This window comes from Notolabrus celidotus, chromosome 4 (assembly GCF_009762535.1).
Source record: "Notolabrus celidotus isolate fNotCel1 chromosome 4, fNotCel1.pri, whole genome shotgun sequence".
NCBI lineage: Eukaryota > Metazoa > Chordata > Actinopteri > Labriformes > Labridae > Notolabrus > Notolabrus celidotus.
The window spans coordinates 19419383-19563561 of NC_048275.1; the positions used below are offsets into that span (position 1 = coordinate 19419383).

The following is a 144179-nucleotide window of genomic DNA, read 5'->3' on the forward strand; positions in this document are numbered from 1 at the left end:
ACAATATTTCTAGTCACTCAGAGACCTGTTCAGCCTAATTTCCAAGTTTTTTTTATTGCACTCCTGTGAACTCTCTCCTGTCGTGCTTTGCAGCTTATTTGACTCCAATCTATCACTCAGTTACTCTCCTAAGAAGTTTTAAATTCACTCAAACTTCTGAGAAACTGCAAACACTAGTTTCTACTTTATTTCTTCCTCTTTCTTTGCATTGAAAGCTCAGGACTTTGAGGGGCGACTGCCTTCCCCATCGGGGGGGCGATCAGGAACAGATGGACGGGGTGATGACCCTCCCTGGCAGGCGAGAGCAGAGGCTCGACTGCCACTCAAAATCCCAGCGTGTGGATGTGTGTGAGACTAGATTTGTGTGTCGGAGGACGGTGGGGGGTTGTGTTATGGCTCTGAGGGTGCTACAGCAAACAGGGTCCCCGTGATATGAGTGACTGACACTCCAGCAACATCTGTTCCACGGAAAAACTCTCTGTCTCACTCTCACTGCTCCGCTAACAATGTCCCTGAAACACACACACACTCACATGCACACACACACACACACACACACACACACACACACACACACACACACACACACACACACACACACACACACACACACACACACACACACACACACACACACACACACACGCAGAAGAGTCAGATGATCTTTTCATTTTACAGTAAAGCCGAGAGGAATGGTGAAATTACATTAGGGCAGAATAAGATACTCCATTTATGATGTGGCTCGTTCCAGGCTTCTCAGCATGGTTGACAGAGGAGGCTGCAGACGGCACTGATGCCTTTACCCTTCTCTTCTCCTTCCTCCCTCCACCTCCCAGCTCCTCCATCTCTGATCAGGTTTCTCTCCCTCCATCAGTGGAGAGGAGAAGTAGAAGAAGAGGACGAAGAAGAAGAAGAGGAAGAAGAAGACAAAGAAGGGGAGGAGGGGGTTTGTTCTGATCAATGGCAGGAAACCAGACGATGGGAAGGGAAGATGTGAAACAGATAGGCCCCTCAACCTGCCTCCCTACCTACAAGGATACCGCAATCACTTCCCTCTCTCTCTCTCTCCCTCTCCCTCTCCCTCTCTCTCTCTCTCTCTCCCTCTATCTCTTTCTGTAACTCAAACAGACACGCATACACACACAGTTGTGCTGTTGAACCACAGTGCAGACATCACACATAATGCGCATCTGACCGCAAACATGCTGCAGAATAACCCACAGAAGCAACTTGCTTCAAACTGATATACCAACACACACAGACCCTCATTGCACAAAGCATGTATGGCTCTGCCTTCAGGCTCTATGCATACCTATTTACCTGCTTCTTATGGGAGAATGACTAATAACATACAACATTTGAATATATTCATCTCCCAGCTCTATGCAAATCACTAACATATTGCTTTCCGTCTCCAGGGGGACACACACATTCCCACACATGAATATCCTTAGAGCTGTTTTCAAACACTCACACTTACACACAAACACACACCTCATTCCAGATATGTGTAATTAGGACAGACAGAGACAATAGCTGTCTCGTTTGAGTTTATTAATTTCTGCTAGTTTTTATTACCGCTCATCGGCAGCATTTTATGGTGGACAACAGCGCTGCTTCATCCTCAGGGCACATATTACCAGAATGAGAGGTAGCTGGTTATTTAGCTCTACTCCTCTAGAACACATTATGTAGAATAAAATCCTGGCAGAGTTAGGAAACTAATGCCGAAAATACAATGTCTTTCACTGTACTACGAGACAGTATTAAAAAAATGTAAGTGCTTTACGTATCTACGATTATATTTGAATTTTCAGCAGTATGAAAAGTACTAAGGGTAGCACATTTGGCTGTGTTGCAAACAGTTTGTCTTCTTTCATGTGTACATGTGTGCTTGGGTACAGGCATGTATGTAGGTGTGTGTTTCTGATCCAATATGGTGCAGTCTGCTGAGCCTTCTTGCCACCCGGGCTAACTCTTAACTCCTGTCAAAACACAGAGCTTTAAATTGAATTAAGAATCCATGCTGCAGTCCCTGCTGAGCCCCCCAACCAACGCCTTTAACACCCAACACTGCTCGGGAACACACACACACACACACACACAGACACACACACACACACACACGCACACACACACACACACGCATTAACATTGTGCATTCCCACACCTTTTTACTTGCAAGAACGTATAGAAAGACACACAGATATCAACACTAGCACAAGTGAGTAGGATACTCAAAATAACTGGAACACAAACGCACATGTGCACACGAGGACGCACGCACACGCACACAGGGAGCTACAAGGGAATATTTAAGTAAGATGAGGCAGACCCAGCCTTGAAACTCTGTTGCTGTGTAATTCATCGCAGCTGAAAGACAGACAAATAAAACCTTTACAGTGTCTATAATGCTACAATTGAAGGATTTTCATGCCTCTTCTAAGAGCTTTTAAATCCTATTTAGGCAGTAAGTTGAGCTTATAAAGTGAACATATACAGTATGTCTGATTGGTTCAAAGGTCAGGGGAGGCAGGAATCTTTATTTACTGGATCAACCTTCTATGTCTAGCATGAAGGTTGTTTTTTTTTGCATTGTGTTCTCTTACTTAATGTTGTAAGAGGTAAAACTTTAATTTTCTTTCTGTATATTCTCAGTCGTATATGTATTGATATTTGCAATGAATGTTTTGTAGAAATTCACGCCCATGTTTTTGGAAATAAAACTAAAACCCCTCTTTAAACTGAAGTCAAGATATTTTTATTATTTTAATCTGGGTATTGAAAAGCTATTCACTTACAACAAAATACCTCAGTCAATATTCTGTTCCCTCCAGTCAATGAAACACACCAGAGATGTGAGTCACATGCTGTTCTATAACCGCAGATATTAGCCAATAATTGGGCCCACACTGAGCTGGTTTGTGTGTGTCTGTGTTTTGTCCACTGCAGTTTGGTCTCTGTTGCATAAGTGTCAACGTTCTGTGTTATATCCAAAGATTTCTCTCAGTTTGTTCCATGTTGTTGGCAGATCAAGTTGCTCTATTAGAAATCATGTTAAAACAATATTGTGGAAGTGAGAGGCTCATTAATCATCAGGCTGACAAGAGCTCTGGACATTGTTGACGAGTAATGAGTGTGTTGCTAACCTTTAATACATTTGAGCTGCAGGTAGTCAGGTGGATAATTACTTGCACTGGTGATGGTACAAAAATATTCTGGCATCAACTCTTCTCCTTCTTACTATGCTGAGAGGAACAAGAAAGAGGGTTATTAGCTGGCCATTATTTTCTAATTTTAAGTTTTCAATATCTGTTTTCAGAAGAAAAAAAAACATACATGTCCATTTTTCTGAAATTTGTGGGGTGGTTTTCGTTAACATATAAAAAGTATTACGGATTTAAGTTGAAGTAAATTCACATGCTTATAGGAAATTGAATTAAAAATGGAAGATCCAATTGGCAAACTGAAAAAACAATAAATACTCACAAATGACCCTGCCATGAACAACAATCATTTTCCAACTCTTAAATTACAGCTTTTTTTTTTAACAAAAATGTTGCTTATCTTTCGACATGACTCACCACATCTATCAGGCTTTGTATCAGCTGCATTAATTTATGAATGAGCTGCTGTTCCAGTCTAGCTCCCACGAATAAGCTTTAAGTGGTGTGTGGGACATAACCTTTGCTTGGGGACTGAGTAAAAGGTTACTGCAGTGCATGTGTGTGGGAGCGTGTGTGTCTTGTGTGTGTGTACTTATGTGTGTGGTGTGTATAGTGAGTATTGAGCAAAGGCCACTGCAATGCAACCTAACACCAGCTCTTTGTCTGAGCGGCAGCTAGCCACAGACTGCTAACTAGAGTGAGTCAGTCTTTCCTCAATGCAATTCTTCAATAGGTGATAGAATTGTCATTTAAAATGTAATGAGCTCACTTATATCTAAATTAAAAAAAAAACACCTTTTATTGTCTTGTTGTATTTACAATTTCATACCTGAGGTTTGATTCTCATTATATCTAAAGAAACTTGTATTAATACAGTATATCTATAATTAAGTATATTAAATATATATTGTACATTTAACTTCTAGTTAGTCAAAGCATCGCCTTCAAAATGAAGTCCTTTGTTAATGTGAAGCAGAGGTTGGGATGCTAGCTGTAATTCATCACTCACAATAAAATTCACAGGTTTAATGAGCTATAGAGTTTCCAGCTTTCCCCCAGAGACAAAGAAACAACAGGATGTAGAGGTTAGGAACCTCTCACCTGTTTTATACTGCTGTCAAATTCTGCCTTTATTTTTTTTTCACCACTTCTCAACCACCTGTTGTGTACGTAGTGGAAACCCAGTAAGAGATTTTAAATTTAAACACACACACTTTCATCAGATAAAACTGGTGATAAAAGAAGTGAAACACTGACAGTGAGCCTTTAAATGTTTCCAAGAGTGTGTCATGATATCTCCTGTAATACGTTTGCGTGTGAGGCAGCTTGTTTGTGTGTGTGTGTGTGTGTGTGTGTGTGTGTGTGTGTGTGTGTGTGTGTGTGTGTGTGTGTGTGTGTGTGTGTGTGTGTGTGTGTGTGCGTGTGTGTGTGTGTGAGTGTGTGTGTGAGTGTGTGTGTGTGCACATGTGTTTTCTATCCCTCCAGAGACAGGACAATTGTTTGTTGTGATATTGCAATGAAGCCCTGCGGCCCTCTTAAACTAATCAGCCTCTCTCTCTCTGTGCAGATAGATCAGTTGTCGAGGCCGTGGGCAGCAGGGAGCGGTGAAGCTCAGCGTCTGCCTTTTGGCCTTCTCCGTGTGTGACACACACTCTCTGCCTCTCCTGCCTACCACTTTTGCATGCAGCACAACTATCAATCACTCAGGCGGCTCCAGCTGCTTGTGCTTGTCGCTCTGGAGGTGATGATACATGAGATTCATTTTAAGGTAATTCAGCTCAGCAATGCTGCTGACAATTATACCAATGATATCTGAAGGGTTGGAACAAGTTTTAGTTTGGGTAAATCCCAGTGAGTTCAGCCAAGTTAGGCATGAAGTTTGTGACCTCTTTTTAAGACTTTTACACCATTGCTTAAAATAATCATTTAATTCATGTATATAATGTCAATTTTTTTATTCGTCTTAAAATATTGTCTGTTCTGTTTTAATTTGGTTCTATGATGCACTCTCAGTAGAATGTTTGTATACAAGAATCTTTACACTGTGATTAAAGCATGCATTAATAACTTTTTTTCCGTTGCAAGTCCCTGAAATTACTACATCCAGAATACACCTGACGCTCCACTGGCCTTTTTTGTGAGGAAAATATAATTATATAATACATAATAATAATAATTCTTGAACTACTCATTACTATTTTTGTGAAATAAAATCTGGAAACTTTTGAAGAGTGAATTATTTTGATATCAAAATGTAGTGGCAAGTGCATTTCATTTTCAGAGGATTCAATACTTTAATGTTGCATAGATTTCATATAAAAGTTTTGTTTAAGTTATGAAATCACAGTAACACATTTTCAGTAGATTTTTATGATATACATTCATTTGTTGAATCTGATATCAATAATACTGTGCCCTTTTCAAGCCTAATCTAGAGCCTTGCCAATTTATTTTGTCAACTGTTTAATACATATAAATGTTCAAAGGCAAAGAAATGCATCTGAATATTTGTCTCTGTTTAATCTCCTGCTAGTGAAACATTCAGCTGTTAGATACTGATTTTCTAAAAGATGCACAATGAGGAAAAAAATGTTCCAAACACACACACACAGTCCAGGGTGCAGCCAAGCAGGTTGTGCATACCTTGTGCAATTGTTTCAGTTGCCACATTCCTGCACAAGTGTGTGTATGTGTGTTTCCATGCTTGTGTGTAAAAAAAAAAGTCCTTGCGTAGTACATAATGGACACATTAAATGTCACACGTCTGCCATAGGCTGTGTATCTGATCTTACTGACATACAAACACAAAATAAAGTGAAGATCAGAGACATAAACACACAAACATAAGGGCAAGGAGGAAAAAGCTAAGGATCTGTTTCAATAAAAAGGTCAATATACTGAATGTTTAAAATTCTAGCCAGGGCGGCTGAAGCTCAATGGTAGAGGGGGTCGTCTCTCTAACAGAAGGTTGGGGATTCAATCCCAGATCCCTCAGTTCTCACATGCTGAAGAGTCCTTGGGCACTTAACCCCAAAGCCAGCAGTGTGTAAATAGGATTAGTTAATCCCATTCACACATTCAGTCAAAACCTATGAGCCAATACACAGAATCCCCTGCCATCAATATATGAATGTGGTGTGAATGTGACATGTGATGTAGATGCACTTATGACTGGTTAGAAGACTGGAGACAGTGCATTTATCATTTCACCATTCAAAATGATATACCAGCATTAAAATCTACTTGTTTCTTGAACGGATTCATATTTGGATACAAAGTGAACGACTGAGAACAAGTCAGGGATGTATGGATTTCACAAGTGTCTTACTAGGCTTACAGAACCGATTACCCTCCAGAGAACAAAGTGAAAGTTAAACAAAAACAACAGGGGTGTAAATTAACCCTATCTCTGATCTGGGTATAGCTTGCAATGTTGTGTGCTTGTGTGTTTGTGCTTGTGTGTCTGCACTGTTCACTTGTATGATGATGATGATGATGACCATGATGACGGGGATGATGATTGGTTAATTGCAGGCAGCTTGCAAGTGCTATTTGGAGCTTATTCTGTGTGTGTGTGTGAGCGTGAGCGTGAGCATGAGCATGAGCATGAGCGTGAGCGTGAGCGTGTGCGTGTGTGTGTGTGTGTGTGTGTGTGTGTGTGTGTGTGTGTGTGTTGTTCACAGGTTGTAGTGCAAAGGGCTGGGCCTGCGGTGGCTGTGAGAGGCATGTAATATGTTTAAATAGGGCAAAGTAGTGTTTGGAGAATTGGTAATTACTGACATCCCTCTCTGGCCAGAGGGACACTGTCCAGATCTCACCTCTCTACCACACGCTCCACACACTCTTAAACACACACACACACACACACACACACACACACACACACACACACACACACACACACACACACACACACACACACACACACACACACACACACACACACACACACACACACACACACACACACACACACACACACAAAACATGATATGAGGCCCAAGTCACAAACTCAACACACAAATACACAGTCAGTGCTGGTGAGGGACTCTGCCAATCAACAATAATCAACAGAGGCCTATAAGTAGTGGTTTTGTATGTTAGGTTTAAGGGAAAATGCCTTTTTTGCATTATACATGGCAGTGTGGGCAGAAGACTTTAGCTCCCTCGGGATTGGATGAAGCACAAACAGGAACCTACCCATCCTAAATATCAAAGGCACAGTGTGTAGAAACAGGAATATTTAGCATTATCTGGTAGTTAGATTCTAAAGTGATTGCACACAATAACTACATCCTCTAACTGGTGCATTTTGCGTGACCTACAAAAACCTGCATTGTTACTAGTTAGTCTGTACGGTGCTACAGTAGAAACATGCAGTGCAAGATAAAAGGCTCATTCTAAGTTAATAAAAACAAAACATTTTTTATATTCAGGTAATTATACAACAATTTAAAACTTATGAATATTATATTACATTTTTGACCAAGTCTGTTCTGTTAATTGCCACTATTGGATACAATGAATAGTGCTCTGTTGGATACAATGAATAGTGCCATATTTGTATAAAGTTTGAGTATTTGTGGAGGAATGTGAGTAAAAAAGGGTTTTCTTAGTAGTGTCATGACCATTTCACTTTTCTGCTCATCATGCTACTCAACTTAGAAATGACGAACATCTCTATGTCAGTCCTATTTGTTGCCCCTTAGTGACTATTTCATACTCTGGAACTTAGTGCAGAGACCACTAAATCCACAATTTTAGTAGCTTCTGTATACATATTATGACTATTGACCTTATTCATTAACATCAATAAGTAAACTGAAAAAATAAAAGAAGCGTTGAGTGGTGTGTGGTTTCAGTGTACACTGGGGATTTAGGCATTCTGCATAAATTGCATATAATGCACATCATTGAATCATTCTTCCACAATTGCAGAAATAAACAGACCTCTGAAATCAGGCTATTCATGTAGAGATTATAAATGTCTTTATATAGAGCACGATACTTTTTTTTCACATCACATACATCTGCATGTATATGTGGTTGTGCATATCTGTGTGTATTGGGTGAGAAGGTCACAGGTGGCGCCAAACTCTATTCCTGATTGGGTGTTTAACTTGATTTTCCGCTGTCTCCCTTTTAGCAGTTCTGGCACTTACTAAAAGTGAGACACGGAGACGTGACCACAATACCACATTCTGCGTAAGAGGACCTTTTCCTTCTTCATAATATTGACTCTGATAATGTTTTCATCACTACGTGGCAGCAGCGGATCAGATGAACAGCATTCTGCACAGACCAAACACACCGAGGCTTCTGCCTGAGTGAAAGACAGAAGGACTAATGTTGCTCTTACCTTTTTACCTCTGAATCAATAAAAGACTCTCTTTTAGTTACGCCTGAGTTGAGGAGTGTGTGTGTGTGTGCTGTTCGCTCTTAGAGACGTGTGCACTTGCTCTGCTCTTAGAGGCCTATTGGTCTGAGTGTTTCGAGAAAATGGATGTGAAAATATACAGAATTGGCAGTAATTATACCAGAGGGTTTATTTAAGTTTGAGGGTAACGTGGAGAAAAAAAGACAGACAGACAGACAGAAATCCAGATGAGGGGCTTGTATGTGTGTTGCGTAGAGTGGGTTAAGCCTATGTGTGTGTGTCTGTATTTCAATTGGGGCTTGATGATGTTGTCTGGGCCAATCTGTCGGAGTGAATGGTTTGAATTTACTAGCCCACGACAGTCAAATTGTCCTAATCACTAAGTAAATAGATACTTCCCCAAGCTATCAGGGCACACACGCTGACAAAACGGCCTGGAAGGAGGAGGCGGAGGGGTGAAAAAACAGAAAACTCTCACTGTTAATTGTTGTTTTCCTTCTTATTCCAACCTATAAACACCCGGTGTAATTATTCATAAGTGCCACTTTGATTTGGGGAAATTTGTTTGAAGAGGCTTAAGGTGTTTCGCTTGAGTTCTTCCTTTACAGAGTTTGGGTTTGTGCACGGAGGGTTGCTTGCTTGCAGCGTTTTCAGTTAAATTGAAGCTGAGGGCTGGGGGTTGGATCGTGTTACACACCTTGTGCCCCTTTCTGAATGACTTGCCTCTAATCTAACCCAATCTGGCTTTCTGCAAACCTTATGGTGCTATATTTCTTTACATGCATTGGGTCTTAAGATAGGATAACAACTGATGAAGATAATCCACTCAAATTAATTAGATTTGTTAGAAAAAAAGAAAAAGCTTTTAGTGGCAGTGAACGCACCACCTCCTGTAAACATTTAATTAAACTTTACAGCGGATTATGTCCTGAAATTTGAGTCTATCTTGATTTAAAAGCACAAATAAATGCAAACACAGGAAATTTGCTGGGATAAGCATGTTAAACTGGGCATTTATAGCACATTATGTCGCTCTGAAAACACATAACAAATATAATTCAAGAGTCATTCAATCTGTAAGGACCATATTTGTGGAGTTTTCAGATGTTTAATGTTTCTAAATTGAGTTAGCTAAGAGACGATACGCTTTGTTGTACTGTCACAAAAAATATTGTTAAGTAATTTAGAGCGTCCACACTCTGAACGCTTGACATTTCTTCTCACAACAAGACTTAAATATGTTTTATGTTCTCAAAAGTTTAAATGAAAAAACACTCCTTTTGTTGTTGGAAAATCAAGGTCCAGTCAGGTTAGCGTATGGTTCACCACTGATTTGAACATTAGAGTGTAGTTCAGGCCAAGTCAGCAACCCAAAACCAGAGTATAGAGTGTCTGTCATGCCTGGTTTACACTGGACCCATGTCTGGAACAGGAGACGTGAGGATCCTGTGACACGGCCAAGATTGAAACCCTCAAGTGGAGCACGTCCCACAGTGTGTCAGAGGAGGAGGAGGAGGAGGAGGGGGTGGGGGTTAAGAAAAATGCCACTGAATACGTTTGACACAGATCTGGTGTTTGGGCACTTTTGCACTTTGAAATACTGAAAGATAAATTAACAAGCTTTAGTTATGCGTCATTATTAAGCCTTATGGCATGCGTTTGAGGTGACATTCTATGTGTGATGAAGAAAATTACATTATGTGGGGGAACATAAGCTCCAGGACAGTTACATAAATCAAATTTTAAGGTTTTTTGCACTTATGTTTGATATGTTACAGTAAAATAAACCCTGACTTGGCTAGACAGCTTCAGAAAGAATGTCAACATGAAATAAAATCTGATTTAAAAAATAAAGCTGAATCTTTTATTTTGACTTGGGTGTGTTTTGGTTTCCTGTACTGTACACGATGGGCTGTGTTTGAAGGAAAAAAATGGGCGCAAGATAGTCTAGACACTTGTGTATCAGATGTCCACATAATGTGGCTTATAGGAGCTCCCAGTCATCTAAATGTACCTAAACAGCAGCCGCGAGCTTTACAGGCTCACATTAACGACAACGGCAAATACCACAGCCTTCCTTTAAGCTGTAAACTGTAAATGAGGCAGCTCAGCATGTGTGTGTGCAACTCCGGACTGTACTAATAGATTTTTTGCAGTTTGTATTGGAGACAGTTTTTACAACACGGGTATAAATGTGTGCAGAGGGTGCGTCTAATGTTTCTGAGTGTGAGAGTTTGTGTGTGTGTTTATGGGCTAATTAGGACTGGAGTTACACCATAATTAGTTTTGTGGCATTCCCACAGCACAGAGGATCATGTTGCAGCTCATATGCATAATTAGGGAAAATAAACATTGAGGCACTTGGTTGGCTGCTATGAATCTTTCAACACTTCTCTTTTTTTCTTCTTCTTCCCCTCTCCTCTTATCTTCTCCTGTGCTGACAACAAAACACTTTTTTCTTTGAAGATGGAAGAACTGTTCCTTATGCATCTAAAACACAAACTCTGCATACAAACAAAAATGCACACACACACACACACACACACACACACACACACACACACACACACACACACACACACACACACACACAGTACATGTCTGTTTTTTTTGAGGTGGAAGCACTGAGCTTAAGCGCCTCCTGTTGTACAGGATGACCAACACTCTTCAAGCAAGTTACACACTATGGGCAGTAAAATATAGAGACGTGTAAGTCGTAAATCAATCATTGTTGGTGTGGGCATTTAGGTTCAAGCTTTTTAGAAAACCATTAGTAAAAGTATGCTTTTTTCCACCTCTGCCTTTCTGTTTCTCCTTCTCTTAATTTTCATTGGCTCTCCGGAGCAGACACATGATGTCAATCCCTCTATTTATTATGTTTGTTTTGCTTGTGCTCTCCTCATAACATGCTGGAAATGTCAGCCTCAGTTTCTAGCTATGTGTCTCTTGGCTGGACATTAGAGGACATGACAGCGAGGAGTCTATTTTTCCTGTGTGTATGTGTATGTGTATGTGTATGTGTGTGTGTGTGTTACTGACAGATTTTTCTTTACACTTCACGCTGACATTGACATTAGCCATTTAGATCCATGTGTATTTTCATTTCTCCAGAATCATGGGCCACGCTCACTTTGCAGCAGCTGACGTGTGTATTTGTTTGTGTATGCGCAAGTGTGTGCGGGAGTGTGTCACCATATTTACAAATCTCTCTAATGAGAAATAATTGAGGTGCACTGATTTTTTTTTTTTTTGCCACAGTTGATTTATTTTTCCAGGTCCTTATTTTAAAGCTGCATGTTGCTGAAAAGTCATTTCACATCAAGGGAAAAGTTACCCTCTCCCTTGGAGTTGTGTTTACAAGGTTGATTTCAAAATGGCTGTGACCTGCGGGTGTTTATAAGGCAAGCTTAGATTGTGAACATCTAAGAAGTCTCTGAAACAGACTCCGCACAGTGGGAGGAATAAGTTCTTGAGAGGAGACGGCTGAAAGAGGAAGGAAGGAAGGAAGGGAGAGATAGAAGGGTGCATGATGAAAACAAAAGGAGAGAAAGGTTGGGTAGGAACAAAACTTTATCATGTTGAACTACTTTTGTTGTTATTAACTATAAATTCATAGTAAAACAGCAAGACAAGACTCCCTTTAATTCTGGTGTGATTGAGCATGCACACAAACTCCTGTAAAATGTGATAAAACTCATTTTTAAATGCATCTGCAGATATAAAGGGCAGTGTATTATAGTGCATATCAATGTGTCAGCATGTGTACGCGTGTGTATGTTGGGGGAGTGTTTTGTAAGACATGCACACTTGCTGACTTCTTGGACAGATCACAGATGTTTCAATCGTTCTAAATGACCAACTTATTGATAAGACGCCCGCCATTAAATGTGTTCGGGTTAACATGCATGTGCACATAAAAAACCTAAGAGGGTTTAATTTTGTAAGTAGACGTCTGAATGGTGGGAATGGTTCTCTTATATGGCTTTAACGTAAAAAGTGCTTAAAACAAACCAACTCCTTCTTTCACATGCTTACAAAGAGACTGAACCTTGTTTATTTATTTATTTACTGAGAAATAAAACAGATTCTACCTAAATTAAGCATGTTGGGATCAAATTTTTTTTATTGTAGCTTATCTGGCTACTAAACTGGAAACTCACTGTGATTTGGCCTCTCTCATATATGACCTCTCATGTGACTACCACTATCTTGTTAACATTATACACTGCAGATACAGCTAGGCTGGCGCTGTCTATGGAAATATTATAGAACATAAATTAGAAATGCTAATCAATGAAGCCATCAGTAACTGAAATATACAGGATTATTTACATGAATCATGTGTTTCACCCATAGACTGTATAAAACATGGACGTAGTATCTGTGACGTGCCCCATCTGTTTCTGAAGCGCTCTTTAGAAGCCTATTCAGTGGGTGCCATATTGGAAATGCTGAAGTCAACCTAACTTCTGACGAGCTAGTGTGAGGTAAAGAGGCGAGCTTTGAGCCTCTTCACCAGCAGCAACAGTGTTCCCACCTGTCAATCAAGTCAGCTGTGCCTCTCATTATAGAAAACTCCTAATCTTAATATCTTTAAAACTGCTGCGTTAGGAACAGATTCACCCCCTGTGCAGTGTGTGCTGATAGAGAAATGAGCTATTTAGACAATTCAGACAAATGGTCACTCGATGAACTGGATTTTTAAACACTTCCACATTAGCTTCAATTCTCGCGGCCCAAGGTTGCCGCTCTGATTAGTCATTAGCAACACTGCTAGCATTAGCTACTTTGTTACAGCATTTAAATATGCTGCAGTTCTGTAGATTTATAAGACGTTAAATCTGTAAGTGTTTCATGAGGTTTATAGCAATACACAAGGAAGCACCAGATTTTAATCCCTTGGAGTACTTAACTTTTTGAGCTTTTTACCCTAACCCATCATATTGGCCTGCTGGACTTTCTCATTCATGAGACGACAACAATGAAATATATAACAACTGGCGGCTTTGTCATCACAAGGGGTCGGACGCCAGCTACAACAGAATTAAATAGTTGAATGAAAAAAACATTATAAACTAGTGGAAGGGTGGTGTTTATAGGAAATAATTTATCCGTGAGCTTATTGGTACTTTGGTACTGACCAATCACATGCAAACTTATGTTACCCATCTCCAATCAAAGATGCAATTACTGCAGGGAGCATCATCTTGTGATGGTTATGTTAAAGTGCTGTAATAACTTATACTTATAAACTGCTTTACATTTTTTTAATCTATACAACACACACCATAGAAAGTGAAGGTGTGCACAGACACCATGTTTGATTAGATTGTTTGAGGCAGGATTAGTCGATCACAGAGAAGGAATTAGGTTAATTTGAAGTATTTAATTTGAACCAAGGTCATGTAAATACAGCATGGGAGAAACGATTTGATTTCTATCAAATCCACTAGGGACACATGTAGTTGACTCTACGTACACACACAACCACTCACAAACTTTAAAGCAGACACTAACACACCTGTAAAAGCTGAGCTTTAAAGTATAGTGATGACATATTTCCACAAGTGGTAGAAGGAGGAGAAAAAGACACACAGTTGCCTACATAGTCATTGCTGATCCCGTTTTGTCCAACAGCTGCACTTCCTCACTGCCCGACTCAGCACATTTCCATCAACCACCTCTACCAGACCACAACACACTGCAACAACAGCTAACTTCAACACACACACACACATGCACACACAGACATAGACAGCTGAGTGCATTAGCTGTGTAGATTAATGGAAATGTCTCACTGAACAAGGAAGAGAATACCTTGCACTGTGAAATTGCTTGCAGACTGCTGTGTGTGTGTGTGCGTGTGTGTGTGTGCGTCTGAGGCGAGAAAAGCATTTTTCATCTCAAACCATGTTTCTCACTTCTACTACTACTTCTGCTACCCTGTCTATCTTTTCTTGTCTCTCTCCCCTTCAAAGCCCCCTTTTGCTGACCATTCATTTACACTTGTCAAGAACTGGCCATTAAGCCCAAAAAGCCTGTGCCGAAATTTTATTACAAAACCATTTGTATTCCTGAAAGAAAAATAAATCCAAAGTCCCTTACGACTGCATTAGAGGGGCGCTTTGGTGATTTGTTTAGGTTGATAACACTCACAGCTCGGCAGCCACTCAAACAGAGCTGTGGCTGGAAAATAACTAGAGCCTTTTTCTGTCTTCCTTGCTTGCTTTCTTTCCACATACAAGGGCCCTTCTCTGAATGTTAACCAGCTGTCTGTAACATAAAGTCATACTTTATTTGACTTCTATTAGGAGAACAAGACGTCTAATGAAGAGGGCTGTTTATGCACTGTGGGGTCTATATGTCTGTGGAGGAGAGAGGAAAAGAAAGAAAGAGAGTATGGAAGGGAGGAGGGGAGCTGGCCTCAATAAAGCAGTTGGACTTGATCAGAGCTCTTGTAAAAGCAAGTGGGTCCAATCAAAACGACCAGGAGGGGGATGGCTAACAGGGCGGATCTTGTCCCAAAAGTGTCCCAATGACTGTTTTGACTTTTCTACTAATTTGAGTCATTGGTTTGCATTTAATTCTAAGTGTTGAGAGTAAGAAAAGTGGGATGGATTTCTCTGAATTAAGAGCTACAATGGTTCCATCCCCTGTTCAAAAACTTTAATCTCAGGCTGTTTGACTGTTTCATGGTTGCAGTGTTTCATGACAGTCTCCATACCCAGGCGCGGGTGGATTGAGGTTTTATCTTCCTGACATAGTAGCAATTGTACAATGTGATGGCCTTGGAAAAGTAATGGCTATTCACATGGAGCTGCCAAAGCGAAACCCAACTCTAGATGACTGGGGGAATGTTCCCACATCTCTTGTTAAATTGTCTCTGTCTGCTCTTTCATTTTGGACAATTTGTTTTTTCTTTCAATTTCTTTCTGATCCCCTTTTCTGTCTCTCTCTCTTTTTTCTCTTGGCTCTCTCTTGTTCTCTCCATTGAGCTTTGTTTGAAGTCTGCTTTAGGCCAGTATAGCACCCACCCCCCCATCCTTCCCATAGCTGTGTAAATGACAGCTAGTGAAACTCGATACACTGGCCCACCATTAAAAAAAAAGGCTATGATAGCCATGGCCGCTAGCTCTGTTAATCAAATTCGCTGTAATTGTCATCTGAAGATTTTAAAGGACGCAGAGGGAAAGGCATGAGACAAACCTCTGAACCTGCAGCCCTAAGGTCACTGCATATGTGTGTGTGTGCACGCCTGTCTTCAGGGATCGTCTGAGAGTTTGTATATGGTCATGCTGAGTTAAAGAGCCGTGTCTGAGCTCTCCTGAGGGAGCCCATCGTCCACCCACTCCCTGTCTCTAAGTCTGGTTGTCTGTTTCTATGTCTCCTCATGTTAAATCCTCCCACCCATCCTGTCTGTTTTTACTTTTCTCTTGCAACCTTGCTATCATTGGGCACATTTTCAGCTTTGCTTTTAAAGCAGTTTTAAGCCCCTCTAATGTTTTAAGCTATTTATAAGACCAACAAATCAGGCAATAAAAATGTCACTCTTCTTCATTAAAGCTAATGGTTTTAATTAAAAGAATAGAGGAGGCTTTTGTCCTATGGTAGTGTTTTGATCTTATGGGTCTATCCATTTTTCCTGCTTATTTCCATCAATATCAACAAAAAAACATGGAACAATTAAAGATGAATCATTTTCTGAGTACTAAGTAGTTTGTATTAAATAAGTATTGAAAGATAACATTTAATACATTCAAAGTAACGCACAACCTTTTCCCCTTTAACTCATTTTGTAACCAAAAATGTGGAACCACATATTTCAGCGGCTGCTGTAGTTTTCAAATGAAACTCCAGATTCTAAAACCACGTCACGGCACACTTCTGACAATTTTTCATTCCTGGTTAAATCCTGATCCCAAACCAACATGTGGCTCTTCGATCAGCTGAGGTCTGGTCTTACAGAGGAGTGGGAGGTTGGTGTAAGATCTCTGTGCAATCCAGAGCCAATAATGAACAGTAACACCTTTTTTATTTTGCCACATGCCTCAATGCAACATTTCTTTCCTCTGCAAATATCATCATGTTTATGCATTTATAACCCATAGTTGAGATGTTTAGCACCTGCAGTACTCTTTTGAAAAAATGCTATCTATGATGCTGCCAAATAGGTAATAATGATCTGTGGTTGTTTTGAAACAATGTGAATCAAATACGTGTGCAGTTTTTATTCTATACATTAAAGATTTTGACAAAGAGAAATAAAACTTATCAAGATAATGAAACATGATGGCACTAATTGTAGTGGTTCTGCCTTTTTGGGCCGCCAGGAATTCAACTATTTAGCTGAGAGAGTTGACTCCCACATGACAACCTGCATGACTTCACATCACTCAGCAAGAGTTTCACAGGGCAACAGACCGTATTACAGAACAGGGCAAATATGCACTTTATCGCCTACTCAAGCCTTTGATTCCTCTCTGCGCTCCATTTGGATTTGACATAAATTGTGCAATATGGTAGTCTTGATTTCTGCCACAGGCGGACAAGCAGCTGGCTGCAGGGGATGAAAGACAGAGAGGAAGGAGTGTGGGGCTAGTTAATGTCAGAAATTGAATTCTGTTCTCTGAATCTCAAATGGAGCGTTTGAATTTAAATCATGACTGTGTTTATGTGAGTATCTATGCATGCCGATTCACACCCATGTGCTACTGACCGCGCATTTAACAAGGTGTCCCAGTGATCCTGCAAGCACAAGTGTTTACCCAGAGTCCTGACCTCTTTGCACTGACACTTTCCCTGCTGATATAATTACCACACACGCACGCACGCACGCACGCGCGCGCGCACGCACGCACGCACACACACACACACACACACACACACACACACACACACACACACACACACACACACACACACACACACACACACACACACACACACACACACACACACACACACACACACACACACGCATGGTAGCAACAGTGCAGGTAACTCGATCCACATTGTCCTCCATTTTCTCCATTGGCTGACACCTGCCACAGGTCTCTGCTCACAACCAATCAGATTCCACCTCCTAAACATTACAAAAGATATTTTTAAACCAAGAACTTGTTGTTGAGAGGCCTTCTGTAAAATTGTGTTAGGGTGGGAGTGGGATCATATTAGGTTGCACTGCATGCGTGCGTGTATGTGTTTGTGTGGTGGGAAACTAGATAGGTCAGAGGAGCCTTTGCTAATATGTCCAGAAGAATGCTCCTGACGAGGTGCTAACTCGCAGTGATTCCAACTGGTAGTGGCAGAGAGAAAGAGAGAGAGAGAGAGAGAGAGAGAGAGAGAGAGAGAGAGAGAGAGAGAGAGAGAGAGAGAGAGAGAGAGAGAGAGAGAGCGAGAGCGAGAGAGAGAGAGAGAGAGAGAGAGAGAGAGAGAGAGAACTCCATTTTATTTGGGTGGCTGTGGAAAGGTCCCATCATGCATCATGATGACAGGACATTCGTCAAACTCAGTGTGATGTAACTGGCCTGAATCTTCTCTGTCACGTTGCATGGCTCCAGTGACCCAGACATATTCCTTGTTGGGCTATTTGGTTCAAATATGTTGATGCCCTCAGAGTGAAATCATTCAGTAAATAAACTATATATGGCCATTCATAATCAATTAATCAATTGGATACAGTGGGTTTACTAAATATAACCAATTTGTCATGATGTGACTGCCTGTAAAAACACGACACCAAAATGAAAGTCAAAATCACATTGATGCTCAGTATCCCAAAAACTCCATGTGGTTCTATTTGAGCACAACTGCAAAAATCTCAAGTTGTACCGTGGGTGTTTGTCTCATTTCCAATCAAAATATCTCATTACACTTTATATAAACCACATTGATCTGACAAGTTCAGAAAAAAATCTTATTTCAAGATGTTATAAACAAAATTTTAGCACTTAGTTGATTGCAATGGGTAAAAATGGTTGCCAATGCAGCATTGCAACATTTATTTGATAAATTCTTCAAAATGAGTACTACATCTTGTTATAAGAAACATAAAAAAACATGGCTATGTGATGCCAGCGCCTACAACATTAAAAGAAGATAGAAGTCATGTAAGCTCTGTGAGGCCGTATTAAAACACTGCAACAACACAACAAACCTATGCAACAATTTGAGCCAACACTACGCCAAGGTTTTAATATGTGGCTACAGCTAAATCCTCAATTCAATACCCAAAGAATAAAAACAAATTTGAATAGGGAGGTTCTCAAAGGCCCTAATTGTTATATTTTCAAACATATGAGGGGAACCTTGAAGAAAAATATGAACCAACAAAACATGGGATATCACATAGATAAGACTACATTACAAATAATGCAATGCACCTACTAACAGTTCAGTAAGAGATTTGTGTGTGTTGTGCTTAATGCAGTCTTCAGTATCCAAAAGCGACAAGAGAAGTTTGAATTTTGGATTTAGAAAAACCTCTATTCCTGATTTTTTTTTCACCAGTAAACTTGCCTACAAACTGCCTTGAGCAATTTCTTTTAAGGCAATATAAAAAAACAACAACTTGTACTTGTGCACCACTATGGAGCAAAAGCCCCATCCAGTTTTTGTTAACACAAGCAGCAGAAGTCTGCAATGTCTGTCAACATACTTTGATGTATAACATCAGTGCTTTCCCTCTTTTACTGCTGACTGTGTACTGGCTGCTTGCTCCAAAGAACATAATACTCTAGCTCGCTGTACTGAGTGTGCCTGGCAGAGTAGGTTAATGAGAATATTCAGAGAAAAAACACATGCTCTGTGTCTAAGATCATAATTTGTTGCTCTGAGAGCATTTTTGAGATGTGAACTTTTCAGCTCATCACCTAGTTGATGTTTGAAATGTATCCACTCTCACTAATCACACTGATGGGTTTGCTCACTCTGAAAGGCTTCTTACAGTGCTGGAAACTGGGGAAAAATCTTCACAGCAAACTATTACCACTGTGTAAACCGCATGGAAATGTGTGTGTACGGAGTGTACATTTACATATGTCTGTGTGAGTGTGCAGCCAGCCAACATGTGGACAGGCCTGTACATTAAGAGTGGAATTTATGTAAAAGTTCTCATATTCAGCAGTCATTTCCTTGTGATGTTCAGGATCACTGTTTCCATGCTGGAGTTTTTTATAAGGAGAAAAAAGGAGTGGAGGAGAACAAGAAAAACAGAAACAGGTAATTTCTTCATGCTGCTAAAACAGGCAAATAACCACAACCTCTGTCCTCATGTTCTCTCTGTAATAACCTCTCATGCTTTTATGATAACTTCATTTATGGCTAAGGTTGGAAGCATTGGTGTTTAAGCATACTGTGTCCCTTTAACTTGGAGAAAATGGATACACACAGAACGACACACAATGTTCATTTTGATCTTGGTGTAAGGAATTTATCCTGACACATATTTATTGACAGAACTAATTGAATAATGGGCCTTTTTGCGTATTTTACTTTATACTTTGTGTTTTTTGCACGCCTGTTAAGTGTCTGCTGCTCACTCTTGTGTCTACGTAAGACCATGCCTGTCTGCAACTGCATTTCATTGTGCGTGCACGTATGTGCATTCATGCATTTGTCTGTGTTTATCGATATAGCTAATGGATTTTCTGCTGACTCAAAGTTTGTTTGTTCAGTAACCTAATATGGCTGCAAGTTTATAAGGCAAGCCTTCAGAATAGAAGCATGACTCATGACTCTGTCTGACACAACCATCAATGACCTGACACCCGTATCAAGTAGCAGTGGGGGGAGAGATTGAGGGAGAAGGAGCAGGTTAGAGGGAATAAGAGGAGGAATTGTGATGATCGATAGACCATAAAGGCAAGACGACTTTTTAACCTTAAGAGTGGGAAAAGTTTTAAAGGCAGGAAAATGAAGCAACGCAGAAAAGAGGACAGACATGCAGAATAAGACTGAAAAAGAAAAAGAGGGGTGTAAATGTTTTGCTCAAACTTGACCCTAAAATCAGATTGCGTTTCAGCAAAACGCATATAAAAGTAATCAAACCTCTCGTTAAGTTTCTCTGTGATACAATATACCCAGCAGACACACAGATGAGCGGGCCGGCTGCAGACAAAGCCTTACTCACACAAGCCAGGTAGTGTGACTGCCCTTCTCATTCTCTAGACTCACCACATGAAAGAAGACCAAAAGGCATTTCATACTCATGACAGGGATTTGAATTCAGCCCTCTATAAAACAATTTATTTCTGATGGTGACTGGGAATTTGAAGAGAGCTCTTGTGACACCGCAAAGAGTGACTGAAATGAAATTATGGCCGCTCAACAGCATCTGGATATGTGCTACATGTAGGGAAATAGATATAAAGTAAGATAGACAGACATTAACAATAGATATAAACTTAGACATTCATGAAGAGTAATTTTAAAGCCACTAAACACCTTTCGAATGAGTTTGTAAAGATTATGCAATGCAGAAAATCAGCAACAATATACACTACATTATCTAAAACCTCAGGCACACAGCAAAAGATAGCTAAAACTTAACAGGTCTGCCATGTACACAATGGTACATACAGTTGTACTCAGCACTGTTTTTGGGGTCAAGTGGCCAATAAAGCAAGAAATTAAGACACAGAATGGTTAAGATCGCTCCGAATTGCCATGTGTTTTGACACAACATGAACTGAGAACACACAGTCTGAATTCTGTGTTAGCTGATGAAAGCATGTTTTGCTACATATAAGGCGTTTTTCGACCGCAGGAACTTTACCCCGGAACTAGGGACTTTACCCCTGAACTATGTGCGTTTCGACCAGAGGAACTAAAGTCTAAATTTAGTTCAGGGGTAGATAATCTCCCCCTGAAAAGCCCATGCTTTGGGGGTTGTACTTTTCAAAGGTCCTTGGACTTTCGGCTGAACGTAACGGTGTTTGTGAAGTTTACACAGTTGTTGAAACACAGAGGGAGTTCCTGGGAATGCATACTAGTTTAGTTTTTATTAAGATTTCAAAATATCATTTAATATAATTTACTTTCTCCATACGTCACTGGCCTGATTTGCCCAATCTACCCGGGACTTCAGCCCACGGTCGAAACGCAGACAACAATGGGGGAACAGGAACCTTTTAGTTCTGGGGAAAGTAGTTCTGGGGGGTAAAAGACCCTGGAACTCTTGGTTGCAATGCACCTTTAGTGACCCTGTCCAGTAAGTGACGCTATGACAAAAATGCAATATAGGCATGTCGATATGTCAGGAGGACTTTCATCAAGCATGTAAAGTCTGAGATGGTTTTGACCCAAAGTGTTTGAGTTACAGCAATGTTGTGTCTCATGGTGAGACTTCAAACTCCATGCCCTTTAAATTAAGACCTCATCCTAAAGGTCTTCTTTTTACACTGACTCAGCAAGACTTAGTTTTGACTGTTAATTAAAAAACGGCAGACTTCAGGATGGGTTTACGACATAGGTCCAAGAGGCAGTTTTGAAGGTCTAGGAATGACATATACATCTACCAAATTCCATCATTCTAGGTTGAATATTCTGCAGAGGCTGAATCTTTGAATGATAGAGGGCACCACTGAGACATTTAGCCACACCCACTGACAAAACCCATATCAAACTTCTACTTCCTCTAGCGGGCTAATGTCTACAAAGTATGGTGACAAGCATGTTAAGCCTTTCTAAAAACAACCTTTGGTTTAATGGTGTACAATACGTTCCCATGGTATTAGTGTCCCATGTCAATTTTGGGATTTTATAACGGAGCATCATGAAGGTTTTAGGAAATATCAAAGGTTTTCGAGATAAACAGGAAAATATAACTAGGAAGGAGGAAGACTGCAGTTTAGTTGGGATCAGTAATGGCAAACGTAAAAGGTTGAGTCAAAGGAATAAAAGGCAGGCTTAAACAATAACTATGGAACTTGTAAGAAACGTATGCAAAATGAAAGTAAACAGCTGATTTATTTTCTTCCTTTTTTTTCTTAATTGAAAAGTGGATCATAGCTAAAAGTGAAGTTTATCAGTTTACCCTCTCTCTCTCTGTCTCTCTCTCTCTCTCTCTCTCTCTCTCTCTCTCTCTCTCTCTCTCTCTCTCTCTCTCTCTCTCTCTCCTGCTCCCTTCTCCTGCAGCAGCTCTAACCGTCTCCTAGTATTGTTTAGAGAGAAAAAAAAAGGATGGATCGTCTTACCTTTACAGGAAGACAGAAAAAAATAGGCAGAACTTAAAACTCCCTAAAAACACAGGGGAGGAAAGGGGGAAGAGATGGTAGAGGCGGGGGGTGGGGGGCTGACAGGGAGGGTTGGAGGATGTTGATAAAGGGTGTTTGAATTGTACTTTTTGAAGATTTGAAGTTCTGTTAAACCATACAGGTAGAAGTGTTTATAACTGGAGAAGAATAAATGCTTTGAGAAACTCATTTTTTTTCTCCAAAGGATTGATTATTAAGCACACACACAAAAACACACACATCATGTACACTCACGCACAAACATACACACACACACCTTGGCATGTTGCATTATGCCAACCTCATTGTGTTGCACCATGACAGCAGCATGATTGATGGCATTAATTAGATCAGTTGATACCAAACAGTATTAATGACTCCTCAGATTACATGTACACTCTGAATCACTTGCACTGATCTCAGTAAATGAAGATGTCAACACTTGTTCTTACTCCATATTCCTGTAAACATTTACGGTCATTATTTAAAAGAGAAGAAAATGCAGAAATACAAGTTTTTCCTTGCTGTTCATTTTGCACTTTGTTGTGTATGTGTAAAAATACTATAAGTAGTTCACTCTTCATCTGCTTTATGTTAAGCTTCATTAGGTTAGAGCTGGACTTTGATGAGTGAAGAGGATTTGTTAACTTGGGGATACACAAGTGAAAACTGATATATTGACTTTATTGATAAAGAAATGATATAAAATGTAACAAAACAGCAAAACTTTCAGTGTTCAAAGAGATTGTCAGACTCTAGAATTGTAATCAAACATTAAGTTGGTGTTTCTCTTGCCTCTTGAAACATTGGAGAGGGTTTTTTACACTTTTTGTACATTATAACAGCTTTATTCCACTGTTTTCAGTCATCCTTTGTCTGTTTTTACATTCACTGTGTTTTATTTGCTGATATGGGATCTATATTTCTAAAATATAGAATAAAGTATGTATGTATATGGAATTTACATCTTGAGACACTAAAAAATAGGACAAGCTTAAGTGAAGTTACAAAGCTAGTTTGGATTGTGATTACCGAAATGTAACAAGTTTTCACAGATTAAGCTGCTACATTGCATCCTAATTAAAGTGGTGTGTGAATAATGTTGTTACTGTTTATAGTTTAGTAGAATTAAATTAATCTGTGTGCTGAATATGTTAGTGGAAGTCTTCCACTAAGGACTGGAGACACTAAAGATGAAGAGATCAAAACAGTGGAACATTTAATGATTGTTAAGCTGGAACATGTCCTCCAGTGATACAGGGAATACCTAAAAATAAACGATCTCTGGAAACATTTAAAAGAGCGTGAGCTTTGGAAGATTACAACACAAAATTCTGAACTGTGTAAGACTGTGCCTTGTACGTTAAGTATATGGTACAACCCTCCTATGTTTTAGGTGAGGAGAGACAAAATAAGAGTTCAATCCACGTCTCGCCTTGCCTGTGAGCTATATCAGAGGGACTTTACAGAAAGTTGAGACTTCTCACACACACACAGGGTGGATGTTACCGCCATGATCAGGTATGTATGAGAAAAACGACACACACAGACTCACTTGCCCTCTAGATAAAGAGGTACAAGTTTTCAGCTTTCTACTGCAGCCATATCCTGTTACTAATACTATGCCCTGGGCATGCACGCCTACACACACATACACACACACACATGCGCAGACACCAAGCCCTGGAGCACAGGAACACCAACTTCAACTGTGAGCCCCTGTTTCTCACCATTCTGGTGTCTCTCACCTCTCTCTAACCTCTAAGCTCACACTGTGACCTTTTCACACCTGCTCACATAAAACAAAGACAAACATATACAGGAGTGAGAATTAATTGCTCATAAAAAGCGTATGATTCACTGTTTCTTGTCTCAAAGCGTTGTACATTTGGGACCAATAAACGACTGCAAAGATAAAAATTGTATAACATACGGATGTAAAATGTTAATGTCAGGGGGAAGACCAAAGCAGCAGACTTAACGTAGAAGTTCTGATCACTTTCTTTTGACAGTACCATTTGCGGCAAAGGAAGTTGGTAAAAAAGCTTTTATGTTTCAGGCCCCTTCCGACTGGAATAACTTACCTTTAAATATTTGTTCTATATCTTCTTTTCCCTTATTTAAAAATTCTTTGTTTTCCCATTTCAAAACAAACTGTTTATGGAGGAACTTTTCCTCCACTTCCTTTACTTATTTATTCATTTATTCTTTATGACGATTATTGTTATAATTTTTTCTTTGTGTGTTTCACAAATGCTCCTTTAATTTATTGAATTGTATTCTATTCTTCCCTTGTCGATTGTACCTTGTTTAAGGTTGTACCAACCCCTGTTTGTTGTTGTTGTTGTTGTTGTTGTTGTTTTTGTTGTTGTTGTTGTTGTTTTTGTCATCAAGTTGGTTTATTGTCTGACTGTTCGTGGGTTGTTGTTGTTTTTCTGTTTGTTTGTTTGTTTGTTTTTTCTCTTTTGAAGGATTCATATTTCGTTGTATATTTTGTATTGTACTGTTTTCTATTTGTTGTTGTCTGTCTGGGACCCCTTCTAAAACGAGATGACACATCTAAAGGGGTTTATCCCAATAAAATGAATTTCTTTCAACGTGATTAATGGATCTTTCATGGAGTGTATTAATACCTGTATATCTATGCTGGTAAATAGGACAGTGGAATACTTTGTTGTGTCATTACATGCCAATGGAAGGATGTGCTGGCCAAGAACTGGCACAACAATAGGACGGATGTTTGCGGTATACGTTACCGGTGAGTGTTCTTCACTGATGCCTCAAACTGTAAGGTGATCAAACACTACTGTGCAGAAATATCTAATACCGGAAAAATAATCTGAAAACAAAACCTTGTGACATCAATAAGCGGTACATGTACGGTACATCCACCCTGTCACACTGTCATTAAATCCTTAATTACCAAAGCAGTTGAAACTATTCCTCATGACTTAATGTGACACAAAGGATTGTATGGCTTGCATTCCCACACCTTCCTTCAGGCTACATTTGCCCTTTTGACTCCAATAAATCAAAACAATAAACACATGACTGATTTACAGCCAACACATAAAGGTGCGACAGGATTAGCAGCTTTGCAACATGACGCTAAATTGCGGGCAGATGTCTCCTATTATGTATTGCTCGTCTTTTGGTCTCTGCATTAGCTTTTTTGAAATAGTTTTATTGTGCACTGTTGCAATAATGTTGCATTTGTTTGTATGAAGCAAAAGATCTAGCAGGCAGGCAGATATAAACGGGTAGAGGCAGAAAGGTTTAGCAGGAAGAAACTGCAAGTGACCTAGAGGAAAGTGCAGGTGAGCGCACTTTAGTTACAAATGTCAGGGAACTAAGGCAACTCTTTTCTCTGGAACAGGTGCGACTCACTTCCTCAAGGCCAGGTTCAAAGGTCGTGCACTGAAATGCAAGGTCATGCAAGGGATATGTGAATTTGACTCTGAAACCGTATATTTCCCCACATCTGTGACACCTGCATCCTTTTTTCGGGGACTTACATCTTTACCTTACTGCCTTATTGTCTGCTTGCTTTTTAGCTGGCAATGTAAATTTGTAAATACTTAGAATTAACCTATAATTCCATTTAAAGTTCCTGTAATGTTGCGTTAGATTGCAGTTACTTCCTAGTTTACTGGAAACCATCTACCTTATAATTATATTAACAAAATTAATTACATTTAGTCCTCTCGTAGAGCATGTACCTCGTAATAAAATAAATATATATATCCTTTGCTGTAGATTTAGAGGAAATATGTTTAATAGCAAACATAAAAAAGAGCTACACCTTAAAAAATGATTCAAATAGGGATTGCAATTTCTAGCAAAGAAACAGATGGTACAAGAAATAACTACTGCACGTTGTGGACTTTGCTGAATGCATTGAGAGTTGTCGCACAGGCAGACAGTTGAAACCTTATTTCCCGAGAGAGACTCTCAAAAACAGAATGCATCATGCACGGTATACAAGTGCAACCTATACTCTGGATTTTACTGTAAGTATTTCTTTAAAAAAATGAATGAATAAAAAATACACAATTTCATTTTCAAAGAAAAGACATACCAGGTTTTCTTTTCTGATTTCCGTTTACATTTTTTTTTTTCAAACTCTGCACAAACCTTCTTCTGATAGTGAACACTAAGCTTAGCAGAAGCACCTAAATAACATGACAACCTGTCACACACATCGGAGCAGCACACAAATACACACAACTAAGTAAAGTCTTGACATGTTCACTCAGAGCCTTAAGAGCAAGATTAGCTGGGCCTATACCGACAGTTAACACACACACACACACATGCACACACACACACAGAGTGAGTGGTTGGATGGACGGCTCCCTCAGCACTAAACGGTAAACAGCAGGTTTTAGGTTGCAGGGCTGGAATGTAGAAAATGCTCTTTCATAATAAGCTGCTCACTAACACTGCAGGGCAGGTCAATCTGTGTTTTTGTGAAAGTGTGTGAGTGCTGATGATCGGCCCTTTGGTGTGATCGGCGAACCTGTCACAGCCAGCGGTACTGTGAGTGTGTGTATGTGTGTGTTAAAGAGGTAGACTCAGCATGATGAAGTGGTTTAAGCTTGCAGAGATTAGATGTGTGAACAGCTGAGCACAAGGTGGCAAAAAGGGAATAGGGATAAATATAACTGGCACATGAAGGCCTTCATGCTCTATTGTGCTCATTTAGACAGTGAGTTAGCAACAAGTTTACAACCTGAATGCATCTCAAGCTGTGAAAGATGAAGAGTCCAATGCGGAAGTGCTAAAAACTACAGTTGATCGAGGATCCGCTTGAGGCTGGCTCCGGAAGTACCAGAAACAACATAAACACCAATTCATAAATGCCGGTGAATTTTTTTCTAACGAGGCAATTTCAAAGATATTGAGATTACAAGTCTTCCAATGAGAGGCACAGCTGACTGCGGGAACACAATCGCTGGACAGCAGCAATATGGCTGCCGACGACGCTTGGCCTCAAACAGCTCTCAGGAACAGATAGGTGACGTCATGGATTCTACATCCATATTTTATACAGTCTATGTTCTGACTAAGTAAGCCAGACTGCAACTGTAGATTGACTTGATAAACACAAAGAAACTGCTGCTCACCAGAAAAAGACGGACAGTCATGTGCAGTGGAAACCAAACTGTTGGTTTCCTTCCATGAAATCATAGTATTGAACAGAGGGCAGGCTGACCTAGCAATCACAGTATCAAACTGGGCAGTGATCAGACTCAAGTAGGTAGTAGGAAGGAACATGATTCAGATGCAGCCCACAAAAGGTATTAAAATGATCTCAGAAAACAAATTATAAGCATTACCATAGCCCAATCCAGCAGAGGTAAGGTTTTAGGATTGATTTATCCTGTATGGTTTGGCATAGTGAACTATGATCAAGGCCCCAGGTGTGATAGAAAGTCTAGCATGTTTGATTTTTTTCTGTCTGCCTTCTACAATTTAGCAGCTCAGGTTGAAGAAAACATAAACATTTTAACACAAGAACGCACACCATGAATCCAGAACAAAAAACATAACTCCTGGGGAAATACACACTTAATCTATCGTACATTCAAAAACAACTGTCAGCTGCCGCACTTACATAACCTTCCTTTGACACTGTGAAAATGGTGAAAATTTTCCTAGGTAATTAGATAGACGAACTGGTGTGACTACATTTGTCAACGTCAGTGGCCTACAATGTTTCGCTCATTTTCATAATCAGACTTACTGTAGACATGGATGTGTGAAAGAACAAACACTTTGTCCAGACACAGACACACTGTCTCACTTCCTCACTGATGTGGTTTCTGTCATCATAGTGATCTATTTCCTGCTTCTTACCTGTTTTTAGATGGGTAGATGGGACTTGCGTGTGTGTGTGCGTGCGTGCGTGCGTGTGTGCGTGCGTGCGTGTGTGCGTGCGTGTGTGTGTGTGTGTGTGTGTGTGTGTCTGTCTGTCTGCTACCTGAGTAGTGACAGCTGAGAGTCACAGAGAGTTCATCCAACAAGAGTAGGAGGATCTGCCAGGACTGTCATGTCCCAACAACTTTACAGGAAAGCTGACACAGACTTAACCACACACAAACACACCTACACACACACACACCTACACGCACACACACCTACACACACACACACCTACTGACAGAGGAAACAATGCCCTCTGTATTCTTCACTTCATCGTCAAAAACAGATTTGTGGGAGCAAGAAGAAGAAGAAAATTAGATTTGCAGTGGGAAGAACCAATTGTGGGAAAAAAACACCTCTGAGTGAGGATAAACATGTCTAGATGTCTATAAACCACATTTTCCACTCTGCAAACATTTCTTTTATCTGTTACAAAGATCTGAACCAACAGTTTTAATTGAAAGAAAAGGGGTGTATGGTCGCTTAAAAAAAACATGAACTCATTTCCCACATCTTTCCTGTGTCCCTGGAGTTTTCTGGAAGTCCCCCCCTTGTGAAAGCTGAGACGGGCTGGGATCCTCACTCTGGTCAGGGCTTCGCATCTCTTGCCTGTGCCCATCAAGGCCCTCTGTTTTGGGGTAAAATAGTCTCATTTCTGGGCTTTATGGTGGCATGAGGAGTAGGGCCTGGAGCAGGGAGGTGCTAAGTGAGCAGGGGCCAAGCGAGAGCCCGGGGAGGGAGTAGACAGAGGAGGCCGACTAATGGTCTCCTCGCTGGGGAGAAGAGGAATGCCAGTGAGGGAGAGGAGGGGAGACAGAGCCTATATAAGAGAGGTATAAGTATATAAGTGTGTGTTATTTGCAGATGTGTGTATGTGAACTGTTTTTCCCCACAGTGCTCCCATTAGGGAAACCCTGTAGAGAAATACACTCAGCACTTCATTCATTATACCCAGCAGTCAGCTGTCATCTGTGTACTCACACCTACTGTATGCACATGCATGCACACAGACAAGCACATGCAAACATGATCATAACAGTGCACGCACTAGACACACACATTAACACTTTGCTTCTCACATTAAAATGTAAATCATGACACTGATACAGCCAGGGTTGCACATTTAATCCCCACAGGGACAACTCAGTCGAAAAATGGAACACGCTTTTTTTACTTAGCCTACCAGGACACACACTACAGGAAGGAAAAGTAACTCTGAATACAAGATAGAGTGAAATTAGACAACTCTGAGTGATGGCTTTTAACTACTTAATATTTAGAATAATATAGATTATTGATGGGGGATAGTTTTTGAGGACGTAGAGTCTTGAGTAAAGGTTCTTTAACCCTCCTGCTATGTTGCGGGTCAAATTGACCCTTTTTAAAGTCTATTTTAAGCAATGCGTCCAAACCAGCTAAATGCAGCATAAAAATCAGGGCAGCATGTGACAGAAGAGGTGTTGTGTCAATTTATCAACATCACTTCATAAAAAAATTCTAAATGTAAAATTAAATAAACAAACATCTATGTCATGTAAAAGTATTGTATTTATATTTAGGGCTTTCAAACGTACATTAAAAAAAGTTTTAACATTCATTTTAATGAAAACGAGTGAGTTATCCTCATTGAACCATGATCTGTGAGAATTAAAGAACACCAATGGACTAAATCTTGATTTAAATGGTTAGTAATGGAGTTAAAAATTAGATAAAAAAAAAATTTGTATTGAATTTTTTTGGGTTCTGACACTTTTGGATTATTGAATATGCCCTGAGTCAGATTGACCCAGGAACATTATTGCTGTTCCAGAGAAACAAACATAACAGGAGGGTTAAGAAATACTTTCTTAATACTCAAAGCTTGTTAAAAAACGATCAAGTTTATATTGGCAAACCTTTCAAGATGCATGCACTTACTATGCATTGGTCCTTAAACTATTTGGCTTATAAACCACTGAAATTAAGTTACGTCTAAAAGTTAGACTTCATCAGAAGTATCTCGGTAATAATTGTTTGAGTGACCTCCCTCCATTGACAGACATATTATTAAATTCAATAATCGATCAGTTATAAATCAATCCAATATTTTAAGAAGACGAGTATGGCAGAGGATTAGGAATACATCAAGGATGAAAAGTTTGAGATTTACAGGAAAAAGGGCCTACTTTATGAGAATAAAGTTGTTAGAGGGAAAAGTGATACATTTATGAGAAAAGTCGTAACCTTAGAATAAACTTGAACTTTTTAAGAAAGGAGTTATAAACTACCGGCTATGTTCATGTCTATGTTAAATTAACTCATAGGTGGATAGTAGATGAGCAGCCAGCTGCCTGCACTAACATGAGGAATATGGATCTTCTTATGAAGTTGTATAAAGGCTGAAGTAACTTATCAGTTGAGAACAAACAGCGGTTACATAAGCGTGCAGAGGCTGCCTATTGGCAAGCCCTTTTTCATTTAGAGTCATTTTTTTGCATAATCTATTCAGGATTCTAATGTGGCACTAATGAATAAAATATTGAGTATTCAGTTATCTATAAAAACCAACACTAAAGTACAAGTTCTCAGGACGCTCTACATTCCTCAATTTAGCGCAGGTAGCAGGCTGCTCCTTTGATCCTCACCTTCAGGATAACAAAAATACTAACCGGTGCCTAAAATTATGATATTCATCTTATAAAATTTCCGCTTTTATGCTTGTAATCTCTTTGTATTTATTCTTTCATGCGGGTCTAATGCTCCATCATACAAGAGCAAATATTAGCAAAATCAAAGGCTTGATACAGCTTTGTGTTGCATAACTAGAAACTGCTTCTTAACTTCTTAACATGCTGACCTAAAGAGATCCTCAATTATAGTTACAATTATAGTCACTGACCAGTCGGGGTGAACCAGATGATATATCATCTGGCAGCTGAGGTTGGGACGCTGTCAGGTGTTTGTGCGTATTTGTAAAAACAGCCACCCAATATGAATAAATGAAGGGAAAGAGGAAATTAACAGTAATCTTGAAAAAAAGGAAACAATGTTTTGGAGTCTTCAATGGCCACATAATAATTATATTACAATTATCTGAGGTGTCACCCTTATTTTCCCTTTGTCTTGTATCATGTATGTTAAGTCGAGCAAATTTCAAACATTAGCATTAAATAATAATGAAAAAGGACCTTCACTATCAAGAATGACTAAATGCTCATCCTCACTGCAGTATACTGTATACTCGTATATGTAATAGATACTATGGCTACAACCCAAACAGCACCACCTATTAACATAGCATAGATACAGACACTGCGTCTGTCTGTGCCAAAGAGGGACCATGCTCATATACTCTCATGCATCTTTAATATCTGGATCCTCATCTAACCCCACTCAGCTACACAGCTCAATGCAGCAGACAATAAAAGACGGAAGGGTCTGGAAGGATGGAGGGGAGGATGCGGCTCTCCTGTGAAAATAAACATGTGAAACAAACACCCACAGTGTGGGGGTCAAGTTTCTCTGCTGCGACGACAGGGCGTATGAGGCAAAGGCCATTGTAATCGGAGTCTAAACCAAATACTGTAAAGGAATGACTAATGGAATACACTGGTTCAGACACTCATGATTAAGATGAGAATACGTAAATGAGTATTTTGATCGTTTACTCTTTTGGAGAGACAACGTGAGTAAATAATGATGATTGCTCACATGTAATCAAAGAGATGAATACATACAGTAAATGTATTGACAGTATAAGCAAAACACACAGACAAACACTGGTCAGGGAAATTTGATCAGAGCCCACCAGGAGATGACTACAATGATGAGCGGGAAAACTGACAGGGTCATCACACTGGGAATGGGAATCCCCACACCCAGCAGGACACAATCAAGGACACTGAACATCTGGACAACACGTCTAACCTACCAGAAAGTGGTGAAGGTGAGTTCCTTTGTGTACTGTGTGCATTTGATCAATGACAGCAGGTTACCAAATATATAAAACAATGATTGCCAGAGGATGCCTTTCCAGACCGTGTTGTTGTCTCAGCTAATTTGAATTACAAAATGCCACAGGAGGTCTTTTCTTACTGTGGCCCTCAACTTTTTAACATTCTACAAGGGTCACACATCTGGCTCTGACACTAAAAAACTATACTAAACTATAAAAAGACATCTTGAGTCATTAAATATTGCGGAGTGACATTGAATTTATGGAGGATCACTCTTTAAAACTGCTCATCATCACTTGCACCTGTGCGTTTACTGCCTCTCAAAATTAGGTTAAATTGTGTCTCAGAAATGCTTTTAACCCAAAATCTACTTCACAGTAATAGTCTATGAAAGTACTCTGTTTATGCATGTGTAGACTGCTGAGGAGGGATGTGAAACTATGAGACAAATATAAAACATGATGACGGATGTAAGCTAGAGTATGAGTATGGTATATGTGAGAAAAAAAACCTCAGCTCTGTTTCTTACTATTTCCCTTTCGGCTTCCCAGTCTCACCTGAGCTAAAGGTCCTGGGAACAACACGCTTACTCCCGCACTGAGTGACAGCTCATGGCCCAGGGCAGCCAGCTCCGCCTCCAGGTGAGGTCTGACCCTCTCGAATTTCCATTTCAAACCTGTCATTCATCTCCTGCCTGTGTCTCCTCACTCTCATTTTCTCATAATGCAGCCTAAGGCTCGGTTTGCCACCTGACAGCACTGAACCTAGATACAAATGCAAAGTTTGTAGACGTTGCAAATAGACACCCTGGATATGAAAAACTTCGATAATACTCAATGAAATATATGCGCAGGGACAGAAGAACTCCAAAAAGTACAAACACAAAAAGGTGTAGTGTAGTAAATGGTTCATACTAGCACAAAATGATGTGCAAACAAATGCACAAAATGATAATAATCCAAATGCATAAAAAATGACACACCCAGCTGGGTACTGGGCGTGTTGCACATAAAGACACATTAAGTTGAGTGTCTCTGTATTCCTGCAACAGTGAGTGTATGTGTGTGTTTGTGTGAGTGCATATCTATAAAGCCTGGGGTTGTGGGGTTTCTGTTACAGTAAAGCTTCCTTTCCCAGGTGAAAAAGCCAAACAGAGGGAGGCATAGTAAAATCTCACAGCCTCAGGGGACCACAACACAGACCGCACCCCTTCATGGCTCCATGGCTACATCTCCACCTGCCAATAAATCTGTTCACAATCATTCTGATTATTGGATCTCAATCAAAACGAGGTAGTACAGCAAGTTTTGTTACGGTAATGTGGACGCCTCAATCAGGTCTCTCTCTTTGATTTTTAATAAGATGTGTGAAGCATGAAGTATTTTTTTACCATTATTTACACTCCGTATTTATTTGACTGGGTTAATGTTATTTTGGGCTTTGTAAAAAAAACAAACAAACAAACAAACATATAGGAAACTGCTTTATGTGATGCATGCAGCTTTAACACAGACTGTTTTTTGATTGCACTACACTTATATTGGCGGTTCAGTTGCAGAGTGCTCATATTTCTGCAGCCCTTGAACACATCATCCACTTGGTCTTACCACCTAATTTTCAAACACAGAAGATATTCCGTGTAAAATCTGTAATTTTTCCTGAAGTAGCTTTTGAATTAACCTGTTTCAACAAAAATACACAAACTTCATACGGTTATGATTCATTTTGATCTGTAAGGCCAGAAATGTAGCTCCAAAATGTCTTTGATTTCTTTGGCTTTTAGCTGACAGGCTGATTGAAAAGTGACTTTTCCAGAATCAGGCACATTTCCATGCAAACTGTACTTAAACAAGGGCCTTACTCTGGGTATTTACATCAGTCAAGTGAGCTGGTACAATGCACAGTAATGGTTCTTTTGATTCATGTGTTTATGTGAAACAAGAGAACAAGAGAGAGGTTGGATTTGGGTATGTGAGGTAAAAATATGGACAACAGTGTGTGCATGGCTGTTACTGCAGGTCAGGCCAGTGTGACTGTGCAGCTGTGTGCAAGTCCGTGTCACTGTCTTTAAACCAATCACAGAGTCTTGGCACTCTGGTAAAAGCATGCAGAGAGCAGACCAGAGGGAGGCATTGAATGAGCTATGAGAAAATAAAACAAAAGGAGACAGGGATAGTGTTCTCAGCCATTTAAACCAAAGAGCCAAGAAATTAGGTCTGAAAAATGTGTAAATTGAAACGGTCGTACCTCAAGCCATTCATTTCCTGCCGTATCTGGGTAAATATTATGAACTCGACTCTGAAATACTGAGCACACTATCCATCATGACTTACTCAAGCCAAGCTTGAGCTCACTTTTTCTCAACTACCAACATAATTAGTTAGTGAATTATAGGGTCTCAAGATGTGTGTGTGAGCGTGTGTCACCTCAATCCAGGATAGATTCTTCTACAATAGAAGGCAGTGAGCCAGAGCTGCAGGCAGACACAGACACACACATATACAGAGGATGGATGCCTAAACTTATAGTGTGTCTATAATTACACTACTCAGAGGTGTTTAATGAGTTTTACTCAAGTTTTTATGTATTACAGTTGTTAAGGACAGAGTATTTTATGAAGCGCTAACTATGAAGAAGACTTTGTAATTGACTTTTATTGCTAAAACCTTTAATCAACCTGTCAACTAATTTACTTTGACAAAGCAGCCTAACTTAAGAACTTTATCCCTTAGTAACTCTTTGGATTTATGGATAACAAAAGGTGGTGACTGATTTGTTACAGATCACGTAAAATACATTTTTTATTTCTGTTATCTTATAATCATGATTTAGGTATCCTGTGCAGTGAAATGCTGATACAGTATGTTCACACTGTGTCACTTAAATACTCCCCTCAGAAGATTAAAAAATATAAATCTAACAATGTTTCAACCTACAGTTAATCCAACAATTACCCTGATCTACTGTATCCACTAAATGTAATACAAACACTGGTATAACTGGTATATCTTCTAGGTTATATCTTCTACTAAATTCAAATAATTGCAGGACATCTTTAATTTGTTTTTGTCCTCTTTTTTGTTGCTGCCGGTTCAAAAATCATTATCCTATCATGCCACTGACAGTGAGCATGTTTGCACATGATACATGTCAGTTGGTTTGAACATGTTGCACGACTTGCTGCACCTTTGTTTTGTTAATTCAGACAGACCTGCTCTGTACCATGTAGGTTATATTAAGCTCAGCGAAACTTATACGTTACAGGAAATGACTGGAATCCATGCATTTAGATTAGTAGTGTTGTAGTACTCGAGACCGGTCTCGAGACCACTTATTTAAGGTCTCGGTCTCGCCTCGGAATCGAAAGCATTTTTACTCGGTCTTGTCTCAGTCTCGGACTGGGCGAACTCTGTATTTTACATCAAGACTGGTCGGTACCACAACTAATGCACTCTGTGTCAACACCTATAACCCATCAGATAAAAAACACTTCAAATATTATCTAAAGAAAAAAAAATGCACACAACTAAGGAGAAAAAAAGGCTCAACAAAACAATCTGGCGCATTTACTCCTTCGACCTCTTACCTCACCTGAGAGCACAGGCAACAGAAAACACAGTTTAAACTCTCATCAAAAGCAAAAGTTAAACTGACGATGACAAAAACTAAACTTAAGGAGTCAAAAGGCTCACACAGCGCGTCAAAAGGAAGGCGACAAATATAAAAGCAAACCTCGCTTGATGCTGTCAAATGTATTTAAATCAAACTTGAATAAGATAAACACAAGTCTTTTATTTTGTTAACTCTCATAATGATTTTTCATTGATATATATGGTCTTGGTCTTGTGTCGGTCTTGGTCTTGACTCGGTCTCGGTCCCTAAATGTCTTGGTCTTGTCTTGGTCTGGGTGCACTCTGTTCTCGGACATGTCTTGGTCTCGGTTGATGTGGTCTTGACTACAACATTATAGATCAGTTTAAGATTTGGACTAGTTTCCTTTTTTTTGTTTTACTCTTTGACCTTTTTGTGTTGTAATGCTTTGTATTATTTTTAAGATGTTGGTTCCAATGTCAAGCTTTCTGGGCATGCAGGAAGAATACCTGCCACAATGGAGAATCCTAATAAGCAAAATAAGTGATGTTTATGCATGTCACTTCCAAGCACACTAAGAAACAAAGACCTCCTTGCAGTCATTCTACAATTTATGATGCAATCAAAGTAACTTATATATACTCAAGCCCGCTCCTATTCCTTCTGATGACTGCTGTAAGCCAAACCCACATATGCACAATATCTTAAACTGATATATGTTTGGTTCCATGAAACAACTATGAGGAGCATACTCTGTCCAAATCATTGTTGCCAAGTAATGTCTGACACTAAATAAGGGTGTCAACTGTCATAAATAAGACGGACAGCTGGGAGCCCTCTCACTGCAGGACGGCACAACAGAAGAACGAGGAGACGTAACTGGATGGATTTCTCTCCTCATCCCAACGCCTCCAAAACTACAGGCCAGCTGGCCAGACAGAAGCAGAGACTTCTGGGATAGATTTATCTGTAGTGGTGGTCTAAATTGGCCCCACATCAGGATGGCCTCTCACTAAAGAATTACAGTAATAACGATGGTTCCTGTTGGTGTGTGTGTGTGTCAGTGTGTGAGTGTCTGAGTGTAGGATTCTGGCAGCCTGTATGCCTGGCTCACCCTCTCTAAGCTGTTCTCCGTCAGCAGTACCACACAAACACACACACACACAGAGAAGCACATTACCAGAAGCACTTGCAAAGACATACATGCGCGCGCGCACACACACACACACACCTCCTCCTCCTCCTCCTCCCTACTTGGCACTGGATGAACCGACCGCAGCACACAAAGAGGCTCAGGAGATAGAGCGTGATGACTAAAACTGCTTCTCATTCATCACTCTCTTTTCAACCCTCTCTCTCTCTCTTGCCTTCTAACTCGCCCATCATAAATACCACTGGTGCGAGAAAATCTATTTCCCCCATGTCCTCACACATGCACACTAAAATAGAGTCATTTCAATGCCTGTCTAAACAATCATTTTCATGTCTGAGGAGAGTCGAGTTGATACTCAGCTGAAATAATCTCAATGTGCCCTGAAAGCCAGTCGCTTCTGAGCTGGAGTGTCGGTATTGAAAATATACACAAAGAGGTGTTTATCTAGCAGACACTGCATGATTTAAAACACAATGACAATGTACTCAGAATGGCAATAGACTTTTTGAGGCTTTTGAACCCACAGCGAACAAAGACAAGGTCAAAACTGTCCTGACACCCTGTAAATCAATAATTACAGAGCATTGAGGTTTCAAAGCCCAACCCCTGATTTCTTATGACACAATTTGAGCTAAACTCATATACTTTTCATATAAACACAAGGTTCTTGTGCGCTAATGATATGATATTTATGCTTTTCCCCTCAAAACCAAGCATGAAGATGGATTGGCAGCAATAGCCACCACAACACCCGAGTTATCAAGTAGGCATCTCCCTTCACCGGTGTTTCATTAAATTAAGCCCACAACACCTCGGGGGGACTTAGTGGTGGTCTCTGGCATTTCGGAGACACGCCCCTCCCTGGTTTTCACCTTCCAACATACCCACACACCAATACTCGTGTCAGAGAGTTGTTAGAAAAAGGACAAGGAAGGCAGAGCAAGGGGCGAGAGGCCATCTTAGATTAGGATTAATCTCCACTGGGTTAGGCTGTACGCTCTACCTGCCCCTAATCCCCTGTTTGTTTTTAGGAAAGAGAGGAGAGGAGAGAGAAAACAAAGAGAAGAATCTGAAGCAAGATGTCCCAGGGAAGAGAGGGAAGGCAGAGTGAGAGGAAGAAGCTTGTTTGGGCAAGAGGTTACTGTAGCTGTACGCTCTACCTCCCCAACATTTACCTTCACTGAAAATGACTGCATATGAGTAAATCATCACTTTGTGTACTTGCAAAATGATTTGATTTGAAGATAAAGGTCTATTCAAACACTGTTCACAAAAATAACAGGCATAAATCAGATACAGAATCAGAAAGAACTTTAATCACAATGTATTTCAAGAATACAAAGAATTTGACTCCGGTATTTTGCGTACCCCCTGTACAAACATAAAAAGGGAACATTCATCACATATATTTTGTTATGTTGGTTTTTGTTTGTATTGGGATCACCGGTTATGCCTTGAAGATGGAACCATGGCATCAGATTTACAACTTTCACTAAATATTTTCCGCAATGGTTGAAATTCAAAGGAAGCTTTCAATTCAGCTTGTTGACAAATGAAAATTAATTTTATGTTTCATTAGAGACTGTTTTTCTGTTTTGGCATAAAGGGAGATAATGTTGTGGTTACATTTTAGTAAAAATAGAGTTCAGTTGTAACATTTGTATGGTAACATTTATTGAAAAATCACAGACATATTAAAAGATAATGACACAGGTGGCGGTGTTTGCTTTCAGTTAGATCATCTGTGTTTAAATTGAATGTGATGCCTTTAGCAAAACAAGCAGCTTTAATGTTCAAGACTTTTCAAATGTGGTGGTCAAACAATACAATACAACATTTACCTGCCACTAAAGCTATGAGTGACCTACACAACAGAGGAAGCTGCTGCCTTAAAAAAAAGTCTAATAACGCCAATTCTAAATTGTGGTATTTGTACTTACACAGTATCACTTTATTCAGAAAAGACTGTCAGACTATTTGTGTTAAATGATCTGCCTGTTCGGTCTCTTCAGAATCAGCTGCTCGGGTAATAGACACTGAGAGCTCCCTCTCCTCTTGGCTCACCATCTTTCAATGTTTTCTCTTCACTTCAATGTTTCATTTCCCCTTTTAGCACCCTCTCTTGCTTATTTTCTCTTTCTCCTGTATCCATCACTCTCTTCACCACCACCATGGGCCAAATTATGTGGTCCTGACTTTTTAAAGAGCACCACAGTCCTCTACGTTGGCAGCCTGAGAACTGTCACTGAGACTGTTAGAAAACTATTTAACAACAGATCACTCTCCTCCAATGCAATCACCGCCTGTTTGCCTTGGAAATGATGGGTGAAACAACAGTCACTTACAACAAGGCAGCATGGGCCAAGTCTTGATTAATAAGACCGAGGTATGAGAGTCTTGTGCACATGCAAGCCAGGTAGAAAAAAAGGGGGAAAAAGAGACATTTATTGAAAGAGAGGAGTCTGGTTGCCTTCCATTGAAGAAAATATTTTTGTGTGCCACAGCTGACAAGCCAAACAACAGTACTGATTCACATGGTTCATATGGTAAGAGCTATGCCCTTTCTGCATCTGCAAAAAAAGTCATAAAGTCATATTGAGGTCATTTTTAGTGTATCCAGCAGAAATGGACACTTGGGCCATTGGTTGCAGACTAAAGCTGCACGCAAAACCAGATTCCACCCACTCATTTTATTAAAATACTGTCTGACATCTGCTGTTTTACAATAACATGCGACTGTGATTTTTTTTGCTTGAACTGTAGAAACAAGCAAGATAGTTCAATTTTCCCTAATCAGGATGTCCCTGCTCTATCCAGCGGCAAAGTGTCACTAGTTTGAATAAAAAACAAAAAAACCTTTCCCTGGTTTTATTTCTAGGAAGTTTGGCACACCAGATTTTCTTTTTGATTTCCAGAGGAAGAAAAACAAGCTCATCGTCTCTACAGCTTTCACTGTCACTTGTAGTACATCTGGACTAACATTTGCACTCCATTGGCTACAGTTCGCTTCCGGTTGCAAGAGGTGTGAATGGGAGAAATGCAATATGATTTAGCTTGTGTGCAAACATATACATACACACATATACATACAGAACACACTGTGAGCTGTCAAAGAACATCAGAGCGATCCTGAAGAATGCAAGAGTGGACCTATCATTACAGACGTACACACACACTCACTCAGAAACTCTAGCGGTTTTCCAGCGGGTAGAAATATCATTATACAGTTAACTGTACATTACAAATGGGCTGCCAACTGTCTCTAGAGTACCACATGACCATCATCGGCTCATATGATTGGCTGGCTGGCAGAACAGTATGAGTATCAGGTTAGCGATTGATTGGGTGAAGTGTGGTGGAACAGATGGAACAGAGAGGAAGTGTATTCCCAGGAAACCACACCAAAACCATTGGGTTTTTCCACAGGCAGGTATGATGGATATACATACACACACACACTCACACAAACACACACTCTAACAAGACAATTCCTGAACCTACCCCTGTCCTTGTCTCACTGCCTGGCTCAGGCTCTTCCTGGCTCTCTCTCAGCCCTCACAGGCTATTTGGTTCTGCATAGATCTTCATTATGTTTAATTACCATCTCAGGTTACACTGGAATGAATCCACATGTGAGTGAGCTTGGGGGGTGTTCTTTTGCTTTTCCTGAATCTGAAGCCCTTTTTTTATCTGGCTAAGAGGTAATAAATCAATTAGAGACAAAAAGCAGAATTGACATACTTTCCATGGTAAGATTTGTATTGGAGTTAAAGTGAAAACTCTGAATGTTGGTCTTCTTTGCCCTGACGAGAATCATGTTGTTCCTGGCTGACCACAGAAAACACAACACGGCTGGTGAAAATATGGTTTGTAACAAAACAAAATCTTGTTTGGGAGAGCTTAAAAAAATCTCATGTCAGCAAATTAACTTTAATTTGTATTGACATGGGAAAAATAACATGTTACTATTCAACATAGTTTTTAAACTGTTTGACTCTACAGATGAGGCCGCTTTGGTTCTGATCAAGTCTCCCCATTTTCCAATTTTCTAACTTTTTCAGAAAATGATGGAAGAAGCTATTTCAGGCAAACTACAACAAAGAAGCAGATTCTGGACAGTTCACTGTTGTTGCATATGTAATATTATGTTTAGGGCTGAATATAAGAGTTGAATTAATTTGAATAACAGTCCCAAAAAAAGAAATCCTAGCCAACAAGGAGGTGACCAAAAGTTTAACAGACTGAAAATGTCTCTAAAATGACGGTTTGAATTATTATCATGTGGATTTTATGTCTTGGTTTTTCTAAAGGTTAATGTAGTTGCTTGTGGTTACTCAGTTAGCCTTAATATTCTCTTTTTTAAACACTGTAAAAACCCTTCAAGCATGTCCATGTCTTTCACATAATTTGGACTACACTACACGCATACAGAGTCAACTCAAAAAACAAAAACAAAAAAAGGGAAAGGGCCATCTAATGCCTGGACAGACTTAACGGCTGCTATAAATTGCTGCAGTACAGCACATACTCATAACATCTATTGTAACAATACACTGTAGCTGCTGCTCCAACCAGTACTGAGTGTGTTTTCTTTACATGTCGCTGGAGACATTGTCTTGACCGTTGGTCAGCCTCAATGAAAGTGCCATTACGATATACATTTGAGCTTTCCACTACGAATGATTGACAGTAAGTTGACTGCAAAATGATGGAAAAAGAAAAGAGGTGTTCTGCACTTTCGGTTCAGGATAAAAATACATATTGTGCAATACGTGACATGGAGCAAGGACTTGTGGTGTTCAGCACAGAGCAAAGTCAGTAAGGCAGAGGTACTGAGACCAACAAACCAACTCCTGTAGTTTATCTGAAAGCTATTTAAAAAGAAGGGAAAACTGATTTCAACTTTACCAAAAATTCTGTTTACCTCTGCCTACTGTGAACATCAAGTTATTATTTTCATGTTCTGTTTTTGTTTTCTTGAAGACTCACTTACCCTGGGTATAGTGTACATCATGCAAGCCAAATGACTAGACAAAATATGCCCTGTTTACAATTGTATCATATTCTCAGACACGCCTGAGTGGAAAACACTGTGGGAGGCAGAGGAAGAAGATGGCAGACTAGCGATTTTATTTACCTCTGAAAATAGTCTCATACCATCCCTCCTTTGAGAACTATACAGTATGTATTTCAATATTTACTTTAGGAGAAAAGACTTAAAAGAAAATCAATCTGCATAGATCTCCCCTTCAAGTTCAACACTATTTTTCCTCTGAGGGAAAATAAATTGTTCAATATTTCTTCACCATCACACTGGAACCAAGTGGAGGGAAAATAAACTAAAGCAACTGGAAATAGCTTCAGGGGCAAACAGCTAAACAAGCTATGGATTATTCTTTTTGCATGATTCCTCTCATGTTTTCTATCTGGTGGAAGGTCAGGCTCACTCTCTGAAAATAGGTGAGTGAATTGAACCACTTTGAAACACCTGTCATGTCTGTAACAACTGAGTGTAATGAGTAATAGCCCACACAGTCACGCAAGTATCTTTTTTAACCCACATACTGCTTTACTATCAAAATAAAAAGTATGGGCAAATAGAATTATGAAGCAGTGTGCTTCTTTGTGTCTGACTTTACACCAAATATTATATAAAACATGAACGTAGTCTCAGTGAAGTGAAGTTACTGAGGAGGCGTGATGAAGCCCAATGATGGCAGTCATCATATTGGAAATGCTGACTCAACTCAATTTTCCAGCAACTGAGAAATTTAAGAAATTTCCAGATGCACGTTTGTATAAATACAGAAATGAGTAGCTCAGACCAAAACCAATCATGTTACACTCTATAACATGTTCATTTTTGCAGTAGAAAGCAAAATTTTACCATTAGGCTAAATGGTGATTCCTTGACTTTTCTAGCTAGCCTGATGCGGACACTCAAGGAACTGCCGTTTTGCACACTCCTGCATTGGCTTCATATTTCACCACCAGAGGTTGCCACTTTTTCTGCACCAATACACTGCAAGAAGACAAGAAACCAGTTGATAGTTGAGTAAAAAATTATATATCGCCCACCACCTTCCACATATATCTTCTGCCAGCAGAATCCAATAGAACAGCCAGCCCTCACAGCTGGGGCTTTTACAGGTCTAATGAGGGTGGCCATGGCTTAATGCACTTCACTTCTGGGTGATCCTTTGGTTGGTTATAAGCTGTTTTTAACTTCAGTTTAGGATGCTAGAAACCACAGAAAAAAATATTTTATCTCTAGAGAGAACCTGGTTATGCAAAGTTGACTCCCCGACAGTGTGAGCAGGACCCTGACACAAAGTGAAGGGGTTGTCCCTGGAGTAACTTTTGTGATTGAGAATTAACAACTGTTGGTATGGGGTTTTGACCATTTAGAATGAAGCTTTTAACAAAGCAGGGTAACAATTTGATCAAGAAGATACATAGGATTGTTGTTCTTTTCTGCTAAATCCACAAAGTTAAATTTCTACTTTACATCTGTGTGGCTGATCACAAGGATCTTATCTAGTCTCCCAAAACACATATCTAGCTTGTTAAAACTAATCTGTGATAAATGTGAGTTATTGGTGCACTGTGACACTCCTTTTGTACCACTATGGCTGAATGTGCTACCCACTGTGTTGAATTCTGGTTTGCCACAGAGACCTGTGAGAGTTTTGCACACCAAACATCTCTCCTCAGGTAACAAGGCCGATCTTCACTGTTGGCGCACTCACAGCCTGACAAACAAAACACTGTTTGGTGTCTTGCTACAGAACTCAGGGTGGCAAACTGCAAACTAGATGAAAACAGCTCATTTTAGTTTTCCTGGGCAGGTAAAGACAGAGAAATCAATGATGGAGAGAGAAAACAATCATGTGAGAAAATCTGTCCCATTGATACCCGAGTGACTCAACACCCTCAACAAGGGACTTCACAAAATAGCAAATGTACTCTTTGAGGACAAATCAAACAACAGAAACAGCAAGGTGCTTTACTGTGCAGCACTGTATCTGTGAGAGAGCAGGGTTCCATTTATCTGTACAGGAACACCAGGGCTTCATCATGTCTTAAAATAGAAGTTACTATCTGCTTCATGACTCAAGTTGGCTAAATGTTAAGATCAGCTGTTCTGCATTTGCTGTGTTATTAATTTAAAAAATATGAACTGTCCACATCACATAGTTATATTAATATGGCAAGTAAGGGGCGTATAGTATAGTAAGTTCAGCGAGCACCTTTAAAAAATATATATTATCACCAACATGTTGAAGGAACAATTTGTTTCACAAAGCTGCAGGGGTGATAATTAGCTTATCCCATAAGATGGGAAAATGCACTTGATTTTAGACAAATATTCTTCAGCACTTTCTAAGTGTTTACTTCCCCTTACAGGTGCATTTCAAATACAGCCACTTGGGATTCTCTTTCACTCAGTCTATTATCTGTTGTTCCTAAAAGGTGTACCACACCCTAAAGATTTGGACTGCAGGTTAAATCCATGTTCAGGAAGCACTACTTTGGTCGAGTAAATCCATGTGTAATCTGCGTCAAGGAAATTGCTCCCATGTGTGTTAATGCTACTGACAGCACTATTAGGCTCTGGTATTAATGGCTTGCTGAAACACACAGCTAAACAAACAACTGCCACAGCTAGCTTACCCAGTCTTTGCCCTGAGGGGTCTCCATGCATGCTAGAGATGTTACAGTAGCAGCTGCGCTAACATTCACAGCTTGACTGGTCTGAAGTGCTAATGGTTATGACATAAAATTGACAGCATTGTCACCAAAAAGCTAAAGTGATAAACTGTTGATTTACAGATGTTTAAAAAAACAGCACTGCATGCTTGTAAAGGACTTCCCAGGTGGTCCTCTAAAATTACTCTATAATGTTTCACAGACAATGCCTAGACTATTGTGTATACAAAACACAGTTGCTTGCAATTCAGCAAATATACACATTTTTTCAGGAAAAAACAAAGTGAATCCATCTATGATTATTTAAATCTATGCATCTGTCTACCTATATACCAGTCTACCTATCTACCCGTCTTTGTATGTACAATTCTATGCACAGTTTTCAATCTTTGTACATGTCTATCTCTGTATCAAACTCATCTTCTTACAAATCTATATATGATTCTATGTGTATATATCTGTATATCTGCATCTATTTATAAAGATATCCATCTATTAATCCATCTACACATCTATCTATATGCAAATATACATTGGAACCTGCTTATATAAATCTATACAGAAAGGTTTTATGTGTGAATCTATCTCCTCATTTATTTCTGTACAAATCAATTTATGAACCATTTTTATGTACCAACACATGTACAATTATATGTTCAAATCAATGAATGAATCCATGTAGGAATTTATATACAGGTCTATCTATGCAGAAATCCTAACAGGGAGGAGTTTCACTTACATGAGGAGGGCACAAAACAAATATATGTCTTAGGTAATGTGTTCCATCAGTGGTTGGGCTCTCAAACAAGCCAGATAAATTGTTGATATTGCACAAATAGTAAAGATTGTTGTCTTACATCTCACTGCATGATTAAATCCATGGGAGTTATGCACTTAAATTATATGTATGAATTTATGTTTTTTTATCCTGTGTTTTGTCTGTGTTGTGATATTATGCTTGTTTGGACTTACACACCAAATTGCCCCTTGGGGACGATTAAAATGTTCCTATCCAATATGTATAGTTAATCCATGATAAATGATTCATCCATGTATTATATCATGAGCAATAACTCCAACAAGTTTTGAATGTGGTCCACTTTCAAGACGATAGAACTAAAATGTAAAATATCTTAAAATAATGAGGGAATCAGCTCTGTCACAAGCTGTTGATTTATGTTATTAGGGTTTCTAAATTTGTTGTGAGAAATCATGCAAATAGGAGATTAAAATTAATGCAGCATACATTTTCCTACCCTACCGGCCAGATCATCAGTTGTTTTTATGGTCTGTCCATACTAAAATACAACAGCCAGCAAGACTACATTGCTGTTATTAGAATCATATTTTTTCACCCAGACCCCCATAAAGAGAGGGAAAACATTTAATCCAAAGGAAACATGCAAAGACTGAAGTAGTTTTCCAAAATATTCCATAACTTCACTGTGTAAGTAAATTCCCCCTAAGTTCCCACTTCCTTCCTCCCCCTGACACAAGGTTGCTGTGGTCTCAGACTGAGCTCCCTGTGGGATGAACATGAGATATGTCAATGAGATACACACGTACACTTTCTGTATGTGTGTGTCAGTTTGGACACTATGTCTATATGTATTTGTGTGAATGTGTAAGCTTTCACACCATATGTCTGTGTGCGTGTGTTTTGTCAGTGTTCTATACTGGATGTGTATGAAGACTTTGCCTATAGTAAATCCCTAGAGGTGGCAGCGTAACCAAAACATTCAGCCGTCAATCACTTTAAGCCACCAACCGCAGTCATGACCCGGGAACAGGAAGAGGCCTTGTTGTCCCTGAATGGATCTAACTGAGCTTCTCTGGAGGGAGTCGTGTATATAGATATGTATGTGTATGTTTTACTTACCATTCAGTATTGCTTTTGTTTGTATTGTGGGAGTTCAGGATAAGTGGTGGACTCTTTAGAGCTGACTTCTATGACAACCTTCAATCAACAAAAGAAAATTAGCTTCAAGTGTTACATGCCAGAGCTCCAAGGATGCTGAATGTTAAATAGCATACATTTTCTGCTGAGTGTTCCCACAATTTCCTACTTAAAACAACATCCATGGTGGAATAATAGGTTTGACGACACAAACAGGATCTGAATTTGACGAAACAAGAGCTTAAAATCTTGTTATTCTTCCTAATGCTTCCATGAGTTGGATCCTTATTGGAACCAAAAGAGACTTTGTTAAGCAGACTAGGTAATGGCTACTTATCTCACTACATACATACCATATATTAAATGTTTGGTGCACTGATGCATTTCCATTTTTCATGTCTTGTCCACCAAAAATCATGATTAAAACTTCATGTTTTAAAAAATGTTATAATAGGGTTTTTTTGTGCAATATTATAGACAGTAAGGAAATGGGTATGAAAAAGCTGAATTAATGATGTTTTGGGTATTTGAGTATTGGTCAAAATAAAAGTAAAGACTCTTGGAACATGATGTCATGATGTGATAAAATTATTGGTTGAAAAAAAATGGTCTGGTGTACTTATGTGTGTTGCTTAAATAGATGTTCTGATTTATGAGCATTACATCAGCTGGTCTAACTATGAGATGCCCATAGTGTGTGTTAATGTGCAAAATGATTGATGCTGGTTAAAGTAGGCCATCAAAACCTAAACTACAAAACTGTCCTTCTCACTCACTCGTCACCGTATTGACATTGGCAGATCTTGCAGCTGGAATGTTTTGTTCTCCTATATTTCCATTGCTGTACATGTCTACTGTATATGAAATGTTCTATAGCTATAATCAAATTATACTTTCCGATGTTCTGTCTTAAAGTGTGGAGGATAGCAGCTGAACACCTGGCACCTATAACAATATTTATCCAGGCAGGAATCACTTCTAAGGGGACTTTTTTCTTAACATAACCTATCCTCTGGTTCCTTTTTCCTGCCTTTCCACTCCTCATACAAGACGACTTAATACTGATTAAAACAAACACACAGTCTGAAGGCATTATCCACTTTGGAGATAAGTGGTGAAGCTGCTGAAGGCTGGGGATTTGAAGTGACGTAGTTATAAAAATGGTAAGCAAGAGTTGGGAAATGAATATCAGCACATTAAACAATATAGAGGAAAGAGAGGCACATGTGTGCTGGAGCTGCTTCAAATGGAAGGAGCTGCTTCTTGCCCCCAAGGAAATTTCACTAACTGTTCTCTACTAATCAGATGCTTTCTCAATTATGGCCATTTATCCTTAGCCTCGTTGGAAAAGCCTTTTATAAGCATGGGAATTCATGTGTTTTTATAATAAGCTTATGCTGCAGAATATGTAAATGTTATGGTGTTCATATATTTGATCACTTTTGCTTCATCATAAGGTTTTATTATGTTACAGATTCTGCTTTTTTTCCTTCCAGAGGCTATAATTCTATCATTAAGGAGGACTCATTTTCTTCTCTCTGTCAGTATTTACGTGTCGCTGGCTCTAAGTGAATTTTTCGAGCATCCTGGTGGTGATGAAGTATGTGAAAGGTTGACAGAGAGAGTGTGAGAAAAAGAACGGACAGAGAGACAAAAACACATGTACTGTGTGTTTGTATCCGAGCCAGTGAATGAAATATATGGCCTGAAGTGTGTGACTGAGGGAGTGAGAGTGTGTGTGTGAGTGTGTGTGTCCTGGCACGTGTGAGGTGGTGTGTGGGCGGCGAGAGGGAAAGCTCATAAAACCCATGATCACACTGATGAGGTCACGGGGAGTGAAACCGGAGAAAGCCTTTCATTTCCTGTCTCATTCCATCCCTCTCTCTCCTACCTCCATTCATCCATCTCTCCTCCACCCTCCCGCCTGGACTTCATTCCTGTTTTTTAGCAGGGATGCCAAGAGTCAAAGTCTTTCTCACCCTCGCCCTTGCCTATCTGGAATGTGCCATCAAACACTGTAAAAACAATATGAGAAAGGTTTTTGTTTTTAATAAGTGATCAGCAGTGACAAATTGGTTTTCACATTAGAAGTGCTCTCTCTTTCCACTGGCTTTCACCACAAAGTTATCAGTTGTGAAGTTAATTTATGGGTTATACTGGCAGTGATTATACTTCATGTTTTAATTTTGTACTGTCTATAAAATGCATAAGAGTGCACTTTATAAGTGTCTTTATCAGTTAATCCATTATGTTAATGTAATGTTCTCATTTAAAATGTCAAAAACTAGTGAAAACTGCCATCAAAGCACTCCAGACACCTAAGTGGACCTTTTCATTTCTTGTTTATTCCCGCCTAGGAGTCCACTACAAGTCGATGTACACTTGCAATCTCATTGGACCATAGACTGTATAAAATATGGACGTAGTATCCGGGATGTCACCCATCTGTTTCTGAAGCGCTGTTTTGAGGCTAATCGTCAGCGGCAGCCATATTGCTGCTGTCGAGCGATTGTGACGTAAAGAGGCGGGCTTTGAGCCTCCTAGAAAACAGCTACAGTGTTCCTGCCTGTCAATCAAGTCAGCTGTGCCTCTCATTGGAAGACTCGTAATCTCAATATCTTCGAAATTGCCGCATCAGAAAAAAAATCACTACCCCTACAGTGTGTGCCGAATGAGTCGTGAGCTATCCAGACTACACTCGTCTTTTGTACCAGGCTGTAAACATGTTTATTTCTGCTGTAAAGATCGTCTTTTTTGAATTGGTGTGTATGTGGTTTCCGGTACCTTAGGTGCCAGCCTCAAGCAGATCCTGGATGAACTGCAGTTTTTAGCACTTCCGCATTGGACTCATATTTTTAGACCAGAGATTGCCGCTTGCATTGGACGGAGAAAAGGGAGAAAATTCACAGAAATGATAAGTTGGAACCACAAAATGTTCAGCATTTTTGCTTGAAAAATGTTTTAAGTTAAAATTATTGCATCAAAGTAGCTGTTTTTTTTTAATCCACATATGGCAAAACATTGGTTTATTATAAAGCAACACTTTAACCAATGTTTTTATTAAAAATTGCCAGTTTAACAAGTAAATCAATAGAGTAGTTTTCTGCCATTTTAAGCAATGCAGCCATATACAAAATTAAGTTATTGATACCAAGGAAATTATAAACTGTTAAAGAAGAAATGCATTTGAAATATATTTTTAGAGAGTTTTAAAATGGATCCTCTCTGCCAAACTGTGGATATATGTGAAATATATACACTACAACAACATATGTGACAGTTTAAAGTCACTACAGAATCGGTAGCATCTTGCTTGGTGTTCCACAGGGCCGCAATTCATAAAGGCAAGAAGGTGGGAAACAGCTAAACAGTTGGTTTCAGAAAGTGAAAAGCCTATTTAATCCCCGAGCAGATGTTGTGAGTCAACATACGAGTGCAATCTTTGCTAACACTGTCAGACTGAACGTGTGTAGACCTCAGAGCGTAGTTCTTCACACAGAACTTGCATTTGTACCCTAAGGGAGAGCGTATTGATGTCAGTGGTCAAACCGCTAACCTGGAGTTATTTTCTGTTGGAAAGAGAAACCAGCACTTACCATCACAATCACACTGTGGCAACCAAAGACGTGGGGATAACACAAAGGAAAAGAGGAAGAGAGAGCACAGAAAACAGGCGCTTAAGCAAAGAAGAGTAGAGGTGTAGAATACCTTTCACTTTGCTTTAAGATAGCAGGTAAACTCAATTCAGTCAACTTATTGACCATATTGTTGATTGAATTACCGATGCTTTCATCCAGAATAGACACAATCACTCTTAAGTGCTGAATTATTTTGCATGCATTGCCTGAGGATAATCCTTTAGTCTGCACATGGTTGATTTTTGAATATTTACATCCACTGCAGTGTTCACATGACACCTCCTATGGCGTGCAAACGACGGACTGTTCAGAGTTTACAACATATGACTCTCCCCTTACAGCTGGGGTTGGTAATAGATACTCTTTTTGTTATGCTGGTTGAAATGATCTTAATGCCACGATGGCAATCAATACATAATGTGTTCCTAAAAAAAGAGTGAAAAAAAGACGCTATCTACAGCCGGAGTAAACCTTGGAAAACACAAACCAATCCACGACTTTGGGAGCCAAATCATGAAACCAATCAAATCCTGTCCTGCCGTTCTGCCCGCCTCCTGCGCGTACACGTCATGTTTGTTTGTGTTTTAACTTTCACTATGATAATGTTTAGGTGTTTTCTTACCGCTGAGTGAGACATGAGTTGACGTAGTGCAAAACACAAACGATGTGCTGAGGACCAGTTTTGAATCAGTCACAATCATATGGTCGCGAAGCACCGGCGGGGGCGTCGTTTTGGAGGAGCTCCGAGGGGAGGTGGGGCGAGGTTAGACGGAGTCCTGAGGAAATGCTACATTCAAATTCATGCTAGTTTTCCGTTACTACCAACCCTAGCTTTAATGTCATAACACGATTTTGTGTTTTTGCTCATCCCTTCTCACATCCATCTTGCACTCATTTATAAAGACTGATATATATGGGTTTAGTATTAGTTCCAACAATTTTATTATCCCCATGTATGATGGTTGTAAAAGAGGTGCAGCCTCTAGCGGTTGTTTACAGTGTTGAGTACTTCTACTCATGTTCTTTAGACAGGGGGTCCAGGGAATGAGAGCTCAACATAGAAAGCTATTCTTTACTCAGTGTTTGCTTAGCAGGAGAGTTGCTAGCTGTGAGCACCAGTCTCTCTGCTGTGTAAAAAAGTTTGAAGATGATGTTTTTTTTTATCTACCTGTGACTGCACAGCTGGATCTTAGAGCAAAAGCTGATGAAATAGAGCCCTGCATGACAACTTGAGTTCATTTCTCCTTGACTTGTTGTAGCCTCGGACTTACGAAATAACAAATAGAAACAAAGATGTTTCATGCCAACTGTCAATTTTCCTCACATTTCAACAAAACCTCAAAGCACACCTGAGCTCACTCCATAACACAACAGCTGTGAACAAGTGCAGCAGTAGAGGACTACTCCTGCAGTCACTCTTCTTCTTATCACAGGCTCATTACTGGTCAGTGTTTGACAAACACTCTGAGGGGCAGCCGTCGCTGGCTGCCAGATTGCCTGTCCCATCTGTGTGCTCACGTTTAAGCAGAGGGAGGAAAATTAAAGGAGAGAAAAGTAGGAATGATGCTGAGGGAAGCTGTGTCTTCTTCGAGGAATACATGAGTGTAGAAAAAACAAAAACAGTGGAAACTTTCAAACGAGAGATTGTGCCAGACTGCAGTATATGAGATCAAAACAAAGGAAAGACAACAAAATGACTAAAGGAGTTAACGTCAAATAAAAGAAGGCACCTTGAATAGAAGATGGAAGTCCTTTTGGAAAACAAAAGTAAGACAATGAAATACAGAATGTAAATCTGATCTGTATGTCTGCAGTCTGCTCAGATCATTACTACACAAACTGCCACTTCTGATTAATCTTGATCGAACATCTCTTTGTGTTTGTGTCTACAATATATTCTATTTGTCGCTCCAAGGGGAGACAGAGAAGCTGCAGCACTAACAGTGATTAGGTATTCTGCATTCAGTATAATGTTTAGCACAAGGGGACCCTGGGCTTTCTCACAGTCCTAGTTTATGTATTTTTTTTATTTATTCCAGTTTCATAAAAATAAACAAATTAGATAATGTGGATGGGGAGTCTGGGATTAATTTTGAAGCAGCTGATTAGTGTGTGTTTTTGTGTGTGTGTGTGTGTCCTGGGATAATTGTGTCTGGGACCATGCCTCAAAAGCCTCCAGGCTTTACTGCAGTCTGGGAGATACAAGCACTCCCTCCTCCTCCTCCTCCTCCTCCTCCTCCTCCTCTCCCCTGCTCCACCCATCCCCCGTCTAGTCAAGTAACTCTGTATTTTCTCATTTTTTGTTATTTGGAAGAAAAACTCTGAAGTGAATTCACTAAGAATTGATCGCAGCAGCTAATAGAACCAAAAAATGCACATCAATTGTTCCTACTATCTGCTCTGTCTTAAAGCCTGATTCACAAAAGACATGACCCTGTTGATATTACAGCTCAAACATGCCCATAAAATGTTGCAGCTCTGCACAGTTTGCTCTTGTTTTGCATCTGATTGTTGGGATGTGCTGTCAGCATCTCCACTCTTGCTGGCAGAGTCATACTGTGAACTCTCACCCTAACGGAGCTCAAATCTGCCCATATACAGAGTGGATGATTAGCTGGGTGGAGTAGTGTCATGTCTTATCGTGAAATCTTTATGTCGACGGATTTGGTGCAAGTTGTTCTGTTTGTAAAAGCCTCGACTATTAAGAGTGCCAGTACAGCCTGTCCAGATCAATACTCCTGACATGAACAATAATAAAAACGAGTACACTTAATTTACAGACTGTATTAACAGATAACTTGTATTTTGGTCAACTATCGTTGATAGAATTGTTGTTTGAATCGCCAGAAAGTTGCATTATGACATCCCTTAAATATTGTGTCACAGTTATCACCAACTCTTAGCAGACAGTAAAAGTGTCACTCTAACTGTATGTGCATGTTACTTCCAAAATGCCTGTGTAATGTACCAAACAGTCCACAAATTAAATCAGAAATTGTGTGAGCTCATTCCAATCTACCTACCTATGCACACACATGCCACCAGGAATAAAAATCTAATTACTGGAAAAAAACGTAGGTTAAAATGTTCCAGCTTTAGCATTGTATGCAGAGGGCCACAGATATGGAATGAGCTCGACAGTGGGTTAAGAATGTCACATTCCATCTTCAAGAAAAAGCTAAAATTACAACTTCTGGAAATTTATGATTAATGTACTGACCATATCAATGCATCCACTTATTTATGTATGTAACCACAATATTATGATTGTCTGTTGTGTGTTTGTTATATGTGTTAGTATTTTGTTGTTGTTGCATCTTGTCTGTAGCCACTTTATTTGTGGGAAATTGGGCCCCCTATTAAAAGCTTTGAATAGCTTCCTTGGGGTTACCCCTTTCCACACATCCAACCATTTTGAAATGTTTACCGAATAGATATAGATGTATATTTGTGATGATGTGTGTGAATAAACTAAACTAAAATGTTCAGGCCAGTGTTTGGGAATGAGACGTTTTTTGCAATGTGGTTCATTGTGTAGAAAGGGGACAATTTTGCGCCAAATAAATGCAGAACCGCTCATTTTAATATGTACAACCAGTGCTGATGCACAGAGCTATTTGTTGTGCAGCACAGATTGGGTGTATTTAACCCTTTGTGAATCAGGTGTCTTTATGTCATATTTGCAGATATAGTGGGCATGAATGGTGCAAAAACTTTCAGTAAATCAGACCCTCTGTGTCTTCTGTACCTTTTTCATCACTACACACTCACTCCTCTATTCCTACGACCTACCTCATGCCATTTCCCTCATTTTCATTTGTATTTATGTGCCTCTTCTCCAATGTGACGCAGATCAGTAAGCTGTAATTAGCTGAAATGTTTATTTTGATTGAATGTACATCAAGAGTGCAAGGTGAACAGGAAATGTTTTTATTTCTCATGAACCACATTTTAAATCCTTCCTAATAGATGAAGCCGATCAGTTTCAGAACTGCTTGAGGTAACATGTTAAGCCCTTCTGTTAATTGTTCAAGTGTCAAAAGAAATTCTGCTTTGACATACAAAGAAATAAATACTTTCCAAACTGCTCGGAACATTACAAAAACAAAGTCTTGAAAAAATTGAACAACAGTAATTATAAGTGAATAATAATGTATTATTATTATTTTTTTAATAGAAAATAAACAATAGCAGCCAAAATATTAAGCCAGCAGCAGTTCTACTAAGGTGCAAATAGTCACGGGTTCAAGGCATATGACCAAAGCCTCCTGTGATGATATGAGGGCAGCAGTGTGAGGTGATTGTGAGCCAATAAATCGGCAGACACAAAGGTAGCGTTTGTTTTTAAGAAAAGCATTGCTCCCAATGACACACAGCGGAAGTGAGAGAGTGCTGCATTACACAATGACCTTAGGGGCATTGCACAATGACCTTAGGGGGAGTCTGTTGGTTAAAATGTAGTTTAGTTTACTCATATTTTCCCAGACTGTTCAGAGTGGACTATTTTGATGACTAAACAGCCTTTTGATTTATAGAATTAAATTGCATTACTATAGTACTGACAAATGTACTTCACAGGTCGCCTGATAAAATGCCTATTCAGCTCTGCGAATGTGCTTATAAAATCTGTCTGGACCTATTATCATTGTAACTGTCATACAGTGTTTGGCTTCTTGGGAGCTTTGTGCTCTTGTTTTTTTCCTGTAACAATCCAATTAAAGTATGGGGTATCAATCATGGGAGTGAAGTGTTTCTACTCCAGTACCCGGATCAGGTCCAGGCCAATTCTTCCCCTCTGAGCGTCCACATCTAGTACCCGGACCTCCACCCGTTCCCCAGGTCCCAGAGCCAGGCTGCGTCTGCGCTGGCTGGCAGGCAGTTTCTCCGGCCTGATGCGGCTCTTGTGGATGAGGCCCGAGCGGCCGACACCGATATCTACAAAAGCCCCGAACAAAGCTGTGTTGTCCACCCGGCCTGTCAGCACCGCACCCACCCGCAGATCACTCATGGACACAATGCCCCGCTTAAAGTCCTCCTGCCCAAAATCTGGGGATGGCAAGAAGAGAAAGAAAACATGTCAAAAAGATGAGGTGGCCCGATGGAAGAGGAGTAGACGGATTTATGACTAAAACAGGTAAGGGTGGTAGATGGCACAGATGTTTTTGAGAAGAGACGGAGACGGAGACGGGGGGGGGGGGGGGCGGGGGGGACAGGGGGGAATGACAAACAGATATTACATTTCCAGCAGCAACCCAATACTTGTGTCTGCATACTTCCACATTTCTCTGCATTCTCCTCTCTCTTTCTGTTCTTCTCTTGCCTGTTCATGAGATATCTTTTTCCTCTCTGTAGCATTAACACAAACAAGGAAGACTCATGCCCCAGGAAATAGTCTGGTCCAATTATCCTCCCCTCAGCACTGATTTCATGCGGTAGCCTCGGCCCATCTGTTTACTCAGCTGAGCACTGGCGTGGAAGCCAAGCGTAGTGTGCTGCAACCAAATAGGGCCAACCTGAGAATGAACCTTGGAGCTGCGTTCTTTAATTTTAAGAGGAGTTAGCCAGCAGTGACTGGCTATCCAGGCGTGACATCTTTCATCTCTATATGAGGAACTGTAATACAATGAAAGGCCTGGTAGAACTCACAGAAATTATTTTGTCTTTGGCAGGCCTCTCTAGAAAAGGAAAAAAAATGTGTTGGTTTTTTTTTGTTGTACAGCATTTATTTTTAATTATACTTATTTTGATTTAACAACATTAGATCAAGATGTTGAACTTTATGACATCCGTCAAATCTAATTAGCTAACTTATTTTCCAGAAGATGTTCTGTCTTTCTTCCTTCAAAATAAGAGCAGCCATGTTTTCTCATTTGTAAAACCGACCAAGAAGACTCTTCCTTTACAAATAGCAGTGTGAGAGCTTTATCATAATTTGAGGCTTGATATGCTCTGCTTTAGTCTTAAGAAAAACAATTTAAGTTACAGCAAAACTCTTGAGAATTAAAAGGTTTGTGTATTTCTGTGTGCCTGAGCTTAAGAGTATAACATTGAGGAGAAAAACAGAGGTCTTTGTGCATTTGTGTGTGTCTGTAAAGTTTTCTGTCCAACAGCACAGTCTGTTGGACCCATCACACCCTGTCAGAAACATTGTGAGCCACAGGGAGGAAGCCATCGGGCTGTCGGATCATATCAAGTTACACTGCCAAGACGTGCATTTCATAATAAATGCACAAGAAAAGTCAGTGTGTGTTTTTAACTACCAAACCAGTCACAGAACGGGACAAATAAAAGCTGAAATTTCTATCAGTCAAAAGGGAACTATGAAAGAAATTATGAAGGAAAGATGAGAGGAAAGGAACTGTGACTTATAAGTTGAACAAGTACGCAGACGATGAAACTTTATATGACTCAAAAGAATGATATGTCTGTGTTTGGTCAAAAATTTGACACAAAAATATATCAGCAATAACAGATGCATGTTTGAGGAGAAGGACTGCAGCTGAGCAGTCAGCATTAAATGTGTTTTTTGATCAATAAGGATTTCTATGATGAAATTGGTGTGTGTGTGTGTTTGTATGTGAAGACCACATGTATTTAGTCTTCCACCAAGACATCTGTAAACTAAGTGTTATGGCTGAGTATGTCCCATCACTCCAGCTATATACTTTGTATTCTTGTTTTTTGCTGCCATGTTCCACAAGAGCATGCGTGTGTCTGGACTTAGTTGGTATCAATAATTCAGAGTGGATGTGAGCAGCAGGAGTCTTACTTTGACGTATGTCGAACCCAGGAGGCTGCAAGAGGCCATCTATGATGAGTTTCAGGGTCTCAGGTGTGGTGTCCAAAGTCTTGGCTAGTTCCTCCACACTGCTGGTCCTAACCTTACTCTCCACACGCTCTCGCAGGCCTTCACTCCCGATCTGGTCTACACTCCAACACACGAGGGACAGAAATCTGGAAAGAGATTAAGTGTGTAAATATGTCAGAGGTGTTATAATGTATACAAATTAAGCACATTTAGGTGTGTAAACAAGATGTGTGTACAAAAAAGTTCCTAGCTGGGCTAACACATTAGCAAGCAGACATGAGGCTGTGTAGATGAGAGTAAGAGAGAAGGACGAGGGAAGTACAGAAGAAGGTAGAAATTTGCAACAGGTTTGGAATAATGATGAGTATAAAAAATACATAAGGAGGGAACTGTTGAAATGGAGTGAAAGTGAAAGATGAGAACAGCATGGCTGTAGGATGGAGGGAGGGAAAAGCTAAGTTAACACAGGTAAAGTGAGAAGGAGCTGAGGGGGAAAGGAAGGAGGAAGGGAGGGCAGAAGAGGTGTGGGAGTAATTACACCCCAAGTCATGAGCTGCCGAGGTGCAGCTTTTCTTTTCTAAAAGCACAAATACACACATTTATTTCACCCCCTATTAAATCAGGTAAACCCACAGTGGGCTGTAAACGCCCTGACACCTCCTCTCATGAAACTGCCTCCACTTCGCTAAGGTTGGAGTGTTTGTTCATCGGTCAACAGCCTGGAAAAATCTCCCTCTGTCACTTTATTCTAGCAGGATGTCCCACCTCCTAATGTCTAGACAGTCAGTCAGGTTGCACCGTTAATAATTCACAGAGGGTTGAATTTAAATCCAAACTAATTAGTCTAAATTCTTAACAGACTTAGCGATGGCAATGGAAAATATTATGAGTATTGTGCGTACTGTATATATCGTTTACAGTAGGCACTCTTCACAGCTGGTGATAGATGTGAATGTGTTCGCCTCTATGCATGTGTTCGAAACAGCCGGATAACGTCGGTGATGGATGTCGCTCACTGGCAGCCTGACGCCATACAGACTCTGCAGCTGTCTCCCCCCACAGTGATGGACAGAACAGGTGGCTGTACACATACAGGAGCATACACTCACACAAAGTTGATTCATACACAATGTTGTTCAGAAATGCTCGTTTGGCTGTAGCAGGGACAGTGCGGACGTAACGGGACACGGCTTGTGTACAAACTATGTATGAGACAGCTGTGAGCAGAGAGGCCCCCCTGCCAGCAAAGTCACAGACTACAGTCCAAGAGCAGGAGGCGAGCGGAATCAATCCCTCAACACCAGCAAGTGGGACTGGTGTAAAATAGAAGCTGTGTTTGTGCCAGAAATGGCTTAGTGGTGAAACAGCACCTTTGAGCCAAAATGGATGCCTGTCTAACACTAGGATCTTTCTCCTGTCCCTCCCTCGGCTGCTCAATTTTCCAGCCATATATCTCTTAACAGGAAAAGAAATACTTGCATCTTGGTGGCCTAGGAGGTTTAAGGCTGATATCATATTACCCACATGGTTTGAACCCATCCTGGGACCTTTGCTGCGTTTAATTCATCTCTCCTCTCTGTTACAAACAACATTTCTTTACTGTCAAAATTCATCAAAATACTAAAAAATAGCCTGAAAATATTTACTAGGAAGGTCATCTTCAGCACCCGCTGGGGTATTAAATGCAGCACAGGAGGATTTTTTATATTCCCCTACTAAAGTATGACAAGAAAAAGAATATCATAAGTTTCACTTCTCAATTTAAAACTCCTTAAAGACACTTATAGGAAACGTATCATTTGACTGGAAATATGGGAAAAGGCTATTTATGCCACTAAGACTACCAGTGCTGAGTGAAATATTGTGTATATACAATACATGGCATTACAAAGAACTGGTGATTAATTTCAGTGTGGCTTCTGCACTTCATCATTCCCTCAGCACAGAGCATCCATCACACTCAAACACATACTTAAATAGATTCATTTAGGTGAACAAATATGGAATAGATTGAATTACTGTTACTGGGTACTAGTTATTTTGATGCTTGCGCAACATTGTTCTTAAAACCTTACAGCTATCAAAGCCCTTTGAAAGAGCAAGTTGTAACTATGTTGCAAACAGGCTTTACTGCTTTAATACTGTGGCTTTTATGGTAACAAGCAAATAACATGAGCTTCATTGTGATACTCACTAACTGAAACACTCCACAGCATTTTATCATCACACTACTAACATATGAGCATGCAAGTCCAACAGGGTACCTGTTATCAGTCAGTATTTAAGAGAAATATGATGGAGAGGAGAGGAGAGGCAAGGAGAGTGAAAGCACATTTGAATTTATAGCAGCCTGCGTTCTTACAATGGTTGATGGGTGGTGGGCTCTACTTTAAGGTGTGTGTGTATGTGTGTATGTGTGTATGTGTGTATGTATGTGTATGTGTGTGTGTGTGTGTGTGTGTGTGTGTGTGTGTGTGTGTGTGTGTGTGTGTGTGTGTGTGTGTGTGTGTGTGTGTGTGTGTGTGTGTGTGTGTGTGTTTTGCCCATCTCATTTTTCCAAGGGTGTATGTTAGTATTTAAGGGGTTCCAGGAGTCCAGAGGCCTCCACCACTGTTGGGTGCATACTCCCATAATTACTACTAACACTGTGTGAGTGTGAGTGTGAGTGTGAGTGTGAGTGTGTGTGTGTGTGTGTGTGTGTGTGTGTGTGTGTGTGTGTGTGTGTGTGTGTGTTTGGGTGGGCTAGGATACAGATTTTATCCAGGTCCACAGCAGGAGCCCACTCTGTCTTGTATTATGGAATATTAGGCCCCAACTGGTACGTATCAGAGAAATATTTGCAATAGAGTGGACCCCTTCCCCACGTCATGTTTGAGTAACATTATATATATTTCATGGAATGGACAACAGAGCCTAAGAAAAATATATTTCATTAGTATCTTGATGTAATAAAACGTTGAATTCTACGTCCTTCAGAAAAGTTTCTCTGCAACGTCTTAAAGAAAATGTTCATGCCCATCTACTTCTCACACAAAGATGAGTAAATGGTGTGTGTGTCTTTGTGTTCTTGCATGTGTGTGAGTGTGTTGTATTTGGTTACAGAAAGGGGGCGATGTGTGGGCTGTGTGCAGTAATGGAGGATCCAGTTTCTCTAATGTGATGAACCTGATATTCCTTATACACTGTAAAGACACACAAACAGCATTCCTCCACAACCCTCCCTTCATCCTCCTGTTTGCATCGGCTGGAGGTGAGGATGTGAGAAGAGCAGTGAGGCATCTCAGTGATGCCCTTATATTGAATACTATATACATTTGAGATTCTTCATGTGGGTCAAAACTGTCAACTGTATAGTCAGTGAGTTGGAAGGATGGTGTCTTTCAAATGGTTTTTGACTTACAGGACATCAAATCTTAAAATCAGGAGGGTCGTGCATTGTTAACTAAGATTTGTTGATTGTGACTATTGTACAGACACCAAAACTCATCAAGAAAGCCAGTTTGACTTACTGAATTAAAGTCTGAAACTATGGCTGTGAGAGCTTACAGAAAGTGAGAAGGAGCTTAATTGCACTCATCAACACTCTCATGTACAATAGTCTGTCTACAGAGGCATGAAGTACCCTCTGATAGACATAACATAGGATAAAACATTGCCAACACATGGTTAAGACTGCAGAACAGCAGGAATAAAGGAAGAAACCGTAATAATGACTGGACTGGTGGGAAACAGGTGATGACTTAACGATGTAGAGATTTAAAACAAGGGATAAAAAAAAAAAAATGAACAGTAGGACTGTTAATTTTAGGTTACATATTACCACTACTTACTTCTGAGAAAGGTGTTAAAAGCAAAACATATAAAGAACAAGAAAAGCAACAAGGTAACTAGAACAGCATGCTCTCCCTACATTTCACAAGTTCTGACATGCAAATATGCGAAATAAAATCTTATACAATGCTTTTTTACTCTCCATAGCGTCAATGTAACCTAAATTAAAACTGACAATAAAGAAAACTTCTGCATTGAGTAAATGAACATACAAATTAAACTGAAAGATGTTTACAGACATCTTAAAAGACATATTGCAGAAAATCACTCACAAACACAGTCAGGTCTACAGTTAGTATTGTTGAGTGGCATTTTAAAGGGCCTCATTATATCAGCAGCGTTTGGGCACCTTGTGGAGTTGTGTTCTGACTGAGAAAGAACATGATAAAGTAAGGAAAGAGAGAAAGAAGGAAAGAGAGAAAGAAAGAGAGAGAGAAACAAACAAACAAACAAACAAAGTAGAAAGAAAGAAACCAGAGAAAGAGAGAAACTAACAAACAAAAGAGAAAGAAAGAAAAAAGAGAGAAACAAACAAACAAACAAAAAAGAAAGAAAGAAAAAAGAGAGAAATAAACAGACAGACAAACAAATAAAAAAGTAAGAAAGAAAACAAAACAAATCAAAACAAACAAACAAGACAAAAAGAAAGACGGAGACAGACAGAAACAAACAAAGAAACCATGAAACAAACTAACGAATAAAAAAAGACAGAAGGAAAGAAACAAACAAACAAACAGACAAATAAGAAAGAAAGAAGGGAAAGATAAACAAACAAGAAAGAAAGAAAGAAACCATGAGAGAAACTAACAAACAAAGGAGAAAGAAGGAAAGACATAAAATAACAAACAAAAAGGAAAGGAAGAAAAAAAGAGTGAAACAAACAAATAAAAAAGAAAGAAAAGAAAGACAGAAAGAAACAAAGAAACAAACTTACAAACAAAAAAGAATGACAGAAAGAAAGAAAGAGAAACAATCAAAAAAAAAAAAAAAAGAAAAAAGAAAGAAAGAAAGATAGAGGAGAGTGGGAAATGGATGGATGGGTGTATGATAAAGAAATATTCTCGCCTGGAAAACCTGAAAATAATAATATATCAAATAAAATGAAGGACACATGAGACGTCTTGAATTATAAAAACAGAACATAAGTGCTGTTTTTTTTAGATAGCTTGGCAACTTTTTATCAGGACTCGTGTTAGCCTTTTGATGAACGACAGTACGATACAGTCAGAGCTGAACACACAGACCTACGTTGTCACTTAGCTGAAGTAGTAGAGATAAGCAAAAACACAGTTCCATACAATCAGCATCAATCTCTCTTCACTTTTAGGCACATAGTGACACGCCCACACACACACACATGCACTGAGGCCACTAAAGGCGCATCAACATGAGGGGAGCGATGCTTAAAGCCTCTAGTGTCAGAACTTATGTAGACTAAACACAGTTGAGTGACTACAGCTGCAGGAGAGAGAGCCCACCCCCTCTTCTCTGTTTCTCTCACACACCACATACACACATGGACAGGACATACAAGTCTCAGGCAGTTGTTCAATATGCTTTTGATATCAGCATCAGCAGTGCTAACAATAATTTCTCACACAAGGACACACACAGTCAAACAGAAATACACACATACAAAGCCAACGCCTCCTCTCTTGTATCCCATGTCTGTGCAAATCAAATCAGAGTCCTCCAGCACTTTAACCAGCCCCATATGAGAACAGTGTTAAAAATCAGCTCTATCTTAGTCTGCACATGCTCAGGCCAGTGGGTTAGCTGCTGGATAAGTGGGTGTGTATGTATATTTGTGTGTGCTGTACCTGTGCGCCACGTCGTAGGACTCGGGGTGTATGCAGGTCTGGTCCAGGGGGTTAAAGGAGGTGGGTACGTTGACACAAGACTTTCCTTTGCCTTTCTTAGCTGCTGGTTTCTCTGGCACTGCTGATTCAGGGTAAGGCGAGGATTTGGCACTGTATCACAAAAATATTGTATTGAAAAAATACACTATTTGAGCCAAGAGTTTTTAAACACTACCAAGTTGGTTGACTTTGTATCAAACTGTTCATTCTGCATACAAGTGTGTACCTGTGTGCAGTTTGTGGGTTGATTCTGATGAAGCCGGCACACTGCTGGTAGGTCTTGGGTCCCATGCTTTTTACCAGTTTGAGCTGCTCCCTGTTGATGAAGGGGCCATTCTGCTCTCTCCATTCTGCAATATTCTTTGCTCTGCTCACATTTAAACCTGAAATATGCCTGGGACATAAAATAAGTGCAAGATGTACTCAATAGTATCATTTCTGAGGATATGGTGAGATCTGTGTGCTTATTTTTAGGTTTAGGAGATTTCTATAACATAAAAACAGACCGAAGATTGTGCAGATCCTGAGCTGGCATTGAAATATCTGGTGAGTAAATCTGTCCTGTATTTGCCGGGCAGTGAAAAGAGGTGATTTGAAACTTAATTGGGTCTACTCTGTTAATATCCAGAGTGACTCACTCGCACTGAAACACGCAGCAATGTCAACACTCAACATAATACTTCAGTCATCAACACGTCTGTGAGTGTTTAATGTGTATGTGTGTCCTGGCAGAAATGGAAAAAGCTCACTTACAGAGCAGACAGGTAAACAGATGACCTGATGCCTGCCCTGCAGCTAATGCCAGCTCGTTTTATACTGTTTGGATCCACTGCAAGACTTGTATATATTAAATTCATGCACAACCAAATCTATTTATGACTTAATACAAACACATACATTTCTGCATGTGTGTTTCTGAGTGGTGTGTGTGTGTACATTGCCTAATCCCATCTGTTGATTACAGTTAGTGTAGTAAATACGAGCAGGGGAGTGTTGCATTAGTTTCAACAGAAAGCTGCCAGGTTGTCTGTGTGTTTGTGTGCGTTTGCCTCACTGTGAGTGAAGTTATGCCATGTTGTGACTGCAGAGGGAAAGTATGTCAGAGGTCTAAACCCTCTTCATCTTTGTCACACAATTTGCATGTGTGTTTTTCTGAATCTGTGTATAGGAAAGTGTTCCTGTGAGAATGCTGGTCATTTTACCTCATCAGTATCTCAGAGCAGATGTTGATGTCGACCCCGACAAAGCTCACGCATTCCTGCACCACGCCGTCCAGTGCTGCCTTCAGAGCTCCGGCCGCCACATCATGCTGCAAAAAAAACAACACATTAAGCATAGCAAAATAAATATTTGCACACAGGCAGAGCCACTGAACATATATCATACTGAAAACTGGATTAGCAGAAAATTAACATCAAAGTGCTTTATGAGCTGCCGCTTGTTGTATAGTATGAAGCCACGTAGCATATCAGAGAGCTATTATCAGAAATTACATTGGTTGAAGAATTTCCATCTTCTGCTGTGGCAATGCTGCTACACATAGTCAAATTTTCAACAAATCAAGTCAATTGATTATTAGGGGTGAGTATTGCAGAGAACCTCACCATACGATACGCATCACGATACTTGGGTCATGATACGACAGTATCACGATATATCACGATATATCAGGATATCACAATATTGTGATATATTGTGATATTCTACACAGTAAACTAAGAAAAACATAGAGATGGTGTATATGTAAATCACACAATATTACTCAAAATTGAAAGGACAAATTAAGTCAAAACTATTTGATTGAAAACAACTTTTCCACTTTATTGTTTTTGAAATACTGAAGTTGTATTTTAGTTCCAACTTGGCTAAAATGTGAATTTTTATTATTACAAAAATATCAATATTAAGAGTTGAAATATCAATATCATATTGGAGGTCAAAGTATCGCGATATATTGCTGTATCGATATTTTTTCACACCTCTAGTGTTTATGTTTCAATACTGGCCTTTTAATAAAAACTTTCAGGTTTTATATTCAGGTACATTTATTCCATTATATATTACATGTTTACCATTAACTACTATTTGTGACTGGATATATAGTCACGTTGATAAAATATCATCCTACACGATATTAAAAACAGAACTGCAGACTATTAGAAATAAAACACAAAAAAACTGAGGAGGAAAGAGAAAGAGAGGTTTCAGTGACATTTGGTACACTAAGTAAAAGGCTGAGAGAGTGACAGACACATGGAAAAAGAAAGAGAGAGAGGGAAAAAGATAGCAGATGAGAAAATAGAGTGAAAGAGAGAGAGTGTTTAGATTGGCCAATCGACACCGTCTCTCTACAGATCACACAGTTTTCTCATTAGTGAATCTCACAGTCAAGATTGAAATCCTCCAAATGAACTTTTCATGCTTCTTGACTACCAGCCAATCAACCATTGATGAGGACATATTTTCCAAAAGAACTGGAGTCCTGGTCTTAATTAGGTGCAGAGAGGACAGCCAATGGGGAAATCAATGGGAACTGAACAGGAGAAGAGAGACTGGTAACTGATGTGATTTGTAACATAAAGCCACATATCATAAAACGGTTTTATGAACTGTAAAAATCTAGACAGAAATGATCAAATCATAACAGCAGTGTAGAAATGAGCATGTTATATGAGGTCAAGCAGTCACCCACAGACAAGACAGAAGCCCTGGGCTGCAATACAGGCCAGAGAGTTCAGCTGGAGACTGATGCCTAAGCAACTGTTTAAGGGTTAGCTGACAGCCTGAGAACAGACTACTGTTGAGCTGTGTATGCGTACGTGTGTGTGTGTGTTGCCATGTGTGTTGTGTGTGCTGAATGCAACCCGTGTGACTGAGACTAGCATAGGTTGTCTTGTAACATGATCAAGCTATGAGCAAACACTGCCTTGTAAACGGATGACAACAACACCAGGGAGCAAACACACCCTCCTGTCAGCAATGAGAGGCTGGCAGGACAGATGAGGACAGAGAGAGGAGAGCAGTGCGAGAACACACACCTATTGCACACATACACTCCTATATTCACATATACATCTTTTGAACAACTTCTAAATATAATTTCTTAATGAGGAGTAGCTTTTAAGTCCTGCATGAAAAAAGGTTACATTTGAATTTAATGCACTTGATTATAATTAATATAAGTGAAATGAAGACATATCACAAGGGTAAAAATGTGCAACACTACTCTTACTCTGCATGTTAAAGATTTAGCAAAAACTAAATATAAGCAAAATCCAATGATTTTCTAAAAGACTTAGTAGGATGGGAATGCATTGTCATGCAGAGGTATTCAAGGTCCAAGTTATTGTGACCAAATGAAGTACTAAGAGTCGTGTTCTCAGCTTGGAACTGTTGAATCAAGACGTCACGCTGCTGTTGCTGTTCTTGACAAATAAAGCAGACAACCTCTGCTGCCTTTAAAAGCTATGAACCACTATCATAATTATGAATGAGCAAACATGGATGATTGACATGCTTTCTTTTTCTATATTGATCCAGTTAACATGTATGCTGTGTCATTATCTAATCTTTGAAGTAGAGCATTCATTTTGTTAGCCTTTGACACGATGTGTTAATAACAAAGCATTTAGAGTTTCTGTTTTTTTAATCAACAAACGTGTGTTTGAACACGGCAGTACTTGCGTAATGCTGACATTGACACCCTTGTTGCAGGCACGTAGGAAATAACTGTCAGATGAATGTATGTTCTGTGACCTGGTTTATTCACTTGTGACCTGCATCAACAAGTTGAGTGTGTAACTTTAAAAAAAAATCATCAGAAGGTGCAATAAGATGATAAAGAGGGAAAAAAAACATTTCTGAACACTGGGACAGAAACTATAGATCTGGAATGAATCTAAAATATGGACCACCATAGTGTTTAATATTAATGGGAAACAATGGTCCTTAAAAGATCTTATGAATAACTTGTGGAAAATAATAATAATGTGGGACCAAATTTTTAAAATAATTCAAGAAAATCAAGTCAAAATCAAGAAATTCATTCGATTTGTGTTTCAAAATGTCTACATGGCTGCAATTACACACATTTGCTTTCTTCAGAGGCTGAGGCACTTAAAGTAAAGTGTATGGTCTAAACCAGGGGTGTCAAACATGCGCCCGCGGGCCAAAACCGGCCCGCCAGAGGTTCCAATCCAGCCCACGGAACATCTTTGCAAAGTGAAAAAATTACAGAGAAGACATTAACTACAATATTTCAATAAAAGTAACTACTATTTCAAATTTGTCCTCTGGGGGTCACATACAATCATAGTGCTGACGGAGCACACCTGAACAGAACTTTTTTTCTCAAAGTGAGAAAATAGATTACTTTCTGTTTGTATAATCCGGTTGAGATTCAAAAAGACTTCTTAGAGCACTATAAGATGATCCACTAACTACTAACACTAGCAATACACCCCTGCATACAACACTGTCCAGCAAGCAAACTGTTCCTGCTGGAGCTGGGGGGTCCACAATAGTCAACTTTACCTTGTATCAGGTGAATGGGAAACCTGTGTATTTGGTGTGTTCGCAGCAGGTTTCAGTGCTTAAAGAGTAAAATATTCAGCCCAAAAAATACAACAGCTGTTTTTGTAAAAAGATAGTTCATTAAATGTGAACATTTATGGAATGTTCTTGTACTTTTTTGCACTAAAACAAAGGGAAACATTTAGAGTTGTCGTTATTTATAGGTTATTATGTTATGATTTTACTGGTGCGGCCCACTTAAGATCAACTCGGGCTGTAGTTGGCCCCTGAACTGAAATGAGTTTGACACCTCTGGTCTTAACTGTCTCAATAAGGGCCTCGAGAGAAAAAGATGGATACCTTGTGATGCCTGAAAATCAAGTTAATGTGGCTCATACATCTTTCATAGGACCACAGTGGTCTTACTAATACGTCTTATGGCTGAGTGGGCTTCAGTTATGACATGAAATGACGTTCAAATAACTAATTTCTTTATCTGTTTTATTTAATTTTTTTGTGCTGTTCATTCAGATTTCTTTTGTTGTTGATTTGTCAGAAGAAAGTCTTCTTTGAGTGTTTAATTAAGTACTGTAGCGTCAAGTATAAAACAAGTAAAGTTTTAAGCTACCAAAAAACAATATGTCAATCTAGCAGTTAGAGACAAAGAGACAAAAATGCAGTCCTACAGATACATTATACATTACACAGCACCCCTTGTGACTCCTCTTGTGACCTGCATTCTGCTTCATAGACAGAATGATGACACATCCGCTCGGGGCATTTTAAAACCATAAAACGAACTTTCCAAACAATAAGAAGTTCACATAAAACCAGGACTGAAAGGTAAGGTTTATGACTTCCGGTAAGTGTACATAAAAAGAGGAGACAGAGATAGTCAGGGAGGAGAAAACGGAAATCACCTGTAATGTCACACCAGAAAATGTTTTCACACGAGAAAGGTGGAGGTGTGAGCTACAGTGTGAGTATTTTACCTGCAGTAAACCTCCATGAATGTGATCTCACATTCTTATTGAAACCTTAGAGAGGTGGGAGCCGCAGGACAGGAGCTTAGGAATAGTAACAGCTAACAAAGAAGTGCACAAGCAGCTCTATACATATCTGTGCCTAACTGGAGATGAGGAAAATATGAACGATGAAGCACAAAGGATTTGTTGAATAGAAAAGTAAAGAGAAAAAGACATTAAAAGTGTCCATAATGGTAACAAACAGCATGCAGAGACAGCTTTGGTTCAGGGCACATCACTTGACAATTATGAGAGAGGTTTATGAAGCATTGTTGTACAAGCAAAGCCACCACACACAAACATTTGAATAGAAATGACTCATGTTTTTAATGTTGACCCACAAAACCCTAAAGTTTACACAGGTAGTTGGTGAAGCTGTTTCACTCTTTTGTTCAAATGTGCATGTTTTGCTAACTCTTAGCAAAGTATGTGTTCTTGTCATTATGTAACATATGTGTATACAGTTTAAAAGTTACTGTCTTTTGTATACCACACATAAAAATGTGTGCTAATAATGTGTTTGGTTGCTTGCTATTATTTGTTAAGATATTGTGCAGAGACTTGGAGTTCAGCAGCCTGTTGCACCAGCTGTGTGTAAGTTGTGTCCTGGTAAGTTAGGCTGTTAAGTCCACACTTAAACCAAACGTTGAAACTAGTTAGTTTGTAACTTAAGTTGTGTCATTGTTTGGTTTCACCAGAGACTAGGGTTCATCTTAACTAGTAGACCGTAACGTCTAAACTAACCACAACATTTTCGCAGATATAACGTTTACACTTCCAGCAGCCAATCAGAAGAAAGCACCATTTTTGATGCATTGTTATCTTTCGTGCCTAATCTTCTAGGAACTGACCAACAGCTGAAACAAACTAAAGTAAGGTGATAACTATAGCCTAAATCCTTAATCTACGGTGTGTGTATAATAACAGTGACATTGAGTGGTAAAATTATCAACTACAACATATGTTAATACTCAGGAGCGCAAGTCTTGGGCATCATATTTTTTCCAAAGGTCGTAATCACTTGCAGATATCGCGTTGCAGACATAATATATCTGGGAGAACTCTCTGTATCTCCTCATCCTCCGAACCATCCCACCTTTCAAAACGACACGCCATGGCAGCCAATATACTCTACAGAGGACTTCACACCTGCTAGTAGCAAAGTGTAAGAATTAGGTTGTAACTTAGGCTGACGTTGGAACTATCTCAGCTGGTGCAGCACCCAAAAAGTTAGTAGAGTGTAAACTCCATCCTAAATGAGAAATGACGTTCAAACTAGGCTACGTTTGAACTCACACCCAGTTGGTGCAACAGGCTGCTGGGGTTACCACTGCAAAAAACTAAATGTAAATGTAAATCAATGTCTTAAAGCTAAGGCTTAAACTTATTCCAGAGCCACATACTTCAAACTGAACATTTTACATGTCTTGCATTATAAAAGGTAATTTCTGCAGAGATTTGCAAAGATAGTCCTGGTAAGATGGGCAGTAACTCAAGTTGTGTTATCTTGTGATCACTGCAAACCTCAATTAGAATCATAAGATCCCTTTAGTACGTGCAAACTCAAGTTTTTAATGCTTAATATAACAGCCTGAGGCTAGGGCTCAATTTTAAAACTAGATATGAACAGCTACATTTATCATTCATTGGATGTTATTAGATTCTATTTGCTGGCCTGGTCAAGAACAGAGCAATACTTACATTTCCATCTGTTCATTCTACAAGTTCCTAAAGTCATCTGATAAGCCTTAGAAGACTTAGTTATCTAGTCTCATGGTAAAACTGGCCGGTCACAGAGCTCACAATCTAAAAGAAAGGAGTAGAAGAGGAAGAGAGATGGCTCCTTTTGAAGGCCATGGTTTGTTGTAAACCACACAGTAGTGTGTCTCTGGCTCCAGCAGCGGTGATTTACTGTGACAGAGTTGGAGTGCAGGAGAGTAACTGTTTCAAAAACCATGCAAGTTCTGCTCTATTAAACATACATACACACAATTCAGTCTGTGAAGGTCGGAGGCCCTCATGCTGCTCCTCTTAGGTTACAGTGGCACTTTCTGCACCACTGGAGCATGATGTCTTGTATCTTTTTACCTCATAATTATATTCATTTTTCTCTCCCTGTTGCTTTACATTCATCTAGAATAGAAGGAAACTGGCTAATGTAATCAGACAACACAAATGTAACTCATGAATTCTGACTCATTTCAGCCACTGTACAGTCTTAGCCCTTTTTATAAAGAGATTCAACATAGGGCCAAAACAAAGCTCCTCTGTGATGACAGCTTTGTACTTCACATTGAACCCCAAAACATATTGGTGACCCAGAATGTGATTTTACATTGTGTTACTGCGTTGTGGAGGCAGGGTAGGCAGGAGGCATGGCGCCTCCCTTACACTCAGATAAAAACACAAACTGTTGCATCCTGCCAGCTCTGATGTTTACAGTAACGCCATTTCATCTCTGTTATGCCTGTTGCTACCTCCGATCCCAGCTCATAGACGGAGCGACTTTGCCCCCAAGGTACGCCTCTGTGTGTTTTACATTGCAAATTAGGCATAACAGAGGTGTAACAGTTTTGTCTTGAATATGCAGTATACACAGTGCTTGTGTTCAGCTTTTATTTTTCAGATTATCCGGTTGCATCTCTCTGTTGTTTTTTTTCATGCTTACATTGCCAAAAGTTCTGTATGGTACTGTTGCAAGGATTCTGTCTAATTTTCACTGCCCCTCTCTTAGCACACTTCAGGTACATTAAAGTACAACTAAGGTGCAGGTTTAGGGGGTACTTCACCAATGATGTTTCACAGAAATACAGCCTAATTCCATTCATTTCACATTGCCTTGACTCCCCCATTCCTTGATCCTGACACCCAGACCCCCAAACCTCAAAATCATCCAGAGTCAATGGACTGCATCCCCATGTGTGAAGGTCATGTTTGGATTGGCTGAAAACCAGCAGAAGCCAGCCAACCAACACGCAAGAACAAAGTGCTTCTGTCTGCACCTTGAGTACTTAAAAGCTGCTGCTTTACCACACGTCAATCAGAGAGAGATAGAGAAGGAGAGAGTGGTGGGAAGAAGAGAAAGAACAGAAACCAAAACAGGCATTTTTGTGTGTTTTTTTACTGAAAACCTGAAAAACATCAATTATTTTACACAGAAACAGGTTTATTTTGTAACATGAGGCCGACAGAGTCAGAATCCCAAAATTACAAGTACAGAAAACAAGAAAATGAGAGAGAAAGAGTGGTAAAGTGATGGTGAAGCAGCTGATGGGAGTTGAGGTAGTGACTGACAATGGTCTTTGGACTGACAGCAGCTTTTTGGCCAAGCGGCAACCTCCGGTCTCAAACTATGAAGCCCATGCAGAAGTGTTATAAACTGCAATTTATCGAGAATCCGCTTAGACACCAATTCAAAAAGACGATCTTTGCAGCATTAATAAACATGTTTACAGCCTGGTTCAAAAAACAGCTTGGCTCTACGTAGCTCATTTCTCTATCGGCACACACTGTGCGGGGGGGGGGGGGGGGGGGGATTTTTTTCTAACGCAACGGTTCAGAAGATATTAAGATTGCGAGTTTTTGCCCAAATAAGAACATGACTGACTTGACTGACAGACGGGAACACATAGCTGTTGGCTAGGAGGCTCAAACTCCGCCTCTTTACTTCACACTATGCCTGGTTGAGTTCCGCATTTCCAATATGGCTGCCACCGTCGATTGGCTTCAAAACCGCGCTCACGAACAGATGGGTGACGTCACGGATACTACGTCCATTATTTATACAGTCTATGTTTATGACTGATGCTTTGCAGCTTGGCAACTGGATGCATGTTAGAGCCAGGATGGCTGCATGTGCCCAAAGCCTGGGGGCAGAAAGTGATGGAAGTTGATGCTTTCAAACTGTGGGCTGTATTAAACCTCTTTTGTTACATTCATTCAGGGACAGGAGAAACTTATTCTCCTTTATTGCAGATTACGCTTGTTTCTATAGGAGTCTACCAGCCAATGAGTGTCTCACACGTATATTACAAGTAAAACAGTTGATGTAAGACACCATTTAATCAAACCAGTGTCTTTTCAAAATGCATACACTCTTAAATTTGAAGGTATGCAGAATTGTCTTTGCCAAGCATTGAACATACTCCAAAAATAGCCTCCAACACGACTCCCAGGTCAGTGACCTATAAACACTCTTCATGAGCAGCACTTTCATGTGTTTCCTTTGCTTCTATAATTTAGTACTGCTTGGTTTCACTGGAGCAGATGGTCGCCCACCCAGAACCTGGTACTGCTCAAGGGTTCTGTCTGTTAAAGGAGTTTTTCCTTGCCCCCGTTGCCAAATGCTTATTCATGGTGGGAATTGTCAGGTCTTAATAAATAATATAAAACATTGCAGTCTAAATCTGCTCTATAGGGAAGTGCCCAGAGAAAACTTCTGTTATGATTTGGAGCTATATATAAAAGTGACTTTACTTGACTGAAGCAGAGCAATGCATAGCAAGTCTTTTAGTTTAGCTCCAGAGACTGAAACATTTGCCCACACGCAACGGCAGAGCCAGGAACTATTACAAAACACTCAATTTAAAGTGAGGCTTTAGAGGAAGATGGCTGACAGGTGGAGATCGGTAAGAGAGGCATCTGAATCTCTTTAACCTGTGACTCGACACAGAATAGATTTAATGTGAGAGTTTTAATCCTTGGGAAGAAGTTCTGAGATGAATCAAATAATTAAAGGGGTTATTTCAGTTAAGACAAGATCAGTTGTGATTCTGTGAAAAAAAATGGCCAGTTTGATTCCTGTGTGGCGTCGCGCTCATGACTCTTTGGTGACGACATTCTCTGACCAATCAGTGGTCGGCAGTCCACTGATGTCACCTTTTAGTATCGGCTCAGCTCGCTCGGAACCAGGGCAGAGCAGGTACAAAAAACTGGTATCTGACACGAGGTTCTGTGCCCGTGGAAACGCAAGTAGAGTAGGGCTAAGACGGGCCGGTGGAAAAGGGCCATCTGAGATCCTCACAGGACTACAGGGACTAACTCTACCACTTAAACAGATACCTCTTTCTGCAGGATTATCATCCAGTCATTGCCTGAAGTTCATAAGTCTCCAGCCTTACTTAAAAGATCCACAATTTTGTGACATTTTCCTCATTCATGATGTGACACGGTGCCACACGGCCACTGAAAGAGGCAGATATTCTGATAGGCCTTGAGTTCAACCTACCTGTTGAACTCACCATGCACTATTCCAAGAACTTAAGCTTGAGTTTAAGGGTGTAAGTGAGTGGGAGTGAGTGTGTATGCATGCAGGTGTGAATACGTTCACAGTGAAATGCCGGTCATAAATCAGCAGCTGAAAGTGATATGACAGCAAGGAGATGGTTTTAGGTTTTCCCAACACCTTCATGAATGCCTAATGGCTATTTCTCAACTTCCTGCAAAACAATCACACACTCACACACACATCACCTGAGGGACCACAAAACGGAGCGTGAGAAAATGTAAAGAGTTAGGTTTGAGACAGGCACAGGAAGGCACAGGAAGGCCAAATGACAAACTAAGTCCAGTACGATTATTTCAGTTTGAACAAAGTCAGTTCACACTCTGGAGGCAGGAAGTATTTTCATTCATTTCATAAAAAGTAAAGTGATTGAGACAAATGTTTCTTCAGTTGTGGCCAAGGAGTAATTTAATCCCTTGTGTAAACTGGGATCAGCTGATTTTCGAGCATTATTACAGATGACCCACAACCCACTGTCCTCTTTATCTTACTCAAGTGTTTAGTGCTCTGCAAATAATTTGGCACTTGCAAAGATTTCAATTCTTAGATTGAGACATGTAAGATGAATTACCTTGTTTTTAGAGTTATTCACTTGGTTTTAATCTTTGTATGTTTGGTTGAATCTTAAATCTATCTTTTTGTCTCAATTAGTCTGGGAGTCTTAAATTGAGTGAATAACTGTTAAAACAAGCTACATTGGCTGTCTCACCTAAAGTCTCATCAAAATAAACACTTGTTTCAAGATTGAGTAAAAACTTCAAGTTGGTTAATTTAAGAATAACACATAAAGCATCTATTCAAAACACAATTCGGCTTGTATCTTATTGATTGCTCATAGTTCTGCTGTGCAAATGGAAATATTAGTTTTGGTTTGGCTCTAAAGACTGTTTTAAATGTCTTGAAGTATGCATCAACCCTGAGCCACTATTAATCGTGTTCTTGATGTTATATGTTGTTAATCCTGACATTTATTAAATGTTGCCAGTAATCCAGCTTGCTGTTGTGGTTTCTGTAGAAACATTTAAGAGGTATATTCTAAGAATAAGAACTGGTTTAAAGGTTTTAGTTTTAGTTTTAAGATGTATTAGGGTTTATTTTAAGATGATTTAGCTTATATCAAGAAAAAGCGTAATCATAGTTTTATAATAGTGAGTCATTTTGTACTTACATTGGTCTTTTTCTTGTCCCCAGGCCTTAATTTGCTCAAATTAAGTATACAAAATAAATAAATGAGACTCTCTTTGCTTATATTCAGTATATATAACTGTGCTGTAGGAAGTTTATTTTCAAGTAGTTTGAGCTTAAAGTCAACTTCTACTTATCTACTTATATTCTACTTATTTCAACCTTTTTAATACTTTTCAGAATATTTCTAGATTAACAATCTCATTTTAAGTTTTCTTATCAAGTCAAATTAACTCACTGTATGGACAGATAATTGCCCTAGTTTTAAAAGATTTTCAACTTGAATAAAGTTTATTTTACACTATATTTAAGCTACCTTTTTTTGCAGTGTGTTTGTTGTAGTTTACTGATTTCAGAGTTTTGCTAGGATACATATCTTGACAACAGCCAGGGATTGTTTTGTAAATTGCTGAATAAGAGGAGAATTGGCATGAGCTTGTTTATACAAGCAAACATACAAGCTTCACTCATTACACAATCCCACAGACACATGCAATGACAGACCGAAGGGAAATAATTAAAACGGTAGGAGACAATCTTTTGGCAGCTTCTTCCAGCGATCAAGTCTTTAAGAGCATGCTTTTCTCATGCCTCAAAACACCGGGACAGGAACTATCAATCATAGTCAACACTACATTTCTCACTCTCCTTCTCTTTCTCAGCTCTGTCTGCTCCTGTCTACCCTGTAGGCATGATCATTCAACAGTGAAAAATAGCATGCATGGCTGCAAGGATATTTGCAGGGCTCTTGACACACATGGGAGCAGTTCTGGTGTGAAAAGTGACATCAGTTGCAGAAGATGTGTAAATGAAACCTTAAATTGTGTCAGTTCTAAGCTATATGCAAATGTTTCTTCAAGGTGGCGTTTTTGGGTTGGTTTTTTTTAAACTGACCTGGCTGGTCATACTCAGGAGAGAGCCCAACTTGATTTTTTTATCTTAAACTTGCACTTAAATGCTTTCAACTGGTAATAAAGAAAGGCTGTATTTAATACTGATGCCTTTATATGAGCTAGAAGAGCAAATGAGACTAGGGGTGTCCGGATCAGATATTGATATCGGATATCGGATATCGGTCCGATATCAGCAAAAAAACGAGTATCGGATTATACCGGCCTGCATCTAAAATCTCCGATACAAACACTCCCATACAAGCAGTCTATTCCAGATATTACTCAGGGCTGTAATATTGGTATCGTATCGGAAGTGAAAAGTTTGTATCGGGACCCCCCTAAAGAGACCATCAGGAATAGGATGAATGGTTATCTTTAATGCTTGTCACCATTGCCACTGGGTCGGGGTCAGACAAAGCCATTTAATTTATTTAGTGTATTGCAGATATGAAAGAAAAAAACAACAATACTGCTCAATGACAAGAGCCAGGATAAGACTTGAGAGGTAAATTCAACCACAACCATTTCTTGTCAAACTTTCATGACAAGAAATGTGCAGGAGGAGCGAAAAAAGACCTTGCAGGAGGTTACAGCGGGCAGGCTAGTAGAAAACACTTAAACAGGACAAGAAAAGCAAAGAAATAAGTCACACTGCTTTGTCTGCAGGAGTCGCCAAAATTGGCACAAACCCAAAGTCCCCTCACAGTAGCGCTGAGACTGTTTTGATGCCTCACTCAATTCATCTAATGGCATGTTGTCTATCAGCAGCAATAAGGCATACAGACCTGTTTGAGGCTTATTCTTCAAATGCATTGTTAGATGCCACATGTTGGTGCGTTGGTTAGTAGCGTTGCCCGACAGTGAAAAGGGGTTCTCTATCTTCCTGTCAGTCATACGACATGCAGGTCTGTTAAAGTGGTGACTCAAAATCCCCAACAGGTGTAAATGTGAGTATTAATGGTAATTTGTCTCTTCAAGACAGCCATGTGATTGGCAGGTGACCTGATACTGCCATCCGCCAATCTCAGCTTAATAACTCAAGGTTCTGAAGTCTGTTGTTCAGTGTTCATGTCTATAGTGGATCTGCAGATATAACATTCCACGACAGACGTGTTTACTGGGAGACATTTGGCAGCCCATAAGAGTTATTCTTGCATGATGTCATCATGCGTAATCTTACTAATTTAATAGTCATCCCAAGTATTTGGCTTTGGGAAGGTAAGGAGGAGGAGACTGTAGCTGCAAAAAACAAATCAGTGGTGGAACAAATATATGTCACATCTGAGAACCATTAAAAAACAAATGGGCTTCCTCAAACGACCATATAGCGTCCACTTACATCAAGAATAGTGCTTTGGTTGGTGTTTGTTAAAATGGGCAAAATAACATAATAGAGCTATAGACTGTACAATAAGTGACATCACTTGTTCGTTCTGAAGTGGAGTTGCAAAGCCTATTCTTGACGGTTGCCATGTTAGAAATGCTGACTCAATCTAATTTTGGTTGATCTAGTATGACCCAAAGATGTGCAGTTGAGGCGGGCTCTTTAGTCTCTTTGCTATCAGCTACAGTGTTAGGGGTAGGAATTGATAAGATTTTATCAATGCCAATGCCATTGTCGATTCTGCTTATCAGTCCATTCCTTATCAATTCTCCTAACGATTCCTGAGTATTTTTTTGAGGGGACAAAAAGTAGTTCTACACAGTCTTCCACACCAAAGGAACCATTTTATTTTTTCCAAAATTATGTCTGCACAAGACTGAACATGAACATATTCAACTTGAACATACTGAAGAATAGGTTGACCACATTCTTGGCCGTGTGAGACCGGACGTGCCCCCTCGAGCCTAAATGAAAAGACTTTGAATTTGGAGAGGAAAACCGCTTTTCCTCCGGGGGTCATCGCAGAAGTATATTACCCGCTCTCGGTGCCTCATTTTCGGCCGCGTGAGTCAGGGCGTGGCCCCTGGAGCCTAGAGGAAAGACTTTGAATTTGGAGAGGAAAAACGCTTTTCCTCCGGGAGTCATCGTGGAGGTATTTTACCCGCTCTCTGTGCCTAATTTTCGGCCATGTGTGTCCCAACTCCGAAAGAGGAGAGGTAGGTGGGGGTTCACCTCCTCGACGCGAACATGTTCACATGGAACCCTTCTCCACTTCGGTCTGACGCGAACCCCAAGCATCAAGGCCGAGTCGACAAATGCTTCAGCATATTTTAGGTATTTGATCTGCACTTAGGACTTCTGCGTCGCACAGTATGTGACGTAATGCAACGTACCGCAACGTGAGGTCGTGCTGGGAAATGAATCGTTAAGAAGAATCGTTAACATATGGGGTGTACAATTCTGATCAAATTGATCAATTGGAACCGGTTCTAGGTTGGATCCGGTTTCGATTCCAACCCCTATACAGGGTGCACCCTTTACAATCAAGTCAGCCAAGCCCTTATTAAGAAAAAATTGTGCGTTTAATATCTTCAAAAATAACGAGTTATAAAAAAAAAATTCACCTGTCTGTACAGTGTGTGCCGATGGGGGAATTTGTGTTCAGACTCAAACTGTATTTTGAACGAGGCTGTCAACATGTTTATTTCTGCTGTAAATGTTAGCTTTTTTGAATGGGTGTGTGTGTGGTTTCCGGCATTTCTGGAGCCAGCTTTGAGAAGATGCTCAATGAACTGCAGTTTTTCACACCTCCTCACTGGCTTCATATTTTAAGACCAGAAGTGGCTGCTTGGCCATCTAAACCGGTCGATAGCTAAGCCTCTGTTCCAGTTCATCATCCTCTTTCTCAACAAAGGGGCTGAGCTGACCAGCATCCTTTATGGCTAATACACTTGTTAATGACAAGTACCTCATTCAACAACACTTAAAAAAAACTATGAACTGTCCCTTCAATGCTTCAATTTAAGATATTATTCTAATCTAACCCTTTACATTCAAATGTATTTGGCTCAGGTTTTATCAGGTGTTTAGTTTGGTATGCAAGTTCGTTCAAACCATTTCTAAATTTAAATAGCTAAACAGAAACTGTGATACGATACAGTTACTGTGATGTGAAATTTAATGAGCAGTTATAGAATATTCAAGCTTTTATTTGTTCTACTTGGAAGTAAACACTGCATGAAGTGGAGGTCATGAGACAAGAGCCAGAATATTTCTCTCAAAAAGATGGAGTGAAAGAAAAAGAAGAGGGGCTGAGAGAGGTGAGAGGAAGAGTGACAGTTTCTTTAATATCCGGCTCACGGGAAATGTTTTCTTGCACAGCAGTGTGTGTCTGTGTGTGTGTATTTTCCAGTAGCAGTTAGTTTTACAGGCCTGGGAATAACCCGGCTGTCAACAGACTATAGCAACAACAAGAGGCTGATTGACAGAAGACGGAGCTGTCCAAAGGTCACACCCACTAAGTGTGTAATTATAAAAGAAGACAACACTCCTGAAACATTAGTCCATGTAAGAACTCTGTTCTGTAAAAGCTGGGGATCCCAAAGCAGTTACAGCTTTATCTGCATTATAAACATACAGTACAGTATGTGACCACTAAAACTCTAATGACTTTCGCTCTTCACTCAAACAGACATGAATCTGGCAAAGTCAGTATAGAGAAAAAGCCCGTCAGCCCATGGTGCTGTAGTGAAAACAGTGTTCCCACACCAATAGTTACGTCCAATCTGATTTTAATGGGCCTCACTTTTTTAGCCCTCAGCTCATTTCCTCCCTTCCCTCCGAGCTGTCACTCACTGAGTCAGCAGAGGGAGAGAGAAAGAGAGAGCATGCTGTGCCAGCTGTCTAGAGTTACATCTGCCCTTCTGCTTTCTGGGTCTAACAGCAATAAACTTTCAGAAAGCTCAAAACGCAGTGAAACACACACACACACACACACACACACACACACACACACACACACACACACACACACACACACACACACACACACACACACACACCACACACACACACACACACACACACACACACACACACACACACACACACACACAAAAGAACTTGCTAGAGAACACATTCATCCATGCCTGAACAGCTCTCACACTTTTCCTTCTACATTCATTCACTCACTCACTCATGCATCCTTACACACACTAATACAAAGCATACACATCATATGAGCAAGCATATGCACTCATTTAACTCTAAAAGAGGAAAGGGGAGTGTGTACGTGTCCGTGTTTGTGTGAGCTGACACACAGGTCAGAGTGATGTCCCATCTCATATCTGTCAGCACCCAGAGTTTATTTACCCGGTTATATTATCATTTGTTGACCTAGTCACATGATCTGAGAGCGGGAGGTGCAGAACTCCAGGCACCCCAGAGAGCCCAGTCAGGATGTGATGAGAGACACGGGCCTGTGACCTAACACACTCACACACACACATACATACACTAGCAGCAGCAGCACATGCACAAGCACAAGCACAAGATGACCTCAAGCTTTCTCTTTCAAATCTCCATTTTCCGCCTCACCCATCTTTCCTTTAACTTTTGTCACCCTCTGCTGTCCTTTCTGACCCCTCTTTCCTCTCTTCTGCTTCTCATCTAGAGGGATTGTCAGCTGGGATTCTTTCTTTACAATCCTGGATTATGTTTCATGTTTACACAAAGATGGATGACCTGTTAGCCAACACCAAAGAACAATGATACTTTGATGTGTCACGGATGTCAGGGGAAAACAATTTTGGCCTCTCAGTAATTATTATCAGATATATAACAGTGCCTCACTAAACAGCTGTAAACCAGTGCATGGAATGAAAGATTCCACCGGTGAGATGAAAAATGAATCCTTACACCTGTGTTCAAACAGCAGAGGGCACTATTTGCCTTTGACTTAAGCTGTTAACATCTTTTCATCTCTTAAGACTGTAGCCAAATAGAGGTGGCAGCAGGTGGAGAATTTGCACCGGCAGCATTTTCCACACATCACTGATGCCTGAGTGGCACGCAAAACAATATTGCCATGTGTTTTGGCTTTATTTCATCCATACAAGATCGCTATCCACAAATTCTAAACTATTAGATCTCTCTCTCTCTCTCTCTCTCTCCCTCTCTCTCCCTCTCTCTCCCTCTCTCTCTCTCTCTCAGTCTCTCTCTCTTTCTCTCTCTCTCACTCTCCCTCCCTCTCTCTCCCTCTCTCTCTCTCTCTCTCTCCCCTCTCTCCCTCTCTCTCTCTCCCTCTCTCTCCCTCTCTCTCCCCTCTCTCTCTCTCTCTCTCCCTCTCTCTCCCTCTCCTCTCTCTCTCTCTCTCTCTCTCTCCCTCTCTCTCCCTCTCTCTCCCCTCTCTCTCCCTCTCTCTCTCTCTCTCTCTCTCTCTCTCTCTCTCTCTCTCTCTCTCCCTCTCTCTCTCTCCCTCTCTCTCTCTCCCTCTCTCTCCCTCTCTCTCTCCCTCTCTCTCTCCCTCTCTCTCTCCCTCTCTCTCTCTCTCTCCCTCTCTCTCTCCCTCTCTCTCTCTCTCTCTCAGCATCCACTTATGATTTAAAAAGTTAAGAAGTGTTTTACATGGAATTTAATAATTTTCACAGCACCTGAAAAGTGAGTGCCCCCCCATCAAAAACAGAAGAGACTAGTCCGATGCATTCTGTGAAATTTTCCCGAATCAGTAGACATCCAGGGAGTTTTGGCATACTGCAGATTTTGCTTTTGTTCACATACTACTTACTACATACTGAATTTTGGCCAAATCAGTACGTACTGCTAGTATAGTAGACAGTTTCGAAAACAGCCATTGACTTTGTAACTTTACAATCTTACAGATGCACACTTCCTGTCCTTTCAAAATAAAGGCAGGTTAAATTTATGTAGAAATCCCTTTTCTTTTTTTCTCTATATATTTTTGGGGGGTTGCCTTTATGGAAAGGACAGCTAAAGAGAGACATGAAATGTGGGGAGTAGAGAGTGGGGGAGGACATGCAGCAAATTGCAGCCCGGAGTACAACTGGCGACCTCTGCGATGAGGACTATAGCCTCTGTACGTGGGGCGACAATATACCGATAGGCCACCAGCACCCCAGAAATCCCTTTTCTAACGGTTGAAAATAAAACAAGGCTACTTAGACCCTGAAAAAAACTGTGCTGGGTCATTTTGGGAGGTTAGCATCATGAATCATATTGTATCAATTTAGTTTATAGTTACATCCATAATCATTACATATACCCAGGAAGAGGTTTGAATTATCTTCATAAGAACTTTTTCATAAATGTAACTTCTTCAAATAAGACAGACAGGTTGTACTGTTATCATGTAAAAGTATTAGATATTAGTGGATTTGCATGTCCTTCAGCATCACATGATTTTAACCAAAAGTTTTCTTTCCTTGACAAACATCCATCTCCACTAGTCTCCTGACTAAATAAAATACAAATGCTTTAATCAGAGATATTTTGTTAGCATTCTTTATCTCCTAAATACCTTTCTTTCTGCAGAACCTTCAATGTATGGGAAAATAAGCTACATTTAAGCTGAGGTAAGCAGTAAGCACACTGACCTAATGCTTGTCTTGCCTTCCTCACACAATTACACACTCACATGAAGTGAACAAAATCAACATTGAGCTAATTGTTGTTTCATCTGCACGCAAGCTTGAACGTTTAAAAGAAGGAGCCGCAAGCTCACAAAGAAAAAAAACAACACATGTCCAAACACACGTAATGCCTGATCTGCAGTAATTGAATTAGCTGTCACCCTCAGCATCATCTGTTGACAGAGGCCTCAGCTAAGTTTACATGCTTCCCTGCTCACCTCTCTTCTGTCAACCTGGTTAACTTTGTCTTATTTGTCCTTCACATCTTTAGTTCCTGACTCAAATTCCCTTCATGCCTCAAATCATAATCTCTGCTGATTTTGTTCTACCTGAAATACAAAAGTCAAACCTTAACTCTGGAGGACATTTGAGTGGCAACAGCATGAGACACAGTTCAGACGAAAGGACTGTGACAGTCATAATACATGTTTCTAAAAGAGATACTTTGAGTAAAATAGTGCAGGTGTTGAATTTCAAGTAGAATTTGTGTTGTTGTTTCAAAATATTGATGTGTTGATGTATCATTTTATGTTCTCCCCCTTCCGCCCTCTTATTTCTACTGTACATGTTGGTCATGCGGTGTTTGTTTGAGTGACATAATTAGGGTGCTGTTTTGGTCTAAATGCCAATAAAGAGAGCATGCTGGTTACATGTAAGAGAGAAAAGTTAAAAATATATATGTTATAATTTTGTTTAATCTTGATCTTTTTAGGGAGCCTTTTTAACATCTGGCAAGGTACTACGGATGTAAACTAGCCTTTTGGCTAATTCTGGCATATTTACAAAAGTGTTAATTAATATGCATGGTCCTTTTAACCAATATATAAATAAATAAATAATACTTATGCCTCATCTTCGTTTTTCATTGCAGAGAAGTAACTACAGAAAACAGTTCTGTAACAAACATGAGCTAACAGTTTGATTAATGTGCTTTCACGCTCAAATCAACACATAATCCACCTACTCGGCTCTTTGCATCAGTCTAACTCATAGCAGACGTTCCTTTGCCCAGGGACAAAAATCTCTCAACCGCACGGAGCATCCTGACAGACTAGAAGCAACTCAAACTCACCTGGTATGTTCCAATGCCGATGTGTTTCGGATCGATCTTCACAAGCTCAGCCAGCGGGTCTTGGACACGTCTTCCAATGGACACTGTCGATAAACACAAAAGATAAAATAAGACAAAACGTCTCTAGAGATTCTCTGGTTTGTGTTTTTCATGTAGTGTGAACTGCAGTTATTGAATATGCAAATCCATATTGTTTATAATTACTGAATATGCTAATTGTCTGCATATTACAGCACTGGCCTGAGGGCAGGCCAGGCCTAATTGTCATTCTCCACCCCCAGTAATAACAATAATTAAAGCTGGCTTTCAAGCAAAGACTCTGCACCTGTCATTGAGATTCTTGGAAGATGCTAAGCTTTCAAACCACAGATTTTACAAGACCAGAGCACACATAGTCAGATGTAGCACATAAATAAACATGCACAGCCTTTTAACAACTGAAGACTCTGTGGCTGCAGCCTGCTGCTGCTGCACATGAAGCCAAGTGTCTTCCAAGACTAGTGGAGATTACAAAGGATACTCACATACGCACTACAATACATGACATCATCCCCAACACAACGAGGCACACGGGGGGAAATAACAGAATATCAGTGTTCATAATCATGTCACTCATTGAGCAGCTCCTGATGTTTACATTGTACATGGTTGAAGCTTAAAGTTAGAATATGCCACAGAATACTCATATGCACTGGAAAAAATGCCCCTCCAAAACTTATTTCAAGGTACTTTTACCTTGTTTTCTCATAGTTAGCTGGATATACTAATATTCAGTCATGTTGTTTTTTAGGATTCGCCAGCTATGCTCTAAAGTAGGTGTTTCATTGTGGGCATGTAATTTGAGGATGTATATTTTAATCTGATTTACAAGAAACAGTGCCTGAAAACTGTAACACACCCTTAAAAAACAACTTTTCTTTCTTTCTTTCTTTCTTTCTTTTACCAATGGAGCTGTTTTCTGATAGATTCTCCAATAAAATGCATTTACTTAAAACAAGTAAAGGATTTGTCTTAAATCAAGATTATCCGTCTTCTACAAATAAGATCTCAGCTTGAAAAATGTATGAAATGTAAAATAAACCTTGTTTCTTCTGAATTACAACTCAAAACAAGATCATTTCAAGATGTTTGACTTAACAAGATATTTAAGATGTCTTAAAACAAGTCCCTCTATCTTTCTTAAATTTTACTTGTTAAGCTAATGTATCTTAAATCAAGTAGGATAAGACATTTTAACTAAAATGAGACAATTTCACTTGGTAAGATTTGGAGTTTTTGCCGTGTGTATGAGGAAAACAATGCACTATAGTTACCCATCCATCTTCATGCAGTTAGCTTAATGAGTAATTTGAGTCTAAAAGGTTACACACATGCAATTTAGGTTGCTTCAACAGTATACTGTATGTTATACTGTATGTGAAATCCACAATCACAGACCTCCCCTTGTCATCTTCACATCCTCCTGACTTCATTGTTTTGTATTCTGAGTGTATTAGGTGCATGTTTGATTTTCAGTGGTCAGCAAAAAGTGTTCAGCACAAAAAGCATCACACTAAATCTTTGAGGAAGAGCGAACAGGGAAAAAAAAGAAAGAAAGAGATGGATGGGATGTTATAGAGGGAGTAGTCTGGAATCAATGGCTCTCCTCTCCTCTCTCTCCTCTGGCTGCGGTGGGAGGCTGCTGCCTGAGATAATTTAGACAGGGATGGAGTTTCAACCCTGGCCTTGCTCGGTGCACCACCAAAAAAACGCTCCAATCTATTCTGTATCCTAAAAAACTATCCCTCTCTCGCTCTCTCTCACCCTCACTCTCCCCTTCTCTTATAATTCTGAAAGGATCCAATTTGCAAATGCAGTCCAGAATAATTCTGCAGCACTTATTGAAATGACGAGTCAAAGACAGCTCGACAAAAATGGGGAGTAATGAAGAAAGCATCGAGAGAGGAAGGCCCTGATCAGACTTAGACACATCACTCAGGAGGAGTGGAAGAATAGTGAAATGCAGAGGTTGGTGGGACAGAGGAGCAGCTGTGACGTGGCTGAAACTGATTTGTTGCGGGAGATAGGCGAGAAAAAGTGAGGTGTGGAAGCAGTTTTGCTTTTGAAGAGATACAGAATGGCTTCCCTGTCTTACCAAAGTAATTTATTACAATAATCCAGGCAAACTCATCTGTGCGCTTTACATCATATTTGTGGTCACTCATCTTTTATCCAGTGTGGAGTCAAAGAGAATCAAAGGGAAGGAGCATAGGAATTCGCTGAAATACATCAGTCCTACTGGAGAATGGTTTAAATACAGCCCATCACCACAAGGTGTCCCTAGTTCTCCCAACACATGACAAGACCCATGCTTAAAGCTTACTTTTCCTTGCATAGTATGCAGCATGGCCAATGGCAAGTCACAAAGAAGGCAGAAAATCACATATGCATTATTATTTCTAATATTATTTGAACCATTATTATTTGGATCATTGCTTTAACATATATTTATCTTATTTAATTATTTATTTATCTATTTATTTCTTGTATTCACCTGATCTTGTTAACGCTACCTTATTTTTTCCACTATTACATAATTTATTAATTTTACTGTGTCGATTTTATTTTAAGTATTTTATTTATATCCTGCCTTATATATTTATAATTTGACCATTGCTGTTGTTTTCTGTCTCTGTTATTCTGTGAAGCACTTTGGGCTGCATGTTTTTATGTATGAAGGTGCTATATAAGTAAAGTTGAGTTAAGTTGAGTACTCCCCAAAGATAAAATTGACAGAAACAAACACTCTGTCCCAAGTCTGACTCTAACCATCTTGTAAAACCCCCCAACCGCTATAGAGTTCTCATGGCATTCATTAGGGGTATAAATATGGCTCTCCATGGCTCTCTGTGCTGCTGACCACAGGAAACTAGTGAGAAATAATCGGCCTCACTTGATTTACTGCTTTTATAGAGGAAGTCTGCTGGAAACATTTGTTCTCCAAAACTGTGTGTGATTCTTTCATATTCTGCTGTTTTTAAATGATTGAGTATGCGGAGTGAAGGACAGAGAGAGGCTGTGTGTGAATGAAAATAAAGAGAGGTGAAGGAAAGCAAGAGAGGCATAAGATGACCTGATGGCAGTTATAGATATATACTGATTATGTGACACAACTGTGTGTCACGGTTTAGGGGGTGGAATTTAAGGCCAGGAATAGTGAGGAAAGTCTGTTGGAATATTTCTCACTAAATGATGATGACTGTACAATAACTACTTTTCTCACATGCCACTCATCAAAATTGTATGTGTCAAAAACAGAAATTAAGGGGTAGTAATCATCATCATTATGAGTTGCCCCATCACTGTGTTATGACTCCGACCCTGTCAAATACTATATATCAATATATCTATATATTTTAACAATAGCATTTCCATCCTGTGTATAATTAACAAGAGCAATGTAAACAAGTGAATTTTAAAAACATGGGCAATAGCGATAATAATGGTTAGAATACCTGCACTCCTGAGGTTGGGGTCCATGTCTGGCATCTCTTTGACGGCCTCAGGACTCACGCTGTAGATGGATGCCCCCGCCTCATTGGTTATACTGAGGAAAAGAACAGGAAGACCAAATATTAAAGAATGTGAGTACGAAAAGACTGAGAGGAGAGACAGGATAGAATAAGGAGACAAGGAATAAGACACAGGCTGGCTAGTAAAGCAGAATAAAAATAAGTGATGCAGGCAAAAAACTAAGTGAGCATATTTCACTATTTGAAAGACCTACAGTAAGGTTTTACAAAAACAGCATCAACATCTTGCTCCTTAAATAATGCTAATTTTCAAAGTGGTTCCTCATCCTTTGTTGACTCTTTGGAATCAACTGACATCAGAAGATGATTATAGTATCATCACTGGAGTCCTGGCAACCATTAACAGCTGTTTATAGCCATTGAACAGATCAAGGAATCCTTATTCAACTGACAGCAGAAAAAAAGAATCACGTGCATCCTGATTGCACACACAGGGTTTCTTTTTTAGTATTGTAATCACATTGTGGAAGTATAATAATATATATGGATAATATTTATCATCAATCATCTGTTTTAATTAAACTACCGATAAACGTACGGCAACTTTTTAACATTGAAACTGACTCTGTAATAAAATAATATATACGTCAGTGTGTGTGTCAGATAAAGTGAAAAGGAAGAGTCAGCAGGCCTCTGCAGTGTACTTATGATTTATAGGACACCACTGCCATCTTGAGGTCATTGGGGGTAATACTTTTAGTCCGTGTCTGAAAATCAAAAGTCAATAGTAAGAGCCTGACATACAATACATGTATACATCTGGCTCAGAAATGTGTGTTTTATTTATTTGTTATTTTGGGGATCTTTGACCTTATTGGAATTTGCTATATGGACAACATTTCTTTACAGTAAGATAGCTCTCATTGGAGCTGCCAAAATATACTAAGCTAATTAATTATATACTGATGAGTTGACTACATAATTACTAAGTGTTTGACTTAATAAACCTTTTTTAAAAAAGGGCTGCATTAGCAGTCTATGTGTGTTTTGTTCTGCAAACACCAGCTGCATTGCCAGACACCAATGAAGTATCATATTCATGAACCAACATTTGTAGATGAATATGTTAAGATTAAAGCTCTTTATATCCTACTTTAATGTGAAACATTTACAGAAACAAAGGCAGATTTTATTGAGACATTTACGTAAAAAAAATATATACCTTTTTATCAAAGGTGTAACAACAAATGAAAAACAAGGACAGCCCTTATTCACTTCAGTTATTGGTTCACTGTCAGCTTTCATTTGCTACAATCAAATAATGAATTAGAAGATTGAAAACTGACATTATCCTTATAAAATGTTATCTTGGGAATCTAAGTCAAATGTCACTTTGATTTAACTTTGTTGGAACATGCTTTTATATTTTAGTTTGTATATTATTAGAAACGGTATTTCCTTAGTAAGGCGTGTTACTCTTGAAAAAAAGAAGGGTATTAGACAACAATCACTACTAAACAATTTATTTAAAAAAAAGAGAAGATGAATAATAGTTACAAAATGTTAGAAACTAATCACAATAAAGTCCCTTATTAAAGTTGTAAATAACTGTTCAATAGAACAAAGATGAATCAAGGGCAAAGCTTTATTTATCTCTGCCTTAAGTACTTGTTTGTTTAATTAAAGGTAAATAAAGCTTAAATTCAAGTTTCAGGTATCACCTATGCTGCTAAGATGTTACTTTGACAAACACAGCAAGAAATGATACCTTTTGTCTCTTTGTTAATGTATTCAGTCTAAAGTAGGCCGCTTATCATCCATCACAAAACAGATGGGACGGTGGTACAACAAAGCCACTGATACCCGAGATAATACAACCGAAATACAACAGAAGCTGTCATGTTGTTTCGGCCTCCTATTCTCTCGGGTGGATGGAGGGAGAAAGAGAGGAAAGATGGGAGAAAGAAAAGGGGGGGCTTTTTCCTCAGGGCTGACCAGTATGCAGAGGGGGTCAGCACCTCCCCGACATCCACAACAGAGAATGAGCCTCCTGTGGTACACACAAACAACACACACACACAAACGCATACACACAGCAGATGCCTGGACCTTGCCACAACAACCTTGCCAATTACAAGTATCTTGTTAATGAGGAGTGGCAGAGGCCTTCTGATGAGAATCACATTTAAATGAACTTGTCCTCCCTCCCTCTCTCTCTATTCATCCCCTCCTCCACCTCACTGTTCTTTTTGTCAGCTCCCTGTCCATCGTGCTGACAGCTGACATATCGCCATGGTGACACTGCTAACGAGCACTGGCACATGACCTTCAAGGAGGTCAGAGCAGAGCTGGTCATTAAGCTGACACACTCGATCTCACAAACACACGCACGCAGGCAGAGATACAAAGACACACACACACACACTAATTAATGCTGAGTAAGACAGACAAAAGTATGAAAATAATCCAAAATTATCCTTTAACCAAACTCTCGTGCTGCTCTCTCTTTAAAGGCCGTCAATTACACCACATGGAACAAAACACTACACTTCCATTGTATGAGACGTGTGATTACATAGTCATTATTAGATAAACAATGTTTACAAAGTACATATTAGTACTAATCTTTCTCTATCTTTTTGCTGTTCCTCATATTTACACAATATTGACTCCTGCATCCTTTCATGTGACTGCATCAAAATAGTATGAAAACATACTTGATGATATTGCAATTTATTGTGCAGCCCTAATAGCACCAACAGCTGTTAGCTCAAACCCTGCCCCGTTCAGAGACCGAAGGATTGAGTGTCAATAAAGAAAAGATCTACAGTGCTGGATATGGTTTTGTTGAGAAGGACAGGAAAATCTGCAAAAAACAAACTTCTTTGCTTGAGTAGAACCAGACTCATCACTAAAGACTCCTGTGATATTTCACATACATGTGCAATACTTTGATGTCCGGTGCAATACCTCATAACCATGTGCAATATTGTAAATTATTCTATAACATATCGTATCATTATATTAATCTACTACATGTGCACTCTGCTTAGGCTAATTTTAACTTTTTTTCATGTCTTAAAAGTACTTCTTTACCTTTCTTTGTACAGATAGGTATTTTATTTTTATTTAGAACTTTTGGATTTGTGTTGAAGGTTTATATGGACTGGCCCCTGAGTACATAAGTGAATGCCTTAGAATGTATGTCCCTAACCGCTGCCTGCCCAAGTGCGAAGTTCAAACCAGGGGCGACCGGGCCGTTGCAGTCAGGATCCTGTCACTCTGGAATGACCTGCCGGAGGAGATCAGGCAAGACACACCCTTGTACTCTTTTAAATCCTCTTTTAAAAACACACTTTTTTTAAATTGCTTTTTATTTCTTAACTCATCACTGACTTTTTGATTTTTGCATGTTTTTTATTATTGTTTTTAATTAACTCGTTTTAGCTTTCCTTACCTTTTGTCATATGCTTTTGTGTTTTCACATCGCTAGGTCTTGCACTCTGTAAACATGTTTTTAAAGGTGCTATATAATACAATATTTATTATTTATTATTATTATTATTATTATTATTATTAAGTACCAGTGTTCCATTCACCACCTCGAATTCCTTGTGTGTGAGCTCACTTGGCAATAAAGCTTTCTTGAATCTTGAATCTGAAAAGCACATCTGCTACAACAGGATGAGCGGTAAAAAAAAGTGGGATCGAAAGATGTAACAAACAAAGAGAACAAAAACGACACAGGCAGGTAAAAGAAACTTTTGGCTAAACTGCCCAACATATTGTTAGAACTATGTGTAATATTATCAATAACAGCTCGGTAAAGGTAGAGGTAATGGCTGATAATGGAATACAATAAACTAAAACATGAAGAATATGGAGTTAACAGAAAGGGAGGCCAGCAGCCCCTATCATGTCCATCCTAATTAAGGCTGCCGCTGGGGCAGCTGTGTAACAGCACTGTCATGGATACAGCTCTGAAGCCCTCATTGCCACATCCCTCCATGGCTGTCTCCATAGTGAGGGCATCATCCTGGCAGACAGCAGAAGGTTGTCTGCTCTCCAGCTCTCTGGCCTAAGTGAATGGATGGTCCAAAGCATGGTCAACACACCCACACACCACACACACACACACACACAACACACACACACAACACACACACACAACCACACACACACACACCACACACACACACACACACACACACCCACACACACACACACACACACCACACACACACACACACACACACACACACACACGAAGATGCAAAGTCAATGGTCGCCTCTTGGTGTAAAGGGATGACTAGCTGGCCCTGTAGGGTAATCATTTATGCGCACTCGTTGTTTTCTCAATTGTGCACCACACGCAGGCGCACACGCATTAATACAGGCCAGCCTTTAGCTCTGTCCCGTCCTGGGGCAAAGTCACAAACTGATCTCCCCTATGTGTCTCTGTGCTGGTTGTCTTTGTAACACACCCTTGGGCTTTACACACAAAAATACAACACACGCACTTAAGACATTGTGACCGGGCCCCTGGTGCCCCTCAAGAAACCCAAGAGTTTCTGGAGGGAAGAGAGGAGGAGATGGATACACACTTTGATACCTCATTACATCCTTCTGGCTCACACGACCCTCATCTAAATTAAAAACAGCTCATCAGATCAGTCAGAGAAGAAGAGGAGCAATAATATCACCGACTCATCTGAGACACAGGACAATAAGTTAGAGGGAGGGGAGAGGGGGGAAACGGGAGAGCAACTGAGCAGATCTTAATATGTCATTGGGGGCCAAAGTGCTAATCTGTGCGAGCAAAATAGAAATGTATTGTATTGTGAGTTACTGGGCCTCCAAACTGCAACAGCAAAATGACAGATTTTTTTCTCATCTGGATCCAAAGCATCTCCATGAAGAGATTGTAAATTTGCAGACAGTGAGAAAATAAAAACTATTTAGATGCAAATGAGTTCAAAGTCATTGTGTAGCTGCAACTAAAGATTAATACAATTTGTTTATCAAAACTGATTAACTTAAAAAGGTTTGTTAAAACACCAATCCAAATTTTACAGAACCAAAAAGAAATGACATCTTCAATTTGCTATTTTATTTACTATCACAATCTACAAAGAAAAACAAATTTCCTTTCATTTGGGACATTTTCACACATAATTGTGAGTGAAAGCATTTTTTAAATATTTTTTAAAAGGCTGGAAATTAATTTATTTTGATAAACATCCATCATTGACAAAATTTTTTTTTTGCATTCTATAGTATACATAATTTGTCATTAAGACCTTGACATTAACTTCACAGCTATTAGGTGCAACATGATACAATTATGTTGATTTGATGTTTGATTTAACTTATCTAGTTATTTTTTTGAGTTAAACTGAATGAAAACCAGCTGAGCTTCCTTAAAAAATACACACCAAAAAAATGTCGATAACTATGTTCTGCAAAAAGTCCACACGTCTTAACCAAACAAGCAACGTATCAATCTGAATCTTCTTCAGGCATCTGTGTGATTGTGCTTTTAAAGACAGGGGGGCTTTTTTACATAATTTGAGGATCCTTTTTTGATTCTTGCCTTCAGTGTGACTTTTGATCCAGCACATGTACAGTGGGGCAAAAAAGTATTAGTCAGCCACTGATTTTGCAAGTTCTCCCAAGATGAGAGAGGTCTGTAATTTTCATCAGAGGTAAACTTCAACTATGAGAGACAAATGAGAAAAAAAAATCCAGGAAATCACATTGTAGGATTTTTAAAGAATTTGTTTGTAAATTATGGTGGAAAATAAGTATTTGGTCAATAACAAAAGTTCAACTCAATACTTTGTAACATAACCTTTGTTGGCAATGACAGAGGTCAAACGTTTCCTGTAAGTCTTCACCAGGTTTGCACACACTGTAGCTGGTATTTTGGCCCATTCCTCCATGCAGATCTCTTCTAGATCAGTGATGTTTTGGGGCTGTTGTTGGGCAACACAGACTTTCAACTCCCTCCACAAATTTCTATGGGGTGAGGTCTGGAGACTGGCTAGGCCACTCCAGGACCTTTAAATGCTTTTAACGGAGCCACTCCTTTGTTGCTCCGAGCGGTGTGTTTGGGATCATTGTCATGCTGGCAGACCAATCCACGTTCCATCTTCAATGCTCTCACTGATGGAAGGAGGTTTTGGCTTAAAATCTCACAATACATGGCCCCGTCATTTCTTCCCTTAATATGGATCACGGTCCCTCCATGTAGTTCTGGGATTTTTGCTCACCGTTCTCATGATCATTTTGACCCCACGGGATGAGATCTTGCGTGGGGCCCAGATCGAGGGAGATTATCAGTGGTCTTGTATGTCTTCCATTTCTTACAATTGCTCCCACAGTTGATTTATTCACACCAACCTGTTTGCCTATTGTAGATTCCCTCTTCCCAGCCTGGTGCAGGTCCCACAATTTCCTTCCTGGTGTCCTTAATCAGCTCTTTGGTCTTGGCCGTGGTGGAGTTTGGAGTTTGACTGTTTGAGGCTGTGGACCGGAGTCTTTAATACAGATAACGAGTTCAAACAGGTGCCCATTAATACAGGTAACGAGTGGAGGACAGAAGAGCTTCTTAAAGAAGACTTACAGGAAACGTTTGAGCCAGAAATCCTGCTTGTTTGTGGGTGACCAAATACTTATTTTCCACCATAATTACAAATAAATTCTTTAAAATCCTACAATGTGATTTCCTGGATTTTTTTTTTCCTCATGTGTCTCTCATAGTTGAAGTGTACTTCTGATGAAATTACAGACCTCTCTCATCTTCTAAGTAGGAGAACTTGCAAAATCAGTGGCTGACTAAATACTTTTTTGCCCCACTGTAAATAGGGTTGCAAAATTCCGGGAATTTTCAAAGTTGGAAACTTTCCGTGGGAATTAACGGTAATAAACCAGGAATTTAATCAATTGAAGGTTGGCTCTTAATAAGGGAATTTAAATGTAGTTGGGAAAAAATATGTTTTAGCATAATCCTGACTAAAAACAACCAGATTCCTGCAAGTACAGTTGAATATATATTGCTATTCCTCAAATCACATGCACATAGCACACTGCTTACTGCAGGGTTATTGAGACCACGCCCCTACATGCACTTTTTATTTAACATTTTGAATGGGACTTTGTTTGATTGCATTTTTGTTCATTTTTTAATGGGTTGGGTCAGGGGGGGAGTAATATTTAAGTCAACATTCATATTTTTTTTCTTCAATGAAAAACACTGATAAAGTTCTACTTACAAATAAATCTGTTTTAATTGTATTATTGGGATGGATGTCTCCTTATAACAAAAATAATAATTTATGCCCTGGATATGATACCTTTCCATGAAATTCCCAGTAAGTCCATAAATTCCCATAATTTCCAATTTGGAATATTTCCAAAATTCCCCAGCTTAAATTCCAATGGAAATGTACCGGAAACTTTCCACCCTTTGCAACACTACATGTAAATAATCCTTGTTTTGTCTTCAGAACTCAAACTAAATCACAGTTTTCATTAAGGGAAAGTCAAAGTGGGTGGGGTCATCAATGGAATGACCTGAGCAATTAGATCAAATAAAACAATGTCAAGTTAGTAACTTGAAAAAAATTAAATCATGGAAGAGCTCAGTGGAATTGACTACTGTCCATTTTAGGCACAAAACAGCAGACTAAGGATTGCTCAGTACACCTTTACAGTGTGATGTCACGCTCTATGGGCACAATATCTCACCTTTTGATGTCAGAACTTTCTTGTTCACAACACTTGATTGGCCTTGTTTTTCTGCCTTCAATAGAGCTGTGATGGTAACAATCTTAAAATATTCATACTTAAAAAATAAAATACACACACACACAAGTTTCTCTGTCCCGGCTGCTCAACAGCTTGAGTCATTGTTCAGTCAGCTGCAAAGCTTGACCTCAGGGAGACAAATTGAGAGACGCACTATGTCTAAGTCCCACACAAACACACACACACACACAAATGCACACACGTCGGGTCTAAAGACGATGACATTTTTCACAGAGAAAGCGTCCAAATGGCAGGTGTCAGGGGCCGTCCAGTCTCCAGTGAGGCGCTAGAAGGCAGGCAGGCACACGCACACACACATAAACTCCAACTGCCAGTGTGAGGCACGTCTGAAAAGAGCAAGCCTCACAGACACTCATGTCCAATCGGTAGCAGGAAAGGCCTGCACTTGTGTCACGCACAAACGCATACACAGCAGAAAGCACCAACACACACACAACCCAAATCTCAAGTACACACATGGCATGTCACAACAGATCATCACACATGTTTGTCACACGCGGGACCATCACAGGGAACAGTGGGACCCTTGGGGGGACGGCATGGAGGGCTGGTGGAAGGAGGGTTAAGAGACAGTACAGAGGCCAACCACCAGTGAGGCATGGTGGGTAAAGAGAGGGGGCTGAGGGTGATAGGATGAAGCTGGCATATATCACTGTCCACTACCGGAGATTTCCAAATGTCTGAAGCAGCTGCCCTGACCATGGTGGGCACACCACACACAAGCACAAATACACACTTTTCAGGCGACACTGCTGGCTGCTCTGAAACATGTTTTAATACAGAGTAGAGAGAAGGTTGAAGGTTTGGGAAGGTGGAATGCTTTACAGACTGGGGAACATCTGGAGGCAGATTTCCATTTCAGGTTGAATAAAAAATACTGATTTGACTTTTTAGTTTCATTTTTTGGCACAAAGAGCATCAAAGAGTATCTCTCCCTTTAATCTGATTGAAAGAAGGGAGGATGGAAAGCAGGAAAGATTAAAGACAAGAATGACAGTCAAATACCATAAGAGATCAGGGAAGTAGTTAAGTCTGTAAATGCATTTCAGAGTTAGCTTTGCAAGTTTCCAGAGGAAAGAAAAGCAATCAATAGAAGGAACACCTGGAAGCAGAAGTGAATTTTGCAGCTCTCTACTTTTCTAACCTTAATTTGTTAACATGTTAGTCATCCTATGTAACATTGTATAACCTTCATCTACAATCTCCTCAATTTTAAAACAAACAAGTGCAAAGGTAGGTAGTGCAAATCTCTGCGAATTGGTCGCTAGCAGTAGGCCCGTACCTCATAACTGTCAAAGTCACTGAGGCTGAACTCAACTACAGTGCTGGTAGCTAATGAGATTGCAAACTCTGCATGGCAAAAAACAGACAGTACTAGAAAAGGCAAGTTACACAGAAACTACTCATTGTGAACAGAACACAATGGGAATCATCACACAGGAAGACTGTTTCAATCTTTTCCTTCTGATAAACCGCCATGAACAGATAGAGTCTTATAAGCCAGTGTGACTTACAGTATACTTCATTTTGTATTACTATATGGTAATACTTTAAAACTAATTCTACTTTTTGTTTTCATCTTCCTGAGTCGTTTGTTGCCAAGAACTTGTTTACTGGTCGTTCAATGGTGGGCCTCTACAAATGATATAACAAAGAGTAAGGCTTATACCTGCACTATATGGACAGTGTCATGCACTAACTTAGGTCATGATTTTGCACTCTGAAGATACAAACTGATTGACTGATTGATGTGTTGTTGATTAATAATGGAAATAAATACCATTTCAATTTAAAATACCTGTATCTACTATGTTATTATTCAAAATTATATTTTACTTTTCCTTAATGTCTGTATATTTCTTAAATATTTACAAAGTCCAACACATAACCTTTTCTTGTACCATGGGTTCATTTTCCTCTCCTATCATGACCGCTGTCATGTCAACAATGGAAGTCAGCCCACAAACCATCTGTAGCTGATTGGCATAACCTTCTTACTAGGGTGGCAGCATATGAACGGGTTTCTTTTTCATTGCTCAACAGGTTAGATAAATACCACTCAAGTGGGAAAAAGTTCTCCTTATATTAAAAGCCCTGGGGGAAAACAATAGGACGTAGTAGCCCCTTTCTAACTTTTGACTTTCGCTTTGTATTTAATAGTGTTAAAAACCAATACAGCCATCCCGTATCCCCTTTTTTATTTGTTTATGTATTTATTTTAATTTTCTTTAATGTGTACATATACATATGCCTATGTGCATAATTATCATTGTGTACATCGGTATGTGTATGGTATTTTTGTTGTTTTTTGTTGTTTGTTTGTTCTGCTTTGTCTTTTGTTTTGTTATTTTATTTGTATTACTTTTTATTTTATTGTATTGTATTGTCATTATTTGTGTCTTTATTTGAATGTTGTAAAAACAACTACATTTCAAATCATAAAAAAAGTTCAACACATAACCTTTTCTTGTACCCAAGGGTTCATTTCCTCTCCTGAAATAAAGGCACACCCAACAGCTCATCTGAGGCCTTTCCATGCCTATAAATCCATCTGTCCCCACTCCTCCACCTTCTACCCAACCTTCAACCTTCAGTGAGGCCTGAATGCCTGGATCTCAACTCAGTCATCGCTGGGCTGCCACTGTATGTTCATCACTCACTCGGCCTGGCCCTGGGAGCATGCCCAGACATAGGACATGACAGGGGATACACACACACAAAGTCATAAATACAGTCTACACCACTGTCCTCCAGGTCCATCAGCTAGCCAGTAATAATGATCTCATCCCACCAGGAGAGAGCTGGAGGGAGAGACGGTCAAGGACTTATTGTAACTATGTCTGTGCCATGTCTGTGTGTCAGTGCAGGCATACACTGTTGCTATTTGAGTATGTTTTCCACTGCAATGCCTGAATTGCTCTTGGACAGCTTAAGTATGAACCAGTCAAGAAGAGAAGCATAAATGACTACCAGAGAGTGCAACATCAGACTTAACTAAGGAGAGCATAAACTAAACAGACATTACAATATGCTAATCTGTGGCTAAACTAACTGTCTGGCAAAAGTTTTTTTCTTACCACAACTTGGCAAACATCCTTCATTTAATGTATTTTATTTCAAAGAACTTCAAAGAAGCACATTTTAAATCAAGTCATTCATTCAAGACATGCAGGAGCGCTGTCATCGAGACCCTCAAGGATATGTTTGTGTGTTTATGATGAGGACTAACAGGGTCGGTCATCCTGCTGCCTTCAGGGGTAAAGAGCAAGTGGTCAGAAATTGGATGTCATTTTGCTTCCCTTTGGATGTGGTCTCTGTGTGTGTGACTGTGTGTGGTGTGTGTATCATCATCATCATTGCCAAAGATTTCCGTAACCTTACCCAACATGTTCTTGCCCTCTGATATCGTTAACATCAGCGTGTTGCTATCAACGTTGTCACTTGTCATCCCTCTTGCACACAGGCATTAACACACATATTCAAATATTCAAATGAATTGTAGCTCAATCAACACATTGTCACAGCAAATACAATTAAAGTTGAGTTAAACAAGCAACAGTAGCCACAACTTGCCTCTGACAAAAAACATCAAAGTCAAAGTAGTACAGGTAGCATGTGATAGTTATGAGCTCTTTGATCGCAGCTCTCAAATCAAAAGCTAACCTGAACATTGTTCCACAAACATCAAAGTTAAGTCACTTTGCCTTTTAAGTGTTTTCATCAAAGAGAAAACAGCAGCATGTTGTTTGTATACTCTCTCTTATTGACAGAACAACAGCGAGTGAAACCAGAACTTTTGGAGTTCTCCCTGGTGATTGGCTGCAGAGTAGGGCTGTTTCCGAAACGGCCTGCTACATACTACTTACTAATGTAGTAGGCAGTAGGTATTGCCTACTACATACTGCGTTTGAATTTAGTATTTAGTATGACTGTTCTGTCCGATCTGTCATGCAGCATGCTGAGCCAGACTTCGCAGGATTTCCGGTTTCGGAAAGCGGAAGTAAACAACGGCGAAGCCGATAAATAAATGCTTATTTAGCATCCATTTATGATTTAAAAGTTAGGAAGTGGTTTATATGTAATTTGATAACTTTCACAGCACCCAAAAACGGATTTCCTCCCGTCAAAAAATGAGGAAAAAGAAAAAGCAGAACGAGCGCTGTGCATTATGGGAAACAGTACGCGAGGCAGACTGGTCCGATGCACACTGAGATATTTCCCGAATCAGTAGACATCCGGGGAGTTTTTGGCATACTGCAGATTTTGCTCTTGTTCACATACTACTTACTACATACTGAATTTTGGACATATCAGTACGTACTGCTAGTATAGTAGGCGATTTCGGAAACAGCCTAGGTCTTAAAGCATGCCTTCTCATTAAATCAGTTGTAATGGGGCAATGGTGGCCTAGCGGTCTAAGAGCCCCACATACAGAGGCTACAGTCTTCGTCGCAGGGGTCGCCGGTTCGATTTCCAGCCGGTCGACCATTTCCTGCATGTCTTCCCCCACTCTCTACTCCACACATTTCCTGTCTCTCTTCAGCTGTCCTAACAAATACAGGCAAAAAGGCCAAAAATATAACTTTAAAAAAAACAAAAAAAAAACAGATGTAACATGGATATTGATGAGCATTTTTCACAGACATATTTTCTGTCACAATTTTTTTCATGTTTATGTGCAAGTGTTCATTTTATGGAGAAGTTTAATTTTAATGAGTTATTTGAATGTAAAAAGATTATTGACTGACAGCTCTGTTGATGGATGCAAGCTCCTTCAATGTAAAAAAATATGGAACACAAACAGTCATTGAACTTTCATAGCCGAGTGTCCACTTCAAATAAATTCAAGAAACTGTTCTGCTGTGGACCGTCCTGATCTGAAAGGATCATTGATATCTTATTGATAAATTAAACGCATGTTTTAGGGGAAGGGGTGTGATGCTGAGACTGACATAGACCACACATCATCCAGTAAAACCATAGACTGTATAAAATATGGACGTAGTATCCATTACGTCACCCATCTGTTCCTGAGCGCTGTTTTGAAGCCAATCGACGGCGGTAGCTATATTGGAAATGTGGAACTCAACCATGCAGAGTGTGGACATGAAGGGGCGGAGTTTGAGCCTCTTAGCCAACAGCTATGTGTTCCCGTCTGGGAGTCAAGTCAGTCATGTCCTTATTTGGGCAAAAACTCATATCATAATATCTTCTGAACCGTCATGTTAGAAAAAAATTCACCCCTCTACAGTGTGTGCCGATAGAAAAATCTGCTACGTAGAGGCAAGTCCTTTTTGTACCAGGCTGTAAACATGTTTATTAAAGATCGCAAAGATCGTCTTTTTGAATTGGTGTGTATTGTGGTTTCAGGTGTTTCTGCAGCCAGTCTCAAGTGGATTCTTGATGAATTGCAGTTTATAACACTTATGCATGGGCTTCATACTTTGAGACCGGAGGTTGCCGCTTGAGTAAAACACAGCCCAACACTCACACACACATAGGTATGTGTCTGGCTGGTTCAGAGCCCCTTTATGTGCTTTGACAAAGCCTGCATGCTCTACAAGTCATGTTAAAGCACAATGACAGACAGGGTCATGCTGCGTTGGCCTGTCAAGGAGCTAAAAAACCCACCATGAGGTTGCATATTCTGAAATTCTTGTGACATACATACATACACCTCCTAATACATACAGATGGTTTAAGCTACATAAAACTGAAAACATTATGTCATTTAGATGGAAAGTGGAGTTTTAAAAAAAGTATGACTTCACAAACTCTTGTCGAGCAGAGGTCTTTGAATTGTCGGGACACAGCTGTATGGCAAATAAGCTAATGTGCATTCAGTGGGGGCCATCACAGTCACAGACAAACCCTGTCACATGAATAGTACCTCATGCTGTATAATGTCCTGCAGGAGTCTGCTCATTCACAGAGGCATTGTTCAAGCTTAATCATATAAAGGTTATGTTTTTGTAAATCTAACCAAGGATGAAGAGGTGAATCTGGTGATTTGTTCCCCACTTAGCAAAGACAACAGAGAAGGATAATTATTTGAGCCGTAGCTGAAAAGCTGTCACTGTTTGTACAATGATAACACCGATTACAACCACCCATCTACAAGTAGAACTATGTTTGATGCTATTATATCATCCTTTATAAGCACAAAATTCAATTGTTGATTTAAAATGGTGATGTTCAAATTTTAATTTGATACATTTCTTATACATTAGTCTTGTTTCCATGACCTTTAAACTATGATACATTTATACTCAATACTTTGTGGCTTAAAATAATTTGTGAAGAATAGGTATTTTTGACAAAGCACTGGTTGAAAATGTTTCTTTGCCAGCAAAGTGTATTGAATATCTCTGTATTATATAATTTAAAAAAACACCATGACACATTTTAAATCGAATTATTAATATACCTATGCCTGTAATTAAATCATGGAATATTGAAGTATTTCGTGTGAAAGTTCACATCAGATCTTTCAACCATTATTATTCAAAAGGCAATCAGACATCACAGAATAAGCCTGACAATATACTGATGTGTTTGGTGGTTTAGTGTGAGGTCACAAAGTACACTGATAAGTCTGCCAACCCCTTACAGTCAATGCTCTGCTCTGCTTTTGTGAATGCCAACCATTATAGTTGATTATATTTAAACTCTGAAATACTAGATGACAGGAAACAATAATCCATATATTAGCTTTATCTGCTGCCAAAATAAATTATCCATTTTGGTAAACAAATTGCTTTATGAAGATGAAATGCAAAAAAAAAGAAACCTATGATTTAGATTTTGTCAAATATTTTTTACATAATATTTCTGTTTTAATTCTCAATAAGTACAAGCCACTTCAGGCATTTGAAAAATATATTTGAACTTATTTAAAGATGGAGTAACATGATCTTCTTGTAAGCCTGTCAAATTTAGAATTTGATCATTATCTAGGTTATGTCAGTGTTTTACAATTTGTAAATGTATTACTTAATGAAAAAATACAACAGAACAAACACAAAATATGTCAGGGTGTATGATTTGTTTCAACATTATCAATATCTGTGTAATTTGATTAATATCACACACACGTACTATTTCTCAACTTCAAAGACACGATGACACACACACAAACACACGCACATGCAGGTACACAAATATGTGCCCTTGTTTGGCCGTTTCGGAAGAGGCCACACTCCTTTCAAATGGAAGAGGTGACTCAGTGAGTATGATGAGTCTGCTCAAAAAAGGACTGGGGCACTAAAAACTAAACACACACACACACACACACACACACACACACACACACACACACACACACACACACACACACACACACACACCAACACACACACACACCACACACACACACACACACACACACACAACCACACACAAACAAACAAACAAGTAAGGATGTCCCGCAGGCTGCCATTTCTGGCTGTCATTCCAGCTGAGCATTGAGGCAGAAAGACAGAGAGAGCAAGACAGGCGGGTGGAGAAGAAAGGGTGAAGAAGGGTGGGGGTGGTGACACAATGAAGGCTCTTAGGGAGACAGGAAGCAGATGGTGCAAATGAGGCCGAGGTCTTTAATGAACTCCTGCACTGTTAAGGCTGAGAGGAGAGGACAGATCAGATAGCTTGTTTTACCTATACATGCAAATACACGTTTGGACACACACGCACACGCAAATCATATAAACCACCATGTCATACCTCTTAGAAGTACTGTGTAAGATTGGTAATGTTAGATTTGAATGGCTAATCCACATAACAAGGTGCAGATTTTAAAAACACTCTGAACATCTGAACTGTGCTGCAGTCTGTCCAATAAGACAATGAAGACTCAATGAAATGTTACGCAATTCAGAGTCAATTTGCTTTTAAGCCACAATTCAACTCACTAAGTGCCCAGCTGTTCTCTGAGGATGACAAAGAGACCCAGATGATGGGGTAAAGATGGTAGGAGTTTGTTACTTTGTGTATACACTCAAAGGGACGGGACAGAATCCAGCTCGCCTTTTCAACATAGGGATTCTTTTTGTGTGCCGGAGGTTTTTCACCGTCGAGACTGAACCAGCTGTCCGAGAGACTCTCTACACCTGTCCTTCAGAACTGCTCCTACCTGCTCTCTAAATAAGGTCAGCTGACAAACCCTCAAACGTATAGAAACGCACAGATTCAAGAGTATAGCAGAAGAAAATGGGTCAATTAATTGTACTGGGGACATGTCACAGCAAGCACTAAGACCCCTCGCTGTTTCTGATGCTACACGGCTATTCTCCGTCATTGCCATCATCCTTGTTGCCGTGGTAATGAGGTTTCCCTAATGGCAGGTCAGGGTCAGCTGTGGTCAGTCAGCAGGGGAGTGAGTTAGAAACAACGGTCTCTCATCAAGGCCAGTCATCTCTCCGTGCCCTCACAGCATCACCTATCAAGGGGGTTTTAGTCAAATTTAGCCCGTTAGAGACCAATAGCCAACTCCCAGATTTTTATGAGGGGGGCTTCAATAAAGAAGATAATATTTGTTCCATTTCTGCTTGAAGCAATAATAAGACATGGGTACATTCAAAGTGATGCTATACATCGTGTTCCAAATTGTTATGCAAGTTGCATTTTTGTGAATATTTTAAAAACTGTGTTAACAGTCATTTTCAAATTTGGTTAGGAAGTCAGATAGTGAATTTATTTCTTCAACTGTGTGGTTAAAGTGATGCTTTTTATATTTATATTTTTAATAAATGCAGATCTGCAGAAATGAGTGTGCCAAATTATTATGCAAGTTGGTGATAAGAGCATACAACTTGTGAAAATCAAAAACTAGGCACCATTTTAATGTTCTATTGATTTAAAATATTAATATTTATTACAACTGTATTCAACTTCAACAAAAAAACAGTTTTCTTTACATTTGTAGACAAAATAAAACTGTTAATGTCTTGGTAAATGGTAAATGGTAAATGGACTTGTACTTATAAAGTGCTTTTCTAGTCTTTCTGACCACTCAAAGCGCTTTTACACTACCCGTCACATTCCCCCATTCATACCCATTCACTCACTGATGGCAGAGGCTGCTACAGTGAGGGACCATCAGTGTTAGCTAATCTCATTCGTTCACATTCACACACCTCTGAACAACAGAGGGAGCAATTCGGGGTTCAGTGTCTTGCTCAAAGACACTTCAGCATGTGACTGCTGGAGCTGGGATCAAACCGCCAACCTTCCGATTGTTAGATGACCAACTCTACCCACGGAGCCAAAAGCCACCGCCTTTGGAAACATTTCAAATCTATAGTGTTTCTCAAATGTCCAATATAACCTTCTTTTCTTCAGTGAGGGTCAGAGGTCACTGGTAACTGATTAAGTGAGGTTTCTGATGACTTCTCTGCTGCACCTTGTATGGCTTTCCAAAGCTGCTCTTTTGAGCTGTATTTCTCGCCATTACTGTAAATTTGAATACAGTTGTAGTAAATATTATTTTCAATCAATAGAACATTGAAAATGGTGCCTAGTTTTTGATTTTCACAAGTTATATGCTTCTTATCACCAACTTGCATAATAATTTGGCACACTCATTTCTGCAGATTCTGCATTTATCTAAAATACAGCCGAAAAGCATCATTTTAACCACAGTTAAAGAAATATATCACTATCTGACTTCTTGACAATTTTGAAAATGACTGTGTGACATAGTTTTTAAAATATTCACAAAAATGCAACTTGCAACTTGTCCTTATTATGTATCCCAGTAATGGTTTAAAGCCCATGTGTGGAGTTTTTTACAACTGGTTAAGAAAAAGCCTGAACTGAATCCTAAGCAGTATGTTTGTACATTTCATGCACAGAGATTCCACTTGAACATATGTGCCTCGCAGCCCACATCTTCCTTGATCCAAAGTAACCAAAGTGAGACATAAGACCAAAAAAACCCAACTCCAGGGCGATACCATCTGGATAACAACCACCATACCTCTATGGCTGGGATCAAAATAACATCTCTCTGCTCTAGCAAAGTTCATGCACTTGCAAAAGTCTTTATTCCACAAACCATATTAAGGCAAAGGCGGACCATTCCCACGTGTTATGTGCTGCAAAAATATAGTAATGATATCAGGTGATGTTGAACATTCAGCCAAAGCCACATCAAACATGAGTCTGAAATATTTGGAGCTGTGAAAAGCAAGAGTGCTGTTAGCTCCAGTAAAAGACTGAACAGAGAGACATTACATCAAGATGTGAAATGTTGCAGCTCTGGAGCTGTTCAGAAGAAGAAAAAAGTCTGTCATAATAATCAAGTGGAAGGGCTCTTAATAAACGCCCCACTTCAGCCGTTTCTATTCCTCCAGAAAGACAGAAAATGTGAATACAGGGAAAGAAATGTGAACTCCTACATTAAAGTTCTGAGACACACACACACACACACACACACACACACACACACACACACACACACACACGCACACACACACGCGCACACGCACACGCACACGCACACGCACACGCACACGCACACACGCACACACGCACACACGCTCCTCATCATTCTAGACTGTGGTCCCGACGCTAGCCTCAAGTCAACAAACACAATGGAACTGAGAAGAGATGGAGAGGCCGGCGGTTATTATGCTTGGACCGAGGTTTTTGGCTGCTGAACTCTGAAGTGTGGACCTAGCCCGGTTACAGACACACGTGGACCTCAAAACGTCTCTTTAATTGGACCAAAGTGAAACGTAGTCCAGATGGCTTTAATAGACAATATTCGCTTGGGGGACACATTCCGTTTTGTCTTTGTCTCCATATGTGTCCCACTTTCTCTCTCGTCTCCTTACTCTGTTCTTACTCTTTAACATATCTAAGGTGCTTCTTCACCCGCCCTCTCCTCCTCAAACACTTAACGTTCCACACTTCTTTTACTATAATTATTAAAGGGTTTCATGTCAAAACTCACAAACACCCCTCATTCTCCGTCTTCCCTGTCTGTTGACATCACTCACCTCTCTTTAAATATGCCAAACTTCATGTTAGCTGTAAATATTTACAGATTTATACTAGTAAGCATTTGTTCTTTAAGAATCTAGATAATTCAAAAGCCTAACAGGTTTTTCAAACCACTACAATGACCAATTATCATGAAGAGTTGCAGTTACTCAGTCAAGAGATGTCTGCATCTAAACAAGTTTTGATCTTGCACCAGAAGAAATTATGATTGGAGGAATTCTAATTACATGTGATCCGCCAACTGCTGCATCAGTGAATACCATGTAGATTGTATGTGACTGGGTTATCAGTTCAGTGTGGCAAGGTATTACCAGAATTTTCAGAGTGTGGCTATTCTTATGCGTGTGGCGACTGATAAAAATTGAAGAAGAAATGTTCTTGATTGAGAGTATCACGATATGCAACAAATTAAGTGTATGTATCAGAGTTATAACCCTCTAAAGCAGCCTTATTCAATAAGCGGCCCACGGGCCACATGCGACCCCGAAAGCAACCCTTGAGTGGCCTGAAAGCAACTGCCGTGTGATTGTGACTTGGGTCCAGCAAGAAAAGACTGTGCCCACTGTTTATTTTTTTTTTTGATTATATGCTCTGAAGTTGTGACCGTCTCAGATGGGACCAAATATGGACAGGGACAAACTTTGTTTTTGTATTTCAAAAGAAGAAAATACATCAAGTTCTGAAAAGTTGCTGTTAAGCAAGTTACTTTTTAATGCACTTTCAGATGTGACCAAAACAAAAGATGGTGTTCCTAATCTGCACTTTGTTTTTTTTGTTCATATGACCTTAACATGTGCTGTATTTACCTGTCAAAATGTGTTGAAGGTATGTGTTAGAAAATGTAAAATTAAAGAGGAATATTTTCAGCATAGGTTTAGTTTAAGTGCTGCTCTTTTTTTGTTTATGCCTTTTGATGTGGCAATATGTTAATAACCTCCAGTGTGTTTGTTATCTTATCTATTGTGTTTTTTTTAAATGGTTAACTTTGCTCACTCTCTGCTAAAAATGTCCGGCCCAGCTCATGTCCTTAGTCTGAAAATCCGGCCCAACGAAACATTTAATTGAATAGCCCTGTTCTAAAGGATACCCACTCCTAATGTGCAACTTATTTGTAAGCAGAATTAGAGGTAACGGGGTCCTGCTCTAGCATTTACTGATGGGGGACCTTACCAGTAGGACAAGTCCAGGGGTGGAAACATCGCCTGGAGATGAGGTCAGCTAGAAGGACTCAGTCTCACCGACATGCTGTCCCATTGCCTATGACAACCCTGGTACAGCTAGTATGGACACGGAGGAGAGGGAGAAGACCAGTAAGGATAAAGACAGCAGAGATAAGGGGTAAAAATAAGATAGTATTCTGCTGCTACAAGAATGTACAGCACAAAACTAATCCACTTGTTTTACATTTTCAACCACTGCATGTATCTCAGCTGAAAAGGAACTTAAATAGTGGTTATTCGGAGACCAGCAGCAGTACCTGTATTTCATCATAAGATAGCACAGTTTCTCTGCTTCTCTATTCTGGCCGGAGTTGTGCAGGTAAACGACATCAGTGTGCAGGATCTGACCTTAGAGCACAGAGATCAAGACGAAAAGAGGGTAGAAGAAAATACAATGTGCTGTTAAAAGTATTATACTAACAAGAGGATGCTGAACAGGACCGAAGTACACACTATCACCTAAAGTCTCTCTGCTGTATGCTGTAAGGCTGCAATGACCAATCACACGCTAACATTCACACAATAACAAAAAGAGGTGACCCTGTTAGTGATAGAGAAAGCGTGTTTTATGCGACACACCTTAAATGTGCTCATTAGAGTGTGTAGACACTTACCGGTAGGGGAGAGAACTGCCAGTTTGCAGCCATGTCTAAAGCCAGGGTCTACCCCCATGATGACACAGCCCCTGACTGGACAAACCAACAGGCGCTGGCGGAGGTTCCTCACAAACATGGCGATTGACTCCTTCTCTGCTGTACTTGTCAGCTTACTCCTATAGAGAGGGAATGCAGAAGAGAGAGCAAGGGATGAGCAGAGGAGTTGAGGGAAGACAGAGAGCAAAGTCCGTTGACGTAGAGAGGAGAGAAAAAGGGATAAACTGGTAAAGTGTTTTCCAAGGAAAAGGCACTCACTCACACACACAGACTGTCACCCTAAAAATACCTGTAGGTCCTGGTGAGGAAAGGCAGAATAAGCCTTTATAAGAATCCTCTACTTGCATTCTTGAGGATGGTGAGTAGCTCTTCTCTTTGCAAAAGTCTTCGGCCTCCACCTGCATTAAAACAATGGGGAAAGGTGTTCATAACTGCTGATGAATGCAGAAAAGTAAACATTTAAACACATTTCTGTCTCCCCATAAAGACAAAGTATGCCAAATATCCCTCCATTATGCATCAATAATTCCCACTTTTGAGCACAAAAAGCTGAATGGTAATTTTGTTGTCGTTATCATTAATATTTTCTAGGATCATGTGGGGGCTTTCTGCCTTCATTTGATAGAAAGAAAGCTTGAGAGGAACAGACTCTGTGGGGAGAGAGAGTGGGGAAGGACATATACCAAATACTGCTAGGATCAGGAATCAATCCACGACCAGTGGGACACAGACTGTAGCCTCTGTGCATGGAGCACTTGCTGACTGAGCCAAACCTGCAGCCCTTTTATTATGTTTTATGCTGATGGAGTGTTTTGTTGTGGAAATAGACCACTCCTTGGAAATTAATAAGACAGCATGATGATTAAACATAAGGTGCAAATCTGTTTTCCTCCAAATCTTCACAGGTTATGTTGACTGGGTAAAATGGTCAGCATTTGTCGGTTACTTTCCACTAGGGCTGTCAAAATTGCTCCTAAATGACGTTTGAATATTCCCTCTAAAAAAAAAACATAAGTTCGAACCATTCGAATATCTATATTTGCGCATTATGTCAATAAGAGCTCTCAAAGTTTTCCACCACATGAGAGGGTTTTGTTGAGCAGGTATTGGAGACTCTTGTTCTTACATCAACATCTCATTTGGATTTCTCTCTGCCATCTGCTTCACGCTGTGCATATGCAAACTCCTGTGACCTGTCCCTGACCCGTCATGTAGTGCGCCCCCTCGCAAAGCAGCCGCCGCCGGTGTGTTTTTTTTTTTTCACAGTCGAATATTATTTTCACAATCGAATCTCCATTTTTTTTAAATATTCGAATATATATTCAAATTTAGAATTTTCGTTGACAACCCTACTTTCCACATTACAAATATGCTGGTTAAAATAAGAGTTTATAATTTTCTCTGAGCTCTCCTTTACAGGGTGAAAAAATACTCAGAGCTGAAACCCTGAGTAACAAACTTTGTAGAAAAGTGAGTAAACTTTATGTATTTATCTTCACATTGGAATTCAAGGAAGTTACTCTGCCCCTGACAGAGATACATGTGTGTGTGTGTGTGTGTGCGTGCGTGCGTGCGTGCGTGCGTGCGTGCGTGCGTGCGTGCGTGCGTGCGTGCGTGCGTGCGTGCGTGCGTGCGTGCGTGCGTGCGTGCGTGTCATTGTGGTTTCTACCTGGCGTTGATGCACCACTTGATGAAGTCACTTTTCACCTTGTCAGGACTGTTCACCTTCACCGTCAAATCTTCAGACTCTCTCCTCGGTTAATAGCCAGGGTCTGCGCACACACACATATAAATTCATACTGTTAAATACATCATAAATTACATGTTGACACATAGAAAACAGACCACTCAACACCTGTTCAAGTAGCATACTCAAGACGGATAAACAACCATAAAAAGCAGCCTACATACTAAAGGTAACTCTGTAGATATCTGTGCAATTTATTTAAGAGTTTATGTACGAGTCATCATCTCTGGTTTTATTTGAATGTAGATATATAATCTTGAATGTACTGCCCCAATCCTGGTATAGGATATCAGTCTGAAACGACTCAAAAAGCAAGAACAGGTATCCTGACAGTGAGTTGATCCATTGAACTCAGTTCTATGCTATTCTGTGTTTACAGCAACCATGTGCACGTACTTCGTCATCAGCAGTTCAGTGGGTCTGTGCATTTTGCCAGGCAGAAAGCTAACATAGTATGTAGGGAGCTAACTACATAGGTTCACTAGTTTTGGAGATATTCCATGCTTGTTCCGCCAACAACTCAGCTGTATTGCAAGAAACTTTCCATTGATGATTTGAAAGTGTGAAAATAACAGATAAAGTTCTTGGATTTATTGTTCTGGCCTGCAGCTTGTTAAAAAACCAAGGACTTCCACCACCTAGTTTTACAAATGGAATTCAAGTACAGTTTACCATCAGGTAAATACTTTTCTGAAACTGCTCAGCCTCAACCTTACAAGAAAGGTGCCAACACGTGAAACCAGCACAGTTAAAAACCACCATAGATATCTGAGCTCAGACGTTGCATGTCATCACTCTTAAAGATGGGGTTGGTAGTCAGATTTCGATACACTTTTGGTTATACTGGTAAAATTATCTTATGCCCATGGCAATCAATACATAATGTGTTTTTAAAAGAGTGGAAAAAAAGCTGCTCGCTACAGCCGGAGTAAACTGGGAAACACCAACCAATCCCTGCCTTCAGGAGCCCAAGTATGAACCAAAGAACCCTGTTCTGCAGTTCTGCCCGCCTCCTGCACGTACATTCATGTTTGCTTGTGTTTTTAACTTTCACTATGATAATGTTTTGGTGTTTTCTTACCGCTGAGTGAGACATGAGTTGTGACAGTGCAAAACACAAACGATGTGCTGACGACTGGTTTTGAATCAGTCGCGATAATATGGTCACGAATCAGCGGCGCTCGTGCATGTCAGGGCGGCATCGTTTTGGGGAGCTCAGACGGAGTCCTGAGAAAATGCTACATTTAAATTCATGCTAGTTTTCCGTGACTACCAACCCTAGCTTTAAGTTTAATAGTACACTGCTTTGACATGAGTTACATGTCAAAGTGCAGAACTACAAGTTAAAAACCTCCACAGATTACACAGGTTCCCGATTCAAACTGCCATAAAGGAAATGCTTGACCAGTGCATATGATGTGGAATAAAGTTTGTGTCATTTGTTGTTTTTTGCACTATTTGGTGACGTGCTTTTGATTACATGTTGACATTTTCTTTTTTTTCTCTTTGATGCAGTTTTTTAAAATACAGATTTAAATTCCTCACTAATAGTCGGCTACATTTAGAGGATTACTTACTAAATTGCAGATACACATTTAAAATTCTATGACCAAATAATGAGTCAGTTTAAATATAAATGCTTATTTCATTTTGGTTGACAACAGAATTAATTTTGCTGAAACATGATAACTAGACTTATCCTCAAATATGGAAAAACAGGTTGTTAATATAATAATGGTATCAGATCAGATCGTATCATTATCCGTATCGGCCGATACCAAAGCCAAGATATTGTATCTGGACTTAAATAGTTGAATAAGGACATTGCTGATATAGGCTGATTGTTAAAGCCTTTGAGGTTTCTGACTTTTCTTCTTCTTTTGTGGAAAATTGTGATTTCTTTCAATATTTTAAGTTTAATTCAATAAAAAAAGGTCCTAGTGGCTGCAAGCAGAAAAATCTGTGTTCATCTATATTTCAGTACCTCTTGTTTGCATTGGGCATCAGCTTTAGAAATAAAAGGAAAAAGGAGATAAATATTGTTGCCAATTCTACATAACAGGCTTAGTTTTGTCTGGACAAGACAACTGTGTAACACCAAACGTCCAAATCACCAAAAACTAAATCTCTTAACTTCACACACACATGCGTGTAAAAGTGACAAGCCTGGGAGTCTATCCTGTGGCCAGCCTGTTGTGTTGTGTGCTGGTCCCCCCTCAGAGAAACTGTTACATGCTGTTAAGCAAACAGTAGTAAGTGTCTGACCTTTTCAGTGGGGAACCTCTATCCCGCCACAGAACAGGGCCAAGAAACAAGGCGTCAATCTGGAAACCAAGCGGAAGAGGCAAGCTGACAAATGCCACCACTATGCCACCATCAGCGCTGAGACCGCGAGGCCTGCCCCCACCCGCACTCAACACGTGGTGCCACAACCATTACCACTCAGCAGCACCCTCGGATGTGCTGCAGACATATGCAACACATACACACAAATAAAAACACAAGACACAGCTAATGGCATTGAAGATGCAGGAATTAATGCAGCGATCTTGCTTGAATGTGATTAAAAGTTAGATTTCTCTTCTCTTGGCATGTTTCTGCCCAGGGCTGCCGCTCTGACGGTGATGAGATTCTCAAACAATCTTCATCAAAGCATCAAAGTTTAACATGTTGTCCAGGGATGGAAGCAAAACACTTCTTACTGAATTTGCTGAACATCTGGGAAAAGCCTGTAAGTTCAAATTTACTTTGTAAACATAAGTGCCTGAATGAATCTGTGTTTTCAGGGTTTAAATTTTCAGATTCTCTTTTTAGATATAAGTAAACAATGACGCAGTTTGCGGCTGTTGTTCCTCGCTGATCACCACGCTCCTTTAAGTATGGGGATAAACAGGTGTTTAAGAACTCAAAGAAGTATTGTCACTTCAAAATATTAAATGATTGCCAAGCAAAACTGAGTTTTCAGAATAGCAATTCACATATCCTTGAACAATTAAAACAAAAAAAGAGGCAGCATAAAAATATGTTACAAAGCACTCTGAGGTTATTTCTGTTCAGCCCAAACATCTATGCTGTTCTGTGCTAAAGAATAACTGTCTAATATCTATCATGTATCTTAAGGCAATACCAATGACACCAGTGCAAATACAAAGTCTAATACAATCACAAACCTCAGCTCTTTTCATCCTCTAATTAGACTACCTAAAATCTTGAATTATCTTCACCTTGCTTGGTTGGTACAGTGATCTCGTAACAAGTTCACAAAACATGTGTCCGCTGTGTGATTTGTGCCCTTGCTGTTTTCCTCAGTAGCTGGCCTCTGTCCTCACTGATGAGAAATAACCTGATGTGTGTCTGTGTGTCTCTCAGTTTCTGTCTGGGTTGGGTCACTGGTGGGAGACAGAGGGTGATCTGAAAGGAAGGGTGATGTGAGACAGGGCGAGAAGCATGTGTTTGTGTGTAGATGGGCCAGGAGTGACACACAGGCGAGTACTGGCCAAACTCTGACAAGAGCAGACAGAATGTCTTTCCTAGACGCCCCCTTCATCGTTCTACCAGCCCCCAAGGGAGGGCAGTCAGCCAACGACTGTCCTCTCGCTTCTGTCTCCATCTCTGTCTCACCATTTCTTTACAGGAATACTATCATCAACACATCTAACCATCCCACATATCAAGGGTAAACTGACACATACACATACACACACACACTGACAGACGGCAAAGAAGCACACATTTTAACCTGGCTGACACACACGTGAGAATTTAGTTGTGTAAATCAGCTGTTCTCTTTCCTTATTTTATTTTTGTTTTTTAAACTTATATTTTATTTGCTTTTCTTGATAAGGTTACATAAAAAAAAACCACATCAAACAAACATTGGTGTCAGTTAACAAACGTTAGTTTTAGCCTCCTTTAAATCGTCCATTCTCTTCAAACTCTTTCCCTATTTTTGAGTGAGGGGTTGCTTCTTCCTGATTCTTGGAATGAAAAACAGGTCATTTATAATGTGATGTTTACAGGTGAAATATGCTCTGATGTTGTATAAAACAGTGTTTATTGTTGGGATACATTACTACATTTAAGAGAAAAATAAACCATTATAAAGTATTTCACCTGCATACCTTGATAAAAAAATCTAGTCCAGGCATGTAAAGTTTAAACACACACAAATAGACTGTCTTTGACTGTGCAAACAACTTTGCTTTTACCATCAAAGAGGTGTTCAATTGATGAAAAACTTCTATTTACTGTTGTTCCTCTGCAGGCAAGCCCCAGACTGCAGCGTTAAGCTACCATTTGATCACAAGGCAAATCGCATTAAAAAGACCTCACCGCACATTCAACAAATCTGCCCTGGCATTCTGAAGAACACACAGGCTGCTTATAGCTATAAGGTCAATACATGCCCATACCCTCAAATTAGAGCTGACAGAATTACAGCTGAGCTAATCACCTCAGATAGTTATGTTAATGGATTATTCTTAAAGACATAGTGAACACCAGAGCATTTTATATAATAGCTCTATATATCTAGACTTATCATATTCTTGACTTTCTACTGAAACTTTCTACAGAGAAGAGTTCTTTGAGGGGTGGAAATGTGTTTTACTTATGGATTTCTCAAAAGATAGAACATTTGAAACACTGATTGAATCGTAATGAATTAATTCCAATCTTATTGCCAGTAATATTAATATTGTTACGTTCTGGACCCTTGGTCAGACAAAGAGAGCAATCTGATGGAGTCATGTACAGCAGGGGTTCCCAAACTGTGGGTCATGACCCCCCAGGGGGTCCCGAGAGATGTCTTCCAGAATGCTTTTATTTTTTAAGTTATCTAAAAATAGTAAATTTTACCCGTTATAAGATAAGATATTCCTTTATTGATCCCCCAGGGGGGAAATTCAGTTGTTACAGCAACCCAGACATAACTACAATCAAGAAGAGGTTCCAATTAGTAAAATAAAATAAGTAAAGATAAAAATAGATAAATAAAGATAGAATACAATTTAGATATATACAATGTTATAAATGGAATTTAGATTAAATAGCAGTAATTACAGGCAGTATTAAAAAAAATTTCAGTAGTGACAGGTTGACATGGTGTGATTATGGTTGGTAATTACAGATTAAGCAATAGAGTAAAAAAATATGGACAAGGAGAATAGCAGCTAACCTTGAAAAAAAACCTTCAAAATAGAAAATGTAATGAGTTTTCTGCCTTTCTTTTTGCCAGATGACTCCTAAGTTTAGGATTAGTGAATAGTTAATTATAAAAAGCATCAGTAGCAGTAGGTTAATTCATAACAGCACAGGGAACAAAGCCACATGCTCATATAGGTAGGCTAATTTTCTGCAGAGCAGCTAAATGAAGACACATAAATCACTTTGAGGAATAGTGGGGGTCGCGAGTCTTTGGCACCTATATTTTGGGGGTTGCGGGCTGAAAAGTTTGGGAACCCCTGTTTTAGAGTGTTTTATAGACCAAACATCTGATCAAATAATCATAAAAATAATTGTCAGAGGATTGGAAAGTGACATATATATATATATTTTTTTTTTTTAACCCACTCTGAAAATTCATGTTCTCTTTCTTCGGTCTTACTACAGGATTAACATAACATATGTTTGTCTGAATGTCTCAGTTCAAATTAGTCCTGCTGTGCATACACTTCAAATTAAACTTATATTCCTTCTTCCCTCTGAAATGTTAACTCGTCAGCAAACTACAAATATTGAGGATGTATTTTTTTCCATTCCCACGGGGTGTTTTATTCCTTCTATATTTAAATGTGTTCATTGGACCGACTGTAATATCTTTTTAGCCCTCCTTGCATACATTGCCCCATGCTTTTCCTTCAGCAAACCACCAAGGATTTTAATGAAATGTGCCAAAGCAAGTGGGCGAGTGTGTGCTCACACACATGCCTCCTGTCAAAACACATCTCCCACCTGCTCCCCCTTCCCGACAACTTGACGGCTAGAAAAGGTTCATTTTAGCCGGAATCCGACAGCTAGCAGGGTCAAAGCAGCCCGTGGATTAACACTCCATGACAAAGGCGAGTCATCGAATTAAACACTGAGAGGAGAGGGGAAAAGCGGAGATGTGGAAAGGATGGGAGGGCTGAGTTCTAGTCGGAAAAAGAAGGAGAGAGGCAGAGCATGAGGGATAAGTGACGGACGCACCTCAACATCGCTCATCTGTTCACTCTCTCCCTCCCTTTTCCACCCCCACTTCCTCTCCCGTCCCTCCATCAGCCTGTGGGCCCAGCAGCAGTAGCTGTCACTACAAGAGAGCGCCTGTCAATCAAAGCTTCCTAATCCAATGGCATGTCGGCAGGGGACATGTCACATATGTTAAGAGGAGAGAATGAGGGACTTGCAGGGTTTGCTTGTGTGTGAGCGAGTGTGTGCACATGCATGTATGTGTATGTGATTGTATGACTGTAGGGCAGAGGGTGGTTGCCAGAGAGTGTGGTGTGGCAGAGAGGCAGCGGGTGATAGAAGCTGTGGTGACACATGAGGCCCGGGACCAACTCTGAGTAACCCACTAGTCACAAGAGGGACGGAGGGGGAGCAGAGGAGCAGAGCAGGGAGCAGGAGGGGTAAATACCGAGGCACAGACAAGGCTAACTGCGACTGACATGACTAGCATTCAGAAGCAGCGCACATGCAGCAGACGGATATGACACAAATACAAACAGATGGTGTGCACTTGTTTGTGTGTATGCATGTGTGTGCTTGTTGTGTTTGTGAGATAACAGATGAGCACACACACTCAGAGCAGGCATAAACGAAGAAAGTTTGATAATTCATTTCAACTGTAATTTCATCAGGCTGTGTACCCTCAATTCTACCATAGAAGTTGGTGCTTTTATTTTGAAAAGTTTTGCAGGAAGGGATTTAAAATAATATTTCTTAGATAGATAAAGCTGGTTAGTCTGACGAAATGAAGTGTTAGTAAAGGGTAATTTGCAGAACCGGTATCCTATCAGTTTATGAGTCAAGCTTTCATGAACTGTCGTGGAATTTTCTTAGTCTTATATATGTGTATGTAAGAATGTTTAACTCTTGTATTCTTCTAGTCTAAGTGTCAGGGGCAGAGTAACTTCTCCTATGTCAGCTGTGGCTACTGGGGGGATAGACGAGAAAGGGTCAGTGTAATCAAGGTCTCTCTCCCTGTTCCTGTCTTTATCTGTGTGTTGTGACCAACTTACTGTCTCCAGACTAGAGCACAGCTCTTCTTCCCAATTGTTTTGTTTCCTATTGTCCAAATATGGTTATCTAACTGTAGTGTCGTCTTTGGGGGAATAAAGGTACATGGCTGAGGATTTGTCTGACAGAACTGACTTGGCATTGCACTGCACTCCCCTGCCTGTGTACTGTTATTTTATTTATCCTTGGCCAAGTTCTAAATAAACTATTTCAATGTAAGCCATCAGAGTCTCCTGAGTCTTCTGTTTCCAGTGTATTTATGAATTCCATCACAATGAACCCTTGGTTAGAGCTCGACCATCATTCAGCCATGGATACTGTGTGTCTATCTGAGTGAATGCGAATTAAAAGTGGAAACACACTATCAAAAAGTAACAAAAATATGTTGCATTTTTAATTCAGTTGAATTATCTCACTGTCATAAAATGTGGACTGGGAGTCTGAATACAGTTTCCCTTTTAAAAGGAAAACACAAAGTTCTAAATACATAGAAAATGTGTAGGTATGTCTTTTTTCTATAGCGAGAAGATAGCTAGAGTGTTGTCTACAGAATCACTGTTATGATTCCAGTGTTATTCACGTCCATCAAAAATATCTGACATGTGGTTGCCCGGCTCTGAGATTTTGCTCTCTGTTTGACACATTTGTTGACACTGTTTTATGTCCAACTTGTATTACATGCTGTACTAAATGACCATCAAACTGATAAAAAAAATGGATTCCTTGTTTACCTGATGGGACTGTATGGATTGGATGTTAGAGGTGAAGTCAAAGTAGAGATGGAACTTGTCAATGTCCTTGTTTTTGTTTTGCTGTGCCCCTGGTTTTTGGTGGCCTTTGGCAGTCTTGTCAGGCTCTTTTCCTTTTAGTGCTGACTTGGACACGGAGGACTGGATTTGCACAAAGCTGTTCTCGCACCTGATACAGCAAGAGAGAGACAGAGGGAAAAGGAACAGGACATGGACACTTTATTATAGTCAGCTTATTATTGTTATTATCAACTAAAAGATACTGAGAATTTAGTATTAATACAGTGTAGATTGCTGTGAAACTGATTTAAAAAATGAAATGCATGTTCTCACAATGTTTTGATGAAGGTGAGAGTCTCTGGGTCTTTAGCTATCATGTCAGCTAAGATATGCTCCACACCTGTAGACACTTCCTCCACTGAAGACAGACCTGACACAAACAAAAACATACAAAGTATTCTTAAAAACTGAACTTAAACGAGCTCTTATGATCTGTAACAGTTTACAGAATTTAAACTGAATAGTCATGTGAATGAATACATGTTTGTCTGAGTCTTTAAATTTGAACTTAATCTCATGTTAAATCTAATCCAAACGTAATCTTATGTTTGTGTTTATGTGTACATCTTACCCTCAGAACCAGGCTTTACCCATGCCCTTAAATCCAGAGTGTGTGGCGAGTCCAGCAGGATTGAAGCAGCCTCCTCAAGACCCAGCGCTTTGGCCCTGCGAGCCTTTGTCAGCTTACTGCCTTTTTTATAGGGAGAGTACTGTAGAGAAAGAGAAGAGCACTACACTTTCAAGAGTTCTGAAGAGAGGTGTTCTTATTCATGTGTAATTAAATAATACTGCAATTGAAAATGTTATTTAAATGATTAATATTTCATGAATGTGTACAATATGATTCTGACCACATGATCCAGTTCATCAGCTGACCGGCAGCTTCTCAGATCCTGTTCCAGCTCAGTTGTCAAAACCCCGTCCTTCTTCAGGGTCTGAATAGCAGACTGGGTCTTCTTGGCTAGAGAGCTGAAGTAATACACAAATCAAAATCATAAAAAAAAAAACAGAAAGCCAAGATGGTAAAAACAGAGATAAATGATAGAAAATACACACACAGGATAAGGTGGCACATGTAATAGAAAAAACTCTTGAGTGACTTTTAATGCTTCATAGCTTGACCTTTAGCACCATCTAGTGGTCAATGTACAATAGGCCATCTGTAAACTAATTCCTCTATCCATGGATTTAAACAGTGCTAGAGAGAGGAGTTGTCTGGGCTCTGAGGTGATTTCATGTCTCTTTATGATTTTAAATGTTTGATATATTTTCCTACCGTAACTCTTCATACACCAGCTGGACATCTCGGACAGCATCGGCGTCCATGTGGTTAATCATCTCTTTGCGGTAGCGGACCATGAAAGGCACAGTGTTCTCCTCACGAAGCAGAGAAATGATATTCACAGACACCCATTGCTCCACACATGTCAAGATGGACAGCAGCTGAGGGAAAGGACACACATGAAAACACGTGTATTGACACAAAACAGGCAGATGAGCAGGGGGGACACTACCTGTGTAATCAAAATGTATCTTTTTGTTTTGTTTGTTTTGTAGTAATATTATCAGATGTGAGTAACTACCAACACACATGTGAAATTTCAATCTAAAAAACCCTTGAAGCTTGCTGTGTGCCTAACAACTGAGAGTGGTAGTGTCACTCTTGCCTTGTTCTGGACATCTTCCAATGGAAAAAGACACTTCTAAGCACGGCAAATGTTTACTTCAAAAGTCCATGGGAAAATTAAAATAACAAAGGCAAAAAAAGAGCCTTCAGTCTCTTACACTTTTTGTAATAGGAGAATTTAGCACAAAGTTTCAGGAACTATGACAGATTGCAAAAAAACCTCTATTTCCAACCATACCATGACATAACTTATCAACCATTTGATGAAAAAAATAGTCAATACTTTCAAGGTCTTTGAGGTCTACAGGACAGCAGCTTGTTGTGGTCCCTAAGACCAGGCTGAAAACCAGGGGTGGCCGTGCCTTCTAAGCAGTGGCCCCCAAACTGTGGAACGAGCTGCCCCCCGCCCAATCATAGATTAACCCAAACATTACCGACTTTTAAATCACGCCTTAAAACATATTTTTACTCCTTGGCTTTTAACCCAGCTTGAGAGTTGTGTGGTCTCTGTCTCTGTCTGTTCTTGTATTTTTATTTGCTTTTACAGTGTTTTTATTCTATAAAAAAATGTGTTATTTATTTCTTTTAAGTGTTTTATTTGTTTTATCATGATTCTTTTACTTTATTCTTTAATATTTTCTGACAGCGTTTTATGTTCTGTGTGTTTTAGCTTATTTTACCTCACTGTGTAGCACTTTGCTAAACTTGGTTGTTTTTTTAAATGTGCTATATAAATAAAGTGGATTGGATTGGAAGTACAATACAGCAACAAATCCTCCCTCACCTCTATCAGGTCCCAGTTCATACCCAGTTCATTTCTCAGAGCGTTGGCTGATGATGGTGGGAGAGCAGTTGGTCGTCCCATGCCGGAACCCATGGTCTTCTGTTTCTTTAGACAGGGCTCACCAAATGTGAAATCCTCCTCCTCTATCTCCTCTTTCTTGGCTTTAAGAAAAGCCATTGACGACCCTTCACCTGCCCCTCCGTACGTCTTGTTGGGTCCTCGTGGGGAAAATGACAACCTCTACAAACAAAGACAAGAAGAAGTACAATGAAAAGAGAAACAATCAAAGAGGACGGGAATATTCAAAGAGCTTGGTGATGATATGGTCTTTGTAAGAGGTTAACATTAGCCAGTTTTTGCCATCTTTTTAGTGACATAAGCAAAATAACTGGATTATTTCATTGACTGCATGCAGAGCTATTCTGCTAGAGTTGGCGTGTGTGTATTTTCACTGAAGGGGATATAAGTCTTACCTCCTTCTTTATTCCAGCACTTGGTCCACTCTCTTCTGGACCACCTGTTTGTTTTTCTCCTTCCTTATTTTGGCCCTCATCATCTATTTTCCTCTTTGCTACAGCCAATCCAGGTGCAGCAGATTTCGTCAAGGCTTTACGGGCCTGTGGTTTTCGCTCTGCTGCAGGCTTGCGGGGTGCCCTTGGCTTAGGCTCTTTAGGCACTTTAGGTTCTTTGGGTTCTTTTGGTTCTTTTGGTTTGGCAGTTCTCTTGGCAGCTGCTTTCTTCTCCCCGGCTGCAGGAGCTCTGGCAGTCTTGCTGGCGGCTTTTGGCTTGGGCTCTGATGGCCTCCATTCCTCACCATCCTCATCACTACTAATTATCTGTGTGGTGGACCTGATGGTTAAGTGTGGAAGAAGTGGAAGATCAGCAAATTGTAATATCTTATGACAGGATGAGGCTCTGTCAACTACATTTCACATAGCCAGTAACACAGGCTAGTATCTCTAATGAATCAGAATCTCTCATCTGTATAGTCTCACCATTAGGGTTGCAAAAGTCCGGGAATTTTCAAAGTTGGAAACTTCCCGTGGGAATTAACGGGAATTTATGGGAATAAACAGGAATTAACCAGGAATTTACTAAACTGAAGGTTGGCTCTTAATCGGGAGCTTAAATATATTCCGGGAAAACATATTTTAGCATAATTCTGACTAAAACAACCAGATTTCAGGCAAGTACATATGAATATCTATGCTATTCCTTTATCATATGCACATAGCACACTGCTTACTGCAAGGCTATGGAGACCACGCCCCCTACATGCATTGTGCATTCCTCCATCACATGGACAGATGATTTCTAGAATCCTGCAGAGGCTAGGCTTGAAAAGCTTGAGGAAGATGCTTTTTTTATTTGCATGTTGAATGGGACTTTTTTGGAGGGAGAGCGGCTCTTTTCATTTAACATTTTGAATGGGACTTTGTTGGGATTAGGGATGCACCGATCCTACTTTTTAGGTCCCGATCTGGGATGCCGATACCGATACTAGCCGAGCCAATCCTGGTATTGATTTAACAATCTCTATTCCTTAATGTGAAGATAGAATTGTGTTTTGGCAACTTCAGGCTTTTCTGACTTTGTAAACCAAAAAAAATTACAACATTTTTAAACTGACAGTATCATTATTCAAGAGATTATAAATGTGTACCAGCAGTCTGGCGAGTTAATCTTCATGACCAATAGATATTTAAACACAGAAAAGCATAGAACTGAGATGAATATGGATCGGCACTATATATCGGCCCCTTGTCACCAATATCCGATCTAGCTTCTTGAGTCCGATCTAGCCGATATCCGATACCAGGATCGGACCGGTGCATCCCTAGTTGGGATTGAATTTTTGTTAATTTTTGAATGGGTTAGGTCGGGGGGAAGAGTAATATTTAACCCAACATTCATGTTTTTGTTCTTCAATGAAGAAAATATTTAACACTTGAAAAGTTGTACTTACAAACAAATCTGTTTAATTGTATTATTTTGGATGGATGTCTGCTTATAACAACACAAATATTTATGCTTGGATATGATACCTTTCCATTAAATTACCCTCAATTCCCATAAACTCCCATAATTCCCATGGGAAGTTTCCAATGTGGAATATTTCCAAAATTCCCAAACTTAACTTCCCATAGAAATTTACAGGAAACTTTCCGTAAATTTTCCACCCCTTTGCAACCCTACACCCCATGTACAGTTATGCATTTAAATACTGCATCGAAGTGTTTAGTTGTCTACTGTTTACAGCTCCAACTTCAACATTGAACTACAGAAGATGGCTCTACAACACCAAACTAAGACGAGTCACGATTGTTAGGTTCAAAATACCTGCATGGTGGTTACAGTTCTATATTCACAACCTTCAGGGACTGCTCGTTCAGTGAAGGAGATCCGCCCTAACCTTACTGAAAATCAAGGCCTTGCAAAAAGATCTAAATATTTCCCCATATAGTTCTAACAGATTTAACAACTGTATATCAACTCGTCATATGCTGCCACTTCACTTAGGCTAATGAAGTCAACCATGGGCTAGATGGAGGGACATACTCTGCTCTCTCCTCTCTAATCACCATCTTTTGACCTAGCATGTACACCGTGCTCCAAATTATTATGCAAGTTGCATTTTTGTAAATATTCTAAAAACTATGTAAACAGTCGTTTTCAAATTTATTAGGAAGTCAGATAGTGAATATATTTCTTCAACTGTGTGGTTAAAATTATGCTTTTCAAAGTAAGCTGGCTGTATTTTTAAATAAATGCAGAATCTGCAGAAATTAGTGTGCCAAATTATTATGCAAGTTGGTGATAAGAGCATCTATCCTGTGAAAATTAAAAACTAGGCACCATTTTAAATGTTCTATTGATTGAAAATAATGATATTTACTACAACTGTATTCAAACTTCAACAAAAACAACAGTTTTCTTTAAATTTGTATACAAAATAAAACCGTTAATGTCTTTGAAACATTTCAAATCTAAAGTGTTTCTCAAATGTCCAATATAACCTCCTTTTACTTCAGTGAGGGTCACTGGTTAACACATTTAGTTTCTGATGACTTCTCTGCTGACTCTGTGAGCTGCACCTTGTATGGCTTTCAAAAGATGCATATCCCTCCAATGCATTGGCAGTTCTCTTGGCAGCTGCTTTCTTCTCCCCGGCTGCAGGAGCACTGGCAGTCTTGCTGGCGGCTTTTGGCTTGGGCTCTGATGGCCTCCATTCCTCACCATTCTCATCACTACTAATTATCTGTGTGGTGGACCTGATGGTTAAGTGTGGAAGAAGTGGAAGATCAGCAAAATGTCATATCCTGCGACAGGATGAGGCTCTGTCAACTACATTTCACATAGCCATTTAACACAGGCTGGTATCTCTAATGAATCAGATTCTCTCATCTGTATAGTCTCACCATTAGGGTTGCAAAAGTCGGGGAATTTTACAAAGTTGGAAACTTCCCGTGGGAATTAACAGGAATTTATGGGAATAAAAAGGAATAAACCAGGAATTTACTAAACTGAAGGTTGGCTCTTAATACGGAACTTAAATATAGTTGGGGACTGTTAATGTCTTTGAAACAATTAAACACATAGGTGTTTCTCAAATGTCCAATATAACCTCCTTTTCTTTAAGTGAGGGTCACTGGTTAACCGATTTAGTTTCTGATGACTTCTCTGCTGACTCTGTGAGCTGCACCTTGTATGGCTTTCCAAAGATGCATATCCCTCCAATACATTGGCAGTTCTCTTGGCAGCTGCTTTCTTCTCCCCGGCTGCAGGAGCACTGGCAGTCTTGCTGGCGGCTTTTGGCTTGGGCTCTGATGGCCTCCATTCCTCACCATTCTCATCACTACTAATTATCTGTGTGGTGGACCTGATGGTTAAGTGTGGAAGAAGTGGAAGATCAGCAAAATGTCATATCCTGCGACAGGATGAGGCTCTGTCAACTACATTTCACATAGCCATTAACACAGGCTGGTATCTCTAATGAATCAGATTCTCTCATCTGTATAGTCTCACCATTAGGGTTGCAAAATTTTACAAAGTTGGAAACTTCCCATGGGAATTAACAGGAATTTATGGGAGTAAAAAGGAATAAACCAGGAATTTACTAAACTGAAGGTTGGCTCTTAATACAGAACTTAAATATAGTTGGGGACTGTTAATGTCTTTGAAACAATTAAAAACTAAAGTGTTTCTCAAATGTCCAATATAACCTCCTTTTCTTTCAGTGAGGGTCAGAGGTCACTGGTTAACAGGTTTAGTTTCTGATGACTTCTCTGCTGACTCTGTGTGCTGCACCTTGTATGGCTTTCCAAAGATGCATACATCTTTTGGGCTGTATTTCTTGCCATTACTGTAAATTATCTCCTTTATGATTGACCACAAGTTCTCAGTCGGGTTGAGATCGGGTGAGCAGGCAGGCCAGTTCATGAGGCGATCCTCTTTAAAGCCCTGAGATGCCATCCTGTCCTCCTCCTCCATCCTCTTGTCTAGATCTTTGCTTGTGTTGTTCTTGTTCTCGTATGTACATCGCTTTGGATAAAAGCGTCTGCTAAATGACATTGTAACATTGTGTATTGACATTGGAATAACGTGAGGCATGTGACGGTGCATTGTGCTCATGCATGAACACTATCTTCTTTTTCACTTTAGGGGAATGTCTTTATCTCCATGGAGGAAAATATAAAAGAGAATCGCCTCGTGAACTGGCCTGCCTGCTTACCCAATCTCATCCTGACTGAGAACTTGTGGTCAATAATAAAGAAGATAATTTACAGTAATGGCAAAGAATACAACTCAAAAGAGCATCTTTGGAAAGTCATTCAAGGCTCACAGTGTCAGCAGAGAAGTCATCAGAAACTTCACTAAATCTGTTTACCAGTGACCTCTGACCCTCACTGAAAGAAAATGAGTCTATATTGGACATTTGAGAAACACTTTAGATTTGAAATATTAAAAATGGTGCCTAGTTTTTAATTTTCACAAGTTATATGCTCTAATCACCAACTTGCATAATAATTTGGCATGCTCATTCCTGCAGATTCTGCATTTATTTAAAAATACAGCTGACGTACTTTGAAAACCATCATTTTAACCACACAGTTGAAGAAATATATTCACTATCTGCATGTGTCTTCTTTAACATTTCCTCATTGCTGCTTCCTGATTGTCTTGCTCCATGTATTTTATGTCCATGGACACTTTCTCAAAAACTGTAATATTATGTCCTTATGTAGCTTTTAGTCATTCTTAATCGTATGGTGCTACTTGTACTTTTCTTTTCTTCTCTTTTTTGTTTGTTTGTTTGTTTTTTGTTTGTGTTTTGGTTTCTCCTCTACCTTCTTACTTTGATTTTATTTTACTCAGTTTTATCTTTGTTTAATCTTTTTAGGGAGCCTTTTTAACATCTGGCAAGGGACTACGGATGTAAACTAGCCTTTTGGCTAACTCTGGCATATTTATAGAAGTGTTAATTAATATGCATGGTCCTTTTAAATAATAAATAAATAAAATAACTATCACTATCTGACTTCTTAACAAATTTGAAAACGACTGTTAACATAGTTTTTAAAATATTCAGAAAAATGCAACTTGCATAATAATTTGGAACACAGTGTCAGTAGTAATGGACAGTACTGACCTACTGTCAATCTAATACTCTCATAGATTGATTTCCACCACCTGAGACTGAGGGGTGGGACCAGTCAATGCTGTGTCTTATATGACAGTGAAGATAGGTCCCATCTGAACACTACAAGAGTTTGACAGTGCATGAAATACCAGCTATGAATGAATGAATGAATGAATGAATGAATGAATGAATGAGCCCAGAGCATAAATATTTTTAAAGGCAAACTTAAGACCTACCTTTTTAGTATTGCTTTTAACTAAGTTGTATTTTTATTCTTCTTATGCAATTTTTTATTCATTTTAAGTCTAGCATCTTATGTTCTTTTCATGGTTTAATATTTTAGTGTTTTACTATCTTAGAAATGTATTTTACTTTGGTGATTTTAATTTCTTGTTGAGTTTTGACATCTTATTTTACCTCCAGTGTTTCCTCATTAAGATATCATGAGAGCGTTTCCTCAGTTCATTCAGCAACTTTTTTATTTATTTTTTATTTTTTATTGTTTTTATTACTATTGTTGCATATATTGTGTTCTTAACCATAGGATTGTGGGGTGGGTTTGGGGTCGGATCTTCATTTATTCTAAATTGTTTTTATGTACAGCACTTTGTGTTACAATGTCATTGTATGAAAAGCGCTTTATAAATAAAGTCTGATTGATTGATTGAATGATGAATACATGAATGATTATTACTTACAGGTCGGAGTCTATGTCTATGATCTCCACAACCTTGGCAGTTGTTGTTCGGGGTCTTCGCATCATCTGTCAGTGAAGATGCAAGTAAGATTACACCAAACCTCAGCAGTTTGAGTTTCACATTTAGTTACATGGCCTAAAGAAGATTAAGATACACTTTCGTAATAAATAGTATTCCAGCAGTATAGCTTAACATTATCGTCAACCTGTCGAGAGGAAAGTTTGTAACTCACAGTTAAGCTAGCAGACGCATCATGTCGTTTCTACACATGTAAATAGCCACAGGACTTTAATCTTTAGCAGTATCATTTCAATATAAGAGGCTTACATAGCTTGTTTGAATCTAAAAAGGTTTGCTAGCCACTGTATTATAACCCTGTATGATACAGTCTATCATCATAACAAATGTAAGGTTAGCTTGCTTTCAAATTTCGCGCTTCCACGCTGGCAAAGTTCTAGCAAAACGGCACCACATCGTGACTTGTCCATATGTGTCACTACTTTCCCCCACAACTTCAAGCTTAGTCAGCTCGTCTTACCTTCTCAACTCTTAGTAATGTTCAAGTTGTTTGTTGGTATGCCGTCGGAAACTGTAACAAGTGAAGCAGGACTACCTGCTTCCTGCAACAGTACGAGTCCAACCAATGAGCAAATCCCAAATCTTAAAGGACTTTCTCTTCGATTCTCCCGCTACTTTCATTAGCTCCTTACTGCCATCTAGTGGACTGGAGTGTTCTTTCTTCTTCTTCTTTGGGTAAGGCAGGCTAGACGCAACACGGCGTATTGCTGCCCTCCTCAGGTCGATGAATAAGGTCCTTAGATCAATTCTTATATTCGTGTGTACCAGTCTATATAGTATATATACAGTCAATATATACCGGTGTACACTCCGGTTCTGTGCAAGAACTCCAACAGTCTCTTAACTTTCGCCCAGTTGTCCAAGTTTAATAGCGTGCTCATAATAATAATAATAATAATAATAATAATAATAATAATAATAATAATAATAATAATACATTTAATTTATAAAAGTGCTTTAAAAGATTCCCCAAGACACTTTACAAGGAAATAAATTATACAATAGAAAAGCAAAGGAAAACAGTGCAAAAAAAAAGCAAAGAATGCAAAGAAAGCAAAATAAAACAAAACAAGACAAAAAAAAAAAACAAAAAAAAAAACATTTATAGGTTAAAAACCTTTCTAAATAGGAGGGTTTTGAGTCCAGATTTGAATTTGGTGAGTGAGGGAGATAATCTGAGGTGTTGGGGGAGAGAGTTCCAGAGGTTGGGGGCAGCGACAGTGAAGGCCCTGTCCCCCAGGTTCGGTGCTTGGGTTTGGTGAGAGGGGTGAGGAGGTTGGCATTGGTGGAGCGGAGGTTGCGGGAGGGATTGTATGGCTGCAGAAGGTCGGTGAGGTAGGAGGGAGCTAGATTATGGACTCATGCTAAAGACTGCTTCTCCAGCTGTTTGCAGGTCTCTGAACAGCGTCCTTCTTTCCAAGCATATATTTCACGCTGCAAGAGAACATGATTCCACGTCCACACAGACACATTTTCCATCAGAGTGCTTCCGTATCAGGGCCAGCCCACTCTTGAGCCCACAATGCCCGAGCCTCTGCCTCGTTATAACTACTGAATCTCTTCTTTTGCACTTAACATAATATTTTTCCTTTCCCACTGTACTCTGAATTTCAAAATATGACCTCCCCTTTCTTTCATTTTCCCATACATTTTGCCATGCATCTTTAACCCACTTATTTATAATTTCTTTATACTCCGGCAGTCCATAAGGCAAACACATTCCAACACTTTCCATCTTTGTAGCTCAGTTTGCCATAGGATCTGCTCCCTCAATTCCTTCTATTCCCATGTGTGCTGGGACCCAAACAAATCCCACTTTTCCCCCTGCTCTGTGAAGTCTATACAGAGTTTGATTTATCTCTGCTAACACCTCCGGCCTAGACTTGGACTTCTGCTCTTTAATTGTTGTCAATACTGCTGCTGAATCACTGCATTTCACTACCTGCCTCAATGTCTTGTCCTCTACCCACCAAAGTGCCCATAGTACTGCCACCATTTCAGCAGTAACTGACGTGGTCAGGAATCCGCACCCTCTTTTTAACTCCCAGCTCAGGTATGTATACTCCAAAGCCGACTCTCCCACTCTCCGGTTCTTTTGATCCGTCTGTATACACTGGAATATACCCATTCCAGTGCTGGCACAAATAAGGACTGGAGTGTTAGGAAGTGGCTTGGCTTAAAACTGTCCGACCTATTGTACTGTCACACTATAGACCAGGGGTGTCAAACTCATTCAGTTCAGGGGCCACATGCAGCCCAACCATAGAGCCCAACTTGATCTGAAGTGGGCCGGACCAGTGAAATCATAACATAACCTATAAATAATGAAAACTCCAAATGTTTCCCTTTGTTTTAGTGCAAAAAAGTACAAGTACATTCTGTAAATGTTTACATTTAATGAACTATATTTTTACAAAAACAGCTGTTATATTATTCTTCATGATGAGTCTCATAGTGGGGCCAAATATGAAATTCTTGAAGCACTGAAACCTGCTGCGAAAACACCAAACACGCAGCACAGAGCACACATCACCTGACAGAGTGAAATGAAGAACAGAGAGATTATAATAATGAAGAAGAAGGTAAACTTCACTATTGTGGACCCCTCAGCTCCAGCGTGAACAGTTTGCTAGCTGGACAGTGTTGTATGCAGCCAGAGGCGTAGTGCTATTGACAGAGGGCACCTGTGACATATGCACCTGCATGGTAAGCATGCTCACCATATGTGGCTCCTTTCGAAGATTGTGGAATCCACCGTTCCTGCTGTGACAAGTTTACTTATACGAAAACTTTAGTGCTAATTGGATCATGAAGCTCTCTAAAAAGTTTTCATTAATTCCAACCAGATTATGCAAACTGCAAATATTCTTTTTCTCACTTTGGGGGAAAAAAAAAAGTCCTGGAGTGCTGTTCAGGTGAGCTCAATCAGCACTTTGATTTCCTGCGACCCCAGAGGATCAATTTGAAATAATAATACTAATAATAATAATACATTTTATTTATATAGCACCTTTTAAAAACATGTTTACAAAGTGCTTTACAGAGTGCAAGACATAGCAAGCGAAAAAAACAACAATAAAGTACATAACAAAGGTAAGGAGAGCTAAAATGAGTGAAGTAAAAACAATAATAAAAACCATGCAGAAATTAAAAAGTCAGTGATGAGTTAAGAAATGAAAGCACATTTAAAAAAGTGTGTTTTTAAAAGAGGACAAGGATGTGGCTTGCCTGATCTCCTCCGGCAGGTCATTCCAGAGTGACGGGGCTCTGACTGCAAAGGCCCGGTCACCTCTGTTTCTTAACCTCACCCTTGGGAGTTCCAAGAGGGACCTGGCGGAGGATCTCAGGCAAGAGTTTGGGACATACATCCCTAGACACTCTCTTAGGTACTCAGGGGCCAGTCCATTTATTGCTTTAAAAGTGAGAGTTAAAATCTTAAAATCAATTCTAAAACCACAGGCAACCAGTGAAGGGAGGCAAAAATCGATAGAAGTAGAATATAAATATAAGTAACTTTTATTGAAAAATTGCAGTTAATGTCTTCTCTATTTTTTCACTTTTCACAGTCATGCTGGCCGGATTGGCGCCTCTGACGGGCCGGTTTTGGCCTGCGGGCCGTATGTTTGACACCCCTGCCAAAGACTGTATAAATCTTTACAGCAAACGTAAAATTAAATATCCCTCCAATACATTAACCAATTTGCAAAAGTTTCAACCAATGGTAAAGACATATAAACAAGTACAATGTTCATTAGTAAACTGTTGGTGCTTTACAAATGAAGTCTGATTGATGGATTAATAGTAAACCTAAACTATCACTCAAAACAATGTGACTCAATCCAAAGTGCTCTAAAATATCCAGAACCCTTTAATTTAATTATGCTATGTAGTTACAAAATATTTGTTTTTTATTGGTTAAAAACATACCATAAGAAAGAAAATAACGGTAACAAAAATTTGTTTTCTCATTGATGCCTCTTTTCAGAGAGGCTGTTATGATGTCTTTTGAATAAGACATTATAATAAGAAACCCAGATTTGTTATCCCAAGATATGGTGGAAAATAAGTAAAGATATCAGGAAAACAACAGGAAAAAACTCATCATCAGGTTAAGAACTAGCGTTATCTTGAAATACCTAGATAAATAAGTAAAGATCTCAAAGAAATCGAAAAAACATTTCTAGTTATCAAGGGAAAACAGTAAACAAGTGTATGGATGCTCACAATAGGGTTTCTGTGTAAGCCTGCATATTTTTGAATATAGCAATTGTTTTTCTAGCCAAACTTCCCTAGTACTGAATCTGTTTTCTCACTTCCTTTATTAAGCTACTGCTTCTCAAATGTCAGACTTCCACTGAATCTTCACTTGATGTTATCTTTTAGACAACAAAAAGCCCCATGTCTGACATGATTTAGTAGGGCTATTTAAATGCCTTTATTGGTTGCATTTCTAACAGACACCTTTGACCAGACTGGATCAAAACAAAATGGTTCTAAATTGACTACTGTACTAAAAACCCAAAACCGTTATTAATATTATCAGTTATATATGATTGATATATGTACAGGTAATTAGTGTATTTTGTTCTGTTAGTTATAATGTATTGGTTTGTTTGCTTCATATTCAATCAACATTGAATATAATCATGTCAGTTTTTTCTGTTTCGACATCTTTCATTATAAAGCCTCTAAAAGAAAGGTAAAACAACAGGCTATATGTGTGTGAAGCAAACTTTTCACAAAATGATATATTAAGTTAAATAATCACATGTATTTTTACAATTTAATGTTTTGTGTATATTGTAATGAATATACATAATAATACATTAGGGTTTCTTAACTGTAAATTGACATCATCAGATGTGGAATTTTGTCAATCAAATTAAAAGTACAATCAATCAAAACAAACTATCATTAAATTAGTCATAAAGAAACTCAGCTTTTGACAAATGTATTTGAACTCTTTACCTGGTAACAGATGATGCGTCAGCATTAGGAACCAATCAGAAAACGAGTTTGCAATAGTTGCGTATTTGAGGATTTGGTTTGTGATATTGTGTGCGGGGATTTTCCTTGCCTGTTGCTTTCACTTCCTTCTGTCTCCTCTCAACCTTAAAGGTAAAATATTCATTGAACTCTGTCATTTACTGAGTTAAGCAGCTTTCAACCGGTCCTTAAATAAGGTAGTCCTATCATTACTATGTGTGTGTGTGTGTGTGTGTGTGTGTGTGTGTGTGTGTGTGTGTGTGTGTGCTTAATGTAGGTGTGTTTGTGACACTATAATCACAATTTGTTGTATTTGAAATCTTAGTTTTGTTTGTGTTTGTTTACAGGTTTGTGTTTTTGTCAAGATGTCTAACCCTGAGACTCAGTACCAGCCTCTCGTTGGAACTCCCAGCCAGACAGCCGTCAATGTCCCAGCACAGGGGTAGGACTAATATATGAAATTGTTACTTTTATCTTTAAGGGGTCTCAACATAAGGACCAAAAGTTGTTTACCACACATTAAACCATTAAGGGAAGTGTGTTTTGGCTATAAGCAAAATACTCATGAATGATATTGGTGATTTTTGTTGTTTTTTTGCATTTATGTTGGATGCTTTAGTGGGAAAAAAAAGTACTTTATTTTACAGGTAGCCATCACATCATCCTAATTTAGAGTTTTAATGCATCTTTGTCCTCAAATCAGCCATTATTTTCTACTTATCCCATGAAATCAATCAGTAGTCTTTAAGCTTTGTCAGTTTCAGCACTTCTTTAGTTTAAAAAAAGGAATTTGATGTTTCCGATCTCTTTGTGCTTTAAAAAACAAGTCAAATGAGACTGATTTTCTAACATGTGTTTGAAATCCTCCCAAAACTAAATCAAAACTAATGCCTGTCCCAAAAAAATTGCGATTTTATTGAAAAAACAACAATACACTTTTTAACAGCAGGCCTAGTTTGAAGTACAGAGTTGAAATGAAGAAAATAAAGTTTTTTAAATGTAGTTTAAGGTTGATGTTATTCCACCAATATTCTGTCGATGTCCTCATGGGTTTTGTTCCTGATTCTTTGATTACACAAGTACATACCACGTCAATGACAAACATCTTTAACCATTTTTCTAAATAAGACTGTTATTCATCACGAAATGTACACTTGACTGACAGCAGTATGAGGGTGTTGTTTCAGTATCTGTGATACAGCCTTAGAGTGAGAGAAAAAGTAGTGTCAACATCATCAACTTTCATTGAAGTATCTGCTTGACGACAGCTGACATCATCACTCACCTGATGGTGTAGATTTCTGTTTGAGAAGAAAACATTACTCAAATTTTGTTTTCTGCTCTTTCAACTATCAATTTACTGATTCCTCTCTGTGCCTCTTCTTTATTAACTGTGTTTTCTATAAATTAAAATAGATAAAAGGGTTGGTCAACCATAAACCCATCCTCAAACAGTTATAACAGCTTATTTTTGCTCTTTGTTCTGCATTTGGATTCCAATTCAATAATTCAAGTCCAAAATGTGCTTTAAACATTTTTCTCCTTTCCATCTTAACAACTCCCTTTTCCACCTTTTCCTCCAGCGGTCGCCCCTCCCGGGCCTATAAGATGGCAGGTTTGACTCTGCTGGCCTGTGTCCTGATTGTGGGCCAGGCAATGATTGCGTACTTCCTCCTCAGCCAGAAAGGTGACATCAAATCTCTGCAGGAGCAGAACAACAACCTGCAGTCTCAGCTGTCGAAGGGGAGATCTGGTGAGAAGACTACAGTCAGGAGGGATAAAATATAGAAGAAGTTCTTGTGCTACAAAGATAAACTTAATTTGTCTTGTTATGAGCAGATGGGGAAAATGTCAAATGTCAGTGAAATCCCAACTGTCCTGTGATATTACTCATTTGATTTTTTTTAAATGAGAGTAGAGGAACAAATCAAATACTCTCTTCCTCTTTTTTATTAAGTTAGACGCTTACTGAACCACAAAAAAAAAAAAAAAAACGATTTGGTGAGACCTTCTAAAGTTTCACGCTGAGGAAGGATAAAATAAAAACTCATTAAATATCATTTTCATTTGTGTCCTAAAAAACAAACATCTGAGGAGCAGTTCAAGCTTTGTCGTTTGACCTCCTTTTTTTTTTTATAACTACGTCTTTTGTCATTTGTTCTCCCTCTGACACGCTGCTCCTCTTTCTGTCTGTAGTTTCAGCTCCCATGCGCATGCAGATGCCCATGAATGCTTTGACTGAGCTGGTGGATTTCTCAGAGGAGAAGGTAAAATCCTCAAATGCCAGATTTTTGAGTCTGATAAAGATGTCACTAAGTGGGTTTCTAAAGTCCCATAGCACTAGTCTTTTTTTTTTTCATAAACACACACACACATCTCTTAACATTTCTTACATTTCATTTGTGTAGGGAAGCACTGAAAACAAGCTATACTCTGTTCTTTTGTGGTTATCTGCTGACAAATATGTTGATACAGATAAGCTAATATCATGCATTACTGCACTATACATTGTTCAGTTTTGGTGACAAGATAAAAAGTCCAGTTTTGAATGTCATTAAGTAACTTATAGAACCGGACCACTTGATTCAGGGGGTCAATGTGCCCATTTAATGTACTTTTATTTCCTTGAAGTTCTTATTTTTGCCACAGGGTTTGAATACCATGAGTTACAAATAATGTACTCCAACAAAGCATATTGCTCTCTCTACCTGAGACGAATGTTTCCACTTTAGTCAGATTGATAGCAGCAGTTCTCGTTGAGCAAGACTTCTGTTTTTGCTCCAACTAAAAGGATTACCATTTTTTTTAACGGATTAAAAAAAAGTCTGGAATCCTAAGCATTCTGTTGTCCATTATTATGACTCTTGGAATAACAATCTGAGCCTCTCCATGGCAAAAACAAGGCCTTCCAGTATATGTACTTTCTTGTACAGTTACTACAAAGGATATCATCAAAGCCTTCACAACCTGTTAAGAACTGGTCATGCTCCAAAAGTGTTTGTACCTGTCAGACATCAGATGGCAAAATATGCAAAAATAAGGTCCAGGTTAAAACATAGGAAAAGTACACTCTTATGGTGCACTTATGATATTGTTTGTCCCTTTTTGTAAAATCCACTTTTAGAAAGGGTATTTATTAATTATTATTTGTCATTGGCTGCTTTGTATGCAGGATTCTTCCACTGGGACCCCAGAGAAAACTGGTATGTGTTGATTTTTTTAATGTGGAAATACAATTTCTGACTTTAGGTTTCATAGCCACATTTTTCTATACATTCTACTAATGAAGATCACAACAGTTGTTATGTTATGTTAATTGTTTTTTCTAATTCATCTATTCAGTTCATTTCAATCTTTATTTCAGACTCCATATTGTCTATATAAAAGACAACACATACAATACAATATATACAAAAGCACCATCAAAAATCATACTCTGCATATATACAGAAGTCTCGGTACACTTAGAAAAAATATATAAATACTATATACTGCAAAAGAGGCAATTTTACACACATACTAAGCCTGTACAGGACATAAAACAGAATTGATTTCCTTATTCTCCTCTTCTTTTCTTCAAACATAAGAGGGTACTGAATGCCAGCAGGAGGCAGCTGGTATCAAACCTGTGCCTGTGCCTGGTTACCGACCCATCTGTGATGAGCGTGGTCTGTATCAGCCCCAGCAGTGCTTCATGGGTAAATGCTGGTGTGTGAACCCTGCCAGCGGCCTGCAGATCCCTGGATCACTGAAGCGTGGACCAGCCAACTGCGGTGTAAACTTCCTTATTGGTGAGATAACACACCAACACATCAAGCCATGCAGTCAGTTTAAGACTAGCCCACCACACCACAGTTAGCGAACTTGAGAAGATTTTAATACTTTTTGTCTTTTTGAACAGTATTCAAGCTTGATGGATTGATTGATTCTTTTAATGACCACACAGCTAAGCTGGTGGAATTTGTTTTCAGTACAGCTGCAGGTTCAAACATTACATTTAACAATAGACAAGCTCTATATTTGTTTGAAATTTTAACTAACATCTGCAGAAATGTTGTCACTTAATTGAACATTTTCCACCTATGCCACCCATACTTTGTTATAGTTGTGTTTTTCTTGACTACACAACACACTGCACATTCACCATTGCTGTATTTTATGTCATACCCTCAAGCTAAGGGCATTATTTCTTCTATTTGTTTGTTTAAAAGTAACTGCCATATCAACTTTTGTAATTTGCTTCAATCCAGATCTGGAGGAGTAATTTCATAAGGACAGAACTGTCCTAATTACTAATGATTATTTTTGGAATCCTGAATTAAGGCTAGAATGTTGTTGACGGTCAAATTTCTGTTTTTGCAGGCGGTCACAACAGAGTGTTGACTCTGCCAGTTGCTGACGCTGAGGAGTAAAACTGTGGTGAGTACAAACAAGGTGTTTATCAGCTTCACTTTTCATTCAATACTGGCAGTAGTTGATGTAGGACATGATGTTAGAGCTCTGTTATGGTTCAAATGTAGATTTGTTGAGATTAAAAAGTGCCCTGCCCCCATTTAGATATTTGAATGGGATTTTCTAATCCAAATGTATAAAACCTTGTATTAACTGTATTCTCTGTGTTTCTGTTTCTTGGGTGAATACAGCTGATGGAATCTACCAGAGACCAGCAACAGTCAAACATCGGTTTGAATCATATTACAACAACTTGGTGGGCGTATAATCAAAACCATATTAACTGCATTAGGTTTCGCTTTTGCTTACATCTTTCTTCCTTTTTTAGCGTTTGGAGAAGTTAAGGATTAACATTATTATTTCAGGTTTATATGTATATTTTTGGTTTCCTTCAGACTTCAAAGATTTTCTATAATTTGAACCCTGACCATGGTCAGTTTGCTAAAAGGAAAACGTTTTCTAAGTTTGAAAGTGTCTAAAGAACTGAACATTGGAAAATAAAAGCAGGAACCAAGAGCAGCAAATGTACCTGTTAGTTATGAGTTATTTTACTGAAAAGGCATTAAGCAATTAAATATGGACTTTCCACACCATCTTACTTTTTTCCTTTTTTTTCCTTTTTGAGATAAACAAAGACTTAGGGTAAGGGGATGAAGACGAATTCAAAACATTGACTCACATTTGAACACAACAACCAGGAATGATAGATAACTGTACTTTCCCACATTTATTTGAACACCCAAAATAAAACTTTTAACAACGGTTTTGGTGGTTTTATTTTAAACTCTGACATTTTCAAACTGAATGCCAAGAAGTTTGATGTTGTGTTTTTGCATGAATTCAAATGAGTGATACCCAGTTACATATGCAACTGAAATGTAGTCCTTTCAGTTTACTCGTCTTATTCTAAATACCACAGCATACTGAGTCTTAAGGAAGGGTATTACGATAAAATAAGAAAACATGCAAAGACATAAACAGGAAATCGTAAAAAAAAGTGAGCATGCAACACGGGGACAATAACATACTTATTGTCAACAGGCACATTTTTTTTGGGGGGGGAGGGTCCATTTAGCAAAGAAGGAGGACACACTACACTCAGTTTCCAGTTTCCCAAAACACTTTCCAGTCAAAGAAAACATCAAAACAACCTCGATCAGAACACTGTTACCCTTTATGGCTTTTTGTGTCTACCTGTTACAGGCCTGACTGTGAACACAAGAAATGTGCAATCGTTTCAAACGGCAGCAACTGATGCTGTCATATGAAAACATCTTAGTGCAGTTTTACATTTCATTCATTCTATGCATAAGGATGTACCAGTTTGGGAAGAGAAAAAGATGCTGAATCATGGATTTTATTATTAAAGGTGACTTTTTTTAAAGAAATGTGAATGAATATCAATTCTTAACTTTTCAATGGATGTGGAGCAACAAACTCTACCAAGCAATCAACAACTCACACTTTATGACATATCAGCTGATTGAATACACAACTGTTAATGTATCTGGTGCTGCACATGGAGTGTTCAGACTAGTGTCCACAGGCAACAGAACTACTTATGGACAAGTAATGACATCTAGCAAATGTGTAGATAAAATGCCCTCCTCAACACGGGATACCTTACAGTGTGCACACATTCTCATAACATGATGCACAAACATAATTTCTAAATAGTATATTTCTGCTTTTCTTTAATATATTTGGGTGATTCTGGGACAAAAAAGCATTGATTAAAACAAAACAAAGAAACAGTTTCAAATCCCAAAAAGACATACAAGTGCAAAAGATCAACTCGCTTCCAGCATTTGAAATAGGCAGCCTAATCCATTTAGGACAGGCTATTGCACACATGGCATGAGATGGTTTTATCAAGTCCAACCAGAGTAGGCACTCTTAATATATTTTACACACAAAAAACATCAACACACACAATTTATACGCTGTTAAAATCTCCCAAACAAAATTTAAACAGTAGCTGAAAATAATTTCACTTTGGCATATATACTGTATATATACATTATATTTGAGGTCTGAAAGACTTTGTAAGGAGGAAAGAGAAACATTTGGGAGCACTGTCATATTTTTGAATGTGGAGTGGGGAATTTTTGCAGTTAACAATTGTAAAATCGACAGCTTTCCATAAGTGTAATGTTAGTTTTTCTTCAAACCTCTACATATAAGGAGACTGAATTAAAAACCAAAATGTCTTACCAAGTAAAACTTGACCTAATAACATGGGAGGGTGTGTCATGGCCATAAAGACACATGATCCAATATTACAAACCTTGCTCTGACACCTACGAACAATGTGACAACTATCAAGAAACAAGTCAGACAGGTTTAAACCCTGAAGAGCACCATGGTGTGTGAGGTGAAACAATGTATACATGCTCTATCAAACCCTGAGCAAGAAAGTGCAAATGAGCCAAGTCTGCAATAATTGATTTCTCACCACTTGGGGGCAGAATACAACACTCTTCTTAACCTCACATGCTTTACTGTTACATATATACTGTCACCGTTTAGGCCACACTCTGTAAACCTCTAAAGCACTGTGTGCACTGTTTCTCTTGGAGAAACTCGGCTCTCTGTGTGTTTGAGGAGCCAATAAGTGTGTTTCTCTGCAGTAAACCTTATTTTAAAGTGAGATTAAATAGGCAACATAACTGGTCTGTCCATGTAGACAGTTGGTCACCCTTTCATATCCAGGAATCTCCAAAAGTAAGTCATGAAGAAGAAATAAAGCTGAGATCAGAGATCAATTATAGCAGCTACAAGGATGTAATTAATGACAGCAGTTTGTCTTGATTTTGATTATTGGCCATATTGGCAAAACAGGGGCCTAATGCTACAATACATGAATTGTATTTCTTTTTACATGGATTGTAATATGCTCAGTTCAGTTCAAAACATATTTCAGTCACCCGCTCTTAACACTAATGAAGCAAGCATCGAGGTGAATATACCCCACAAAACAATAATAATAATAATAGAATCACCATTTTAAACCCTTCTTTGTAAGCTGGGATCTACTTTAAAGTTTTAAAAACAATGTGGGTGCTGAGCAATACTCAATGAAAAGGTTTAAACTTAGAAGTATATCTGTTCCCATATGCAGCTGTATCTGCACCCTCTTCTTGTGGTGGTCTCTCGTTCTCCTCTCTCCTCTTCCCTTGGCTTCCTCCACTCCTCTCATTTGCTCCCTCCTTTCAAGTTCTTTATGTAGTCTTTGACTGTGTTTTCAATGTTGGGAACAGCATAATTTTGCGCAGCATAGATTCCTGTACAAGTTCCTATCACAACTCCCATCAGTGCAGAAGATCGTAGCCTTGCAACAACATAGCCTGCAAGAAACCCCTTCAGGAAAGGAGAGCCCAGCAGACTGCCTCCCTATGGAGAAAAATAGAGTAGACCTGCCTTAATTCTCAACAGAGTAAGTAACTTTGGCATAAATATAAGAAGCTGTATGAGACTTACTGGAGGAACCCCGGCTTGTATTTCATCCTCCATCCGTTTCTGGATGTCTTCCAGCTGGTCCTTCAGCTCCACCAGGTCTTTGAGCTGGCTCAAAGGACTCTGCACACACATGCAGGTACACAAACACATTCAGAGACAGACAAACATAGGGTCAGTAGGCGCTTTTCAACCGCAGGAACTAGAGACTTTACCCCTGAACTACTTGCATTTCAACCGGAGGAACCAGGGTCTAAATTTAGTTCAGGGGTAGATCATTTTCCCACATGAAAAGCCCCTGCTAGAGGGGTAGTACTTTTCAAAGGTCCTGGGACTTCTGGTTGAAGGTAAGTGTTTGTGGAGTTTACACAGTTGTTGAAACACAGAGGGAGTTCCTGGGAATGCATACTAGTTTAGTTTTTTATCAAGATTTGAAAATATTATTTAATAAAAAAAAAATTCTCCATACGTCACTGGCCTGATTTGCACAATCTAACCGAGACTTCAGCCCGCGGTCGAAACGCAGACAACAATGGGGGCACAGGAACCTTTTAGTTCCAGGGAAAGTACTTCTGGGGGCTAAAAGACCCCGAAACTCTTGGTCGAAATGCACCTTTTGTGTCCTTTTCTTTGTTATCAATAAGACAGGATGTTTTCCTCAGAAAGGGCCAAGTTTGGAAAAGTTCTCAGTAAAAAACATCACTTTGACTCACATACAATTATTACAAAGTTGTTTTAGTGTCACAGATCAGGGTTTCCCAAGACACCGTGGACAACTGAAAATGCTACCTCACTTAAATGTATTTATCACTTGAAATAATATCAAAAAGAGACAGAGTTGCATAAAAACTGCGCAAATAGGTGACTATAATGAAACATGGAAGGCCAATTTTTACAATGAGTATAAAACTGCTGAAAGTATTATGGGTTATGTATCAACTTCTTTACAATCACGTTGGTTGACTTGGTCATTGATATCAGAAGCAATGACTAGTAACACACCATGACATTTGAAAGCATAAAATGCATAGTTATTTAACACAACAATACAGAGTGGCAGGCTCACTGAGTGCATTTTGTACGAGTTGGTTAAAGGATAAATGATACGCCTAGCTTTAGCCTCTAGCCATTGCGTTTAGCTATGACTAATGCACACGTTGTTATTCTGTGAAGTTAGGGCGTTTGTTCAAAGCCAGTGAGGCTAAAGTTTCAGCTACCTGGGCATGTATTTGGTTGGGAAAAGTTCGTCTTATTTAATTGTCAAAAGGTCACATTACCACACAAACACGCTATCTGAACCCAAGGTAATTATAGTTAGTCCCATTAGTAGGCAAACTTTTTTCACCAAGTAAGCTAACATGAGCCTGTACGCCGCCGCCGAATAGAGTTGCAAGCCACCAGCTTGTTCATTACTATTGTAGCTCGTGAATGTTTTCAGTGTTCACAACACTGAAAATCAATTTAAAACCCTTGAATATGTGTTAATAAGGTCAATTGGGATAGCTAGCCAACTTCTTGACACGAAGTTAGCTTTACGCTAACTTAGCTTGGCTAATCAACACGACGGCTTTCACCTGCTCACACTGGAAACTAACTAAGGCTGAATGATGATGATAGAGAACCAGGTGAGCTGGTGTGATAAGGTTGCTATGTCAAATACACACAACTGTGAGTTAGAGTAGAAAGTTAGGGACACCGACCTTGTCATTTGCCATGTTTTCACTTCTGTTGACACGCCGCTCTTCTTCTTTTGCTAGAGGTTTTGTTGAAAATGAACATTACCACCCTCTACTGGTTACTTGCGGATCCTATATATTTTGATTTTTGATTTGATTTGATGTCTTCATTTCAAATATGTAAAAGTAAAATCGAAAAACAAACAAACATACAAGTAAAAAAGAAGAAATATTTATAAAAAAAACAAATCAATCAGCTCCATTAGCAAGCACTGAAACATTTTAATTTACATTTGCGAAAAGGAGTAGGAAGATGTGAAAACTTATCTAATCCTACCCCTTTATTTTTTTGCATTATACGAGTGCATTACCCCAAAACAAATCTTCATCTCCTATCTTCATACTTACACCTACAATCAAAAGCAAATCTGTCATGACCGGGAGACGGTCATTAAACCACTCCACTCTCTGTATAAACAAACCTTAAAAATATTGGACAAAAAAACAATGCAATACCACCACTGTAGGATACTGGAGAAACATCATCTTTTGAGTTTTGGGAATTTTAAATTGTATTCAAATGTGTGTCTTGTGTATAAGATTTTAAATGGCTTGGCCCCGCCTCCGCTGCGTCAATTTATCAACTTTCGGTCAGTGGACTCCGTTAAATCAACAAGAATCTCTTCGTTCATAAATTGCAATGTGCCCTTTCGCCGTACTGCCTTTGGGCAGTCAGCTTTTTCTGTGAAAGCCACAACTCAGTGGAACACCTTACCGGAGGACATTAAGAACAGTGAATCTCTCAGCAGCTTCAAAACCAAACTGAAAAGTCTGCTAAAGGACACTCAACACTGCAACCACTGATTTGATACTTTTAACTTGATATACATACTGTTTGTTTGTTTGTTTGTTTGTTTGATTGTGTGTGTGTGTGTGTGTGTGTGTGTGTGTGTGTGTGTGTGTGTGTGTGTGTGTGTGTGTGCGTGTGCGCGTGCGCTTGTGTGTGTGCAAGCAAGTGTTTTTACAATGTGATGTTTTAATTGTGACCTGCCAAGGGACTGCAGATGTAAATTAGCTTTAAGCTAACTCTGGTACAATGCATCAGATGGTGACATTTATGTTAAATATTGTACATGGTCCCTTTACAAATAAATTGAATAAATGAAAAAATGAAAATTCTCAACACTTGTACCTCATGAAAATTTCTTCTTTAAAACTCTTCTTGAACTGGATTATGTTCTGACATTGCTGTAACTCCATGTTGAGTCTGTTCCAAAGTTTTACACCAGAGATTGAAATACAAAAGCTTTTCCTTGTGGTCCGAACACTCACAATCTTTAATCTTCACTTCCCTCTTAAGTTATAACCCCCCTCTCTTTCACGTAGGAGTTTTTCCTCCATGATAATTGCCTTACCACTTTCTGTATGGCAGAATTCATGGCAAAATTGCATGAGAGGATATTGCTACAGGGTTATGTATCGTGACAAGCCTTCAAAAGTTCCCTCAACCAAAACCAACAGATGTTCACAATGGCCTCACCAGTTTCGGATTCCCACAATACCTTTCATTTTGATAAGACTCTTTGTTTAATTTTTGTGATAAGGTATGAAGGCAAAGGAAGTAGCTGCATATGTATTGAATCTTTAAGTATTTTGCACATCTCAAAACAAAAACCTTTCCTGTTATTTCTAATTAGGCCATGTGTTGCATTAATGTGTATTGTGTATGTCTCCAAGCATTTATTCACAAATGTAATCTATGGTTTCTTCAAAGTACACAGACAAGAATCCGAGACGAAGCTAATTAATTTGGCCTCTTGTATTCACTCTGCAGATAGTTATTTTTCTTTTACTGTTGCTTGAGTGTCTACATGAGAGAGCACATCTGATTAGACACTCAGAGAGAGAAAGCGAGTGAGAAAGTACTGGAGTAAATAATTAGGGAGACAGAAGGCTGTAGTTTCACAGAAGCAATGAGATACTCATTAATTAGAGCTGTTAAGTTTTGCACAGTTTCATAACCATTACTGCCACAACTCACAGCCGGAGGAGGAAGGAAAGATTAATTAAAGAGTAGTCCAAGGTGGGGTTTTTTTTGCACAGAAAAAAAAACAACTTTTGGATGGCAACTGAAAAATAGTTTGCCCTTCAAGTTTAACATAATGAGCCACTTTTTGTGAGCAAGTATTGAGTGTCTGATTGACAGGTCACAAGTGTGATTCAAAGAGAGACTGCGGGAGTGAAAACAAGTGGTAGAACTTGGAGTCATAAGAGGCAAGAAGGCGATCAAAAAAAGATGGAGAGAGGAAGTTTTGGAGACTCGAGAACAAGAGAGTGACTGCAAATCTGATAGAAAGACAGGCAGAGACAGGCAGGCTCAGATTGCAAAACTGAACAGCATGTAAAGATCTTCATACTGCTGACTAATTTTAATAGACTAATCTTATGAGCATATAAATTCACTCTTCGTAAGCAATACTTGATAGTTCTTCTGTCACTTTAGAAGTCTCTATTTAATCCTCACACCCAGCCGGATAGGTAATCCATTAACCTCTCCAAAAGCAAGGTTATCACAGGACCCACATTTTATGGAGCAAAGTATCTAATTGTCCGTTCAAGCTGGAATAACATATTTGCTGTTGCAGATGAGGCACGGATCACACTCTTCTGGACAGCAGGCGTTCAAGAGCAGGAGGCAGCGATGGAGGTAAGGTGTCTCTGATCTTCAAAGCTGAAGGTTTGGGAGGGGTTGTATTGATTCTGGCTAGGGCTTAGTTGGCTGACTAATCTTTGGATGCCACTGTATAGGAAAGGTCATTGATGCCTTTAGTGCAGTCATCACAGGGAAGTGCTCAGAGGGAATTGAGGATTCATACACCATAAACATGTCTGGCAGAGGGTGGATTTATGTTTTGACTGTTAACCTGCAAGATACAGTACATATGTTGTCTGATAAGCGGTGAATCAAAAATGTTTATATTTAGGGAAAGGCAAAACAGTCTTTGTGACTAAAGGTTTCTTTCTTAATCAACAAAACTAGCTATATTTTTACTCGCAAATAAAGAGAACACACTACACTCAGTTTCCCAAAACACTTTCCAGTCAAAGAAAACATCAAAACAACCTCGACTGAACACATATACCCTTTATGGCTTTTGTGTCTACCT

At 39.4% G+C, this 144179-nt stretch overlaps 4 protein-coding genes across 8 annotated transcripts; 1 reads left to right on the forward strand and 3 right to left on the reverse strand.

Moving 5' to 3' along the window:
- Positions 1–54540: 54540 nt before the first annotated feature.
- On the reverse strand, positions 54541–93626 carry srbd1 (S1 RNA binding domain 1). The gene is made up of 8 exons (XM_034681961.1): positions 93542–93626; positions 87122–87213; positions 83628–83710; positions 64328–64434; positions 63352–63519; positions 63087–63236; positions 57397–57581; positions 54541–55673 (listed from the first exon to the last, which is right to left on the reverse strand). Exons 2-8 carry the CDS (start codon positions 87153–87155, stop codon positions 55381–55383), a joined length of 1020 nt encoding a protein of 339 aa, XP_034537852.1. The 5' UTR covers positions 87156–87213; positions 93542–93626; the 3' UTR covers positions 54541–55380.
- A 13496-nt stretch (positions 93627–107122) lies between these two features.
- LOC117811595 (S1 RNA-binding domain-containing protein 1-like) lies at positions 107123–127032 on the reverse strand. Of its 3 annotated transcripts, XM_034681958.1 has the most exons (16): positions 126903–127032; positions 126365–126429; positions 123729–123905; positions 123121–123297; positions 120499–120874; positions 120026–120265; positions 118891–119057; positions 118466–118583; positions 118186–118324; positions 117888–117984; positions 117537–117723; positions 109513–109615; positions 108133–108241; positions 107805–107962; positions 107448–107538; positions 107123–107247 (listed from the first exon to the last, which is right to left on the reverse strand). In XM_034681958.1, the coding sequence occupies exons 2-12, from the start codon at positions 126427–126429 to the stop codon at positions 109577–109579; spliced, it is 1782 nt and encodes a 593-aa protein (XP_034537849.1). In that variant the 5' UTR covers positions 126903–127032; the 3' UTR covers positions 107123–107247; positions 107448–107538; positions 107805–107962; positions 108133–108241; positions 109513–109576. The 3 variants fall into 3 exon arrangements, with proteins under 3 accessions (XP_034537849.1, XP_034537850.1, XP_034537851.1); XM_034681959.1 differs by lacking the exon at positions 123121–123297; XM_034681960.1 differs by lacking the exons at positions 123121–123297; positions 123729–123905.
- A 4424-nt stretch (positions 127033–131456) lies between these two features.
- On the forward strand, positions 131457–136642 carry cd74b (CD74 molecule, major histocompatibility complex, class II invariant chain b). Of its 3 annotated transcripts, none has more exons than XM_034681546.1 (8): positions 131457–131560; positions 131776–131870; positions 133012–133181; positions 133625–133695; positions 134601–134631; positions 135016–135219; positions 135791–135847; positions 136072–136642. In XM_034681546.1, exons 2-7 carry the CDS (start codon positions 131794–131796, stop codon positions 135838–135840), a joined length of 603 nt encoding a protein of 200 aa, XP_034537437.1. In that variant the 5' UTR covers positions 131457–131560; positions 131776–131793; the 3' UTR covers positions 135841–135847; positions 136072–136642. The 3 variants fall into 3 exon arrangements, with proteins under 3 accessions (XP_034537437.1, XP_034537439.1, XP_034537436.1); XM_034681548.1 differs by having other exon boundaries at positions 131509–131625; positions 135791–135862; XM_034681545.1 differs by having other exon boundaries at positions 131509–131625.
- LOC117811329 (SLC35A4 upstream open reading frame protein-like) lies at positions 136589–141133 on the reverse strand. Its single transcript, XM_034681549.1, has 3 exons — positions 141037–141133; positions 139361–139459; positions 136589–139273 (listed from the first exon to the last, which is right to left on the reverse strand). Exons 1-3 carry the CDS (start codon positions 141049–141051, stop codon positions 139076–139078), a joined length of 312 nt encoding a protein of 103 aa, XP_034537440.1. The 5' UTR covers positions 141052–141133; the 3' UTR covers positions 136589–139075.
- Positions 141134–144179: the final 3046 nt, after the last annotated feature.

What these genes read in the sequence shown, in the direction of transcription:
- LOC117811329 (XM_034681549.1), bottom strand. An exon ending in TACAAGCCGGGGTTCCTCCA is followed by an intron (nt 139,274 to 139,360) that starts GTAAGTCTCATA and finishes TTTTCTCCATAG; the next exon opens with GGAGGCAGTCTGCTGGGCTC.
- srbd1 (XM_034681961.1), bottom strand. Translation starts at nt 87,155, where the DNA reads ATGCCAGACATGGACCCCAACCTCAGGAGTGCAG. An exon ending in CCCCAACCTCAGGAGTGCAG is followed by an intron (nt 83,711 to 87,121) that starts GTATTCTAACCA and finishes GTTTATCGACAG; the next exon opens with TGTCCATTGGAAGACGTGTC. An exon ending in TGGGTTCGACATACGTCAAA is followed by an intron (nt 55,674 to 57,396) that starts GTAAGACTCCTG and finishes TGCCATCCCCAG; the next exon opens with ATTTTGGGCAGGAGGACTTT.
- cd74b (XM_034681546.1), top strand. Translation starts at nt 131,794, where the DNA reads ATGTCTAACCCTGAGACTCAGTACCAGCCTCTCGTTGGAACTCCCAGC. An exon ending in TGGATTTCTCAGAGGAGAAG is followed by an intron (nt 133,696 to 134,600) that starts GTAAAATCCTCA and finishes CTTTGTATGCAG; the next exon opens with GATTCTTCCACTGGGACCCC. An exon ending in CGGTGTAAACTTCCTTATTG is followed by an intron (nt 135,220 to 135,790) that starts GTGAGATAACAC and finishes CTGTTTTTGCAG; the next exon opens with GCGGTCACAACAGAGTGTTG.
- LOC117811595 (XM_034681958.1), bottom strand. Translation starts at nt 126,429, where the DNA reads ATGATGCGAAGACCCCGAACAACAACTGCCAAGGTTGTGGAGATCATA. An exon ending in TGAACTGGGACCTGATAGAG is followed by an intron (nt 119,058 to 120,025) that starts GTGAGGGAGGAT and finishes CCTTTCCCTCAG; the next exon opens with CTGCTGTCCATCTTGACATG. An exon ending in CTGATGAACTGGATCATGTG is followed by an intron (nt 118,325 to 118,465) that starts GTCAGAATCATA and finishes CTTTCTCTACAG; the next exon opens with TACTCTCCCTATAAAAAAGG.